The 123,373-nt window shown below is 41.9% G+C and overlaps 4 protein-coding genes across 6 annotated transcripts; 3 read left to right on the top strand and 1 right to left on the bottom strand.

The window, feature by feature from the left end:
- Positions 1 to 26,209: 26,209 nt before the first annotated feature.
- On the top strand, positions 26,210 to 49,430 carry BEND6 (BEN domain containing 6). 2 transcript variants are annotated; one of them, XM_084285170.1, is made up of 10 exons: positions 26,210 to 26,306; positions 28,267 to 28,439; positions 38,446 to 38,674; positions 38,779 to 38,924; positions 39,427 to 39,525; positions 39,862 to 40,039; positions 41,368 to 41,585; positions 42,792 to 42,984; positions 44,773 to 44,911; positions 47,568 to 49,430. In XM_084285170.1, exons 3-10 carry the CDS (start codon positions 38,479 to 38,481, stop codon positions 47,833 to 47,835), a joined length of 1,437 nt encoding a protein of 478 aa, XP_084141296.1. In that variant the 5' UTR covers positions 26,210 to 26,306; positions 28,267 to 28,439; positions 38,446 to 38,478; the 3' UTR covers positions 47,836 to 49,430. The 2 variants fall into 2 exon arrangements, with proteins under 2 accessions (XP_084141296.1, XP_084141297.1); XM_084285171.1 differs by lacking the exon at positions 28,267 to 28,439 and having other exon boundaries at positions 26,261 to 26,306.
- Positions 49,431 to 52,460: 3,030 nt separating this feature from the next.
- On the top strand, positions 52,461 to 92,507 carry ZNF451 (zinc finger protein 451). The gene is made up of 15 exons (XM_084284100.1): positions 52,461 to 52,503; positions 52,722 to 52,805; positions 57,756 to 57,839; positions 58,679 to 58,804; positions 65,231 to 65,342; positions 66,103 to 66,253; positions 67,648 to 67,774; positions 69,093 to 69,246; positions 71,217 to 71,364; positions 71,932 to 73,583; positions 74,706 to 74,840; positions 77,986 to 78,116; positions 79,257 to 79,443; positions 88,092 to 88,160; positions 90,465 to 92,507. The coding sequence occupies exons 2-15, from the start codon at positions 52,725 to 52,727 to the stop codon at positions 90,515 to 90,517; spliced, it is 3,210 nt and encodes a 1,069-aa protein (XP_084140226.1). The 5' UTR covers positions 52,461 to 52,503; positions 52,722 to 52,724; the 3' UTR covers positions 90,518 to 92,507.
- Positions 92,508 to 97,831: 5,324 nt separating this feature from the next.
- BAG2 (BAG cochaperone 2) lies at positions 97,832 to 104,897 on the top strand. The gene is made up of 3 exons (XM_084283277.1): positions 97,832 to 98,180; positions 103,259 to 103,368; positions 104,028 to 104,897. The coding sequence occupies exons 1-3, from the start codon at positions 98,017 to 98,019 to the stop codon at positions 104,426 to 104,428; spliced, it is 675 nt and encodes a 224-aa protein (XP_084139403.1). The 5' UTR covers positions 97,832 to 98,016; the 3' UTR covers positions 104,429 to 104,897.
- A 6,375-nt stretch (positions 104,898 to 111,272) lies between these two features.
- Positions 111,273 to 122,567, bottom strand: RAB23 (RAB23, member RAS oncogene family; the record flags this gene model as incomplete). Of its 2 annotated transcripts, none has more annotated exons than XM_084284040.1 (7): positions 122,429 to 122,567; positions 121,080 to 121,281; positions 120,181 to 120,266; positions 114,874 to 115,030; positions 113,657 to 113,739; positions 112,277 to 112,369; positions 111,273 to 111,412 (listed from the first exon to the last, which is right to left on the bottom strand). In XM_084284040.1, the coding sequence occupies exons 2-7, from the start codon at positions 121,232 to 121,234 to the stop codon at positions 111,273 to 111,275; spliced, it is 714 nt and encodes a 237-aa protein (XP_084140166.1). In that variant the 5' UTR covers positions 121,235 to 121,281; positions 122,429 to 122,567. The 2 variants fall into 2 exon arrangements, with proteins under 2 accessions (XP_084140166.1, XP_084140167.1); XM_084284041.1 differs by having other exon boundaries at positions 122,425 to 122,457.
- Between the last annotated feature and the right edge of the window lie 806 nt (positions 122,568 to 123,373).

Here is a 123,373-nt window from a genome sequence, read left to right as displayed (position 1 = left end):
CAGGCACAGAAGAGAATAAAGTGACAGATAAGCTTATGGTCTGAGGAGGGCACGCGTAATTTTATCTGCTTACTAAGCCCACAAGACCGATCATGCGACAGACAAAGAGTCTGGAATAAGAAATCGCCTAGCCTCAAATGCTTTTCTCAGCCTCCTATACTTCTCACTGTAGATTACATATAATGTTTTAGTAAAAAAAAAAAAAAAACAAATTACCCCAACTGTAAAAGGTAGATCAGAGTATGAAAGCACTATGGACAGAAAAAAAAAAAAAAAAAGGAAATTTAAGTTTTAAATTATTTTTTAATCTCTGATGGGCACAGGTTGTTTCAAGGAGAAAAAAAAAAGGAAGACAAGGAAGACTTAGAAAATATTTTTTTTTTAATGACATAATGGAAATCTAAAATATTAGTATTGATATTCTGCTTTGAGTCATGAATGTTAACATTCCTGACTGACAGGTTACCCTCCTTTTAGGCTTAAACATTCATTTGTTCTTTTTAAGCTGTTTTAAAAGTTGCATAACAGCATTCAATCAATATTTAACCATTTGAAAATGTAAGTTCTTGTATTACACAACAGCAGTAATACCGTTAATAATTATCAAATTGTTTTCTCTTGTAAAATCAATTTCAGTTGCCTCATCTTATGTTTGGTTGAAAACATACCCTGCCCAAAGCTGGATTTTCCCCAAATTTTTCAAAGGCTGACTCAGAAGCCTGAGAGCAGGACTGATGAAAATATCCAGTAGGTTTTCTGAGGACTCTGGGCTTCAGAACAGATTTCAGTTCTCAATATTCTTCATGCTAGACACAGACCTTTTGTCCTCTTTCTTAAAGGCTTGTCTAAATTTGCCAGTGCTAAGTCTTTAAAATATAAATATCATCTGCTAGCCTTGGCATCAGGGAGTATAAAGTAAAGCTCTTGAAAGCTTGGGTTAGATCTCACTTCTCTGACTAGAAAGCTGCTCCAGAACTTACTGTTCTCTTGATTAGAAGTAATTTTCCTTTAGTTGCCACCTGAAATTCATACCTGCTCTTTAGTTTTTGTGACAACATTCATTTCCTTAAATATGTTTTTTGCTTCGCTGATGCGTTCATAGCCTGCACTGTACCTCCTCTCAGCGTTTTTTGGTTTTGCTGAGCAAGCCAACTTCTTTTAATCTCTTATCTGCTTGTCCCTGTCATCTCGTAAACCTCTGCAACGTTAAGTTTCACTATTCCTAGGGCTCAGGTGACTACCAGTGCGATTTTACCAGAACTTAAAAAATAAAAAGAGAAAAAAAAAAGTAAACCAAGGCCAAATATAACATCTAAATTTATCTACATGTTTATAGCTAAGATCTCTTCAGGTTGGCACTCACTAAACAAAGCCTCTGAGGACTCCTACAGCTGCCAGGCCACCATCACGGCCTGACCACCAAGCCAAATCTGCCCTCGCAGCCCTTCCCTCCGATGTCAGGACACCTACCATCCTCGCTGAGGAGCCGAGCGGGATCCTTCCAGCCTGCAGATACGAAGGCAGCATTGATCTCTCCATCTAACAGCTGCCTGCTGAGGTTGCAGGCTGATGGCAGTGTGAGCAAGAAGCATGGAGAGCCAGGGAGGGCAGGCAGCAGACCTGCCAGGCGGGAGGCTGTTTCTTTTATGCTCCTGGTGATTTGGCCGGCCGTGCTCAGCCAGCAAGAGGAAGAAGCCGTACGATCTGAGCACAGGGAGGACAAACACCGGAACCAGCACGCGGGAGGAAAGGGCTGGAGAAATATGCCAGGAGTGACAGCCTGAGGGACAAACACGGAGACTGGCTGACTCCAGAAATAAAGCTTGGGAGCTGGAGCTGAGGAGAAAACGTGTTCAAGGGCAAACAGGCTGGATAAAGACTAGAGGAGAAATGGAGACGCGAGGCAACAGCTGGGACCAGTAACCAACAGTGCTGGAGAGAGGGACCAGGGAGAGCTAAGGATCTGATGTGCTGGCGTGAAGCTGGTATTGCCTCAGCAAAAGGCTCTGAACAAGGTTCTCTGAGGAACGAGGAAGGTAGGACCTGAGGAGAGGCAAACAAGAGCCAAGGAAGCTAACGAGAAGCACGCAGCCAGAGGCCACAGAGAGAGACAGAAATCAAAGAGCTGGCTGAACAAGTGCCTCTGAGCATCACACTGACTGAGCAGGTGAGCCTGGGGATGTCACACGCAGAGGGTGTGACACAGAGGAGCGATTCGAGGGCTGACAAGGCGAGAGACAAGGGCTGAGGTCGGCAGAGGAGTAAGGACGAAGGAGCAAGACTGAGCAGGTGGGAGAAAGGAGCCAGTGGTGGGACAGAGGCAGGTCAGGAGCAGGCTGGAGGGGACAGGGTAGAAAAATGGAAGCTTGGGAAGAATGAGCAGAAAAAAAGCACGTTCCCCTAAGGGGCCTGTAGGAAAACTGGGATTTCACCTAACTCAGAGCTCCTCTAGGAACATTACCTCCGTCCCTTTGGTACGGATTCACGAGGAGGAATACAAACATTGTCAGACTCTGCCTGAGCTCCAACAGCAGAAATTTCTGTGGTCTGGTTCAAATGTGAAAACCTGCTGGTGAGCCACACAACAGAGCCTTCTTTTTAAGTTTACTTTTTTTTTTTTTCTTCAACAGTAAGGAATTAGACACAAAGTTTATGTTAAAGTACTGTTTTTAAGGTCAAGCACTAAAATGTTACCACATTCCAGACTCAAGGTTCACCACACAAGCTTCATTCAGCCTTTTTTTTTTCCTATCATGGCACAGTTGTAATGATGTGGTCATATGCTATTGTGTCCACAGTCTTTTGCTCCTATTTAGTACAAACAATGAGTAATATTCACTCCATAAACAGGTGTTCAATATTTTATCATCCTGATTTCAAAGGGCAGCCCCTAAACTTATTTCATACTATTCAAATAATACAAAAAAAAATATTTCTGTTAAACCGTTTTGTTGTGCTCATTACTACAGTAGTATCTCACTGCTTCATAAGTATGAATGATCTTCCACATCACACAGGGCACAAACTGAAAGCAAGAAGACAATTCTGGTACCTAGGTCAAATTGAGATACCACGGACCTCATTTTTAGGAGTTATTACAATTATGTATCAGCAACATACAGACCACAGCACACGCGGAGTTCAGTGGTGAATGGCAGTTTGAGAACTTGAGGAAACCCAACTACATGCTTTAAATCATGCCCTTAGAAAATGGAGGATAAAAAAAATGTTTTAAGCCAGTTGTTTGGCAAGTTCACAGTGACCTTGCGCCCATCCTTCTCTCTTCAAGGCAGCGCTCGCTGCTTTTTATAGAAATAAAAGATCCTTTCTCTTCTCGCAATCTCCTGTTTTATTCATTTACACACTCTACAACTTCTGCAGTAGAACTCCTACACATAAGAGTCATCCTAAGAGCACTTCCATCCTGCAATGGATACAGAGTACATCCTGTGAGAAAACAGTATGCCATCATACATTTAAAGTCTGTATGACAATGCAGATGCACAGTCGACCGAAGCGAAGCTGCATGGGTAGCCTTAATTCCAGTGTTTCCTAACATTTGAATACTTGCCTTTGCCAAACTATTCTTTCAGCATAATACCCATGTGCAACGTTATATATAAATATTAATGGAAAAGGGAGTCCCTTGCTATATAAAGATGCAGTGTTTATGTGCCACAGTAGGATGTTATACAATAGAACTCTGAAGACTGGCTCCTGAGGCAGCGAAGGAAGAGGAAACATCTGCATTTAGCCTTCATAATTACTAGGCATCTGAGAGACAATTACTGGTCATTTTTAGTCGTGCAAACAACACCATCATAACAAAATCATAGCTGATTAATGATTTATTTTTTTTTTAACCTGCCTCCTGCTACCGTACAGAATTTAGTATTTGTGATCATTTACATAAAACTCATTTTGGTACCACTAAGACCACTAGCATAGTTTAGCAGCTTGGGTTTACATTACCATCTTGCAAGGGAAGACACTGGGATTTAAAGAAAAAATCTGAACAGTTAAAAATTTAATTTCTCAGTGAGGCTACACTGCATACACATAGTGTAATCTCACCATTGAACACAAAATCCCAGTTGCTATAAATCATGGCCAAAAAAAAGTATTAGATGTTTTTCAAGCAAAAAAAATTCAGCTCTATTTCTTTGATACAACAGTTGAAGAATATTTTATCTCATTCACTTCTAATTTAGTAGAAAGTTAACTTCAGCTCCAAGGACCAATTCTGAAAGCAATATAGTGCAAAGCCAGGTTTATCATGAAGCTATTGCAATTTCAACAAAAATATAATCTGCATTATAGAAAGGGCAAACCACCATACTGGTGAGTGATGTCTGATAGGTGTTAATCTGACTGTAAGCACTATATTCTATTTTTACATCAAAAGAACGTAATTGGCTATGCTGCTTTTTTCTTTTTTCCCCATCTCCTCCAAGACTGGCTATGCTGCTTTCATTTTAATACAATTGTAAAAAGGAGAACAGAACACAAAGTCACGTCCTACAACAAAGATTGCTTCATGCTGATGGTGCACTTTGACCCCCTTTCAACACCTCAGATCAAGCAGAGACTTGGTTTAAATTCTCATCCCATTTTCACTAAGTAAGAATTTGCCTTGGAAATGAAAATTGATACAGACAAAATGAAAACTGTATGGAACCAATTCAGCTATCAAGAAAAAAAAACTGTCATAATACAGGACTTTGCCCACTAATGCAGGATGATTTGAAGCTGTGTGTAGAAAATTAATATAGATTTGATGCTATTTTCAACTGCAGAAGAATAAATTCAAGTAAATATACTCCAGACAAGCATGATCATGCCACCATAGTGAACAATTAATTCAAATGACCTTAACTTTCTGGGTAAGAGCTAGCACTAGAGAGTCAATTCAGGTACTCTAAATGTGGAACTGCACAGTTACTGCTACCACTGCACTTATTTCCACGCATTTTTACATACATGTATCATCAACAATTATTGCACTACTGCAGGTAAATACTGCTTTTGCACTATGTTTAATAGATGTAGTAACTCATGCGTTGAAGAAAATCACTAGAAAAGGAATAATCATTTCAAAACTCACGTCTAATTCTTAACACTTTACCATTGTGTTTTAACAAAAAATATTTTTCAATTTGTTAAGACAAAACCTTCCTGGCACACAGAAATCCATGGTAACATGCCTTTAAGAAATCCCTTCAAAACCCTAAAGTACCTAGGAACTGGGCAAAAGGAATGGAAGAAACAGGCAATTGCTATCATGCAACAGATGAGCTGCAGGGTGGAGATGGAAAAGCAGCCAAGAGGAAATCAGGAGCAAGCAACAAGAGAGGAGATCACAGAAATGAGCAGAACAGTGGGGAAATAAAGGCCTTGCACAGAAGTGTTTCAAGAGAAGAATTTATCAGTGTGGATATTTATTTGCTGTAAGAAAAGCAATAAAACACAACAGTCCAAGAAACAGATGCGAACACTCTCTTGGTAGGCATGTATATGTTTGGAACAAGGAGAGGGACCTTTAAAGTCAACCTAATGCGCACTGAAGGCTTTTGATTGATTTCAGAGATGACTGGACTTAACATTTACAGTCATATGTGCAAAGATCCTATGCACTTAAAATAGAGGCCCAGAGGTATGTTTAAAGATGCTTAAGACAACCAGATGCTTAAGTCTCGTCCAAATCTTTCCCAATGAATCCCCCAATAAACCCTCTCAGGTGCTTCTCAAAATTAACATCAGTGTTCTTTAGGTCAATACCTAAAAGCAAAAAATAAATTTAAAAAAAAGCAAAAAATAGTCATGGCTTCATCTTCACACATTCCGTGCATTTCTTCATTGTGGCTCAATTTGTCACTCAAATTATCCTGAGAGAGGACATGTGTGTGTGCACTGTGTAACTCAGATTTGTCATACGTTCTGAGAACATTAATATAATGTTAATACAAATGCCGAAGGTGAAAGATGATATGATTATGCTCTGCCATATTTGCTTCTAAATGTGATTCACAAGAGACACAATCCAACACAAGCAGATGTCTGCAAAAGAAAGCCATGAATGTAATCTACAGATTAAATAGCTAATACTTGGAATTAGCAAATCTTGTGCAGGGTAATGAGTAATTTTTGTTTGATGTCTGTGTTAGGTCATTCAAAATAACAAGTGAAGTACATCGTGATATTGGAAAAACAGTAAATAACATCAGATTAAGAACAAGTGGAAACTAGCAAAGTCAGATGGAAATTATTCCATGATACTTAAAAAAAACACCATGTGAAAAGCCCTTCAGAACAATTTTACCCACATGAAACATTTCATCTCAAGTAACCCAAGTGTCAACTAATATCGAGACTTCTATGAATGATTTTGTATGAGACGTTTAAAAAAAATATATGTTTTTCTTAGAAGATTTTAAAACCATTTTTTTTTTCTCCTCATAAATTTGAAGGCTTACACACATAAAAGCAAAGACCAGGATGGCTGAATAAGACTGGATACGACAGCTCACAGTTTCAGATACATTATGAACTGATTAACTTTGCTTTCAAGTTTGTATAATCAGACTTTTTACAGTGTAAGCTTCACTTCAGTCACGGGAGTCTCAGTGGAGCCACATGAGGCTGCTTACATCAGTAGACTTTTTATATGTGCATCTGAAAGTGGAGGCACCGGCTTATTTATGCCCCAGGCTCCATAGCCTCGTCTGCCACTTGTAGCAATACTGTTATGACATATGCAAGTGCAAATTTTGGTACTACATCTCATCATCTTAAATAATCTGGGTGGCTGCATGAGTCAGGCAATTTAGAAGCCCTTCAAACTGTTTAACAATGAAGATGTCAAAAGACACTGCTTTGACAGCATCTCATTTCAGCTATGTGCTTAGAAACACAGGTGAGATTAGAACTGGCAGAAGTGTATGTCTGACTGACCCCACAGCACAGAAGCCAGGTATCTTTACACAAACTCAGGGTCATCTTTTGGTTCCAGGCCATTACAGGCAAAAAAAAAAAAAAATATTAACAATTTATAGAGTTTTACACTCTTGCTTCAGATTGGGCCACTATGTAAAATACAGATAATATTTGCAAAACATAATAAAACCTCACAATTTTAACAGTTTAAAATTTGCCCTGGAGAAGTATTGCTACACAGCAGTGAACTCATAACAGGATCTTTCTTGCACATCCTTCTGCACCTTCAGAAAATTTAGCTGCCATACAGAATCAGCTACCTGTATGTATGGCTCCTTTGACTTTCCTGAAGTCACGCTAATTTAAAGATCACAGTCCTGCTTCTCGAGAGTCCTCTACTGTGTTCAAAAATTCAAAGCACACATCAGTAATAGATATCTGTACTCTTCTTCGTGTGAAGTTGACAAAAAAGTGTCACCTATACAGATTGTAAGCACAAATAACACAGGTACCAATGAGGAGAAGACCTACAGGGCATGAGATTTAACACCGTGTCATAAAAGAGGTAAGCTACACAACATTATGCTGATGATGCACTGCAGTAAGATGAATGAAATGAACTTGAAAGGGCATGAACTCTGTCTGGTAAGGATCATTTTCAGGCCAAAATGTATTTAACAGCTTCATTAATGACCTGGAAAGTACAAAAAAATAATACAAATTTCCAAAGAAACTGATGTTCTCTTTCTGCAAGCATCCGCTCATGGAGATTTTCATAGAGAAAATTGTATTCAGTGGGGATTACTCCCATACACAATTACACCTAGTTTAGTTCTGACACGATACTGGAAAGATCTCAGATTACTATGGAGGAAGTGAGAAAAAATCCAGGCAAATTGAGATAATTATAGTCCTGGCTAGGAAACTGCAAAAACACGATTTAGATACAATAATATCAAGTAAATACAAAACAGTCTGAAATAGCAGGAATACCTAGAATCTAAATATCCAACAAAAATTTTAAAGAAATATCTGAAAAATGTTTAAGTGTATATCATAACACAGCAGTAAAACAGGCCAACATACTTTAAGGCTGATTAAGCAAAAATTTCCTGGACTAAAGAAACATCTTCCCATAAGGCTGTTTCATAATTGCTTTGGAAATACCCTTCTCTCTCTGCAAAATGTAGGGATGAAAAAGCAGAATTAGACAAAAAGCAATACACATAATCAGAAAGATAAATACTTTTCTGAGGAGAAATTATATCTTCTGATTAGCAGACATCATACATCATTTTTTCAAGCAATGACTAAGCAGGATATAGCCATATCTGCCTACAAATAGTTCCATAGTGTAAACATCAAGGCAACAGATGATTTATTTAAAGTGGCTCAAGTGGGTAGAGCTAGGAATAACAGGAAAAAATAATGGGGAAAAAATATGCAGACTAACAAGAGCATTTCTGGCACTGAGTCACGTAAAATTGTGCAAAGGCAAGGGCCAAAAGTCTCATATTCGAGACGTCAAGACAAAGCTGAACGAAGCCGTGCCGAACTGAGCGATGGGTGACACTGTGATTCTGAGAAACTTTGCAACGCTGCAGTGATTTGTCATGGCATGAACCTCACTCACACTATCACCGTGACGTTAATAATACATTGAGAATAACTTAAAACGTCCATAAGGAATGAAATCGGTAACTTATGTTTTCTGGATCATAATCTAATAAAGGTAATGATACATTGTTTTTTAGTATGATGTGAGTTCATCAAGGCTTTAGAACAAAAGGCTATCAGAAGAACTGCATAACACTGCGTAAGAGATGTACTGCAAAAGCAATTTCAAGATAGTGACATAATGCTGACAGCTCTGAAAGAAGTTTTCTCTAAACCTAGGATTTATTATTGTTTCGGTGCTAGATCTTGTCAAACACAGCACAGACCCATGAATCAATACGAAAATGAAGTTACACAGTAACTTTGCAGGCTTTCTGTTCTTTATCTTTGCTGGTCCTGAAGTCTCTGATGTGTTTCTGATTTAGGGGAAAAGCAGGGCTTTGTTAGCCTCACTAAGCCACTCTTCAGAGCCTGTTCTGAAGCCTAAACAATTTCCACAGTTTTAGCTCTTTAATTCAGCACCACTTGTTGCTCTTTTTCCCCATGCTGGTAATCAGCAGCAGTTGGAAATAACCTCAGCAGGTACAGGTGAGCCTACCTTCAACACAGGCCTACCATGGAAGAAAATTAAGAACAATCACACAAAAAAGGGAATGCAAAAAAACAGGGGTGGAGTGGAAAATAGTAGAGGAGATGGAAGAGAGGAAAGAAGAACAACAAAGGAAAGGATGATAAGCAAGTAATGAACAGACAAGAGCATGGCTAGAGGCTGGAGACCTAACAAGAACAACGGAGTCAGACAAAGCAGTCTGGAGAGCAAGGTCGGATGGGAGTGCAAGAACACAATAGAGAGGCAAAGAAAAATGTTTTAAGAAGAGAAGACAAATGAGGCAGATCAAATGGCACAACAGGAACGGCAGCAGAATAAAACAAGTAACGGAGAAGCAGAAGCATGAGAGAACAGAAGAAACTGGGGAGCAGCGAAATGAAAGCAGAGAAACTGAGTGCATTGGCCAATGGGTAACAATTCTGGCTGGTGTCTGCAGTTCTGGCTTTCTTTTCTATGCAGAAGTTTCTTGCTCTCGCAGACAACATGCTTACACCAGGGAATGCTCTTTTTCAAACCAACTTCAGACCTTACTCCTAACTCCTGGTGCTGAGTTAACAGAAATCCAGGAAGGTTCAGCTAGGCTGGCGCAACCTTGAGACAATCTTTATTATGGTACGCTCAATGGTTACCTTTTTAATAATACTTGCTTAATGTAGTAATAGTAGTAGTTCTTGAAGCAGTACTTGAAGTAGTTCAAGCCCCTTAACTTTGGTACAGATAGGTTAGTCAGCAAATGCATCAAAGCAGTGAACTCTCATTAAAAAGAGAAATGCATTAGGTCTGCAGGAAGTAACTCTACATGCATTCACATTAGGAACTGTACAAGTGTTTCAATGAATAGTCATGTTTCGTCACCAAAAGTAGGACGTCAATATTAAAAGAACTGTGTATATATAGATCTAGCTGAAGAGCAAAGAGCAATTATGATTCAATTCATTTTTTGCTGAGCAGAAAGATTGTAGAGACTGTATAAAGCAGAAGAGACCTCAAGAATTGTACGCAGCAGTGTGATTTAATATAAATTGGGTTCAGTACATAGAATCTCTGATAAATCTGGATGAGGAATTTCAATAACGTGTGCTATAAAAATCTGTTAAATAGTATCAGTGTAAAACTATCAAATGAAATATATGAATATTGACTATTGACTGAACATTAAATCAAAATCAAAGTTTAAAAAAAAAACTCTTCAAAATTGGATTTTTTAGAGTTATAAATCAATGTTAAATATAGCCTAACCCACTTACATCTAGATTCACTGAATATTAGAACTGAAAAGCTTTTTAAAACTGAGGAACAGCATATGGATGGCCCAAAAATCAGAATTGTATTACATGCCCCTATAATATACATTCAGTGCTATTTATCCCTAAAGGTAGAATACTTACAGGTTTTCGAGTTGGGGTAACTTGAACAGAATGATAGAATTCCGGTTGTACTCGGCTGCTTTTCTTGATTTTCCTTTTTCTCACAGAGGTTTCCTGCTCGCTTAGGTGGTGAGCTTCCACTAGAGGTTGTGTTTCCTCAAGGCGAGGTGCTACGCGCCTTCTGGCATGACGAGGACTTGATCTAAAGCCCTGTAACCAAAAAATCAATCATCATGTTTGACATGGCCCAGAATGGAGCAGTATCACAACAGAGAAATCACACAGGATCTTAACGATTACAAGAACTTGAGGAACAAGCATGCTCATCTTAAATTAGTATAATGCCCATATATACTGCATGTAACAATAAAGAGATGGTGTCAAGTGCTGCAAATGACACAAATTTTTTTAGATTTCTCAGTTATGTATATTATTGATACAGCTAGTAGCAGTAACTCCTGTGGCTTTTCTTTATAAGCCCACACTTCTAGTTAGTTGTAACTGAATAGTTATAATCTAAAATTTATAATTAAAATTTTCCAGGTTCATTCATTGCCTCAGGAAAAATTGTTTTACGGAGTGTGAGCAGAAAATACCCATTTTCTTTTCTGAGAATTAAAGTGAAGAAAAATTGGTAGCTAGCAACACAACGATGACTAACTGTTCCTGTTAAGAGTCCTGATGCTGCTAGATCTGGGGGGAGACCTTGCCATTTGGAATAAAATAATTAAGAGAGACATCTGTCTTTTGCTATTGTCTGGGAAATGCATGCGTAGTTGGCCAAAATAACAATCTCAGGAAAAGCTGCCCTTCACAAATGCTTTATAGAGGCTGTGAAAACCTCTGAACATCATCCAGAACCTCTCAGAGAATTTCATTTACTTAATGGCAACAAGTACAATGCACGCCCTGTACTGCTACCTGCAGAGCATTTACACAGAGCATTTTTGCATTTCACTAGGTTCCCTCGGCCCCAGTCACCACGAGCAGGCAGAAGCCTGCCGTGCGTCATCTGTACTGAACGCAATGTTGGTTGATATTAAATCTGACCAGGTTGTAAATAAGATTTTCGTTTTCTTGGTCCTATCAGCTTTCAGAATAAATGGGCCAAATCTATGTCCTTGGTGACAGTCTGCAGTTCAAGGGCTCCACTCCCTTTCAAAATCAGGAATAGATGCAACAGTTCCTATTTTTCTACTTTCTTTTTCCTTCCACTAAAATATTTCCACTGAAGTCAACTTCTACAAATAGAGATTTTAGCTAAAACTGAAGCCATCTGTGCTCTGAACCTCAATGTCCTGAGCTCCAGCCAGTTGAAAACCAGGGGAAGCAATACATTTCCTTGTAAACCTGATGTTCTTTTTTTTCTCCTTCCTTTTTTATTTTTTAATTAGGAAATCGGCATAGGAAAACTATGCTCAAATGTTGCTATGGTCATAGATTGAAATAATCAGAAGTCAGCTGGGTAGCTCCCCGTGCAAATTGGATTTATTCATCCAGTGTTCATGCCACTGCAAGGGGAGAGAGATGCAGTCTATGCTGGGCACTACAAGAGACGGGCAGCTTTAGTTCATTAAAGGTATGCTCCACGAAGTAACAGCCAAAACACAAACACATTTCACATTTACACACACATGCCAGTAGCTACTACAGACGTATATAGCATGCAACACGATGTGAAAAGGCTGAAGTGCCAAGACGAAGCATCGGAGCTTGGATGCGGATCTAACTTCTTGTAGCAACCTGCTGTTCCTGGACAGGAATCGAGGCCAGCTCTACTTAGTCCATGCAGGTTAGGTTCATACGTGTGCCAAATCAAGGCTATCAAACACACATGATGAAAAGACAACCAAACTTGAATCCTGATATACAACCCCTCCTGACTTTGATTCCCAGTATCCTTAATGGAAGCAGGACCCTGCCCATATCAACCAAGATAAGCTGCAGGGAAGCTCCTGCAGCCAACAGACCTAAGCAAGATCTCTAAACACTCAAAGATGTAAACCTGTGAGATGCTCCATCATACTATTGCAATGGGAAAAGCTTTTGCACCTTGTTTTTTTCTGCACACTGGGAACAGCTACTCACAGTGCATCATCTGTATGATGCATGAAGGCATTCAGGATAACAAGGAAAAACACAACTACTCTTACAGAGCTCACGTGTTGCCAAAAAAAAAAAAAAAAAATCTGAAAAAATGTTAGCGTGCATCAGGGATTATTCCATAGTAAAAGAAAATCCTCTTTAAGGGACCAAAATACCCAGCAAATCTATTTTGATTTTCTAAATGTTAAACAGATTGTGATTCATTCACAGATGATGGCTACTGGGTGAAGCCTGGTTACGTACCCGGCACTTCAGACATTCCCCTACCACGCTCCCATCCCCATTAGCTAGATAAAACTCTTTGGGAAAGTACGTTTACGTAACAGAAGAATTTGGTAGGAGCTAAGCAGCTCTAAAAGTGCTTAGAGACACATGCCAAATAGGGATTTAAGTATGTGGGTCTCTCACTGAATGACATCACTTCAAAATACTGGGGGGTTACTAACTGAGGCTTGTGCTTCGGTTCTAAAAAGTTACTTGTGACTTCCAGAGAAGTCTGTTTACGGTCAGCACTCCTCCGTTGTATTTTCCATGTTTTTTTTTTTTTCTGTTTTGCTGTTTATTACTAGCAAGAAAATGGGATCTTTTATCTCTTTAAGAGCTCATCTGCTTCTACTGCTGCAGCTTACTCTTTACTTGAAGTCATAATCTGTCTGCAGTATCGCAAATGGTCGCTCTGGAGAGGATTATAATGTGATAAAGGCCGAGGATCATGATTTCAGGTGGAAAATTAATTCCTTATCAACAAAGATAATGTTATGAGGGCAGAGCCCTTAGGCCAAAACCTGAAATGCTTACTCATTTCTGCAACGAGACTTTGCCAGAGCAAAAACCCAAATCCTGGAGATTTCAAAATCTTGCAATCAAAAATGCAGAAATGACTCAGAAGTGATGCAATGCATGGGAGCCGCTGCTCCCAGGCTCGGTGCAAAACCAGAGCAGCGAGTGATGCCTTCAACAGCTAAATGAACAGATGCTCAGTGTGTCACCTGCGTTTCTTACCCTTTAGTTGAACCCGAAGTTGGAAAAAGTTGAAGACTTGTCATAGTAACAGAGCAATCAAAATTAAAAAAATAAAAATAAATTGAAAATAACAAAAGTGTCTGTGCAGTGAGATAGAGCTCACACTGGAGAGCAGAAAAGCAATACGAAATATTCAGGGGGGCACACAGTACACCATCTGACACCAAATCACTGAGGAAATGCTAGAGATCTTAAGATCAACCAGGCAATCCGAGGCTGCTGTAACACCGATAAGCAACTGGTGGCTTCTGGTGTCGTGTGAATGCTGTGTCACTGGACAGTGCCAAAATCTCCTCTTGTTCTTTGCGTTGAGAGTGAGCTGTTCCTAGACCCTGCTGCCTGCCTCATTTTTTATCCCTATAAAATTACACCATGACAAACCAAACAAGTACGACTTCAAATGCATATTTTTTTTAAAACTCTCTTTTCTTCTAAATACTAAAATAACCACACAAAAGGCATGGATTTACACCACAGGATATTCTTCCTTAAAGAACTCGGATGACCACCAGAACCAGTTTTAGGTATCACAGAGGAAGACAACAAACAAAACAATTTGGGATTATCTTCTCTCCAAAAGCATTCATGCTCATCCTTCTGGTTAACTCCCTCAAGGCAGCATTTCTGCCTCTGGAAGGAGGCTAGGAGGATCTGCCTCTTAGCTGAACATTGTGAATTAATCCTTTTATATCTTCTCTGCAAGTTGTTTTATGTTTTTTTTTTTTTTTTTTTTTTTTTTCTGGAATGAAGTGTGGTAATATTGAATAGACCTTTTGTGCCCGTCTTTTCATCCGACCCCATGATGAATGCTCCAAATCTGGGCACCGTGTTCCAGCGTGCACGACCAACTGGTTGTGTAAAATGAATTCCACAGCAAGATGCTCAGTTGAAAAATAAATAAATAAATAAATCTTCTTATCCTGCCAAATTTTAGCTTCACACCTCTGATTCAGTGCCTGATTTGTGTACAGAAACACAGTGTGGGATCCCTCTCAGCAGAGCTCCCCGGGCTCCCTTTGGAGCCAGCAGGGTCAGAAGAATTGGGACTGCTCCCCTCGGCTGGCCATAAAGGCAGCCCGGGCTGACTGCTTCACCCTCAGACAATCGATGCTGCAAGTGTCCAAAATTAGACAGGATGGATCTGACCCATGATGACCACACGGAGGCTGAAGTCTGCCTTCTGCACAGTATTCGTCTTTCTTTATATTTTTCCTCTCTCTACATGAAATAATTCCTGTCCCTTGCAGTGCTTTTTTTGTCTGGGAATTTTAGATGTCCTTATTGACAGGCATAACCCGTGCCAGATCCCCATTCAGCACTGTATTCCTATAAATTTGTATTGCTGATAAACACATTTAATAGCATTGTGTTCTATTCTGCTTAAATATTTCCCATCCCACCTGCTTTTTTTGATGGAGCTATACATCCAACAAAGCTCATCACTGAATTATCAAGAGTAATTCAAAAGGCTCTTTCTGGAGACCATAAACTTAAAAATTAATCAAGTGTATACCTCACTTTTCCCTGGAATATGCCCAGCATTCCATTTATTAACATTGAACAGCACATGTATTCATCTGTCCTGTTCTTCAGAACTTCTTTGGTGTGGTCTGGTGTTTGATAACCACGTACGTGACACACTGCAGGCTTTGTCAGGTCATTGCCTATCCCCCCTACTTCCATTACAAGACCATTAGTACAGAAAAAAAATATGAAACTTTCTAAACAACTTGTTTAATTTTTGCTTTTATTTATATTTATTTACAGATGGGGACATTTTGGATAATGTGGTAAACCTTTTTCTTTTCCTTTCTCATTCTTTATTTTTCTGTATCTCTTTTTAGTTCTTCAGCTGGTACTTCAATAGAGCATATGAACAGAGCAGTGCTATCTCATGAGTGCATTATTGCTTTGGTGACTTGAATCTCTAGCTGCTCCATTCCTTTGATGTGCTATTCTGTAATTCACCAGATCCTTTTTTCCCTCTACTCTTTTTTTTTTTTTACTATACCTACTGCTTTCATCATGCTATCTACTATTTTTATGCTTGATAAAAAAAAATTACCGATCCTTCATTTTTTCCCGATCTGTACTTTATGAAAAATATATCAAGAGTCTGACTTCTTGTAGCCTCATCTTTCCAACAGGTACATATTTTCAGAGTCACCAGGCATTAAGGGAAATCCGAGTGCGTTAGAGGAAGTCCAGCTGCGTTAACTTCAGCAGGCACTGGACTGTGACCCAGTTTACCTTCTGGAAGAGCTTCGGTAAACTGCAGAAAAACTGCTAGTCAGCAGTAAGCAGCTTGGCATGGCAGGAACGACAACACCACTCAACTGCATTGGCAAATGCCTTTACAGATTTTTGAGTGAGTTCCTCAGGTAAATGCACTGTAGCAAGTACACTAATGAACACCAAAACCAAAGGAAGCTGGGATAGGACATCCAACCCTGAGCACTTGCTTTTTTTTTTTTCTGACAGCGGCTGTGTGTGCATGAGAGTTGTCATCTATTACCCTTGTCAATTAATGGCCTCGGGAAACAGTCTTTGAATTGTCAGTTACCGTCTGCTTAAAGCTTGGAAACTTTCATGTATATGCAACCTCCAACATCTCGCAGCCTGGAGACATCAGCATGCACAGCACCAGGGCCCCTCTCAAGACGCCAGAGTTTTGAGCTGTTTGCAGACAGGCTAAACCAGAACCCAACCCTACAGCTGACCTGGCTACTGGAACTCAAAAAGCAAGTTTAATTAAACATTAAATCAATGTATTGTATTAAATTCCCCTGCAGGCTAAAAGAGAGAGCTTCGGAGAGGATTCCTGCCTCATGTACGTATGCATGTTTATATGCATCTGTGTTGTAAGACCAGCTTTAACTTTGAAAGTGACCGAGACCCTGTTATTTCCCTTCTCCCATGGTGACTTCCATGCCAAATATCCTCAGTTTACAAACTAAGAAAGAAACAAAACAAAACAACAACAACAAAAAGGGTAACTATTTAATTGCCAGTCCTAAAAATTCAACTCAAAATCCAGGTTTCAAATTAAGTCCTCCAAACTAGTAACAATAAAGATTGCTAATTAAGGTTGGGTCTTAGTTTTCTGTAGCAGGAAGACTGCCTGCATTCACTCAGTGTACTATCTCACATACACACATAGAGGGAGCAACAGTATTTGCTCCTTCTTGATTCTAACAGCTCTCAAAAAATAGAATGTATATTTTTTTATTATTATTATTTTTGGTGCTTCTATTGACCTTTTTCTTTAATCTTAGCTCAGGGTTACCCCTATAGAGACCTGAATCAAGAGTTAAAACATTAAATGCGAGGTTTCACGTTCAGTTTCCACTCCCTGATTAACAAGCTTTCACTGATGCTTCTTTGCATGTATTCAATTTATTTTAGGAGATATTATTCTTATCCTCCAAAGCCTAAATTCCAAACACCGCAGGAACTATTTCTCCAATATTGAAGACTATGATTTGGCATGTGTCATATAATATTAAATTTTCCAAGATAAACCCAAACATTCAAAGGGGATTACGAGCTATTGTCTTTTACGTAACCTGAGCAAGATTACTTCTCAAACGGGGTTCATGAAATACAATACCAATAACCTGCTTTCCAGCTCCTAAATGGGCCCCCAAGTGTATACACAAAAACCCTTGTTTGATCCCAGGGTTTAAATGTGAATTGAGAATATAACTTTTAATAACCCATGCTGTATTACACTGCCGTTTCACATGTCTTGTTGTTGTTTGTTTAATCACGGGGTGAGGATTCCTATCAGAGCAAGTAAAATATGACAAAAAAACCTTGATGTTGTGTAAGCAAATAACCAGTGTCCCCAGTCATGCCTCAAGATACCCTTTAAATACTCTTTCCTGTCTAAATCTATAAACCACAGAAGCTGGCCTGTTCTCTCGGTGCTGCCGTGATTCCCTAACAAGAAGGCTTGCAGCCCTCCACTGCCGTCTTGCCTTTGTGATAGCTTGTCCCAGTTCCTTCCCTATTACCTCGGGGCACCACAAGCCTACAGGAGGAACAGAACAATTCTCTAAGAACAAAAATAAATCGGAGTACTGCTTGATCAGTGGTCTGCAAGGGCCAGTGGCATTTAGAATATACCAGCACATTCCCCAAGCATGTCCCTTTTCCGCTTCTGCTTTCTCTCTTTTCCACCTCATCCTTTCTCCTCAGCTTGGATGGTATATATCCTGAGCCTACCAGGAGCAATTAACTAGGAAAATGACCTTTTAAATATTAAAAATACAGTGAGAAGGAGAATAAGAAGTAACACAGATGGCTAAATCACACAATGGCTGCCCAGCATCTAATAGAAAGAAATCACTCGCATCTGTCCAGCGTACTTGTTCGGAGTGCAAACTGGAGAGAGAATTTATGCCACCTCAGCACATGAAGGCAGGTGTCAAGTGTAAAACAGATGCATGACGAACGAGAGATTTAATAGGCATACATATATATGTATGGAAATAAAGATAGCTGGGGAGGAATTCAGGTATCTATTAAGATACCTGGATGCAGATACCAACATTTTCTCCTGGAGCTAGTCTCAGATCCTACTACAGCCAATGAAAAATTCAGTCAACAGAGTTAGTGAGGCTTGAAGACCTATTCAGCTCCTCCTAAAGCAGGCACCTACACCGGGTCAGCTGAACAGCTCTGCAGACTGTAAGCTGTAAATGCTTACGGGGAGCTTATCCTGCTGTGTAAGAGGATGCTGTTCTTCCAAAGTCACTTGCCGACTCCAGCTGCACTTTACACGCATGAAGGTGGCAGAAGCAGATCAGAAGGGAACACTGCCTTGACCTAGTTGTATCATTTTGCTCTCTCTAGAACAAAGGAGGAGGATAAATATAACACCTCAATCTGACATGATCATGCATTTCAGCGTAGTTTAGATATCCATAAATTAAGCTTTGTAAGACCTGTGCATTGCTTCCCATTTGCTCTCCTGAAGCTGCACGCTGTCGTTCAAACCGCTGAGTGGACAGGGACGATGAGGACGTTGGCACGAGCTGTGAGACGTGTCTTTGCCCAAATGCCAGCTGCAGTTAGTTCCTACAGCTGACACGGTATTTTCACCCTTCAGCTGTAACTCGTGTTTCGTGGCTGCTGACGAGTCAGAAGAGTCAGCCACTGCCTCTCCTGGATGCAGGGCTGGAGGGCACAAGGGAGCACAGCTGGGGCTCGGGGCTTTGGGCAGAAGAAGCTGGGGCCCGACATGCCCTCCAGACCCCACAGCATGGGGGCAGGTTGGAAAGCCACGGCTCTGGATCTGTTCATTTTTCATAACATGTTCATAATTCGTAACATGGCTGAGCCAAACAAGCCAGGACCAACTGAACCTGCTTCTGCACGAGAAGAGCAAAGTGACCTTACCCTCATCATGGTCTTCCATTGCACATCCAAGGGGCCTCTTTCTAAAAGCCCACAAGTGGCATTTCCATGCCCTAGGAAAACACATACAATAGTGCAGGAGCCGAAACAGCCCTGAGGGTAGTGCCACCATGTCCATGCACTGCCTTCTTTCATCAGACAGCCTCAGCCTCAGCTCAGTACTGAGCTATTTCTGAAAATGCGTCCACAACCTGATCTGTCGCTCTTACAATCTAACCACAGTAACCGAAAATCAGTGTAGATGGTTAGGCTTTTCTGAGCTGCATGTGGTCTGTGGACCCCTGCACAATCCCTTCTGTCTGTACAAGAAGAGTCGTTTCTCCAGCTGATGTGGTAATACGCGTGGTCACCACAGGTATGGCCTCAGTTATTTTAATTCACGGTTTCAGCATGAATTTAGCTTCAGCCAGAATTTGACAGTTCCCATCCAGCACACGGGTACAGACACAGACAAGCCGTGCTCCACCTGCAGCCCCTTAAAACCAGGGCTCCGCTTGCTTGCAAGCAGCTGCTTGTGTGCACCAGGATTGTCAACTGCAAACTGGCATACAACATACCTGAGGCTGCAACCACCACTAAAACCTACATTTCCAGATGGAGCAGGGGACGCTGAGAAGCCTTAATGTATGTGAATACCTACGTGACAGCTAGGAGGCTGTTGATACAACTGTATTAATGGGAAATTAAATAAGAAGAACTTTGATTACGCAGCAGATCTTTATGCAGTGGTTATCCCTGTCCTGTCAGAGCTGTGAGGATGTGCTCATTTTAATGCAGGTCCCAATACGCAGCGCGCTGAGACCATGTCTTACCCACGGATGCAGACTGTGACACGGTGTCAGTACTCTATCAAGTGATTGATGGAGCTGAGAAGAGATCCCCTCAGCATTTCAATGCTCTGCCTACCGTCAGAAGCTTCAATAGAGCTGCAGGAGACCAGGTGGCTGTAGAAACATACAGGGCATTTCTATACTACGCTGTAATGCGGAGTAAAGGCACCTGAGTTACCTCATACGGAGTTAGTTTGGGAACCCAGGTGACCTTGCTGCAGCAGCGGGGGAGTTGCCATCTAATTTGTGATAGGACTGCCAAGCAGGCTGCTTCTCAGCACAGCCCAGCATCGGTCCAAGTACAGTTCTGCCGTGAATAAAACCAACAAACAGTAATGGACAGACAACATACAATAACAGCAGCTCAGTGGTACCTAACCTGCAATGTGACAGCACAGTGTGATATATTCTGTCTGGGGCATGTTATGAAAAACGGATAGGACTTGTCCTTATACACTATAACCTGCATTTACAGACCTCCATTCATTCCTACATCTGAGAAAACCATTTCTTTTTGTCTCCAATTTATTCTCCCTTGAACTTGTTCCTTAACTCTTAAGAGAACTAATGGAAAAACAGTTCAGATATCCTGGGGATAAAACATGTCAAACACAAAGGTAAAACATTTTCAGACTGATGCAGCTCTGCAAAGACAAAGAGACAGCCTTTGAATAGGTGAATTAATGTATTTTTCTGGACAGCCTTGTACATTTCTGTAGCTCTTTGAATGTACTTCCTCCAAACAAACAGAAGAGGAAAATTCAGCTTAGAGGGTCTGCTGATTTCTCTTTTCAGTGGAGCAGTGCATATCTGGAGCAGTTTATAAATAACTCTACAACTCTCACGATGGATTATAGTACAAGTCTTCAAAGACTACTCATTATTGTTTTGTAAGATATCAAGAACTGTATTTTTAGGCAATTGTCTCAAAATCAGCCTGAGAAGAGGGGACAATTATGACAAAGCTATGCTTAAAGATAAATACACGAACACCTTTTCTGGGCATCCATTGTTGGCAAAGTCAATACATGCATTTACTGGAAATTGCGCTGTACCTTATTCATTGTATGACAATAGATGAGTTAGCAAATTTGTTTGCTCTTAAAAACCATCATCGGACTTGGCTGACCTATGTAATCTTGTAGCGACTGTTCAGTAGTCTGCATGGAAAACAAGAGGTCTGCAAAACCCAAATGACAAAGTGTTATTCCTTTGCTACAGCTGGGGTTAATATACGCTGCCATCCCTCCCCAGAGCCTTTTCATAAAGGGTCAACTCCTGTTTGGCTTCCTCATATGACTAGTCCCACCTGGCACGCACCTGTTTTAAGCCAAGTCAGGATTTACAGCGGACTGTAAAACTTGTATGAATTTGCTTCCTAGCAGGATTATACCTGCAGGGCTCAGAGGAGCCATTCACATAAAGCTCACCCAAAATATACGAGTCAAAATAAAATAAATAGAAAAAGATACCACAGTATTCCTGACTGCCCACAGACACCGAGACCTTCTGGTCCTGACATCGTCGTATTTCTAATTTAAAAGGTGAGATAAGGGAAAACTGTAAAGCTGAGAGACAATTTCAGACTAAAGATTTCTACATCTACTGGATGTTTTCCCAATAATATGATAACCATCAGCAACTGGTTTAGTAATTAGCACAATTATCCCTTAACAATCCCATAAAAAGCCAACTACTTAAAAATCCTGAATGAGAACCTACCCATTCATGAGTTCTTGCCCTTGAATAATGAAGCTTTAAGAATTGTACCATTTGTATTAATTCTATTAGCCAGACATTTCCAGCAGGCTAGTCTTCTAAAAGCTTGTGAGAAGCCTCTGACCTGCATATGTTGAAGATCTCTCTGCACGCAAAAGAGCTAGAAGCTTACTTTTTTTTTTTTTTTAAATTGAAAGGTAGAAATCTCACATAATCCCATGACTTCAGAGGCTTAGAAAATAAGGAAAACTCATTCAGGAAGGAACTGAAATCACAAGAAGTGGCAACACAAGCACATTAAACAATGCCTTTAAATTGTAAAGCACAGAAAACATTCAAACCTCTGTGTAAAGTAGAAGCTGCTAAACACTTAAACCTATCGAGCCCCTGAAGTACTCAGAGAAAATTCCTATACTTCATGAAGAAACAAACTCCTACGGAGAGGAAGGGAAGCACAAAGGAACTGGATCACTAATATCAAATTTTTGAACATGCAAGGAATTAAAAAAAGGATTGTAGTCCTTATTTTGGCTACACCCTCACTGAGTTACGTTTTTATTTTGGTGTGGTTTTGGTACAGCACAGACATTACATTCTGCAACTGATTCTCAAAATAAAGAAGGGAGAGAATAGTTCAAATAGCTACATCAAAGTCTGATTTGTCATGTAAGCAATGAATATTTCTGCTGGAAATTTACTTGTTTTCTTCTTCACAGCTCTGGCATATCTAGGTCTACCTCAGATAAGAAACATTAACTATTCTGGGTGCGATTCTTGTCTTAGTTCAGGGAATATCTCTAATGCCTGAGGAATGGAGGGGAATCCTAAGAGCAGTTACAGTCATGAAGAACTTAAAGGACTTCAACAAAGAATACATAAAAAACAGGTCTGACAAACCTCAGATGGTAGGAAGTGAATGTTCGTGGGGAGGTGGAGACACAACTGTGCTATCTCGTAAACACTTGCATCCTCTTGCTAGTTAATTCCTCTGTTATGAACCACCTCTAACAAAACCAGACTTTAACCTACTTGATATTCATAACAACTCAATGCAAATTTACCTCCTTTTGAGGCAAGGGGTCAAGTGTTTCAAGTCCTTCTACAGTAAGAAATATCTGCATAGACTTTTGTGGTATAATGATGAGACAGGTTTCGCAGAGACACTCAAAGCCAAGAGTCACAAAAATGGGCAAAGTAATGGTGGATTAAATGCCCAGTGGCGTATAAAACTCAAAACAGGATCTGATAAGGATCACACATGCATTTTCAAATTTAGTATTTACTCTTCCATGGTCTTTTTACTATTTTTTATTTTTTTTTTATGTGGGGTTCAGGACTAACGCGATTAAATACTTCTCTGCTGTAGACAGACAAAGACAACGTATGCATGCACCGTGATGGCTATGGCTCTGGCAAGGAACTTGAACATAATTCTGCCACACATCTATTTTTCCAAATATAAGGCTTTCCTGGCTTGCAGCCAATCATGCAGGAATTGCCAACCGCTCTGGAGATAGCGCAATTATAATTCTCTGTGCAGTGCCACTAGACCACCTGCACGTTCATGTGCGATGCAAGTCGTATTTGAACACAGCTCTCAGGAGATGAATGCCAACCCATTGCTATTTACTATCAAACTCTTTTTCATCACCTTTTATCATCATCAAGGAACACCATTTGCAATTGCACCTGACAAACAGCTAAGCATAGTGGAAGCTAGCAGCTGGACCTTGTGCTATAAAATTTGGAGTTGGGATGCTATGTTTATTTTTGAAGGAAAAATAAAAAACCTAAGCAAAGCTCGCATTTTCATGTATCATGAGCTGCCTTCCTTAACATCCTGTTGGAGTTGGAAGCGCATAATGTTTTGTGCTGATATAGAACGAGAATGTCAAATTCTGTTTCAAATAATGTTGCCAATATTTTCATGAGAGCATGCCTGTAATTTGTTATTAATCAATTCAATTAGATTCATTAAAATAAGGTTTTACTTGAAAAAAAAAACAACTGGAAAATGAAAATTTAATGATGTCAAATGAGTCATCGTTTTCTCTTAAGAATAAAAAGCTTATGATCAGATAATGATTGGGAAAACAGCTCCACCACTTACTTAAACGGGCAGCTCAGACCATTAGCAGTGGCGCTACTCTGTTTAAAGACAATGTAGAAAATTATGAAGGAATCCAATAGCTCTTTTTGGTCTGCATGGTCTAGTATGGTTCAGTAAATGGAAATATCTAGGAAATATTTTGAATGCATCTGCTTTTTACTGGGCGACAGACAAGTAACCGCACACCGGATTACTAAAAATGAATTAGTCACTTTGCAAACTTCCTTTTTAAGAGTCAGCATTCACATATCTCAAAACAGAGCACATATCTCAAAACAGAGCAGCACGTCAACCTTAATCTCTGTCCAGGCTCAATGGCAAAATAATCTTACATGGAAACCAAGTATTTCCTATTGGAAGTACTAAACCATGAAAACATTATTGACTTCTGGAAGGACATGCTTGTTAGATTTGTCTTACTGCAGCACTAATTGTTCAGTCATAGAATCAACAAAAACAGACTTCTCAAGGTTTAAAGACATGAGGCCTCTCCACTGACTACGCTCCATGCATCGTCTTGCCACGGTAACACATCCAAATTTCAAAAGAGTTAAAGAGTCACGACTGATTTCCAATAGGAACCACATCACAAAAACAGACCACATGCACATTTTTGAAAACGTTACTCATAATCAGGTAATTTTCTCACCCACAACTGGGTAAGAAAAAATGCAAATAATTTAAAACAAAAGATCATTTTAGTGGCAAAACTCTCTAAAAGCTTCAAGGATTGCAGTCAGCAGCATGAAGACATGCCTTAAATGAATAGCAGGAAGCCAGGCAGGAGAAACATCTAGGCAGGAGCTCCACAGAGCAGCATGGAAGCAGAGCAGGGGCTAAGACAAATATTATTTTCCATGTTTTTATTGTTTTGTTTTCCATTATTTTCCATGTTTTTCCCAGCAATTATGCTCCTCATTCAAAATGCTTGGGAGGCGGCTGGGTTTTGTGTTGCTCTTCCACCTCTGGCATTCAAGACCTTTGACTCCCCTGACCTCTGAGGCCAGAGTCATGCAGTGAGGCGTCTGCCAAGCGATTTGGGGCTCTGCATCCCTCCGGGATCTCCCGCAGCAGCGCTCGTGTGAGGCGGGCAACTTTCCTTCCTGACACAGCCAGGCAGGTGAGGGCTGAGGGCACAGCAACCGCGAGCTCTGCAGCTGCACAAGGCACCAGCTCTGCACATCCTTGCAGTGCGGTGAGGAACGGGGCTGGGGGATGCTTTTTGGGTTCCTTGCGGTGAGGTGAGGTGAGGTGAGGTGAGGAATGGGGCTGAGGGGTGGTTTTTGGGCAGGTCTGGCACGCCGAGTGGGCGCAGCTCCTGTGGAAGTGGCCGATCGCTTTGGGAGCAGCACGGCTCAGCAGGCCGGCCGGGATGGTGCAGGTGAAGAGCTCGCGTTTGGCGTGGAGGGTTTTATTTTGAGACGCAGACGTGAAATAAAAAGCACAAGACGAGGGCTTTGTGTCGCCCGTGCACAACGCCGAGCGTGCTGCGCGCTTCAAAAATCACACGGAACACAACGACGGCAACGGTTAAGTACGCGGGGAAAAAGAACAACTTCTGACCTTGAAATTGCGTGCTAAATAAATTACCTCAGAGCGAAAGTGGTGGGTTCTCATGACAGCATCTGGAAGGGAAGCAGAAAGAGGAAGGGGGCTGCACCCGGCTGCACCTCGGGCTGGCCCCGGGGCTGCGCCGCCGCCGGGCTGGGGCTGCCCCCGGGGATTTTATTCATATTTAATTCCCCGGCACGAAGTTGAGCATAAAGTTGCGCTGTAGCGGAGACACCGGGGGGGTTTCCCGACCCCCTCGCTCCCCTCCCGGCAGCCAGAGCCCCTCCTGTCAGCCTCTCCCCCCCCCCTCCCCGGTCCCTCACCTCGGCTCCTGGAGCGCCCCGAGAAGACGGATTTGATGGGGTGCCTCCCCTTGTGCAGCCGGCGGTGCCAGCAGCAGAAGAACACAATGGTCGCGATGGTCCCCAGCAGGAGCAGGAGCAAGAAGAGGGCGCACTGGATGCTGTAGGGTCTCAGCAGCACCAGGAAAGCGGCGGCGATCATGGCTCAGGCGTGCGGCTGCCCCTCTGCCAGCCAGGCGCTGCGGCGAGCCGCGGGGGGCCGGGCAGCGTCTCCCCCCGGCAGCGGAGCGGGCATCGCCGCCGGCAGCCGGGCGGGAGGAGGAGGAGGGGGATGAAGGAGGAGGAGGAGATGGAGGAGGAGGAGGAGGTGGAGGATGGAGGAGGGGCCCGAAATTCGGGCCGTGACTCAGCAGCCGCCCGTTGCGGCGGGGTTCCCCCTGCGCGGCTCGGCGCAGCGGGATGGGCGCCCGCGGGCACCGGCGGGGCGGGGCGCGGCGCCGCATGGCAGCCGGCAGCAGCGGCAGCAGCAGGAGGAGGAGGAGGAGGAGGAGGAAGAGGAGGAGGAGGGTGCCTGCAGGGAGGGAGGAGGAGGAGGAGGAGGAGGAGGAAGGAAAGGGGCACCTCACAGCCCCGCCGGCGCGGCTGGGACTCGGGGCCGGCCGCTGACATCACGCGCTGGAGCCGCTGCAGAGGGAGGCGGAAAATGGCCGCGGCGAGGTACCGGGGGTGGAGGGGTGGGGGGGAGGCTTCACACCGGCTCGGTGTCACCTCGGCTTCGGCCCGGCCCTCGGTGGGGAGAGGGGAGCCCCCCGGCCCTCCTCCGTGAGGGGAAGGAGCCGCCGCGAACAGGTGATGGCGTGCTGAGGGCTAACTGCGCCGGGTCCCCCCGCGGGCTGGCTGCGAGGTGACCCCCGGTGAAGCGATGGGGTCTCTCGGTATCCCTCTGCTTGGGGCTGGGGTTTCGGCAGCGAGCCCCTCGGTGTCCCCCTAAACCCCCTCCAGCCCCGGGGGGACCCCCCGAGGTCGCCCCCCTCCCGCCCCCCGCCGGCTTTCAGGAGGAGATGGGGCCCCCGCGTCCCGCTGCTCCCTGCAAAAAAAGATGAAAAAATTAAAATTTTTTACCCTCTGAAAGCACCTCCGGGGTGCTCCGCACTACAGCAGTGTACAAAATAATAATAATAAAAAGTTAAGGTCGATTTGTGGCAAGATTCGTGCACCTTTCGTGCCTCTTGGATGGGAGCGCGGGAGGAGCGGAGCTGAAGCTGGACAGAAATAATGAAAATCTCTGTGCAAACATTGGGATAACATTGGGGTGTTTCTGCTTATAGGACGGCCATAAAGCATACATGGAAGCATACGGGATAACATTGGGATGTTTCTGCTTTATAGGACGGCCGTAAAAGATGTATGGAAGCATATATCCGAATTTAAATGGCAAAATACGCAAGCAGGAAGGGCAGGGAGAGAGGGATGCACGTCTGTGGTAGCTTAAATAAGAATGGGAAAAAGATGATCCGTGTATTGCTAAATTTCCCATATTGCTGATGGAATGTCACTGTGACTCGTTATCCTTAATGTCAGGGAAAGCCTCTTTGGGGGGAGATTCCCCGTGATGCCAGCTCCGGTGGCTACTTTAAGAAAGAAACAAAACAGCCTTGTTTTTAGGTCTGCAGTGCTTTATTCCCGGAATCTTGTCCCATTTTATAGCATCCACCGACATATTGAGACGGAACAGGCTGTCATCTGACTTGGTAGCATGGGAAGTTGCTGTATGGCAGCTTTTGATTTAAAGCTTTCTTTCCTTCACAAATGCTGTGAGGTTGTGTTGTGTCATGTGATGCGATACCGAGCTCTCCTAATACCGCAGTACACTGCAGTAAAATGGTTTTAATGCAGATTACCTGGAGATTATTAAACCGCTTCGTGTCACCTCGCTGGAACATGAAGCGAATCGGAGTGATCTTCCCAGCGGCGCGGAGCCTTGCTGCAGTGTCTCGCTGCAGTCTATTGCAGGGACAAGAAACTTTTCAGCACCTCTCGCTCTGCACCGGTTTATATTTCATAAGGAGGTATTCCAAAAAACATAACATAGAGGTGGCTGCACAGTAAACTGCAGAGAACTCAGGGAATTATCTGCAGAATTCACCTTTTCTATGCAGTTATCCAAGAACAACATTTAGAGTAGTGACAGATCTGTAATTAGTCACCCTGCTTGTTGAAGGTTTACAGCTTTTCCTTTCTAAGACTTAAGGTGCACTGGTGTCCAGAGGGTAACAATTTGCCAAAAGGCTATGATAAATTACTTGACAACAGCTTAATTTTTTTTCAGATTCTGAAGAGAATACTGTTTAGTACAAGAAATGCTGACGTGTGATTTTTTCAGCAAGCTACTGCTCTAGGCTTCTGAGTCAATGGTCTCATGCATATGAAACTGCTGCTATGGCTTTCTTTATGCTCATTACTATTCTTTTCTTTTTTTTTTTTATAAATGCTGTGGGTATGGGGAGTGTGGTTAAAATGTTACTTCTGTGGTGAATACAGTTTAAGTAGATGAAGTGATTTCATGTTAAAAATAAGCAAACAATATGCAGCTAGCTTATTCCAAATAGTAAAAAAGAGTAATTATAATAAGTTTTACATGTATGGTGTTTTTTTTTTAATATAAGCTCCTTTATAGAATGTTTTTCAGGAAATTTTTCATAAATCTTAAGAATGAGAAACAGAGAAGAGAAAAGGAATGAAGAGAGAAGGTTAAAAGAAAGCTGTTGGCTCTCAGCTGAGATTTGACCTCAGAAGGAGAATCCCGGAGGTGAATAGGAAGCTGTTTCAGAGAAGAGGAAGTGAAATAAGGTAACCAAGTTTTTAAGACTATTTGTGGCAAGAATATGTGGTGAGGGAAGGCAGGTCAGAAAAGAGATCTGAGTTGCTGAGAGGCTGAAGTGAGTCTGGAGGGATCTTACAGACTTTGACCCTGAAATCAATCAGTAAGGGGTACTACTCCTGCTATTTCAGGGTGTGCATGATGTGGCTGCGCTTTTGCAGAGATGTGAGAAGGTGGGAGGTAGCATCCTGTGGATGCTTGTTTTGGTAGGGCTGATAGAGCAGCGGAGCAGCCAGCCACAAAGTCACAGGCACAGCTGAAGTTTGCAGCAGGCAGCTTGGAAGAAACCTTTCCTTTGAGCAGCACTGAGGGAGGAAGCAGCGATACCTGCTTGTGCAGCAGAGGCTCCACAAAGAGGTGACCCACAAACATTTGCAGTGAAAGGGGACAGGGCAGGACAGGAGGACGTTCCTCAGGTTGCAGTCACTCCACAGTGCAGCTTCTTACCTTATTTTACAATGTTGTAGGAAGCAAGGGAGCAGCAACCTGTACATCAAAATTCTCCAGTATAATGGAAGAGCTGAGCAGGGAATGTGATACAGCAACGGCAGCCTTCCTGCAGGGAAACAAGTCAGTATTGACCTGAAGTATTCTCTCACCCAGTCTCATGATAGCCTGACCTGACTTAACAGTCTTGCTAATGCTGACAGCAGGGATATTTTCTTCCCTCACCGTTGCCCAGTATGCAGAATTGCAATGCAATCTGTGGACTAGTAGATATACCTCAATAATTTACATGAGGTGCAGCAGCTCTTAGAAACGAAAAGAAACTAAAAACCATAGCTGAATACAGTGGGTTGGGCTGAAAGGAGGAAAAAAATGAAAATATCACAGCATTTTGAATGGAGAACCCACATCAACAAAGATCTGACCTCCTGCGATGTGAGCTGTGGAGTTCAAGGGCACCTAATATCTCTGAGAAGGCACCTCTCTGATCCTGCAGCTTCAGGCTGTGTGCACCTCATTTTACAATTACAAGACTCCCTGTATCAGTGGGCCAAAGGAAAGTCACATGTGAGATCTGGTGGTATGGACATAAGAACAGGAGTTTATACAAGATACGATTTTGGAAGAGTAGCAAGAAAGTAAAATTTTTAGCTGAGTAAGTCAGTGAAAGAGTAAGGTCGTTCCTTTCACCAGTATGTAGATGTGCTTTAAAGACTGTGTTTCTACTACTTAATTATAATTAAGTAAAATGTTCTGCTTAAATGACTACTTAACTGGTTAGAAGGATTCTCTAATCATGTAATACTTCTTAACAAAATATTTAGGTTTTTTCCTAATCAAGCAGGAACCTAGAAGCAACCTAAGTAAATAAAGTACTGTAGTGTCTGGGTGTTAGCAACTTAATTCAAAGACATAATTGACATTTCCTCTCAGCATTGTAGTTCACGGGTCACATACTGTCCTCAGTGTGCTCTCTATCAGTTTTAGTATGATGTATGAGAATATGTTTTGGGAGCTCCTGGTAGATGATTAAATCTAATAAAATACATTTTTCAGCTGAAAGAGTAATAATCTCCAGCTTGATAAAAGCATCAGGTTTCAAAAATCCATTATATGAAATGGTATGCTCTAAGTTTATCAAGGTTATTGCAAATCTTTGTTCTGCCAAACGAGTTAAATTGTTTGCTCCATGCAATGCTTCATATATTTCAATGGCACATCAGTTAATTCTTGCAATATCCTCAAAAGTTAGGTAAATACATATTATTGCTTCAAATCCTTTGGAAAGAGAAACTAAACCGCAAGTGATATATGGTCCACACAAGACCAAGCTGTTTGATTCAAGTGCTGCAGACCAGACCCCAGACACAACTGGAAAATTTTGCAGTTTTAGGTGTTTCAGGTGACGATGGAAAACCAAATACCTGTCTCCTTTATGTAAGCTGAGGTAATTGTTCTTCTTTCGTAGGTTCATTAGCTCACACAACTTGGATGTTTTGATCCCCTCTGTTTATTGGACTGACTGTAAATCACGTGGTGTAGGAGCTATGCAGTCGTGAACTCACAGCATAGAGCATTGCTGGAAAAATGCTGGCAGAAATTCTCTGGGCATAAATTGACTTTGCAGACTGACAAGCTGATCTTGAGCTAGATGGAAATATACTGCTAAAGCTCCTATGGCTTTTCTTTTTTTTCCTTACAGCAGTGGTTTGCCCGTTTGTCCTTGGTTAAAATTTGTTCTCTGTTCATTTTTGGCAGTGTCTAATGTAGCAGTTGTCAATCTGAATATGGCCTTGCATCCCAGAGGGAATTGCACTTCATTAGTATTATGTATATAATTGGAAGTTGCTTAAGGATTCCTTCAGACCAATATACAGTATTGGTCTTTCTGCTATTGCCTTAATTTCTAAAGGTAGGTTGAACTGCGAGTGCCAAAACGACGTTTAATTTTACGGGAGGGGAAAAATAGGTATAATAAGGTCTAAGGTTTTTATCCTCGCAGGGAAAATACCTTCCCATAAATTCTCCTAAGTGCATTCAGAACTAATCTTGGTTGCACTAATATTCCCTGGAGTAAGAGGACAACATATGTGTCTCTTGTTCTAACTCATGACCTTCAATAGCAATAAGGATGTATTTTTTTAACAGGAGATTATCAAGTTCATTCCCTCCTACCAGTACGCAGCAAAACCAGAGAGACTGAGTAAGAGCTTTGGAGTAAAATAGCAAGTATTTTGAGTATTATCAGGCATGACTTCTAATCTATCACCACTCACCTATGATAGCCAATAAAGACGTTTGAGTAGGGACAGTTAAGATGCCACTGGGGTATTAAATACTGACCCAAGATCAGGCTTGGAATTTCTAGATGTTTTTTCACTTCTGTGCTCTTATAGTTGAAGTTTGATAGTTGAAGTTGATCATTGATAGTAATGCCTTGGGGCAGCACAGTTTATCAAGAGATATAAGATAGCTTATGCCACCAAAAAAGGTGAGATGCCTACTCTTACAGACTCTCACATTGGATCACCAGTGGGTTTCTTTGAACAAATCCCATTTGAAACTGCATTAGTTGCATATGAAAAGTACTTCTGATATTTTTTTCAGCCTTTTACACATCTCTTCAGAATACATTAAGAAAATAGTATTTGCCTGCTTGGCTGACACACAGAGCAAGTGCACAGTTTTTGCACCTCTGCACAGATCTGTGTGTGGTCAGATTTCCCCTGATGACATCAGCTTCCCATAAATGTATTTAGACAAAATAAGTAAACGCATTGCTCCTCTTTAACCTTCATCATTTGGGAGCTGTTAAGATGCATTACGTTGAATTACCCAAGCCAAATCACGAGAAAGGCCAGCTGTTGAACTCTATAGATCCGTGCTGATTTGTTTCTCCTCCCAGACTAATTACTACATCTAAGAGTTTGGATATATTAACTTGCATGGAGAGAGCTTTCACGTGACTATTCAAATTCCAGTAGCTTAGGTATCTCCTGCAGTTCAATAAATAGGCTATTTTTGTTGGTCTGTATATGAGTACATTTTGCTGTGCATGGTGTCTGTGAAGAAGCAAGTGAAAGTGGGTGCTAGTTTTCCAACTGTCAGCTGTGAAATAGCTATCTAATAAAGATACTAATCCATGATGGAGAATTAAGGCAACTCCCTGCATCTTATTTGGCACCTTGCTATCTTTATGTGGATCTTTCATGGATGGGGTGATTCAGTTCATGAAGCAGTTACGAGCGGGTGAGGTATCTAAGCTCCTATTTAAACTTGGCTCAATCACTGAAGCCCAGAGCATAATTATTTTCCCTAAATTTTTACATTTCATGCCATTTAAGATACCTGGAGTTAGTAACTGTCCTCATGAGCCTGGAACAGGGTCCTGGCCCTATGTGAGCTGTGTGCCCATAAGAAGGGGCACTCAGAGGATAGGCATAACAATTTGTTATACCTTAGCACCATACATTTGTTTTTAGGCAACTTGGGCCTTAGAGCATCTGAAAGGAGCTGGATTGCTCTCCACGTGTCTTTGATTGCATTCAATAGGGACTTGACTCTTCTGACTGGTGGAGGTTCTCTGCGCTGAGGCATCTACAAAGGGATGGCAGTTGTGAGGAGAGACCTATGGGAGATTAGCACAGCTGGAGTAGCTGCTGAAGGCCAAGCAGAACAGCTCAGGACACTGGCACTAGACACCTATGTTTAGGCAGCCAAATTGGTCTCTAAATTTCCTCTGATTTCAATGAAAACTTAGATAGCCAGTGCACCCATAACTGCACACATCAGCAACTGAATTCTGTCCTAAAAGCCCGGTAATGATCTCAGGTTGCTGTCCTGAAACTTAGTAAAATCGACACCATGTTTCAGTGTCGATTAGCTGAGGAAATTATCAGTTAGAACTAAGGTTAGGTATTCCTAGAGATATTAAATATATCTGTTCACTAAATTCACTATTCTTCCTTTACTGTCACTCAGTATTACACAAGAAGAGTACATGATTTGATGTGGAAATTAGAACATTTCCAATCAACTTCTTCAAACTTGTAATTTAAGCTACAGTCCTATGAAGATCTTTGGCATATTTAGGTGTTGATATTATTTTAAAGAACTTGCAGGTTGCTAAAGCTCACAGCATGAAGGACACTACTATGAAAAATAATAATTGCTTTATGAATTCTGTGGACCAAACCTATGGATTTTAGCTTTTAGGACAAGATACGGGCCAAATTCTGCATGTAATCATGTGGATTGCAAGTGCTGATGAGGCTTTGAAGTCAAGGAGGCAAGCTATGTAAATAAGGCCAGATGTTGCTGAACTACAAATCCCATCGCTTCTTAGAAAAGTATCTGAGGTTATTCCTTGGCTTGGTTTGTGAGGGTAATGATCTACAGGCAGGAAGTGAGCTGTTAGTACTAAGAATCATGTAGCTTTATCCTTCCTGGTAGTGGAAGACAAGTGGGGTCATTTCCGTGCACTTACAAACTTGACAGCTACAGCAGTGTTCCTACAGATGCTCCCCAAGATTTCTAGCTGAATTTGGAACAGAGTCGTATTGATGACAAGAAAATCTGTACTCTGCATTTGTGCTTTTAAGTCATACTTTCCCCTGAAATGACTAAGATACCACAGTTGAAATATTTTGAGCAATAAAAACACTTCTGCATTTTTCTGACGCTGTCTGTTTCCACTGAAATCTTCCGTCGGTTTTAGGGGAATAAGATCTGAACCTACAAAAGGGCGTATAACGTATTTAAATAAGGTAATATTTTCCCTCATAAATTTGTTGTGGAGAACCAGGAATTCTCACACATTAGTGTAGCCCAAGAGTTTTGTACCAGCATTGTGTTTAATGTCCTGGCAAGTTCAGCATGAAATGCAGTAATCCAAGTAACTCAGCCCAAATTTGATACTGCTACTAATCGTGCAGAAGTAAAATAAATAATTTTGTGTGACAGGGATGATTTTCTAGTCCAGTAAAGAGTTGTGATGTTCTTTTTTTTTATTCTCTAAGAAAAACTGGGATTGTCAAAGTGTGGACTTAGAGGGTAGGTGATATAAAATGTCAGTACTTTATTATGGAACCGTGTTTGCACAGTTGTGGTACAGTTCCTTGTTTTGCTAAAATTAGTGGCAAAGCTTTTATTTTAAGCCCCAGCAGAATCAGATCCATCGAGTAGGCCTACAATCTCATGGTGTAAATTTGTAATACTTTACACTGCGTTTGCTGAAAGGGAAGAGAAATAATGATCTCAGCATGCCATCTGCCAACTCTCAAGCTGAATGGAACAGACTATGTCAGTCAAAGGGTGAGATATGTCTTTAAATGACTCTTGTGGGTATTTTTGTTGTTGTTCTGGCTTTTTGGGTTGCTTAGCAACAATATCCTGTCTGCAAATTTGTGGCATCTGCGCCGAGTGTGAGCTATTAACATGTTTGTAAAAATTAAGTCCAATTAATGTTTCATCTGCAGAGCTCTAAAATTAAATGGCTTCCTCCTTTTCCTTTTTTTTCTTCTACACATTCCTTGGTTTTAGAAAAAGTGAGGTCAGATTTACGTCTTAGAACAGCGATAAATCATAAGTTGGTATTTCAGTACTTCTCAAATAAAGAGCTGGCGTTTTCAAATGGAGAACACAGCAGAACTGGGCAACTTAAACACAAGTGGCTTTCAAAGGTCATGTAATTCTATCTCTGTGGTTAGTGGCTTAATGCGCTGGGCGAACAATTGTCTGCGGACGATTAAGTATCTTCCAATTAAACCGCTGAACAAAGCGCCCAGTGTCAGAAATCTTACTTGATGACTGGTAGAACTGTGTAAGAAGGATTTAAAAGAGAGAACCAGATACACTTCCGCAGACTTCATTCTTCGTCCTCGTAGCTCCATATATCAGGAGTTCTACCGGAATCTATCCTGCAGCTTCAAAAGTAGGAAAAGTGAATATAGGAGGGGCTGGACCCAAGCAGCTTCTGTAAGGAGACATGGTATGGTCACTGAGTAGTCAGCGGAGAGGAATGGGCTCCCACAGACAGTAAGTCATCGGCTCTCTGAGATGTGTCTTAGGGCGAGATGAATCACCTCTCTTTCTGCAGTGACAGAAGAGAGCCAAGCGTGGCTAGACAGCCTCTCATTTTCAAGGTAGTAAAAGTTCAGTGAGATTAATCCCACTCCACAGATTTTTTTTATTTTTTCCCCGTGGTGATACAGTATATTTTGCCTTTAATCTGTTCTGGTAAAGGACGTGTTTTAGAGGGAGGCATCTGCGGCAGTCCTTACTCAAGCAAGGTTCACATTGACTCCAGTGAGAGGACAGGGTGAGAAAACACTGCCGGACTTCTCCAGTAAGTGATGTATTTTACTGTTCCTTTCCTTCGTTAGAGACATTTTGTTCTACCTTTCCATTCCCTTTAATCACAGGCTGGAGATGATGCCAGCAGACAGCTAGATATTATCCCTAGGGCCCATGAGTTGTCACAATAAATTCTGGGAAAAGACATAGTTTGATTAATGTATATTGAGGGAGCTGAAGCCATGCTTCATCATAGAAAAGTACTAACAACCAAATATTGCAACAACAGGTCTGAGCAGAAGCCTCATAAAGGTGCCGGGAAGTTTTCTGACTCCTTTCAGGAGCTGCAGGGATGGATTGGTCCCATCCCTCCTCCCATGACTCTGTGAAATCCTTTCCTAATTTCTCTCAGCATCGTATGTAGCTTATATTTTAACTTGGCAGCTGTTAAGACTCCCAGTGAAATCAGTTTAGCTGTTTACTAGTACACCCTCCCACCACAGGCAAGAATCTTGACAGCTCAGAAGAGCTTTATAGATCATGCAGACAAATCGCTGAGCTCTGCATCCTGCAAGGACCGTGGTAAAACTTCTCCCTAGCTTTGACTAGTGGGCTGGATTTGTCAGCTCTTCCTCTTTGTCTTGCCACCGTGCCCTGGAGCTCTTTTCATGGATCCAGATGCTTCAGGGACATGCACACCTCTCTTTTCCTCCACCTTGGATAGCTTATCTGGTGTAAAGACTGAGAGGGATTTCACTGGCCATATGCCTCGCAGCATCTACCAGCCACCCCATGCTGCTGTTGTGGGCTCTGAACATCCAGAAGTCGACATATCCATTGACCTTACTAAGCTGTATAACTTACGTGAGTCCAATACCTCCTGAAAACTGTTACGACTTCCTACCAACGTGCTCAGTGGTCACCATGTGCATGTGAATAGCTCCAGGGCTTTGGGGAATCATCACTGCTCTTCCATGCTTTGAATCCCTTGTGTGTTTGGTGCTTATCTGGCTGACTTGGTAACCTGCACATGCACAGACCACAAACATCAGAGTATTGGGCTGAGTACAAAATGAGGGACACCACAGAGACACAGCCTGACAGCAGGGAAATGTTAAAAAATACAGGTTAGCAGATTAATATCAGCTGTTAATCTTGGCACACTGGCAGCTCTAACTTTGCTGCAACTCTGTGAGCATTATGTGGGCTTCTAGGAGAGCAATAAAATAGCTCAGGATTGTCAAGGGCCAAATGGGAAAGCTTGAAGTATTTCATTTGAAAATTGAAAAGTTGGGTGATGGGGATTGTTGTGCTGGCTTGATCAGCGGTAAAAGACTATCAGCTGTGTCTGCCCTCTGATTCTAGAAGTCAACATCTTTGTGCTGCATGAGCAGTTTGAAAAAGAAGGAAAAATACTGACGTTCAATGTGATTGCGTATATGGGTTGTTTTAAATCTGGTATGTTGCTGTTTGAACAAACATGCCATTTCGTTTTGGATCTTACCTATTGAAATCAGTGCTGGAACTTCTCTTCCTTTGGCTCCTGCTGCGTCTGTGCATTTATTCATTTGAATGACTCCTTTCTGTGGGGCGAGGATCCACCCAGCATGGATAAGTGGCAGAATTAGGCCTCCAGTGATTCATGTTAGGCATAGATATTCAGGCTGTCTCCCCTCCAGGATTTACATGGGATGAATTTTTTCTTTAAAGAAAATTAATGTGAATTCCTGCAAACAGTCTCCTTTTTTTTTAGCAGTTCAGTACTTAACAATCCTACTGCAATCGTACTCGACACGTTCTGCAGAAAAGTGAGATTTAATATTCTCTTTTTAAGGGCGATTTCTTATGCTGCTTACCTCATTGTATCGGTAAACATGGTGACAAGAGCACAGTTGTCTTGTGCAAATTAACAAGTTCACCTGTGTGAAAAGCCAGCTTTTTGGAGGCTTAGCACAGACATGGCGAATAGTGGTAAGCTGGGCTTCTGCAGATGAATTGACATTGCTTCCTCCAGCACTGCAGCCAGATTTTCTCACTTTGACACGACAGCCCCATGTAATTCTCCTCTCCTAGCTCCGAGTTACCTTTTTGACAGCCTCTGCGTGAGGCGCTAGATTTGCTTCCGACTGATTGAGGCCAAGTAAATCACGAATCCCACTGTCACATCTGGGAATTCATGAGTTTGCAGCTCTACAAAATCATTTCACCCCTGTGAACTGACAGGCCAAATCATATGTTTGTCGGAAAGAAGGCCAAGGCTTGACAAAATCCATTTTTCTATTTATTGGTTTTATCCGTTTTAAGAATTTTCAAGTAGCAAATATCTTCTCCGAGTATAATGGAAGCACTTACATGAACTGATCACATTTTCAGTAGAGTTTAAGAACGTATATTACATTTCACACTTTCGTGTAAGGCGTATCAGCTTAATTAGAAAAATAAAACGCATAGTATTACTTGTTTCCTTCTCCCTGTGTACAACTTCGGTGCTTTACAAGGTATTAAAGTGGTCCTTTGCTTTACAATATTATCTCACATAAACGAAGGATTTATCTGTGTATTTGGGTGTGGGTTTTCTTTGTTGCTGTTCCTCTTCATGAAGCAGCCCAGCTCACTTCCAGTCCTCAGCCTGTCATTTCTTCTGTACATCAAGTTTTCCACTGCCAGAATGTGTCATCCCTCATCCAGTCAGTTGTCCTGGGTTGTTCTGGCCTGTTTTTTATGGGGCCACAATGGTAGATCTCAGTGCCCTCAGGATGATTAATGCAGTCCTGGAAGTCACACATCCCTTTTAATAGCACGTAGAGTGAGTGCTTTCCCTCATCCTAGGTGAAGTTTTTATCATACCTGTATCTTTTAGTCTGATGCTGAGGGTTCACTGACACTGAAAGCTTGTTGGGGCAAATGTGGTAATAGAGATCATGGGCAGGAGATGGATTAGACGTGGTAGTATTATAGAAACAATTGTTCTGTGAGAAAAAGATGTTTTCTGTGCATATTTTGGGAGATAATTATTTTACTTATGTTAATGTACTGAGCAGACCATCTCCCATCTTTCAGGGAAGATAAAACATGACGTTTGGCTAGTTTTCACTTCCTTACCCAAGATATTTTCATACAAGATAAATATCAAAATCCGGGAATAAATGGTTTTGGGTAGACTTTTTAAAGTATTCTTCTAACATTCCTGTGGGATGACACAGTAACAGCTGTTTTTCCTATGATGTCCTGCAGGTTGTGTCTGTGTGACAAGAAAACCATTTAACAATGAAAAAATTCACGCTGTTTGATTTTGTAAATGACAACTCGCTCCAAATTGGAGAGACTTCGTGGATTCAGGATCTTCCCAGTGATGACAGTGAACTAGAAAGACTTCTGAAACCAAATGAGCACGTGCTAGTAAACTGGCCTGTGGGAGAAAGAAAGACAGAAAAGCACCTAGTGAAGGTTGTGTACATGAGTGGTAAGTGCAGTTGCAGAGTATTTGACTGATAGGAGATTTTAATCTAGTTGTAAAGTATTGCTACATCGTTTGCTTTGCTTTGGCCTTTTTTATCTTTGCTTCAGATGACCCCCAAGAGTTGGTGGAAATGATGCAAAAGATATTACAAGCAGATGAAATTACAAAAATACAAGTTGTTGGAAAAGGCAAGAGGAAGAGAATAGAAATGATTTTCTCAGAAAGTGAAGACAGTGACCTGGATAAAGAACAGGTGAGTTTCTGCCTTTGCGTGCCTGAGATTGGTATGCTCGTCGTGTAATGAAATAGACCGTAAATATTGATTCTTCATAGTATAATGCACTAAATGCCAATAGTAATGGTAGGAATAAAGGCAGTCTTCATGTGATACCTCAGCATGATAACCTGTCAGATTAACCAGGCCAATGGATTTTCTTCTTTGCTGTTCAGCGAGAAAAGTATTATTCAAGTCTTCGGGTGCTGTATAGCCCCACTACGTTTTCTCCCAGGGGATGGATGTCTGACCACTGTGTAAGCAAAGTAGGGACCAGGTTTTGTGTTATCCTGAGATCTAAAGTGACAAAATGCGGGAAAAGAAAGCACGTATTATTAACTTTTCATTGGGATTTATTTTTCCATAAATACTAACTGTGAGTGTTACATGCAGAGTGAATAGAAGTTTATAGCATGCCTTGAGATATTACAATGAAAGTCTCCATGCGAATGCAAAGATGCTATTACACTCTTGTTTACAGGAGAAGATGATGAAGCATATAAAAAGAAAGAAATCATTTCAGGCATCTGCCCCTGCCAACATCCTCAGTCAACTTGAAACATCTTTAATTAACAAACAGGTAAACATCTCATCTTCAGCAATTTTAATCTATTAAGGAAAAGCAAACGGAAATGTTTTAGTAAAGTTAATGGTTCTAAAACCACATCAGAAAATGGGTGAATAGAGAACATGGAAGTACATAACTGTTATGTATTGCTTTGACATTTCATTTTGAATTTTAATAGGAATGGTAATGTTTATGTTCAGTAACAATTATTATTACAGTGCACCAAGTCTGTTTGTATATTCTGTGTACAAATGGAATACTCTGTTTTAGGTAGATATTTTAATGGTAGGTTTAATGCTTTATTTTTATGTTGTTGTTGCTGTAGATAGCATGTTCTGTTTCTTTCAGAGAGAACCATATTCAGGAAGCAACTTTCTGTACAGTGAAAGCAGCAGTGATGATGAAGAGCCTTTATTTCAACTATCCAAGGTAGAACTGTGTGCCAAAATAAAAAGTCTCAAGAGAAAGCTGACAGACACCATGAGAGAAAACTGCCGCCTAAGGCAGTCCCTGGTAATGCTTCAAGGTAAAGTCAGGGGAATTTTTTTGATGAAGAGGAAAGCCTGAAGGTTATGAAAAGCTTGATTTATAGGAGGCTATTTGGGTGGGAATTATGGATGCTCAAGCTCCTGACATGATCAAGGCCTACGATTATCACCACAGTCTTTGATACATAGCAGCCTTCAGTTCCAGCAGCACTTAGAAAAAACTAGCCTGTGTGGAGGCCATGCAATCATAGAGTTAGAAATGGAAAAATGTAACTCCTGACAGTTGCCAAGAGAACCTTTCTGTGTGCCATGTATAGCCATCATCTAAACTCAAATACTCCATTGACCACTCCAACTAACATCATTTATTAAGGAATTTTTATTGCTCTCCTGAGATTTTCTTTGTTCTGGAATAATACATTTCCAACTACATTGGTAATTCCTCATTATTGATAAACTGAGTTCATTCTAGATACAAAAATTGTGTCCTATCCCAGAGTCGAGACATTTTGTCTTTCTATAAATGAAACTTTAATCACTTGGTGATCATATTTGAAGCACCTCTTACTTGTTCTTGTCCCTTACTCTGGGACAGCAAAGACAGACTCTGAAGTTTCAAACCGTTAGTGGATGAATAAGATTTAAAGAGGGCTTTCTGCTTCCTATGTCAATGCATTATAGCATCCTTAGACTGCCTAATATCTCTTTTTTTTATTTGTCATACAATTTTGTGAGTGCTTATCAGTTTCATTGCCCACCTGAATGTGTTGCATGTGTTATTCACCTTGACTTGGATCATTCTTCTCCACTTTTCTGAATATTAAATATTTTATTAACATCTGACAACTTTCCTTCCATATTTATACCATTTCCTTTGCATCTTAAGCAGTTTTGTTAGTCTTTTACAGTCTTAAAATAATTTAGTGATTCTGTATCTTGCTGATTCTTTATCCCGTGCATCCTTTTTTGCTCTGCTGAATTGATTCTTCTTAATGAACTAAATAAAAGTTTCTATTTAAAAACAAATATTTTTTCAGAGAAAGGGCTTTAGAAAATATGTTTTCTGTAGAATAAAAGAGGGGGAAAAAATCCGTGCAGTCTACATGACTCCTTTGAAACAAGCATGCAAATATTAGACATACCATTTTGTGGCCTATATTCAGTAGCTTTACAGACTTGTAGAGATTGTAAACAAAAAGGGAAAAAAAATAGCAAGCTTAGTGCCCTGATGGAAATAAATTAATGGTTCCTCTCAGCCTTGCAGAGAACCGGTCGATCATATTCCAAAAGCAGAGGCCAGATCTTCATGGGTGGGGACTGAAAGCTTTAATTACTATTTTACCCATCACTTTCCATTTGATTTCAGTGTTGCCACAGGCAGTCACTCATTTTGAGGAACTGGTAGGAATGGCTGAAGCACTGCTCAAAGGGGGAGTGACAACATCTACATCTAGTCTTCATTCACATGCTGTTTGGAAAGCGTCTAACAGTTCTTTAGCAGATACATACGCAGCTATGCATAGTAACTCCAGCTCACCAATAACTTTGAATGGAGAAGATGAGGAGCAACAGACTGAAAAACAGGTCAGTTTAAAGATAATTTCAGGCATAAAAAGTAAATCTCAATATAGTACAAATTTTACTGTTACAGTATAATGAAAATAAGCATCAATAAAAGTCATTTTTGTCATGATCCAGTTGTTAACGTGATTAATGAGCTCCTGTTGTACAGAAGGCTCTTAGCAAGAGAACCACTAGGCTTAATTCAGCATGCTGGTACACTCTCAAACTGATCTCAGTGGCTTTGCACATCTGTGGATTCACTGAGATCTAGGGGTCTTCCAGACTAATGTTTTGGATTCCAAAAGGGAGCAGTAGTGTTTTAGAGGTAATCTAAGAAAAATGGCAGCAATCTGCTTAAACTGTTAATAGGCAAGTGGAGAATTGTATGTTTCTGTTCTTGTTCCTGAAGCTGGCCAACAATTAAGCAGAAATACACATATACATAGTTTCTGAATGAAGATGACCCCTTGTTCTCCATAATTATAGCAGAGCATAAATGAGAAATCCGAGGTCAGAGGCTGTACAGGAAAAATATGAAGACCTAATCAAAAGTATAGTCACTGGGGTCTCAGAAAACCAAAGTATTCTATTAAGAATTATCAAGGTACGATGCTTTGACTAGATATTGCAATACACAAAATCTGACCTAGCCAAAGAAATATAAAGACCAAAATTTCTAAGCAACCTAGCCTTACTTTGATAGAGGTGACTCAAAATTGCACATTAGGAGAGTTCAAATATTTTGGATGTAGAACCGTGGTGTGCTGAAATCACTCTCAAAGCCTAGGACCAGATGTCACAGTTCTTAGGGCATGTCTGTTCAGAGGCAGAAATATTAGTTTAGGCATATTGCTGTGCTCCTGAGGCTATACAGATTCCAGGACAGAACTGGACCACATCCAGCCTGCATGGAATGCAAGCAGAAGGATTTAGGTATATCTGAAAATGGCCTGTCTCTACTAGGGAGTAGTAAGGACTGCTTAGGGGTGAACAGGGGTCCTTAGGCTGCTCCATTCTGAAAAAAAAAACTAAAAATCAATATATGTGTACAGCTCCAAACAATGAATGGTATGCAAGTTTAAAAATTGATCTCAAGTGCACAGCTGCAGGGATTGCTTCTCAAATTGTGGTGAAAGAAAATATGCTTTAAAATATTTCAGAGATAATACTACATAATATTTCTAGTGAACTGCAATAGTTATGTCTATGACCAATTTTGTTTTCCAGTTCAAGATCGAAAAGTGGCAGATTGCACTTTGTAACAAGAGCAAACCTCAAAAGTTTATAAATGACTTGATGCAAGCACTTTACACACATGAGTACATGGCTACGCACAGCCTGACAGGTGCAAAATCCTCCTCTTCAAAGGATAAAGCAGCGAAACCAGCTATGAATCAGAATGAAGTTCAGGAAATCATAGGTGATAACTTATTAACGTTACTCAATATGGCACTGATTTGACAGAGGGCTTTCTCTGAGGGAGGGGCACTGATACTTAACAGCTGGTCTACTCAGGTTATGTGCTGTTTTATATTTTCTTCTTTGTCTCCTTGTTTGTTATTTAACCCATCGGTTACAAATCCTGACAGTGAAATACTAAGTTCCGGTGTTTCTGTTGTGTGAGTTTTGTATTTTAAGTGACCATTCAGGAACAGTAATAAACTTTTTAGATATTGAAGAGCTAATCTGCAATGGTCAAACGTGTAGCATGGTGATAACAGATAAAGAAGAGGGAAGGCACAGAGAGGACACACGCAGATCAGATTTAAAACAGTGTTTGCTATATTCTGAAGTTATCGAACATTATAAATTTTGACATTTTAAATAGTGCTTGAGGCAAAATGAGACACTAAGTATAGGAGACAGGAACAGCGATCAGAGAAGCAAACAAAATTTGTTTTATGCTGAGGTTTAAGGCAGATGATGTTTGGTGAATAGGAAAGAATCATCTCAGATGCAAGTAGCAGCTTTAAAGAAAACTCTTTTGTGAACACAAAGCCTGATCTCTATTGGATTCACGCCCATAGCTTAATACCTTAACAACATAGCCCAAGCTCTTGCACCAGAATCTCTTCCCCATGGTAATTCCCTTGGACTACTACCCCTGTTCTCTGTTTTCTCCCCAACTTGGTTTCAGTTCATCAACCTGTGTGTAGTTGTGTTAAAGCTGGCCAGCTATCAGTAGGGTTATCAATAGGGTATTGATGTTATAGTTGTGTAAACCTCTTTTCCTTAAGAACTTACCTAGAGAAAAAGTCCCAAAGGCAAAATAGAAAAGGAAGGAATGTGTAAGGTGATGAAAATATTGAGGAGTTAAGATGAGACAATTTCAGAATAAAATATGAGAAAAATGAAAAAGATTTATTGGGATGAGAAGATCTACTAGTGACTTCTCTGAAGGTGGATTCTGGGGAGGGGTCTAGGCAAAACTGAGGAGAGAAACAGGGAATATAATCAGACCATGGAATATGGCATACTGCAAGAGAGTTCAGTGAAGAAGGGGAGCTTAACAGAGAAGTCAAAGAAATTTGCCCTAACAAATTCCCCTAATGAGAACCCTCCTGAGTTCAAACAGGGAAGTGCCAACATTATAGGGGAGAAGAAAAACAAGGAATGTCTGGGAATTCTAGAATTGTAGAAAAAGACTTAGCTGATGAGATCGGTTAAAGAAGATAGAAACTGTAAAACTTCAAAATTAAATGAAAGGGAAAAAAATCAAGGGAAGTGAGGGTAATGGAGAAGAGCAGAAATTTCATTCCTGATGTTAAACCCTGTTAGCATTGCATTCAAAAAAAGTTAACCGTGCAGCTAGAGGAAAAACAGAAGGGAAATTTTAGGGGAAGGAGGCATTATCTGCAAATACAAAATTAATGAACAAAGCCTGTAAGATTCAGAAGCAGGGGAACACACAAGAATAGGCTTCTCTGATCAAAAACAGAACAACAGAGAGAAGATAAACACACTTATTGCAGGAATCTCTCCTGGGGTTCTCCTTGAGCATGCCAAGAACAGGCTTAACAAACAGAAGGCAGAGAAAAAAAGCAAGGGCTGACAAAATTGATGAAGTAGTGAGTAAAGACAGAAAAGTAACAAGCTAAGGCAGAAATAGCTGGAAATTTCAAAGATGCGATAACTGCATTTTAGATCATGCCTCTGTGGTCTCCCTGGTTTGGAGGCCGCAAATATATGTCATCTCTTTGTTTTGCAGGCATCACGAAACAGTTGTTTCCAAACACAGATGATGCTTTAATTAGGCGAATGATGGGACAAAAACTGAACAATTGCACCAAGAAGCCAATTTTAGGCAAAGATCTTAACTCAGGTGCTTTTCAGAAGCATGGCTTTTGGTAAGTCTTAAAATATATCTACTACAGTTGTAGCCTGCAATGTGGAATTCTATATGCTACCTGGTAATAACAAAAACTAAAAGCACTCTTAAAATTATCATGAAGATGCATGTTCACATATACATTGCCAAATAAGTATTTTCATAGCCTTGTACAAAGAGTATGTGATAAAGAAGCAGTGCAGCTTGGCATTACAGCACAAAAAGGTTGTTCGTTCTGTGCAACGAAGCACAGGGCTAGTAAATTAGAGGAGGAGAAGACAGAAGTAAATGTATGGATTTACTTTGATCAATATGTCCATTTCAGATTTGACATTATCTACTTTTTTACTATTTGCTGTAGTCTCTCCAGAGACCAGGCAATTCCATTTTCTTGTCAGCTGTTGTGCCTCAATTAGCCCACAAGTAAAGATAAAGAAAATCATACCTCTTTAGTTCGTACTGATAAAATTACTGTAGGAGAGCTGGATTAGCATTCTTTTACCAACAGAAGAGTCTAAATTATTGGGGTAAGGAATTATTTAATAACCTCTCTTTTATTCTGGGCATACATGTACTTCACCATGCAAACAAGACTAGTCTAAAACTGCTCAATTCATTCATCCCTACTGCCAGTGAAGTCAGCTATTAGCATAGTTCTGTTTCCATGTATGTGAAACATGCATACAATAATTGGAGTTTGAAGGGACTTCTGGAGATTTTTCTAGTCAAACCCCTGCTCCTCAATGCAGGGTTGCCTAGGACAGGTTGTTAGGAGCTGTCTGCAGTTGGGCTGTGAATATATACCCAAGGATGGATGCTCCACCACCACTCTGGGCAACCTCTGCCAGTGCTCAGTCGCCTCTCACAGTGAAAAACTGTTCAGCCAGAACCTCCTCTGATTCAGTTTGTGCCCATTGCCTCTTGTTCTGTCACTGGGCACCACTGAGAAGAGGCTCCATCTTCTCTACACCCTCCCATGAGGTACAGAGAGAGCTCAGGGTGATCCTGTCCGTCTAGGCTGAGCAATCCCAGCTATCTCAACCTCTCCTTGCATGAGAGATGCTCCAGACCCTTAAGGAAATATTCACTAGTTTAAAAACTTCATACTGAAATATGATGGTGCACGTCTTAAGCCACTACAGAGAAGAATATCCTGTATATGTTATATTGTATATATATATGTCTCCATGTGTGTATGTGTATGTATAATGTGTATATATACAACAGAGTGGAGAGAGTTCTAGGAATGCTGTGAAGAACAGAACAAGAGAATAAAATCAGTGAGACATCAGGGAGAACAGATTTGTTCTTAGACTTCCCATGCCAAACTAATACATTACTTCTTCCTAGTTTAGTTATAGCAAGTGTTTCAAATATATACTATACTGTAATACACTGCATAACAAAACGCAAGATATTTGACTGTTACAAGCACCATTGCTTGATAAGTAGCAGGGCTTCACTATTAGAATTCCTCTCTAAGCCACCTGGAAGTACTCCATGGACTTGAATTACTACTGTGGTCTGTTTTTTTTTAATTACTACTATGGTCTATGAATTACTACTAGAGAAATACTCGGATCATATCTATAGGAAGAATCTACACACACGGGTTTTCTTAGCTGGTAACAATAAACAAACGCACCAGCCTGGCTAGAATAAGTTGAGTGTGTTAATGTTTTTCTTCTAGACCTTACAAAACAAAGGCCCTCTGCATTTGTAGCATACAGTGTGCATTGATTCACTGTAGTGCTCTTCCCTGTCCTTGACACGGGTGGTAAAAATAACAGCATAGAAAGACAGGCTTGATCTTCTCTGATAACATTAAATGTTAAATATATATATGATCTTTCTCCTCATCAGCTGTATCCATGACTTTTGCAAATTTCTGAGTCTCATGCTGTACAGGCACAGTATTCCTTAGTCCTGGCAGGAGGATCTTGAGCTAGCACAAATACGGTTCTGGCTTGCTGTTTCATACTGCCTGAAGACCTTTTCAGCTTAAACATAATATCTTAAAATAGAAATGTCTTTGTCATTGATACGTGCTTATGTAAAATTCAGCCCAATATCCACTGAAACCAATGTGAATATTGTTTGCATAGTCTCCCTTGGATGGACTTTTATTAGAATGCATTTATAATAGAGCAGTTTTATACGTGTTCAGAATTTTCTCACTGTAAAAGCATTTAAACACTATCATCCCCAAGGTAATGGTGGTGTTTCCTTTCACTCAGATGACACAGGTTTCCTCTGCAAGAAAATTAGGAAAATTTAAAAGTGCTCACAGTGTCACAGTTCCACCTTTGCTTCACCTCAAGAAAAAAATCCTGTTGTGCAGGACCTTAGTAACAACTTAGAAGTTAATAACAAATTGATTTTAAACTATCAAAGCCTGGTGATGCTGCAGTTATGATCTCTGTTGTGGCTTCACCTCTTCTACCTTTCCCCAGAACACAGATATGATTTGAGAGAAGGAATTAGGATTAAAATCTGAGACAGACAAATCATCATCTCAGTTTCATGAGGCTGAGGTAAAACAAAGAAAAGGGAATGTGTAAATGAAGCAAACTGGTTAACTAGCTAATAAACTGTGCTGCTGGGAAACTAAGAACAGTAAGTCACTGCACGTTGAATGTTAACATTGCAAGCTTCGTTGTGAACTGTCTCAACAGTGGTTCAACAGCTGCTCCTCAGGGCATCATCCCTTCGGCTGTTCCTCCCAGCACTCAAGACCAGCAGGATGATGATTCACCAGCTGCTGCTGCAGAAATTCAGCAGAGCCACAGCCGTCTGACTCCTCCACCTCCCAGCACAGAAGGTCAGCAGGAGCGTTTCAAACCCACTTCTTCTAAGGTGGAGCCTCATCTCTCCAGCAGTTCACCAGCGCCCTCTGCCAACCAGGGTTGCAGACAGGACCTCAGGAATTCGGATAAGGAGTAACAGGATGTGCTTCGTACCAGTTCTTCGATGGAGACGAAGGAGTAGTACGAAATTAAAATGAAATAATATTTATGGGGCCTAGCAACAGAGAACAGAGGTACTGCAAGCAGAATAGAAGCCTGGGAACCTTTTTCTCAAATGAGTGAAAATCCCACAGCATAGAAAAAAAATGAAGGCATATTAATATCTTTAAGATATTATTAAATATATGCATGTTATACTGTATTTCAGAAAATATAAACTTGATCCAAAGAATACAAGAAGAGTTCCCCTTAGTTAGAAAAACACTATATTATTTAAAGTAACACCAAAAGAATTTATAAGAGGAACCTTAATTCCCTTGCTTTCACCTTGACAGCTGATGGAAAACTGCTTTACCAATTAGAGAAAGCTATTGCATACTAATACAAAAGAGATACAGAGGTATAAAAACAGAGCAGAAAAAAATCCTAGTGAATGAAAACTATGACCAGCACAGGGTTGGAAAACAAAGGGCCACATGAACAGAGAAATAGTAGTGCAATAGGTATTTAAGGATGCTGTTAATTTAGAAAGAATAAAATGTTATCAGGGCAATGAAACTGCACTTCCCAAGATGTCTGCAAGAAAGAAGCAGCTCCTTTTTAACCTCCAGAAGGTGGAAAGACAAAGAAGGCATGTTTCTTCTTAGCTCAGGGAAGAGTCCTCCAGGATAGCCTGTGGAGGCCATGGCTTCTCTCCCAGCCCTTTTGCTGCTGCTACTCTGGTTTGGCAGCTGTGGCTTTCTTCCCTGAACATCAGGTCCTGAGGGTAAGGGTGACAGATCCCTCCAGTCAAGGGATGGAGGATTATCTCTTGGAAGCAACTAGTAAAGGACAGAGATGCCAGCTTCTGCTCCCTCTGTCTAGATTTTGGTATGCTGCTCTTTGGTTAGGGGGTGGGTGGAGAGGCAGAGCATTCCTTGTGGGGTTGGTACCAGAAATCCCCCAGCAGCTGGGCAATTCCTCTTGAGCTCTCTAATACCACTTGTCCCAGGGGCACAACTGGCGGTCATGCACCCTGTAATTGCCTGTGGAGGAGGAGTGGTACTTTTTTTCCTCCTTGTTGACTGATTCCAGTTTTACAGCGTCCTGCTAGAGAGAACACTTGGGTTATAGGGGTTATAGCTTTCACGCTTGAGGATATTTCTCCCAGAACAGAGAGTACTAACAGGTAAATCTATATGGCAAATATACTTGGCAAACAAGCAACTAATGAATCAAGATGGAGGGGGAAAAAAAGGGAAAAAAATTTAAAAAAAGAAAAAAAAACTAGCTTTATTTGAGGAAGATTTCTAGAATTAGAAATGGGGTTAATGCCAGGAAAAAAAGAATCTGAAGGCAAGTTTTGCAGCTGAATACCTCTGAAGGGAAGTGCTGCAAACTACCTTCATTAGAACAAGGCACTAATCAAATGCACTGTAACTTCTGGATGGGATGGGGTATGACTGAAGCGATCTGCTAGCCTTTTTTATCTCTCATGTCCATCAATTCCTTGTAGATAGGGTTAAGATGAAAGCAGGTATGACAATGTGATGTAAGTTCTATCTCACATTATTAACTACCATCCATAAAATGTAACGGGAGGATGTGTGCTATTATGTATATTTTGTATATGTACCTGTATGTACAGCATATAAGGATGTATATACTTAATCATATTTTTGAAGCAACTTTCTATCAAATAAAATGAAATATTACTATCTCTTTGTTTTGTTTTTAACGAAAGGGTAAAGAGGGAGCAAGCAAGCTTTTAATTACAGATTAGAAAATACAGAAGTAAGAGAATGAGAGAGAAAGCAGAACAGTCTAATGCTCCTTCTCCCAAATTTTGCAGTAAAATCAAAATTAATTGGTGATGTGTAAGTGTGTCACGCTGCAAATTTTTTTCTGATATGTGTGATAGAGGACATCTGCATCAGAGAAGGCTGACAGCTAGTGCAGAAAAGCGTATTGGCAGTATGACTGCACAGCATATAGAGACTATGGGAGATTCAGTACTGAAAACAAAGCAATACTAAAGCCAGTCATTTGAACAATTTGCTTTTATTGCTGCATTTTAGATTGAAATTGAAGATTATAACAGCAAAGAATTTGGACGTTGTTATGAACTGCTCATTAAAAACACCTGCTGTCTAAGGAGGGAAGATATTAAGATATGTGAAGAATGAGATAAACTGAAAAAATACACTATTGAATTCAGTGTTTTTCATGCATGTCAAGTTCAATTACAGTATATAGATAAGAGTCAAAAAATACATCTACATTTTCTAGATCAAGAGTAGGTGGCAGTATGCAATGCTAATACAAGAAGGAAATCAGCGGTAAAAAAGGCAATGTTTCACTTTAAGGAGCGAGGATCTTTTTTAATTCTATAAAAGAAAATAATTGTTTTAAAGGCATATAATGAGTATGTGGAGTTGGGTGACAATAATACTGCTGAGCCTCTGTGAGAAGATGAGATCTGCTCAGAAAAAAAGCTTCCACATCCTGTTTAATCCTCAGACTTCACTCGGAGGTTTGGACTTGGAGATTTTAACTCATCAGCAGAACATGGGTACCCCCTGCTCTCCTAGGTTTGTCTGCTGCTACCTTTGGGAAAAAAAAAAAAAAAAAATCATGAAAAGTGAGATGGTAAATCTGCATTGCAGTTGGTCCACCAGCCAAGAAGGCTGCAGGCTGCATTTTTTCTCTTCTGCATGAAACTAAGTCTGCATAAGAACTGTCTAAAACTTGCCCCACAACCTAAGAAGTCTGTACTTTCCCAGGCATTACCTAAAATACTGTTATTTTGGAGTTCAGTGTTGCATTAGCATACTGTCAATGCTGACACGATTACATGTATCAATTCTCTTGCTCTTCTTTTTTTCTCCTTAATTGTTTGCATAGCTGGAGGATGTTTGGATGGATCACTGCAATAGCAAACACCCTTCACTTACTTGAGTTACTGCTGAAAATTTCCTGTTCAATTGAGTGTCATTTTCACAGAGGAACAGTTTCAAAAAGCAATGCCACCTTGTTCTATTAACCCAATATTATTGCACATCATATTATCTACATTCAAGAATAAAAAGTAACTAAGTGCAAATACAAGCTACAAACAGAACAGCCGCTATCAACGTTCTGTTAGCACATATAAGTTAAAATGCAAAATATGAAATTTTAGGCATCGACAAGGACTTGGTTTTTCTAAGCAGTAGTTTAGTTTTGTTTATACACCTCAACAATAGTGATGAAGTTGTACAAATGTGTTACCTAGTCTATTTTAATTAGTAGTCAAACAGTAAAAAAAGAAACAAGAATTACATCTCACTGAAGGGGCTAATTCTGAGTTCACACAACAGAAAATCTATATAAAAATATTTCAGTCATTGTGGTGTTTGGTTGGTTGGTTGTTTTTGGCCATTCAGCATCTCAGTATGTCTACCAGAGAGCTGTTTTCATTCACACATGAAATGGGGCTTAAAACTTACAGTACAGTAACTTGCTTACAAGAAACGTGCATTAAATTAATGCTGACATTAAGTGCCCTGTGATGCGTTATTTCTTTCACAAAGCTTCCAGATCACCAAAACTTAACATAGTGTCCTCAAATATTTCTCGGGCATACAAAATTTAGTAAGGAGGAACAGTGACATGCTTTGTGTGCATTTAGGTCTTTCATGTAGGCACACAACTGTGTCATTACATGTTCCTATTTACCCAGCGTTAATGCGTTGAGCAAAGGCAATTCATGTGTACTTGGGGTGGCTCAAGGTAATTGCGGGATGAAGGGAGGAGAGCAGTAGTAGATAAAAGGCAAGAAAACAAGTCAACAAAATAAATAAAATTCATCTTAGCTGTGTCATTTTATTTCAGGATCTCATCATTTTAAGTTACAGGTCTCCAAGATATCAACATTTCATCCATTAACATTCACATTTATTTTCCCTCAGCATTTTGTGGCAGCAGAGCCCACCATAGCCATCCATCCCCGTCGCCCACCCCGCTCCCCCACAGAGCCTGGCTGCCGCAGCGCATTCCCCAGCCAGGAAACTCAAATTATAAGGAAAAGGGGGTCGCAGATCCCTAGAGTAATGTTTCTTTTAAATCTTCAGAGCTTGCCCACGCTGCATGAAGCCACCAGAGCCGAGGCCTGGGGGTTACCACACAGCTTCCACCCCCTGAGACATGGTGCGGGCGGGGCAGGGGGCATGAGGAGGGAGCCCCGAGGCGGGGGGGACGGACACGTTTTTCCCCCACCCCTCCCTCAGAACCGAAGCCTCTTTCAAGCAGGGCGGCCACAACGTTCCCCGCCCGGCTACCGGCGCCGGGACAACGGTGCCCGGGGGGCGAGCAGGGAGCAGGGCACGGGCGCCATCGCCCCACAGCCTCCTCCTGCTGCTCCCGCTCCCGCCTCCGCGCCCTGGCCGCCGCCCGCCGCCATGGCCGGCCCCGGCCCCGGTCCTGGTCCCGGCACCACCGCGTGGGTCCCCGGGCTCCGTGCACCGCCAGCGGGGAGGGGATGGAGAAGGAGAAGGGGAAAGAGAAGGGGGTGAAGCCGGGCGGCGACTACAAGTCCCGGCAAGCCGCGCTGCCGCCACGCCTCTCCCCCTTCCCCGCCGCCCCCGGGGGAAGAGGAAGCGGCGCTGCGGCGGGCAGCGGCCCCAGGGTGGGTTTTGGGGGCAGCGGGGTGGTGCCGAGCCCCCCGGGGCCATGCCGAGCCCCCCGGGGCGGTGCCGAGCCCCCACGGGTGCTTCTCCCCCTGGGGACGCCGGCACCGGGGCGCTGCCTGGGTTAGGCCGCGGTTTGGGGATCGGGGGGGGGGGGGGGGGGCTGGAAAATTGAAATCCGCGGTGGTGAGGGGATTTGGGGTTTGTGTCTCCCTAGGTGATGGAGCCCTACGGCTCGGCCGCCGGTTCCGAGAGGAGGTCGTCGGCTTCCGAAAGCGAGGACGAGATTGAGTTTGTTGGAGTAAGTAGGACCCCGCGCCTGCACACGGGGGCTTGGGGCAGAAAACTTAACGCGTGCCTTTCAAACGGGACCAAAATCAGCAAAATCTGTGCCATCTGGAAGTCGTCGGCGTCATCTTTAAGATAACAAGTTTGTATTAAATAGATACCAAGCTTATATCAAAAGCATTTTTGACCCCTTCGTTGGGAAGGTGCTGGGTGATGCCAGTGGGTCCTACAGGGTGAGCCTAGAGCCGAGCAGCCCAGCGGGTGAGTGTGGGGTGCGAGGGGGCCGGGGGGTACACGGCAAGGTCAGGCGCTGCTGGTCCTGTGGCAGGGTGCTTAATGAGCAGCCTCATCAAAGGTAACGAGGTAAGAGGCCTTAAGCAGTCTTCTCAAATTATGAAGCAGTGTCCTGTACCTACACTACAGCACCAGTTACCCATTCACCTTACACACACCTAACCTTAAGATACTTATATCTGTCAGATACCCAAGGAAACAGGGTGTTTTTCATGCTGCCAGTGCTCTAGCCTCAATCCAGCATCAGTCAATTGGTGCTGGATGGCAGGCGCATGTGCAAGAACAGAAAGATGGTTTCTCCTAAAGCAGAAGTCACACAAATAAGAAAGAAGCCGTTAATTGATGCTAGCACTGAAAATGGGTGGCTTCCCATTGATTTCTCTTATTTTTAGTGCTAAAAAGTAACTGGCAGTAGATTTCTTCCTGTTTTTCATGGTGTTTGATGAAGTCTAAATTAATTGTACACCTTTCTGCACAGGTATTTAGGTGCTGAGGTATAAGGGGCATACACATATTTTTGCTAAACCTATAAATACTTGATCATCTCTGAGACTTCTTGATTTTTTGGTTGAATTTTACCAGAATTGACTAATGAGTTCAGAGTTCTTTAAATAAACGGGCAAGCGCTCACGTGTAGAATGATTGTATAAGCCTCACTTTCTTAAAACGCTGGGCGAAGAATGAGGAAGTTAACATAGCTTTGGGCGTGCAATGATTGAAGGGCTGCGGTAGAGCTGAGAACACCAACTGAAAGAAAAGAAACGTATAAAATCAGCGGTTCTGCTACCTTTTTTTTCTTGTTTTTGCATGTGCAAAGCACAGATGCTTTGTGGTCCTGTGATGACTGGTTTGAGACAGGCTGGCCTGTCTGGGAGGAAGGCTGCTTAGCCTTGTTTGTGCAGGGTTGGTGTCCCGGGAGGTTGCTGTGGTCACTGATGAACACAAGGGGACAGGTGTCTGACACTGGCTGCATCCCCATGTTGGATCACTACCACACGTCCCTGTAGTAAACATGCACCTTTCAGAAGGATTTCTAATTTATTTTTTATAGCTTTTAGATCAGTGTTTCCATATAATAATGTGTATGGCTAGATGTGCAGGGGCTTCGTAAACACTGTGTATGAATGCTACCTGATCTTTCAAGTACTGCATGCCTCAAGGACCCAGTGCACCAAGTGGTACTGCATAAATTGGGTTGGAGAAGCCCGCTGAATATCTCAACGTGTTCATTTTTTCTTGAAAGATTGTTGTGTGTGTGTTCGTGTACATGATGTATTTTATTATTTTCATTTCATAGATCTATAGGAAGCTGCCCAGACACAGCCCCTGCCAACCTCAACCTGTCTGATTCTGTGATTTAGGAAAACTAATACTTTTTTTTTGAGATCTAGAGAAGGGGTGTGGTATAACTGCATGACACTATCTTGCCTAAAACACTTGGGGGCGACCTACACATTTCCAGTTACTGCTTGAACTTAATTCACAGTCGTTATTAGTCATAATTAAGTGGTATAGACACAGAAAAGTGTTTTAGGGAGCAAAAGAGTTGGGAATGCATGAAATGAAACGTACCGAGGGAAGTGAGCAGGAACTGCTAGGAACCAGCAATACTAGAAAAATCGATACATCAAAAACACCTGGAATTCTTTGAATCCCTACAGAGGTTTTAAGGAGCCCATAAATCTTTTGCAGTGCTGGAATCCTCAGGGTTGGCACTGTCTTTGCACTGTGCTGCTATTTAGTTTAACCAGTTGGGGAACCAAAGAAACACAGCTGTAGGGATGAGCCTGGGCTGCTCATCCCTACTGGTACCCTCAGAGAAGTGTTGGAGTCTCTTCTGAGAGAGAGGCTCTGACATTTGATGACAGCTGATAATGATGATAAGCCAGGCTCTGACGTTTAATGACAGCTTTCAGTCAAGGGTCCTCGTGTCGACCTCAGCAGTTGCCAGGTAGATATGCTCGGGATAGAATTTCACTGTTTTCCCTGATTTTTCCACTTTCTCAAGGTATCTGTTGTAGCTCAGATGAGTTGTCAATCTGATCCAGGATTATAGTTCTTTTCAGTATTTGTTTTTAATCTTGTTTGGTGGCTTAACCTTTAGACTACTGCAGCACAAACTAGCCTAAGTGCTGCATTTGAGATTTGCATTATTATTCAAGAGTGTATACAGGCAGATAGATTTATTTTTTCTTATTTTTCCCTTTTCCACAAAAAAGGGGAGGGAGGGAAATAAGGATGTACATGTGTATCTTTGAGAAGTAATTTTAAAAATTTGCCATATTGCATTTGTATTCAAGTTGGAATGCAAACTAACAAGTGCATAAAAAATGTTTAGTGAAAAGTATAAAATGCAGAAGGAAAAATAATGTTTTGTGCATGCAAACAACACTAAGCAAGTGAAATACTGCTTATAATTAATTGAATTTACTGTTGTGATCATTAGGCTTGAAAGCAGGTCATTATTCTGCTTTTCAGTTGTCAGTTTCCAAACTTTGGAGTAGTTGCTTGCTGAGCTGAACCAAGGGAATCGAATCAAGAGAAATAAGGAAAATCTTTTCATTTGAGGGAGCCACAGCTGTCAGAACCAGACTTGAACATCTCAAACCCCCCTGCTGAACTGATGAGACGGTCAGATGCTCTGATGGCATCTTTGAGCTGTGACGTGCAAGCACCTGTTGTTTCTTCTGAGGATTTAATTTCTTACAGATTTATAGAGGCTGTCGTTTTCTACAAAAGCTAATCCATTGTGGATTCTTCAGATTTAGTTTAGAAAATCATATTCTCCTTAATTCTTAGAATTTAAGCACTCTTTAGGGATAATGTGAGTCCTGCAGCTGAATTCGTATAAATTTTGTCCTTTGTCCAAGGTCTCATCCCTGCTCCTTCCCAGTGAGAGACAGTGAGGGCTGTTTATGCCTGCCCAGCTCAGCAGCTTTACGGCCTTGAAAGGTGGAAGAATGGAAAGAATGAGATGCAGTAAACACAGTGGAGAGAATTGCACGCTGCTGCAGTTCTCTGCTACTTCTCATGAGGCAGTATATCCTCGTAACCGGCCCTCCTCGGTTGATTTTTAAGATGTTCAGGACACTGCCAAAGATATGGCAGAGGTAGTGGGTACAGCACTGTGCCTCCTCAAGAAATCAGTGAATTGTTGACTGCCTGGAGTCCTTCATCTGCCTGGAAAGTTTAGCTTCCAACAATAAGGAACACCTCTGGAGTTATTAATGGTTGGGTGGCATCTGCCAGCAGCATTGACAGACAAAAGGGTAATACTACATGGTGTGGATGGAATTGCCTGTACAAAACTAAAAGAAAAAACAAAAACTATCTTTGATTTTGTTTATTGACTTTGAGGTCAGGTAATAGCTTTCAGAATCTAGCAGGATTGGGATTGAGATGTAATAAATTTGGATGGGAAGCTGTTTACAGCATGTGGAGATTTTTAGTTAACTTTGCCTCTCTTCTGTGCATAATTGCCACAAAAATGAGGCCAACGTAATTACCGGGGAAGTTGTCTATGTTCCTAGGCAGCGACCAGGGGTGTGAGTTAGAGTAGCTAGGCATATTTTCGTTTGGTGTATGCAGGCTTACTTTTCCTATTCCAAATTTATTTTCCTGATTATCTAGGTGAGATGTGATAATGATATAGCATGATACGTTGCTTATTGCTGTTGTTTTTTTTACGTGTGTGACATCAGACTGTGGACATAGTGCTTCTTTTTGCCTTTAAAACTGGAAGACTCATCACAATGGGTGTGCATGGAGCTCGAGATGTATTGTGTGTCTTCTCCAAAAATATAGGACCTGATTGCTTATTAGAGTCTCCTTAGTTAAAGCATAAAAGTATGATTTCTTTTTCGTTTGCTTTTTTATGTTTGTCACGATGTTCTGCTATCTACCCAATAGCACCGGACAGAATGTAAAAATGGAGGGATTTGAGGGCATGTAAATCATCAGGTGTTGATAATATCTAGACTAGCAGGTTACTGAGGTCACAGGCAGTCAGTGTGAAGTTTCTCAAGATGCCTATATCAGGAAACATTCAAGGACAACATCCTTAGAAAGGCATAGACTTCAGGTTACAAATGTGTGTGAGGCTATTTCTCACTTTCATAATATCTGAAGTCCTTCAGGAGTTTAATTTACTTGGCAGTTGGAGTTTAATTTAATTTGTGTCTTCTTAAAAACAAAACAAAAGTAATTCTGTGAAAAAACTACCACCTCTTAGTTGTGTTTAGTAAAATCTAAAACTATTCCTTTCTTGGTGATAGTCTGATACCCTAGTACCATTGAAGTAATGGCACAAGTTGAACGTTTCTAATTAAAAATGTAGATTTTAAGTTGATTGATTGAGAAGGTGAAGAGTGTAAGGCTCTTAAGCAGGCCATGATCATTCACTTTATTTTTGGTAGTCGATGTTTATATGTTAAGTTGATACTTGAATTATTTGCAAATATCTCCTATGTGTGCATATTTTATCAATTTTGTGCCTAAGTCTGTTAAGTTGTCCTTCAGGAATTTCGTTAATACACTCTCTTGGAACCTTGGTGAAATTCCCCTTAAAATATTCGTAGTGCTACCAATGTTCTCTAATGAGAGCAATACTTTACCTTCAGGGAACACAATGTAATGCTTTTGTACGTGTGTGTTTTTAACGCTTTTTCAGGAAGGACCCTTAAGACCTGTACTTGAATGCATCGATCTGGTCAGTAGTGAAGATGAAGAACCGAACAGCAGTTGCTACGATCATGTGAGTATGTTGGAACGTATCTTGGGACTTCTCAGTTAGAAGAAAAAAGAAATAAATAAATTAGTCTCTTGTATTTTTCCCGTCTGCTACTCTCCATGGAAAACTTGTTAGAGGTAGTTTAACAAGTAATTAATAAATAAGCTAGTATTTAAGTCTTCTTTTTTTTTTTTTTTTTTTTTTACCTAATGTTGAGTAATTAGGAAAAGTAGGCTAACAATTCATTTTTTTTCCAGACGGATTTTCTGCCTTCTTATGATGAATTTAGAGCTTTTACTTGTCTTTCACTGTTTTTGACAACTGTAATGAAGAAAAGGGAAGGAAAATGTCACTTTAAAAGCGACTTTAGAAGTCAATTTTCATTCTGAAGCCTGTGAATGTATCTGCCTAATCTGAGGCATTTTCCTTCTACAAGGACTTTTTAGGAGGAGTGCTTAGGCTGTAGGATCTTACTCTGCTCTCAGTCTGGTCCTAACTTCATTCTTTGTAAGCTGTCCTAATGATTTGAGTCAGAAGCAAGCTGGTCAATTCATGTATCCCCCAAGCTTCTTGTGTCCACTCTGTGGTACTTTCGAGAGGGACAGTGACTGAGAACAAGCTACTGCAGTTGATTTTGTCAGCAGTGGCTGTCTCTTCACCTGTGTGCAATAAACCTGGGTTGTAAGGGAAGGCAGATCTTCTGTACGTGCATTGTCTCACTCCCTTGTGATGATTGTGGAACTTAAGATCAGACTATTTGTACTGAATTACATCCTGATTGCTTGGGCTTTGCTTTTTACAGTATTAAGGTCTGTTACTAATGTAATAATTACCAAATAAAAGTTTTAACTTTTTAATTGTAGAGAAATGCTAGGCGTAAAGATCACATTGACTATCAGAAAGAACGAGTTGCATCAACACTGGATCGTCTGGCACGCCACGTTGAAGTAGAGAAACAGCAAAAGGAAGAGAAAAACAAAGCCTTTAAGGTACTGGATGTGTTCTTGCTTCAGTAGAAGTTCATAGTACAGTAGTCACAACTGTGTTTTCACTATGAAGTGAATAAAAAGATTGGTGAGCCCAGCCTGGAACTAACACCTAGATTTTTGTTTCTGGGGCATTGTTTGAAATATGATACGGACTTCTGATCTTCAGTGGCCTTTAACTGGTAGTCTTATTGCAGTTCTTAAGAGGAAAAGGTAGTAACTTCATGCAAAAGGCAAAAACCAGTTCACTTGTTAGTGTGTGTGGCACAGGGAGCTTTGTATCAGTTATTCTGGTTAAATAATCAAAGAATATCAGTTATCACAAAACCATGTGGCAAATCTAGTGAAATAATTACTTTTGTCTGAGATTTTTAGAATGCTGTTTGCTACATTAAATGTCCATATCAGGTATTATTTTGTAATGAGACAATATTTTGTAAGTTAAAGGTATAACTGCAGAGCCAAATCCTATGAATTGTATGGTGCAGTCATTTGGAAGGCATGGATTTTTGGTTGTAGTACCAACTAGGAGGTGCAGTCAGCAAGCTGACTGCAGAGGCAACTCTGCAGTCAGCAAGCTGACTCAGGCAGAGGCAACTGGAAGAAATGGACTGACAAGAACCTCGTGAAATTCAACAAGGACATGTATGGAAGTGCTGCACCTGGGACAGAACAACTCCCTCCACTGATACAGGCTGAGACTGACTGGCTGAGGAGCAGCTGTGGACAAACACCCAAGTGTCCTTGTGGGTGGGAGGCTCAAAGTGCAGGCAGCATGCCCTGGTAGCAGAGGGTTACAACAGGATCGTGAGCTATATGATGGGGATTGGATGGAGGGGAAGGGATTGATTATTGCCCTTGGCACTCATTTGACCACATGTGGGTGGAATGCTATAACTGGATTTGGGCCCTGTGGAACAAGAAAAAGATTAAATAAGGCAAGTCTATCAGATGGTCAGAGGCTGGAGCACTTCCCTGTCAGGAGAGGCTGAGGGAGCTGGACTTGGTCAGCAAGGAGAAGAGGCAGCTTCAGTGGGGCCTAACAGCAACACCCAGTGCCCCCAGGCAGATTGTCAAGGACACAAAGCCAGGCTTTTTATTTACGTGTGTGGCAGAGGAACATAAGACAGTGGTCGTAAATTGAAAAAGGAAAAGTTCTGTCTGGGTACGTGGTAGAGAGGAAGAGAATTGAATGTGAGGAAAAGGAGGCATTGGAATAGGTTGCCCAGGGGAGTTGTGTAGACGGTGCTTAGAGGTGTTCAAGACCCAAGTGGATAAAGCCCTGAGCAACCTGTCTTGAACCCATAGCTGACCTGCAATTTCAGCACAAGGTTGGACTAATTTCTCTTGATATCCCTTCCAACCTGAAGGAGTTGATAACTTAATGAAATATTATGGAATAATTTCACGAACCAAAAGTTTTTTTAATTGCTTTCCCTAAAGGTGCTGGCTTTCTAGCCCAGTTTTCTGAACCACTGTTACTGACCTTTAAAGCCACCCAATTACACTACAGTTACAAGGGCTGTTACAGTCCACTACAGACTCTGCAACTGTAATGCAACCCAGTAAAAGTCTGTTGGATGTAGCCTAAGGTAGCTTTGAGCAGAGGCCTACATCCCTCTCCTGCCTCCTCCACATGGAATTTGGCAATTTGTTAACGTCTCCACATACAGTTTTTGAGCTATAGTGTCAGCAATAGCTATGTAGCGTTAGAAATAGTCTGAGAGTGAAGGATAGGAAATCCTTTGATGATGATGAATGTTTTCCTGCTGTGTAGCAACAGGTAATGCAGTCTGCAAAGTTATAATTACTTTTCACAGTGAAACTTCCCCCCCCCCCTTTTTTTTTTGGCTTGGTAGTGGAGCAAGCTGACTGTTTGGTTTCAGTGACGATTTTCTGTTCCATTTTTATTTATTTTTTAATTCTTTTTTTTTTTTAAATCAAACTTTCTGGCTGCTTTGGTGACGCAAGGAATTACCAGGATCCTGAGTCTCTGTTAATTTGCTGTTTCTAGCACAGAACATCTTGTATGCCCCTCCTCTGCGTCATGGTCAAAGCTGCAGAAAGTGCTGTGCATAAATCTTGGGGCACCTTTGAGCTGAGCCTTGAGTCTAAGCTCAGGGTATTCCCACTGCCCCGGAGCTTTGTTAACAGCACTGTGCCTCTTAAATCTGGCAGGGAGATTGAGCTGAGATTGTGGGGGTTTTCCACAGAAAGAAGGATCCTTTATTGCTATCTGCCGATGATTTTGCCAGACCTGTGCTGAGTTTGGTTCTCCAACAGACGTTTGTATCTTCAGGCGTCGAAAAACACAGTCACTTGTGTTACAGAGCTCTAGTAGAGGATTCTTTTCCTTCTCTGTCCCTTCTCTTGAAAGCAAATCTGTCGCTAAATCTGGCCATGGAAGCAGAACATCTCACTGTCAAGATGCATATAAGGAAGAAATCTTCAGAATCATCAGAAATGTCAGCACGTTTTTTTTCATTTTGCATGTATTTTTATATATGAAGAAAGAAAATATAGGAAACAAGAATAAATCTAAAATTTACATATATTAAAAAAAAAAAAAAGCAACCTTTTATTTACTGGAAGCACTGTTTCCTTAAAACATTGTTTTCAAGATATTTAAAAAAAAATCGCTTCTTATTAGTCATGAAATATACTACGAAATGGGAAACACTGTTGCAGTCCCAGACTGGCATTCATTTAATGCTGTGTCAGGCTGCACTATAATGGGAATTACCTGTTTGCAAGCTTGTGAGCCAGGTTTAGCTGGGGAGCTAAGGTTATCTAGCTTTAGGAGATGAGGGGAATTGTGTGTCCAACCACGGATCTGTCTCCTTCAAAGAGAGAACTGTATGGCCCTCACAGATACACCGGTGTGTGGTTTGTGGGAGATAAGGCATCCTTTTGATGCTCACAGCTGATATGGTATTTGATCAGTGACCAAATTTGATCATTTGATTTGATCGCTGTGCAGATAGCTGCAGGGAAAAGAAGGGAGTCCATTTGGGAGCTCCTTTTGAGTCCGCTTGAGTCCACTCCTGGAGCCATGGAGCAGGTTCTTCCCTCCATATACCAGAACATTTTCTGTGAAAAGGTTTCCATCCCAGTTGTGGTAACTTTGATTTCTGTCTGTAAGAGAGGTTTTCTATGCTTAACCGCAGAAAAACCACAGTCCAAACCAGAAATAACAAAAGCTATCTCTTGAGGTAGGTTGCCTTTAGCCACCTTGCGTGTGCATATTTTTTGGTTCTTGTTTGCTTTGGTTGTTGAACCTCAAAGCAAGCTAGCAGTTTTTCTAAAGATGATGAATAAATTTGCTTTGAGAGGAACACATGCATTAGCTGCTAATGGTATGCTGTACAGCAATGTAGTTTGTTCAGCTATTAATGTAATATCTGTAATGGCTTTTTGATTTGACTTAAAGAGATTTATATATTTGTTTTTGTGAAAGTGAACTTGACCGAAATTAGTAGTAAGAGAAGTTCACCCTAACACTGACAATCAATTGCTAGAGGGGTGTAGTTGTTGAAGGGATTGAAAAACCATTTTTGAGAGATGTGCTGGCTGGGCAGAATTTATTCTTGATCTGACCAGCTGAAGCTGCCTTGAAGGTGGTGGTCACACTGTGGGACAGATTCACCGTACTCAATAGGGAGAGATGCTGTTAACAGAAAATTGTGTTGAATAAGAATTTTAATCATTAGGATAGATTTTCCAGTGTAAGATTATTTATTCCAAACTGTTACTTCCAAATGTTCTGTCTGGTCTAGATGAGGTTTCCATGGCTCTAGGCTTCACTAAATAACTTGAGAAGATGTACTGACAGAATTAAGCTGACACTACTGTGAAACATTCTTTCTGTGTAGAGATATCTAAACAGTAAATATTTGAAGGCTGCAGAGCATTGGATATTTTCAGAGTTCCTTATAATATGCTTGGTGGATCTTTACTGTCCTTTTGAAGAATTCTTGTCATCTGTGATTGGAAGTGATGATAGAAAAATCTTATGTGATCTGCAAATCCTTGCCATGCCTTTTTGAAAGCTGAAGGGTAGCAGAACTCGGGGAGTTGAGAGCAGCCAATCTTGTGAAAATGAGCAAGCCTAAAAGACAGCACACTGATGTAGTCATTGCCTTGAGATGCTTTTGTATGAGAATGCTCAGGCTGCATGCCTCGAATTTTTTCAAACATAGGATGGCTCTTTGTAAAGAAACTGTCGTGTCTTGTAATATTTGGCACAAACATTCTTCCTTCTTGAAAAAAAGAATCAAAACTGGTATCACATCAGAGGAGGCCTGTTCTTAAAATGTATGTGAGGAAACAGGGCTGTCTACTCTGTCATGTGGCTGTTGCCTAAAATCAGTGAGGAGAAAAGGAAGTTGTGCTCTTGCTTGCTAAGAGGTAGTAGGGTTTCTCTCTTCTTTTTCAGAGTGAAAGATTGCACGTAACACCCTCATCATTAACTGTGGCGTTTAATTCTTGTCTTTAAAAATCTATACTTTTTGTGATTTATTGGGAAAGTGGTTCTTCAATAATCTCTGTCAAGGAGTACTGGGTGGACTACTCCTCATCCTCTTGTACCCTCCAAACAGCATTCATCAACCTCTCCTTTTCTGAATGACCACATTCTTTACAAGAATTTCCCCAATCTCCTTTTACTTGCAGAGCAGCCAGGTGTTCAGCACCTTACCTGGAACCAGCAAATGAAGCCCTAAGAATACTGAAGTTGATGTGTTTGTGGTGTGGGCATATCACAGAGGCAACTTCTTTTTTTTTTTTTTTTTCAGCATGTAAAGCCCTCTTTTCCTACATTTTGAAATGTGTCTCTGATTCTCTGTGTAAAATAAGAAGTAGATTTTTCAGCCAATTGCTGTACTATGAGGTAACGTTGTCTTCATTTATACTGTTGTTGAAGAAGGTGTGAAGGTTAGAATTTGAGATGTAAACACCATCTTTGCAAAGGAACAGGTGATCACTTTTACTAGTCATCAAATTCTGGAAGAAGATGCACTGATACAAATTGCCCAAGAAGCAGAAAGCGCTCTCCTCAGTCCGATGATTTGCTGTTATCCGGTATGGTACCAGCCAGGAGATCACTAGAACAGAGGGTGAATAATGTGATGTGCACATTGCTATGGGAAGGGACTTAATATGCTGCAGCCTGCATGCCAGGCTGAGCACGGGAAGCATGAGCTGCCATCTGCAAAATGCACCATTAAGTTTTCATCTCAGAGACAGGAAGCTGCTGTGCAACACCCAAATGTTTGCAAGTGCAGTGCTCGAAATTTGAGATGTTTACAGATGTTGCTGTTGTGTACTTTCAGGTGTTCTTTCTGATGTCTTCTCAGGAACAACAGGGTAATAAGCCCTATAATTCTGTGATTGTTAAGGTCGTGGCTCTGTACCTTGCCATAGCCTGATGGTCCTATAATGGTATGCCACCAGATAGCTGGTATCTGGAAAACACACACACACCTCTGTAGAAACAAGACGAGTGGATAAAATGGGATGTAGCTGAGGCAGGTTGGCATTTTTTGTTCAGTATCTGGAATTATTTCAGGATAATGAGCTGTCATAGTTAGCTTTGACCCATCTAAGAAGCTAAGTTTTAGTAACTAGTAGAACTCAAGAAATTTTTCTGTTTGTGGCTTTCAACGCAGTTTCTTTTTTCAAATAGATACATAAAATCTTGTGTCACCAAGGGTGTTAGGAAAATGCTAGGGAAAGCTTTTTCTTATTTATTTTTCATTCTATTGTTATTTGTTCGTACAGTCTTGGTTATGGATATGCTTCACAAACTTAAGTAAGTGTGGGAGAAGTAAGTTAATTGACTTTTTTCTCCTACAAAAGAATTATATATTGTGAATAGTTGCTCTTTAAAAGTATCTAGTTAGGAGGTGGTGTTCCTGTGGGCCATATGAAAACCTGAGCTGTGTTTGTTAGTATTCTTGAATTTATTTGAGAAGAAAGCTATTTCTATAACTTCCCATGTGGCCAGTCTGGTCAAGTTTTATTAGCTGTATTTTTCGGAAGATACTCAGTATACAGATATGTTTTAGTTGATTGTGATATTAGTGGAGATTTTCTGTATTGTCAGGATTCATATTCTCAGAGGGAATGAAGAGGGAAAAGATCGATATTTGAACTTTTTCACTTACTATTTTCAGCAAGCATATTTCAAGAGCTGAAGCCTTTATTTAGGGCACAAAACTTAACACTCTTCTCTTGTTATTTTATTGCTCTGATATTCCTCCTTTGTGTTGTATAGAAGTCAGTCCAATCATTCTAAATTTTTTCTTTATTTTTTTAAATTATAGAGAGCCACATGTAAATTTTGAAAGTCCAACTTGATATACATGTTTAATTTTGAATTAAAAAAAAAAAAAAAGTTTAACACCTTGCTTTACATATTTTCACCTTCAGGAGAAAGTTGATTCCCAGTATGCTCACGGGTTGCAGGAACTAGAATTTATTCGGGAACACAGTGACACAGAAGCCGCAAGACTATGCGTGGACCAGTGGTTAAAAATGCCAGGTAAGTATAGGAATGATGGGGTTTCAAATACTTAATAAGGAACCAAAGATTAATAGTGAATGCATTATAGGAGCAATCAGCTTTTATTTGTGTACGCTGAAACTAGGTTTTGGTGATGTGTTTTCTGAGTCACTGCTAATTCACTTAGTAGTGATGATTTCTAAGTGCTGCATTGCAGAATAGAACAGCTGATAATTGCGTTAAGCAATACTGCCAGGGAGCTTGCAGGTGCCTCTTACTCATAACCAAATCTTAGAGTCTGAACTTTGTACTAGTTTCCACAAAAACTATTCTTCAAATGTTTTGTTGCTTAGAAAAATAAATATAAGAAGTATAAAAGCCATTAAGGCAGCGCTAACAACTTTTACTGCAAAGTTGTCAGAAGGAACATATTTATTGAACTGTTGCTCAGGAAAGTATGCCTACATAAGTAAGTATAACTTGAGTTTGAAATATATATGTTTTTTTTAATTTCAATTTTAAAATGTTTCCTGGAAGACCTGGAGGAAGTGTGTCAAAGTATTAGAGAAGTAATCTAACTGGGGATTGAAGAGAGAGATTCTTCAGCTGAAACGGGAGACTTTTTGTAATAGGATTACATTACAGTGCACTGCTAGCATACTTCTAGAATCAATGTAACCTGATTTCTAAATGCTTTAGGTTTTGTGGGTTTGGTTATGTTGGTTTTGTGTTGCTTTTTCTTTTTTTTTTAAGCCTCTATATGTGAGATTCTGGTTAAGTGTTTTGTTTTCTAACACAGGTCTCAAACCAGGCACCGTTAACAGTGGAAGAAGGGGTGCTTATCAGAGGGGAGGTCAGACACAAGTCAACAGCAGTCCCATTTCTTGTCCTGTGATGCGTTGCAACAGAAATTTTGATAATGGGCATCTTCTCCTAGGTCACCTGAAAAGGTAAGGACATACTGCAAGAAATAGTAGTAAACTATGTTCAAGGTTACGACATATACATCAAATCTACTTTAAACTGCCTATAGTGACAAAAAACTCATTTGGAGGGTAGGTTAATGTGTTGCAGATTTTATACAGGTGTTATGATTAAACTTCCTGGTTAGTTGTTCTTTTGTAGTTGTTTTTGTTTTGTTTTTCATTTCAAATTTATTTCTTCCACTTGCTAAGCATTTCTAATACCTGGTTTTCTGAGAAACAACATTTCTGTGCTCCAGTTATGTTATTTCTTCATCCAAACTTGTGAAAGAGCAAAAGGTTAAGATGCTCCTAATGAAAAGAAAGATGAGTAAAGATTATCTATAGGACAGATGTGTGTTCATAGCTGATTGTTGCTAGTCACCACCCACTATATTTCTGTTTGATTCCAGCCTATGCTGTTTCAGCTAGTGGTAGTGTCCTTGGGAAGCTGGCAAGGGGAAAAACTAAGGGGGGGTGTTGTGGGTTAACCCCAGTAGGCAACTAAGCGCCTCACAGCCACTTGCTTACCCTCTTCTCCACACTGGGAAGGGGAATAAAATCAGAAAGGTAAAAGATCTCATAGATTCAGATAAAGGCAGCTTAGTGGGTAAAGCAAAAGCTGTACCCACACACAAAGCAAAACAAGGAATTCATTCACTACTTCCCATCAGCAGGGAGATGTTCAGCCTTTCTGGGAGAGCAGTGCTCCATCACGCAGAATGGTTACTTAGGGTCACAAATACCATAACTCTGAGCATCCCCCTGCCTGCTTCCTTTTTTCCCCCAGCTGTTATTGCTGAGCTTGACACCACATGGTGTGGGACATCCCTTTGGCCAGCCTGGGCCAGCTGTCCTGGCTGTGCCCCCTCCCAGCTCCTGGTGTACCCGCAGCCTCCTCGCTGTCAGGGCAGCAGCAGGAGCTGAAAGTCCTTGGCTCTGTGTGAGCAGTGCTCTGAAGCAACCAAAACATCAGTGTGTTATCACCACTGTTTTGGTCACGGGTCCAAACCATGACACTATGCAAGTTCCTGTATGGAAAATTAACTCTATTCCAGCCAAAAACAATACAGAGAGGTTAAAAAAAATCTTTAGGAAATGTAGATTTGATTAGTTCTCTCACTTTTAAAAACAGTGTAAGTCCTCCACAAATAGTTCATTATAACTGATACGCTGCAGAGAGAATTGGCTCTGCATGGGATACTTCAGCTGATACAGCTAATGACAGGTGAGGAATTTTGCAGATTAGGTTGATTTGATAGGTTGTTGTCCAGTAGCTTCAAAAGACCCAAATTTTCCTATTATTAAAAAAAAAAAAAAAAAGAAAAACAATTTTTGCTGTTGAGAGGGGCCTAGTTTGTTAATTATTTCTTCCTCTCTAGGTTTGATCACTCTCCTTGTGACCCAACAGTCACATTGCATGGACCCCCAAATAATGCTGTTGCCTGTGTGATATGCTGCAAAAGATTTTCCACCTTACAGCAGTACACTGATCATCTTTTATCTAAGGCAAGATCAAAAGGATAAGTAACTCACCTGACTGAACATAATAGAGGGTTGTCAAGATATATAACTATACGTTGTTGGGTTTTGTCCTCTAAACCCTCTTCCACCCCACCTCCATTGATGTAGGCTTCCAAATAGTTTTTCTTATTGTGCTGTGTTTCAAACACTTGGTGTATCCGGACAGCATTGCCATTAAATCTGACCATTACGTTGTACTCTGCGGTGTGCTTCCAAGGGGACTGCAGGCCTGCCTTGAACCTTTTGTCCTTGTTGGTGCTGTCAAAAGGTGTTCCATTTTTTTGTGTCTCCAGAACTACAAAAGATGAAGGCATTGAGGTTAGGGTGAAGCAAGGGGACGTAAAGAGGAACAGCAGAAAAGAAATCAGAAAAAGAGGCAACAGGATGAAAAAAGAAACTTGAGTGACTCTTCCCTGTGTTTGGTCTCTCCATTGATACGTGTGTCTACCATTACTTAGTTAATTTATGGAAGGGAACAGGATAATCTAGCATTTGAGTTTTGATTTGAATATAAGCTAAGAGTACTTGCTTTTTTTGTTGTTGTTCCTTGCCTCCTTTCTTTTCCCTTCTTTCTTTTCTGATGTCCTCTGATTTTCCCTTCAGTTCAGTGACAGATGCTCAGCTGTTACCTTCAGGGTGCCTGGTTTTATTTAAGCAGCTTGGTGTTGAATCGGATACCAGATAGCATCTTCAAAGTTTAGTGATTTAATAACCAATATGGTTATGTCCAGGGGCATTAGCAGGAGTTAGAGACAAGTTTGGTGAAAGGAAGTGACTCTTGCAGCGTGTAACGATAGGATTACTTTGGTATGAAAGGAAGGGGAGATAACAAAGTGAGTTATCACTTCCTAAACAAAGTTTTGGAAGAAAGCATGAACATGGCATGCAGATTCTTCAGGGAGACAGAAGAAAAGACTAAGCAAAAACATCATAAAAGAATGAGAGGACCTTTGCCCTAAAAGCAGAGACTTGAAGTTGTGTAGAATACAAAGAGTGGAAAGAGTTGATTTTAAGAGTCACAGGTTGGTCGGGAGCTTTTTTTGTGAGAGCCTGATAAAGGGACTTGTGAAGAATTGACAGAAAGCAGTTGCCAGCAGTGGTGCAAGAAGGGAATGGGAAAGTTACCAGTGCAGTCAGGATGAGTTTAATACGATGGAAGTTGGGCCTTGTGCCTCACAAGCTGAAGCACATAGCCTGTAGATAAACAGGGGGAGGGAGGGATGGGGAATGGATGGACATGGGGAGAAATGGGACCACGTTGTTGGCTTAGTGTTTTTCCTTATCGGATGATTTTATTTTCCAGCTAAACGAAAATGACGGACATAAAAAAGATCTCCCTCCACAGCATATTCAGTGTTTTGCATGCCCGCAGTGCTTCCTCCTCTTCACCAAAAGAGATGAGTGCTTGCAGCATATGTCAGGAAAGAAGCACTTCCTCCAGGTTTATAAATTGCTTGGTACGTTGCTTCTAAGTGTACTGTGTGTGCTTTTCATTCCTCCTGATAATTTCTCTTTACAATGTGAAATTATTTAAGCTTTTTACCCAGCAGAAAAATTTAAGGCCTTTAATTTTGTTTTGAATAAGTTCTTATTTTTACTTTAAGGCCTTACACATTCTGTAAGGTGTTACAAACTCTGTAAGAGGAGATGCTTTGAAGTTTACATTTTTTGCGTAGAAGTGATTCCTCAGTCCTCTCATACAAGCTTCTCATCTTCCAGTAACCCTGTATTAAATTGACACTGTCTTAAGTAGTTTTACTTTTAACGTGTTGATAGAAACCTGGACCAAAACACATATGTGTCTTTTTCAGTCCAGTCAGGCTGTGATGTTCCTGCCCCCTACTGTGTTGTCTGAAATCTGCTGGAGATGATTTTTCTTGTCTGTGTCCTTGGCACACCTGTTGAGAAAAAAAATAAATAAGTGAAAGTTCCTTCTCCATATAACTGCAGATTTCATCAGCTTAGCTAGAACAATGCAGCAGGGCTGGTGCCTTGCACTGGTAGTGTTGCTGCTGAAGGTTAAGCTCCTGGTTACGTTGTCAGCTGGTAACATCCTGAGCCCTGCTTTCTAGATTCCACAGATGTCTGAATAATCGTGCTCTTGAAAACAGGGTCGGTGACCTGTCAGACTGTGCTGACAAAGCTGACTTCTCAGCTTTGCCATATGCAATAGGCATTAAAGCATTTACTCTAACATTAGGTAAGTGGCTGAGGTAGATGACAGATAGATGGAGCTGGCTTCTTACTCAAGAAGCTGCCACGTTTTAGATAGAGTAGCTTTCAGGATAAGCCTGCATGGTCAAAAGGACCAATACAATTTCTCATCCTGGTAAACATATTTACCTTTGTGGCCTCCCCCAGTGCGGCTGCAGGATTTATGTAGTGAAGAGAAGCTTTGAAGGAACCTTCCTGTGGGCTGCATCAGTTCTTCCATCTGCATGGAAGTGTCTGTCAGCTGCACTATTCAGAGTTCTCTTACATTTTCTAAATCTGATGTATTTTATTCTCAGATAAATTATTAATTATGAACGTGCTGACTTGTGTTGAAAATCAGGTTGTAGGTTTAAAATAAAATTTACTGGTAACCTGTTGCTTTGGAAAGATGAATAGCACAGAATAGAGAGATGGGTAGCACTTAGCTCAAACCAGCAACAAAAATGCTCATTTTTTTTTTCCTTTGCATTGGTAGGTCTTTGATTATTATTGTCAACATGGTCTGTGAGATCTGTTGAGTTCAAAGGCCCAAACTCAAATTACTTCCTACTGTTCATTACGTCTTACTAAGCAGAAAATTAAAATAGAGTTTGCCTCATAAGATGCAGAACATTGACAGCAGTGTACAGTTTGTAAGCCATTTACCATTCTCTTTTCAACAGAATATTTTTTTTTATTTGGCTAGTACCTGGAGTTATCCATGGAGTATGATCAGAACAGCAAAAAATTCTAAAAATACAAGGAAAAGTCCCACTAAGAATGGGAAAGAGAGAGGTGATCAAACTTGTTATTGAGTTGCATTATTTTTTTTTCTTTTTTAAAAATACCATGACTTTAAGGAAAAGTATATGTAGTAAGAGAAGACAGGTGGTGATAGATTAAGGTGAAGCAAATCAGTAAGAACCTTCCTGAGAGAGATAGCTGACCTGAACTTGCAGAAGGATTAAAATGGAAACAGTCAGTCACGGAATATGAAAAAAAACAAGATGCTAAAGATGCAGATATGAGATTGTTACAGAAGTTTAACATATTAATGCAGTTTAAACTTTTAAAACTTTTATTTCACAAATACTGGGGATCAGCTGACACATGGTAACTCAATTTCTGAACCCTGTGACAAATGAACACAACTGTAGAAACCTTGTCTGAAAGATGAATATTATGAAAGAATTCCTTAATGTATGGTTGCACTTTCTGCCATTCTGCATTACAGAGGAAAAGAAGGATGGCTTTCCTCTGCCTTTCCCATCATATGCAAAGAAACTGCTGATATCTCTCTGCAAAGAGGTCCCCTTCCAAGTGAAGTGCATATCCTGCTCCCAGATACTGCGCTCACACATGGAATTAACAGCTCATTTCAGGTTGGTGTGGGGTGGCTGTCTTTATAACGCTAATACCCATGTACTGATAAGTGATGTGCTTGTATAACCTGAACGGATGTATCTTGTACTGGTGCTAATGGATTTCAGGGCATCTAGGACCATCTGAATGTTGACTTAATGGGTAAACTATCACAAAAAAATACCTCCTTTCCATGTCTTTTACCCTCCCTTACTCCATGCAATCCACTGCAGAATGCTAATCTTATCCTTTTTGTTTATATTCTTCTTGTAACAGAGAACAGGGCTTTATTGGTCGCTGTTCCCCTATTTCTAAGTTGTCAACATTTGATTTCTAAAATGTACTTTGTCAAAAACATAAGTGCTAGTGTTGGAAATTAGCACCTAATTCTCTTTAAGGTGCAACTAAGCATTGCATAGTTCTGTTGACAAGCCAGTAAGTCAGTTGAAGTGGACAGAGGACACTGCTTTCACACGCTAATTGCTTAGCTACTAGGAACAATTTTAAAGTAGATTTGAAAGTTTAAAAAAAAAAAAGTTTCAGGTTGTGATACAACACCTTTATTGTGCTTTTTTAATCCATTCTAGAACACGTTGTCGTAATTCTGGCCCTGTGGCGCTGTCCAAGAAGAGCATCTCCCAGATCGCAGGGGTGTTTAAGACAAAAGGTCACTGTGAGGGCTGTGATAAGCTGCTTGCTGACGAGAAGGAGATCACCCAGCATAAGCAGAGCACTCAGCACAACGTTAAAGTTCATGCTACAATGGAAGAGTCCATCTTGATGTTCTGTCACATCAATGAAAAAAATAAAGACTCATCTCATTTGAGCCACACTATGGATCGATCAAGAACATTGCTCAAGAGACATTTGACGTCGAATGAATCAATCAATGAAGGTGGTTCTCCTTCAAAACGGAAGAGTGAACTACCAGACAAAAACGAAGATCACATAGGAAACCAAAGTCAAAGCAATGCTAGCAAGGTAAAAGCCTGGTTTTGTGAATGCCTTCAGAAGTTTTTTACCGAAGAGGCAGTAGAAAACCACATTTTGTCAGCAAATAGGATCTGTCACAAGTGTGCCGTGTGCGGAAAGCTTGCTGAAAATTCCAGCATTATCCACCTGCACATGAGCCGATTCCATGGGGGAGCACACTTGACCAACTTTCTCTTCTGGTGCAGAGCATGCTCTGTAGATCTCCTCAAAGAAAAGGATATTATGAAGCATGTGACTGAACGTCATGGTGGACATAGTTACTATTACGAGCAAGAAGCTCTAGCAGATGAGCCTATGCCATCAGTTTCTGACACCGCATGCATTTACACCAGTGAGAGGAAAGACCGCACTCCCAGTCCTATGGAGCTGTCCCCTGAAAAAAGCCCTGTTCTGGGAAGATGGCAATGCCGCATTTGCGAGGAGATGTTTGAATCTGAAGACAGTGTTAAACAGCACTGCATGTCCCTAGAAAGCCACGCGTTTCACAGGTATTGCTGTGGGTTATGCAAAAGCCACTTTCGGAAAGTAGGAACACTGCAGCGACACTTCCAAGAGCATCATAACGAAGAGATACAAATTAAATTCTTCTGTGGCCTTTGTGGTAATCTCTTCTTTGACAAAGAGGAAGAATTCCTAATCCATTATAAAGAGCTTCATAGCATGGACTATGCGTTTGTGCCCGAACAGATGGAAGTATCGATAAAAGAAGACGAGGACTTTCTCCCAGTAGAAAAGGGAGAGCGTTTAACCTGTGGCTGCCGGACCAGTTACATCTCCAAAATAAACAGGAGGAACGACTACGTGAATTGTCAGAAAGCCATGCTGCAAAAAGGAAACTTATGGTTTCGCTGTTGCTTCTGCTCCAAAACTGCACAGAACGTCGCCGACCTGAACAGTCATCTCAACTGCCACGCGTCAGTGAAAAGTAAGCAAGAGATGTATGTTGTCAGGTGTGCTGCGTGCAACAAAAACTTTGACGATCTTCAGAGCGCGCATCAACACTATCACACGAAACACTGCTTCTTGCAGAAACCTGATATATCAGATCTAACGCCGGAATTGGAAAATACAGTGTTCAAGTTCACAGCAAGCGGGGCTTGCGTGGACAAAAAGCCCCACGAATCAAAATTGCATGCATATCCATCCAAGACTCAGGAAAAACCACAGTCTCCTCCTCTGCAGGGACCATTCCCTGTAAAGAAAGAAAAAAAAGAAAACTCTGCACACTGTGAAGAGCCCGGTGAAGGTATGTAGAAACTGGGAGGTTTTTACATTAGAAGAATATTGCTAATTTTAACACACTCTGTTTGAATGTCAGTGTGAGTATGTAACAAATCATTTTCCTATATCCAGTCTATAAATCAGTTCAGAATTGAATCTGTTATTTCTCAAAGTAGCACATTGAATTCTTGAGATTCAAGTTGCCAGAACTTGAACTCTACATTTTATTGATGTATACCTTATGCATGAAGTCCTGAAAAACAAAAAGGCAGAGAAATGTTTCAGTCCAAAGGTGCTCTCATTAATTTTTCAAATTGCTTGGGAGCCTAATTTGGTGATAAAAGGAGGACAATTAATGACTCCAGGTGGAGATCTTATGCCTAGAAATGCAAAATAGACTGGAAATATACACACACACTCGAAGGAAACTTTACTCCTTTTTATGTATACGTATTTGTGAGGATGATAGTGCTTTCTGTGTGGGCAGTTCTATTGTAACACCATTTTCTCAGTTGTGCTTAACTTGCCAAAAAAACTGTGGCTGAGAATTTGTTCACAGTATGTGTTGGGTTGGCTTTGCCTAAAAAATCCAATTGTGTTTGTGTTTTTTTTTGATTCTTGTTACTTCTAAGAATGACATCAAGAATGCCAAAGGTGTGTTTTACAAGTTCAAAAATCAGGAGTATTTTTTAATTACTCATGATGTCATTTTTTGATGTAAAGGTTGACATTTATGACAGATATACAGCAAAAAGTATGTCTCTAAGCATTTTATGTGCTTTTATGTGTGTAATTAAATGTAACGGACATGCCACCGTAGGGGTGTGTGTAGTTGAATGTGCTGTTAAAAGCATCAGTATCTCAGTGAATGACAAGGGCTCTCTGTGCCTACCACATCTATCCAGCTCTTCACCATCATGCTGCAAGATGCTGCTCTTTTATCTAATTTTTGCATTACTGAATGCTACTTCAGTTGATGTAAAAATACTGCTAAAACAGTGCAGCCCCCAAATAGCATCGTGTTGTGTTACTGTCAGCTTCTGGAATGATTGAATACTTGAATTTTAAAAGCTTGTCTGAGTTGATGTATGTTGGTTGACCAGACAGTCAGGTGACCTTAAAATGCCTCCTTTTTATCCCCTTGAAGACAGCGAACTTCCTGACCTTGACTACCTGAGTACCATGACTCACATTGTGTTGGTGGATCTGGACAACTGGGGAAACTTATTCACGCAGCTGCCAGCTAACCTGAACCAAGGGACATTTATCTGGGGCTTTCAAGGTAAGAAGTGGTCGAGGGAAACAGGAAGAGAAGATGAATGAGTCCACGTACATACTCAAGCAGCAATCCTTTGAGACAACAAGCAGCCACTAGGGCCTCAAGCCACAATATCGCAGGCACCATGAGTAGAAATGTTCTTGAACTTTTCTAACTTGGTCTTCAGGTCTGCTGCTCCTACTGTTCCTTGTAGACTATCCTGTAGGCAGAGTTCCTAAATGGTTTAGGGGTCTTTTTAGCTTCCCTGCTCAAGCTGCTTACGCAGTATCATACTAGTTTTTTTGTAGTTATCAGGGCAGCCATAATACTCAGATTCTTTTCTTTCTAGCTAGCTTCTAGCTCCCAAGTCCTTGTCATAATGTTTTTTGGTTTTAGTTCCAGAAGACATGATTTTACATTCTTGATCTTGAGTTTTGTTTGGTCTCTGGCTTGCCTCTTGGGGAGGTTCCTGGTCATCCTGCACATCACTAGGGGTCTTGCATCTGGAAGACATTAGCAGTGGTACCAGGTGATTGGCAGAACTCACATTGCTATGGGTTTGTAAGAAAACTTCTTGAGAAGTCTACCAATAGCATCCCATTAACTTGATACAGTTTGTGGCTTTTCTACTGATTTTCTTTGTTTCTGCCTTCAATTATTACCCTTGCAGTACATTGAATACTTCAGTAAAGTCCAAATAAGTTGTGGTTTCAAAATGGGAAAGGCCTGAAACACCACTGAAAGGCCTTGATGCAGTTGCTGAAGGTTGTTTGCTGATTTCTACAGTTATTCAATAGGCTTGGAACAACATTTTATTTTTCTGCAGATTAAAATAAGAAATTATTGGGCATCTGACTTGAAGAAACACGATGCTTGGCTCACATCTAAAATCAGGGTTACTCTGTCTGTGTTTTATAAAGAATTCCTTAGTAAATAATATTTTTTCACAGTTAAGTGAATTTTTACCCCCTTGATTTCTGACCCTTGCTTTCAGTCATACTTTGCTCGCTACTCTGCTCAAACTGGTTTGTCACTGATTGACCCAAGCTTCTTTCTTATGGCAAGGTCTTCTGTGCTGTTATCTCTTTCCAAGGTCAAACACCCTGTTTTGATTCAGTAAGGAAAGGATTGATTGAGCCTGTCTGAACTGTATTCTTGTCAGAAATGTTCTTCTCTGACCTGAGAAATAATCCACAGGACAGTCTTAGTGCTACTAATCTGTTGTTAGGAACCTCTATTGATAGGGTAAGCCAGTTAAGACAACGTGCCCAGGGATGTTTTGAATCCTCAGGCCTGGTGGCACTGAACAGTCCGTGCCAGTGCTGCTAAATTTCTTGTTTTCCAAATGGATTGCTGCATCCAGGCTGCGTGGTGGGAATGGTTGCTGGAGGATTTGAACTGAAAAACCTTGCTAAAGAGTTAGTGGTCATTAAAACGGGCCAGATTTGTATCGGAGAACATTTTAACAATTTCTTAGTGTCAGAAGGATTGTTACAGTAAGGTTCCCAGGCACATGTGGAGATGTTGTAGATGCTCTCAAAGAAATAGTTTACAGAGTTATTTAATGCATGCTATTGTATTTGTTTAGCCCTCAACAATAGCAACATCCCTGTCTCTTTTTCTTTTCCTTTTTACACTTCCAAACAGCACCTCTGACTTTTTTTTAATGATACCTACTGCATTATGTCTACTATTCCTGTTGTTAATACAGCCCTAGCTTTTCTTTGAGTTCCTCCATTATATATTATTTCTGTTTTTATATATTCAGTATTTTTCCACCTGTTTTGTAGTCCAGCTCCACTAGAGTAAATACAGCTCTGCCAGCTGTTACGGTCAAAAATCTGTGTTGCTACCCAAAACCAGGGCTGATTACAAGTCTTTCCCAAATGGCAGTGGCCAAGGCTGTCACAGCAGATGAGAATAACTCAAAGATCATTTTGCTCATGGGCAGGTACCTCTAAATCTTTTCTGTATAGTTTGTTTCTAGATCCTTGAGCTTTCTGATTGTTTTTGGTAGCCTTTTATAGACATTAGGGTGAAAAGAAAACAAAATCAGGAGAAATCTGCTGAAGACTGCTGCTGTTTTTTCATCAGATTCAAGGAGAATGTGAGGTCCTCCATGGCCTGTTGATGTGAGTCTTAGTTTCACAAGTCCTCATGTGCAGTACAGTCAATGACTGGTTTCACTTTCCAGTCAAAATCCTTCCTTACACCCAGCCATTATATCACCCAGCAGATCAAGCAGCATTTGTTTTCCTCCCTGTTGCCGACCCATTATTTCTTAGCAATTGGGAATGTCGTGAAATTCTTACTAACTCCCTTCACATTGTCCTTCCATTTGTTTTTCTTTTTATGTTGTCATAGTAACTGCAACCTCCTCTGGTTTTCCCTTTCTTCTTGAGACAGTTGCTACTCCTTTCTTTTCCCTTGCAACCTGTTTCAGCTTTTCTTTTTTATCTGTAGCAATCTATTTACTCAGCTTTTTCCTATTATCCAATTGTTTTCTAAGCTAGTAACTACATGTTTTAGGTTGTGAAGGTTCCTGCATGTTGTGTGCTGGTGTTTTTTGTTCTTGTTGTTTAGTTTTTGTTTTTAAATGTAGCCTCATTTTACTTATCCTTGACTGCATCCAAGTTTTTGTCAGGCCTCCAGCTGCTGCTCCAGTTCTTGAAACTTCTCTTTAAAGAGTTCTGACATGCAACGTGTCAGGAAGCTACGGATTCTGCTGGAAACAATCTCTGGAACTGTATCAGTGTAGGGTTCCCTATGAAAAGCATTTCTGGTATTGTACTACTTTCCCAGAGCACCTCTGATTCTGTATATTGGCCACGAACTATGTATAAAGCTGGAAAGACACGTTGCTGTATGCAAACACACATCATTTCTGGAAAATATTTTTTTCAGAATTAATAAAAAAAATGCATACAAAATTGAATGAGAGGCTTTGTGCAGGATCAGGCTAGCTCCTTTCAATTTTTTTTTTTGCTTTCTAACCCACAAACAAGGGCTGTGGGGGTTTTAGTAATGTATTATTATTTTTGTTTTTAGCTTTTACATTGGTCAAAGTAAATTTTGTCTTTAAAGCCAGTTGTACCTTTACTTTTGCCTTGCATCCCTAACTCATGGTGACAATGCTAATGCTATGCATTTCTTTTCTTTGACTGCTTAGGAGGACACAGCAACTGGAAACCTCCAGTGCAGTGCAGAATTTATAATTATCTTAAGAGGATTGGATGCTTCTTCCTTCATCCACGTTGTGGTACCAGAAGAGAGGCAGCAGACTTTGCTCTCTGTGTTCATGTAAGTTAGTGCACGCTGTCCTTGCTGTTGTTTCAGGACCTAGAGAAGGGTAGCCAGGTGATGTCTGACACTGATAACTTTTAATTACATGCAAGATTCTTAGATTCTCTTCACACAACATCTATGTCCACTAAAAAGAACAACAAACCTGTCATTGAATTGGGTGGAGACAGCCTGTTGAGAAGTGATTTTGAAGCACTCCCCCTACATGTTTGGACAAACTTAGATATCATACATTTTCTTTTTGTCCCTGTGAATTAAATTATGGATTGCATGAAGATTATACAGCATAAATGGGTAAATATAGTACATCATTATCACTTTGCCCTATGCTTTGCTTCTTTTTCTTTTTTCTTTCTTTCTTTTGGAATGAAAATGTTATCCCATGGAGGATATCAGTCTGTTGTGAAGGGGTGGGAGGCTGGTTAGGGAATGAAGACTTTAAAAAAAAAAAAAAAAAAAAAAAAAGTTCTTAGAGTTTCTGCTTCAGAATGAAGTGTAACTTTTGCCTCTCCCTTCAAGTAGCCCAAATCTGGAGCTAACTGTAAGATGGAGTTGAATGGGTTTCAGTTTCAGACACCCTGCTGAGCTGACAAAGAGAGCAGGACCCATGGTCAGTACCATGTTGAGTAGACCTGGGGCTTTGGGTTGGGAGAAGTGCAGGTGAAGGACAGGAATCTAGGGTGTTGTGGGGACTCATATTATTAATATAGTATTTTATCAGTTAGATAAAACCTACCTGAGGTTGTGCTTTTAAGTTATAAATGTGTTTTGCCACAGTGTTTATATGTTGCCTTACTTTTTTTTTTTTTTTTTAATGGTTCTTAAAATGCTCTGCACATTCAGCTTGTTTGTAGTGGAGATGGTTCTGAAATGATGGTTTTAAAGAATTTTTGCATACTGTATCTGTGCTGTTCTGGTAGCCATTCCCTGTATCTATTATCATATGTACAGAATGAATGCAGTATCAAAATAACACCTTTTGCAGTTGTATAACTTGCTGATAAATTTGATGATACAGCTGGAGGTAAGCTGCTGTAGAAGGCTTTCCTATGAAGAGCTGCCTTACAGAAAGGTAGCCAAACCCCACAAGATAAAACTACGATCTCGGTTCAACATCTGTCCTTTGTTTCCATGCAGGCTGGTCGTCTGGATGAGCACTTGCCCAAGCAAATTCCTTTCACTATACTTTCCGGAGACAAAAGCTTCCTGGAACTGGAAACTCAGTTTAAGATGACTCAGCGGTCAGCTCGCATCCTAAATCCCCACCACATTGAAGGAGACATGATGTGTGCCTTGCTAAACAGCATTTCAGATACCACAAAAGGTAGAAAGCATTAAGCCCAATATTTCCAGTAGACTAGTAGTCTTCTCAATAAAATAACTGAACGCTTTTGCTGATAAAACAAGTTGGTACTTGGTGCTTCTTGTATTGTACTTGCATTTCAATGAGATACGGCTCAGAAGATCAGTTTGCTTGGGACAAGTTTTGAAACCAGACTTAACTGCATGTTTTTGTTCTACCTAACAAATCCTGTTTTATGTTACAGCGTGCGAAAAACAGTTATTTCAGTCCTTTCTGGTAAAAGAAAAGCTGTTTAGAGCACTCTAGCGTGCATATTTATTGACTTGTGTTCAAATCTGCTTTGTCTGATTTGTGCTGGGTCTGAAACAGGTATGACCCTGCTAAATTCGTTGTTATTTCCCAAAATATCTCTGTCTATTTTATCTCCAGCTGTCCTGGCCGCTTCCAGTCACTTGGTATTTGTCTTTACTGACACATGACTCACACCTCTGTTAGGAGGAAAAATGTCAATGAAATTTTTAATGCGATCTTCTTATTAATGGCATGCTGAAATTATTACACCTTTTTATAGAGAATAATCAGAGATTTGAGCAGTCTTATTTAATGCAAAGGATTTTGGAGCTGAGATGAGTTTAAATACTTCTTGGTATTTTAAAACATCTTGAGGTAAAGTTTTCGTAGAAGATAATGCATTTCCAGTTGTTTTGTTGTGGCTTTGGGGCGTGTAAGTTGAGTGGATGTTACAGAAAGCTGTTTCTGAAGTAGCTCTAAACAATTTTGAGAAAAATACCCTACTAGTATGCAGGTGTAGGAGAACTGTCCTGTGTTTCTCTTGTACTATCAGGAAGATCGAAGTGGAGGGCTAGCACTGAATAGCAATTTGGCATTGATCGATTAAAGTAGGGAAAAATAAATGGGGTAATGAAATGGTTGGGTCTGTGGTGAGCTGGAATTGATCCGTGTGTTTCTGACACGGAAAAGGTGCTTATAGATTGTTCTGGCCATGCTGGTCTACGTTTGTCAGCTCGATTATGGAGATGTCATTCCCATCCAGAAGTAGCCACACCAGTAAAGTTTCTTAACGTAGCTGATTACAGAACCATGATTTTCACTAGCATAGTCCCCTGTGCTTAGGGAGGAAGATGACTTTTCTCCTCAGTTATCTGTAGAGCTGCACGTTGTGTCATTATGTTCCCACTATTGATGCTTTCTTTTTAGAGCACACTGAAACCCCTAGTTTGATAGAGCTGTTCTAATGTAATTATAACTGCATATATTAATTGGGAAGATAGTTTTGCTTTCATTTCAGAGAAAGAAATATTGGAAGGGAACTGTAGCTTCCATGCATTCAGTTTCAGTTGTTTTATATGTAGAGACTTCCTTTCACGTATAGTTTGTTGTGTGACTTACCAGCACCAGATGGGGAGAAGAGGGGAATGACCGTGTTGCTCCATAAGGGTATTCTAACTCCTTTTTGGGTGATTTTGCTGGTATATCTTAATTTACCTGGGTATTCTGGCTAAGAATGATGAGTTTGAGCTAACCAAAACCTTAATTTGCTGGCTGTTTGGTCATTGTGCATCACACTAAAGCTATGCATGTGGTCATTACCAAAAATAAGTGTGTGGATATATGTGTTTTAAGCAGGAAGTTGCTGGAATCATGCTCATGTCCTGTTCTCAGGCAAATTCATAATGAACAGAATCATCTTGAAAACTCGCTTTTGATGACAGGACTCTGTGCTCTGGGTAGTGGGTTGATGTCGCTGCCAAGGATCTCTCAAGGTCTTTTTAAAAGATGTAGCCGTCTCAGAAGACGTGCTTCACTGGTCAGCAGCATCAGCAAGCATTCACAAATCTTCCTGGAGCAAGGCCAGTATTGGAGGGCTGAGGTGGAAAGTTGTGCTGTGTATTGTAGGCCTGTAGAACCTGTTGTCTTGTTACAGAAACACAGTTGAATATAAGGAAATAGAAATGAGATTTTCTTCATTTCCAGCAGTCTCAAACCTGGGGCAGTATTCTGGAGGGAAAAAGAGGTGAAAAACAACAACAACAACAAAAGTTGTGTTGAAAAATATAAGACAGTTTTTGGGACTGGATGGGCTTCAGAATGAAGAAGCAGTGTCTCTGACGAACAGACAGAGCTATCATTAGCTTGTGAGCATGTGGTGGCAATCTCTGACTGTTGCATCTTGTGAACTGTTTTACTGTTTCAGCAGAACTGCTGTGGCAGGTAGTCATTAAACAAAAAAAAAAAAAAAAAAAAGGAAAGAAGTACCTGCATATATTGGAGCAGGCTATTGACTATATCTTACATTAGGAGTCCACGAATTTTCTCTGAGGTATGAAAAGAGTAGGCAAGACATTATTATTTCTTCTGCTGCTTTTAAACCTGAGTTCATTAATACAAGAGTTTTAATTTCATGCTGAAGGCAGAACACGTGATGGAAGATTTGTGCATGTTGATAGAGTGGTTTCAGAAGGGTAAAATGAGTTTTTCCTTTACAAAGAAAGGTTTGTAGCATGCAGAAAAACAGCACAATCTCTTGTCTGCATCTCGACACCTGATAACTCAGAATGCCAGCACTGCTACAAATTATACTTCTAATGGACACCGGACAATGTTGGGGGCATGCTGGCACCGATATGAATGCCAGCACTTCTCAGGTGACTGAGGTGATTCTTGTATAAAAGGAGGGCTTTAGCTTAACTGTATTTGTCAGAAACTCATGTTGTAATGAGATCCTTAATTGACTGAGATCTTAAGTAGAAGAGTTTTTTTGATAAGAAGACAACCAAAACGTTCAGACTTTCTTCTCTTTTCTTTAAAGAGCCAGGCTGCCTCATGAGAGTGTCAAAATCAATGGCATAGTGATGCACGATGCTTCTTCTAATCTTTCAGTTAACACAAACGTCAGACAGCAAGCGACTAAAGACAGGTCACAGCCTCCAGCCCCTCACGTCCAGAGACTGAACACGAAGGGCATAAGCATCAGTGGCATGATGCACACTGGCTGCACCATGAATGAACTACGGGAAGCATTTATCCCTTTACGTGCACAGGTCTTACAAAGGCCACGGTCAGCTGCAGGAGGGAGTAGTAAGAAAGTCAGCCTTGAGTTTAGCTACAACAGGAAGTTATTAGCTTTGGTATGTCGGTGACATGTCTTGTGTGTACATTTGGGTAGATGTTTATATGCCCTAGGCAGAAAGCCCTTAGGTATATTAAGACCTCAGATAATGAGCCTGAACAAAAATTGTAGCCAAGTGGATGAACTGGGAAGACCTCACTACCCAGATCATGAAAAAAAAAAAATCTTCAAGGTTTAATTTAACCTGGTTGTGATTTTTTTTTTTTTAATTTTTTTTAGAGAGATATCTAAGATGGAGGTTAAATGAAAGTCTGAGTGAGCATCATGGTATTATCCATGTTACCCAGTTTCCAAAAAAATGCAGTTGGAGCAGAGTCAGGGATTAAGAGCTTTATTTGCGTTCATGCTACACTTGAATGAACAGATCAGGGAACATCTGCAGGGAGAGATAATATATAATGAAGCTTTGGTTTGCATGGAGGAAGAGATGGTCTTCTGTATTTGTGAAACCTTGACAGGGAGTAGCTGCACATGCATTTACAGGTGATATTGCCTAATGAAGAAGTAGACATCAGAGCAGTAAGTACTGGGGAGGAGTGTATGGGGAGGAACCTCCAGGGACTTAGTGAAGAAGGAATAAAGGAAAGGATTGTGGAAGCCAAGGAAGAGTATTTTAAAGGCAGCACGGCCACACGCACTGAACAGGATTGATAAGGGTGGGGTGCTGATCTTAAATTTTTGGCTAAGTGGTCATTAGGATCCTGAATGAGGTAATTTCAACAGTATCCTCAAGGTGAGGTAGCACTAAAACTTCAGACGTCAACTGTAAGAAGGGAAAGTGGCTGGAGAGAGAGAGTTAAGTGTGACACTTCCGCAATTGTGCTTCAGGATGGTAAAGAGGCAGATGAACCTGGGAGTCACTGAGACTATGAGTGTTGTAGGAGAGGGAAGTGAAGGTAGGGTGCAAGACTGCTCAACGTGTGAAGCAGTCCAGGGGTGCAGTAAGAAGTTTTACAACAAGGCAAAGGAGGAGAACTAAGGCCAAGAGAGGGCAATCATCAAGTCTGCAGTGTGACAGAGCAGCCAGACACCTGACGGGAGCTGTTAAGGGGATGGTAGTAACTGGGGAGGTTGCAGAAGGAGAAGAGTGTCAGGTAGGAGAAGGGAATTGATTACTCTGAGACGTGTGGGTCACTAATCCAAATCCCATCTGACACTGGGATGTCAGGACAGTGGGTGGCGCTTGCATCCTGTGGAAGCTTAACAGTTTCCAGAGCTCGTTTCTGAGACTGAGGAAATACTGCTCTACTACATCTCTGAAGGAAAGTTACTGCATTCACTCCCATCTCTAGGGTTAACCTTCCTAATCACTGAGCCCTGTTCTCATACAGAATTTGCATTCCTGTTTCATTCCTTCCAGCAGGAGCTTGGCAATATGTGAGGACAACAGAGGGCAGCAGGATTTCTTTGAGAGAATAGGTACAAACAGAGTTTCTTAGCTGTTGTTTATCTAACAAACTGTACTAGAGAAGAGGCTGTATCTTAAGATGCTCTGGCTGAGAAGTTGGGCAATTGCTTCTTCTCTGTGACCCCAGAGGAGCTGGGAGCTACAAAGTGTGCTAAGCATTTTTAACAAGAGAGACAGGATGTGCCTCATTTCTCCAAGTCATGTGTTTTCATTTACCCTACATCTTCAGATGATGCCAGCAGCACCAAAAGTGCTGATGAAGTAAGTACAGGCTGAGGAAGCGTGGGCTGGGTGAGTGGACAGCAGACTGGATTGAAAATCCTCTGAATGGCCGAACCCAGGTGATGGGTAGCGTGATGGCCAGTAACTACTGGTGTACCCTGTGGGTCAGTGCTGGGCCTAATCCTGTTTAACACTTTAATTAATGATTGTGATGAGGAGGCAGAGTGTGCCCTCAGTGGGTTTGCTGATAGCACAAAACTAGGAGTGGCTGATACGCCAGAGGGTCACGCCGCCATCCAGAGGAACATCTACCTCCTGGGCAGGCTGGAGAAATGGGCTGACAGGAACTTCATGAAATTCAGCAAGGAAGTGCGACGTCCTGCAGCTGGGGAGGAGTGACACCAGGCACCAGTAAAAGCTGGGGGTCAACCAGCTGGAAAGCAGCTTTCCAGAAGAGGACCTAGAGGTCCTTGTGGACAACCAATGGACCGTGAGCCAGCAATGGCCTCCTGAAGCAAAGAAGGCCAACAGTCTCCTGGGCTGTGACCTGTGGGCTGGGGACTGACAGACTGAGGGAGGAGATCCATCCTCTTTACTCAGCATTAGTGAGGCTACACCTGTCCAGTTCTGGGCTCCCCAGTACAATATCTGGAGATACTCCAGAGCCATCTGGGCAGCTGTGGCTCTGGGTGACCCTGCTTGGGCAGGGGGATGGACGAGATGACCTCCAGAGGCCTCTCCCAACCTCAGCCATTTTGTAGTTCTCTGGTACTGGCGTGGGGCACGTTAACTAGAATCCAAAATCTGCTTCAAAGTGGAGTTCAGCCACAGGACACAGCACACCACAAGCAATGTTAGGTCAAGCACAGTGGCCTGTCCAGTGTGGGAAGTCAGCCTGGTCTCTTCTGACTTAAAAATGCTTCTGTTCAATCCATTGGCCCTTCTGTTGGCCCTTCCTTCTCCTTGGTTGAAAAGTGATGGTTTCCATGCTTAATTGCTGCACCCAGAAGGCAAGCTGAGTTCCTGCTCCTCACCCCTTTATTTGTTGAAACATTTCTATTAATTTTTTTGCCTACAGACAGTCTTTATTCTGATTGTTAGTCTTACTCCTGATTCCCACAGAGCCATATCAGAATATCTTACAATTTTCTGATCCAGAAACTCTACTCCTCCTGTGCCTGCCTCACCAGACGCTCAACGTGACACCTTTAATCTGCTCTGTGTAGGCTTAGGGGCAGAGGGCGGTATTGTGGACAAGTGTGATCATGCTTTTGGTTTTGCATGGGGAAAGTCAGTACAGTTTGAGATACTGACAAGCCTTGTCACAAAAATAAATAATAAAAAAAAAAAATCTAGATTAGATTTCCTGCCTTCTTAATAGGTTAGCTTTTACCAACTCAAAGATTTACAAGAATCCAGCAACTGCTCGTGTGGGAAGTTGAACATTATTGATGTAGGTTGGTAGAGGGGGGAGAAGCATTGCAAACAATGAGCAAAGTTGAGACCACTGGAGGCAGACTGTAGCTTGTGAGACTTCTCATGTGATTTGGAACAATGTTTGACTCTGAGGTGATGTTTTCCTCTCCAACCAGGCAGAATATGATCTGTACCAATTGTTTTCAAGTTTCGTAGTTTCTCTCAGCAATTCTGGCTCAATTTATCATAGTCATTGCTGACTTGGTATCAGTGTATTGTATTAGTTGAGATACTATACGTGGAATTCCCAGTCTGTAGGACACGATTGGATACCTACCACTTACTGTGTATGAACCGTGCTTTCATTTCCAGAGGCTTGCAAACTACATGCCCTAATAAAATAGGCTTGCTTACAGGTGTAGGTAGTGGAATGGTGTTTCTTCAACTGTGCTTGAGGCAAACCTGCTCTCTGCGATGTAACTACTGAGCAGCGTTCTGCTATTGCATAGAAGTAGTATGATAAATCATGAGACAGGCAACTTGTTTTTAAAACATTTAAATGTTTTGCATGCCAGTTTGCACATACCTCTGGTCCAATATGGACGTGTATCCCGTGTTATTACAGTGGGGTAATTAAAGAGGTGTGACTGGTAAAACATTTTGGTAAGATGAGGCCTGAATTAATACCTAAGATGAATCCTAAATTTTCTTAATGAACTAAAATAGTAACTCGTGTACAAATTCTGTTCAAATATTCATAACTATCCCAGTTGACAGTAAAATCCACTTTAGCTAAGGATCTGTATTCTGAAAAACTGAATCTCAGGAAAGCCGATTGCCTGGGCTAGAGAATCCAGGAGGAAGCAGAAAAGTGCTGTGCACGTCATACAAGGGGGTTGCCATCGTGGTTCCTTGTGTGGTAAATACTGCCTGATTATCTAACCAGTTCCAGGAGAGCTGACTCCTTTAGCTAATATCTGAAAGAAGCTGCTGAACTTCTGACTGCTTCTGTCCTCTGCTGTTTAGCTGTCTGTGCAGGTTGCAATCTGAAGAATTTTGCCTTTCCCATTTGCCAACGTCTTCTGTCAAGTTGCCTGGAAAAAAAAAAACACCTCCAGGAAAGTGCTCTTGATGCATTTTTATTTGAAATGGCAGCAAACCAGAGAATCTCTTGTACTTTGCCTTGCTACTTATTGGTCTCGAGATGTCAATTCTTCCATTATACTTCTGCCAAGAAATGAGTTAGGGAGTGATTGCTTCAGCTCTTACATCTCCAACAGGTACAACACCTCAGAGCGGTCAGATACATCTTCCAGGCTGGAAGGTTAAAACGGTCATTAGCATGGGGGAGGCCACTTGTGCAAAGCCTTTTCTTTGCACTTTTTCTCTCATAAGTGATTTAAATGATATTTGTTTGGGGTTTGTCTGGGTTTTTGTTTCTTATATTTTGTTTGCTTTGGATGGTGGTGTACAGGGAGGTGTATCTTCTACCCAGAGGTAGTAGGCAGCTCCAAAAAGGATGCACAGGCAATCAGCTAAGTGGCTGGAGAAAGGCCTTTCTAACTGTTTTATATATTCAGAAGTTTCTGGCATCTTTGTGGGCTCCTGATTTCTACTTGATGCCAGCTGTTGGTGTTTGTATTCCTGGAGTCAGGAGAGTCAGTAATGCTGCTGTTCAAAGTGTGGGTGTCAGAGGCTTGAAGACAAATTTTATAAAGCGTATTTTTCACTTTGAATGCTTAGCTTAGATCATCTAAAATGCCTAAAGTCACACAGTTAGTAATTCAGATGTCCGTATCAGAATCTTCTTTGCCTCTAAACATAATCAGAATTGCATTTATGTACTGGTAAATGGACTGGTTTTAGAGGGAAGTTGTTGCTATGACCGTAGGAGACCTAGTTCATGGTGAATATTATACAACCTCATTGCAGAGATCATCTCCCAAAACAGCAACAGCCTCTAGCAGGAGAGCGAATACATGATGTGACTAATCGACTTCTTTGGGTTTTAACCTGTAATTTTCTGAGTCTCCATTTAAAAAAAGTGGGGGGAAAAAAAAAAGTTCAGATATACCAATCCCTACTAGACATTTCAAAACACAGCTGTTGTTCTGGAGCTGGAAACCAGCCTTGTGAAGAGCATTACTTAGAAAGGAAGCTGTGGTGGGATTTTGGCTGGGCTTGGCTATGACAAATTAACAGATTAAGCTAAGCATTTCTGCTGTTTTCTGTGAGTTTTGAACAGCATCTTCTGAATTGAATTGTTCAATTGATGCATTGCACTGCTGAGATTAGCTGTAGCAGTCAGTTGTTCAGATGGAGTATTTAGGCAAGAAAACATAGCTACGACCACGTGTAGCTCTTAAAATCCAACCTACAATGTTGTTATAGTAAGTTAGGTGTAGGAGATGACTGACTTATTTTTTAGGATCAATGTGTAATTTACATTTAATCTGTGTAATTATTTTTCAGATAGCGAAGAGGATGAAGATATGGAACTGACAGTGAAAAGGAGCTTAGAAGAAAAAAAGAAACAGGAAGGTCTGTTTTAATTTTTACTTCTCTATTTTCAGGATTGCTATTAGTTACAGAAGATAACAGAAACTCAACTTAAAATCATTTTTCTGGCGAGTGACCTCTTAAGAATACTTTAAAATATTCTGGGGAATAATGAGTAGTCAAGAATACTGTGAGTTAAAAAGAAAAAAGAACGTCCTAGCCTGAAAAGTATGCCAGCAGACTTGAAATCTATTTTTATTGGTGCACCACTGGGCATTGTGCTATTTAAGATGTGACTGAGTTCACTTCATACCAGTTTAGTATGACTCTGACTGCAAGTAGAACTACTGAATAAATAGTTGAACTTCTAAATAAACGGTTCAGAATTAGGTATTATATCTCAACAAAGCCCTCTTGTCTCCTAAAAGTGAACTGTAGATTTATGCACAAGTTTGAAGCAGCAGCACAACTAATCTGCTCACATCATATCTTACCTTATTTGAAATTGTTTTCAACCTTTTGCTGCTGTGCTTAGGGGTGACGTCCGTACAATGTAGTTACTTAATTTTAGGGACAGATTGTGATGCGTTTGAAATCATGTTCTGTTTAAAGACGTGACTCTCCCCTTCCACCTGATGGAAATAAAAAGAACAAAAATATTAATAAATACTTTGTACAAATGTGGTGATAAAACTAAGGTAACGATCTTCCCGGAATGTATTCAGTGATACATTTATCAACTGTTGCTAAATAGCTATGAAAAATGCAAGATATTCATCTACAGTCCTGAAAGTTTTCCATGCTCAGGTGCTGCTAAGCACTGGATATTGCCATTAATGATAGCAGTGGCATTTGGTGCATGCAAGATGTCCTGGGTCAGGTGTCTTCTGTATTAAGGCATCAGAACCAGCCCTAGGAAGCAACCTGAGCTAGCTGTGTGTGTGGCTAACAATAGCCCTTGAAGGGGGTAAGAGGGAATGAGGAAGCAAAACCAACTCTAGAAATGGATAAATGAAATAGCACCAGCAACTGCTGAAAGAGGACAAAGCGAAAGCAAGTGTTGGAGGCAGAAAAGGCTGGTTCAGCAGCTCCAGAGAACATGAGCCAATCTGAGCATCGCTTTGGACAGAGCTGTGTGCCATGAGCAGCAGAGCCGTGGTTTGGAGCTTATTCTTGGTAGCTACGCAGACTTAGTGGTTTACTGACAGCTTACCTTAATGTAAGCAATTGTCTATAAATGTGCCTTTCTGCTTTGTTTTAGCTTCAAAAATCCATCTCTGCTTCTGTGACCATGTAATGTTTCCCTTTCACAAACTAACTTACCTCTTTGTCAGTAGTATCGGCTGTTGCAACAAAGTCCAGCTGAATGGAAATGGCTTAGCAGACACCAGAGAACATTCAGTGGTGCCATTTCTTTACAAAGCTAGGCCTTGCAGAAATCTCCAGTGTGAACTTCAAATACAGCAATAGCCCAACAGTAATCAGTTTCAAAATCTGTTATGTTAATGTGTTAATGTAGCTATTCACTTTCCTTTTTCGTAAGAGTAGACCTAAACCAGTTGGCTTTTGTTGTAGACCGTGCTCATGTCCTCCTCAAGCAGAAGATGAACTGCTTAGGAATGATAGTGTGCCTGAAGGCTTTTATAATTTTTCTAATCATGCCAATAGTACTAATACTGACCTTGTTTATCTTCAGGATGTTTAATTCACTAATCCCAAACAATTAGTGCCTAAGACAACCCAAAGGTAAGGCCGAAGCAGAGCTGCTGTTCTGAATTACGAGGGGTGTTTATGAGACATCGTTAACAAATCAGATGAGCACAGTGCAGCCTTGCTCCCACCATCAAAAATGTTGCAGCCCTTACAGTTAATATGACTTTATCTATACTTAACGTCTTCCTGAGTGACAACAGTGGTGCCAAGTCACAATTTGGATAGGGAGTATCTATTGACGAGGAACTGGAGTGAAAACACTGCTTGTTTTGTGTGTCTGTCTTTTTTAAAACTTTACTTATTTATTCTTGATGCATAGCTGTGGGTGCTAATCGTGGTTATTCGTTTGACTAATAAACTTGCAGTTGCATTATAATCTTACACGAATCACCGGGCTGCCCCTAGTTAACACAGGGAAGGGTTGCAGAGGTTGTTTCTGTTTTGGAGTGTTTAAAAGGTGGCATAAGATGTAAGAAGGGAAATAACTTTCATTTTGGTTTTGTAACTTATTTTCAGTCTACTGGCATTGCCCACAGAAGTAATTTGTCGCTTTACACGGTAATAATAATGCAATTGTCTGTGACTAGTTATCAACCACAGTTTGAGATTATCATTTTTTTTGAATTCATACAGAGGAAGATGCAGAATTGGAAGAAGCTATCAAGAGAAGCCTTGAGGAGATGTAAATGAAGATACTTCCATACACTAACACCGTGTCGTCAAAGCTGCTCACAAAAATGGAAGCTTGTTCATCTATTTACAGAGATTAAGAAATACTGCTTCAAAAACATGTCTGTATCTTGAATTGTTAGATTTATAACCTTATGTTCTCTGTCGTGCTGATGAATAGCTGGAGTTTATGGATATCTGCTGCAATATATTGTGTATGATAAGAGTAAATTTTTAAGTCCTTTCATTTTCTGTTTCTGGTGGGTGATGACTAAGTCTCACCAGTCTAGCTGTATAAGTTGTTGCCTAATTAGTAGGCTGGTCTTACTATGTGTTTTGGTTTCTGTTTTGTTTGTTTTTCTAATTATTAATGGGTTCTGCTATTTAATTCTTCTGTCACAAAACGTCATCATCTTCATTTACTTTTCCGTGTGGTCTTTGCAACAGATACAAGTAGTAAACTCCAATTATCTCAGGCTAACTTGCCTAGCTGATCTTGTTATAAAGAGAAGCTTAGTCCCCAGATTTATGAACTGAACATACGGTCTGACTCTTGTCTGTGGACAGTCTTGCCTTGATCACAATTTTGTCTATGGACTGTTTGCTGTAAATGGCAAAATCAGGACCACGGACTGTACAGTTAGTTTCCGTTAACTTTATTTTTTATAAACGTGTGTATTTTTCAATGACAGCATGGTGGAGTGCTGGATTTGATGGCTTAAAGTTTGACAGGTTTGATACCTCTCCCTGATTTAAGGAAGGAACAGATCTAAGTGGACAGAAGCTAAATAAAACTTCCAGTTCCTGTTTGAAATAGATGTGAAAGAATTTAAGATGAGTCAATCCTATACACTGGTTCTCTTTTCTCCTTTCTGCTCATGAAGAGGTGGCCTTGGATAAAGTAATTGTGTTCATTATTTTTGTACTGTCCTTATTTTTAGGTGAATAATTCTTTCTGTGTCTAAAATTAAGCTGTCTGTGCCACCTTTCTCATTTCCTTCTTTAAAAATACCTATGCAAGATGTCCAGCTTTATGAGCTTATTCTACTCTAAGGAATGATTGTTGTCAATCAGTAAGAAACCTTGATGTAATAAAATGCCGGCTTTTTTTTAATCACGAGCTTGTGAGTTTGCTTGCAACTGCTATGAATCTGAATGCTTATTATGCAAAAGAATACTTATTTTTGGAGAGTGAAAAAAGGGGAAAGCTGGATTTTACTTGCTGCCAGCTCCAAAGAGTCAAACTAGCTAAAGCTGTGTGCCATCATGGCTAGAAAAGTTGGAAAGTGGATGTTCTTTTATTTCTGCTGCTTGCTGGCTCTCAGGCAAATAACTCACCAGATTCATTAATTTTATCTCAGAACTTGTTAGCAATCACACAGCTTGAAGAAACCATTCAGACCCCAGAAAATTGCTTGAATGCTTCCAGTCCGTTGGCTCTGACACCGAAGTGCTACAGATTGAACAGAACCTTGTGAAGTTTTTCCACTGTGCCTGCTGCTTGCTTTTCTACTATAAAGCTTGAATTATTAACGCTCCTGTTCAAATTTGGGGGTGTAGTATCATACTGCTGCCGAGGAAGCTCTATTCTGGAAGGCTTTGAGTTGCCTTTAGCTAATGACTCAAGCTAAATCAATTTCTCAAATTTTCACACCAAGTTCTTATATAAGGTGGAATGAGGCAGAAAACTTTCATCCTCGAAATCTTCATAGCCCAAATTAGAGGCTTGTGGAAGTTTTGTTTGTTTGTTTGTTTTTCAGCACAGACAGTGAAGTTGCAAATTCTTTTCACAGAAAGAGATGCTTCAGCTTGAGAAAGTTCTCTGCTTGACTCAACAAATGTTTACAACCTTGGTGGACAGTCTTCTCCTGAGTCTACTACAGTTGGTTTTGAGCATAAACTTTATTCTTCATAATATTTTATTCTGCCATAAAATTTAAGGTTGGTTGTGCCTGATAGGCCTTGACTTAATCATATGCATTAAAAAAAAAAAAAAAAAAAAGCCATGTGTGCACATCGATTCTCTGTCCTTGGAGCTTTAGTTATTAAAGCTAGGCATGTTGTGTTGGCTTACCAAAATAAGTAGCAAATCCCAACTGCTGCATCTGTGGCTGTTACAAACCAGCTAGAGTTCTAGTCTCTGTATTCTTGCAGTAAAAGTGCTCTACAGAATTACCAGTGTCTTGAAATTTGTCCTTTTTTTTTTTTTTTTTAGTCTCTTTGATGTTCTTACACTCTCTGAAAGTTTTCTTTGTGAAGTTTTCTGCCGTCACAGGCTTCTAATCCCTCTGTTTCTAGAAGAGCAGAGAAAATGTGGATTCTTAAAACTCTGCGTGTACAGACAAGTGACTTGTTACTCACCAGCTTCTCATGGTACTGCACTTTGTTCTTCAGCTGAAAAAGATGTCTTGTAAACGGCTGCGTTTCTGAATCTAATGTTTCTGGCTGGGGAATCTTGTTTAACTGGCTGAAATCTTTGAGGTTTGCCCTGGATATTCAGAGATCTGTCTGCATTTACAAGCACAACTCAGCTGTTAAAGGAAGTTTGCCCAGCATCCCTTTGCCTCAGAAGTCATTTGTCTTGGCTGTTTTAAAGATAGCTGGCTGCTGTGGTGATCTTTGAGTTCACCCTTTGTTATAATAAACTAACCAAATGGTGTTTTCTTGCATTTATCTATAATGAGGAAGAAGTCTTATCTCTCCCTGGCTTTCCACCAGCAGTTTATTCTAATGCTCTTAATTTCAATGTGTGTGGTGCATGCCCAAGTTTAACAGAACTTAAATTGTGGCAAGCCAAGATTAGCACAAGGTTCTTGAGCCTTTGGTGCTGTGTGCGCTGGTTTCTTTCAGATCAAAGAAACCTTCTGTGTTGGTCATGTTCAGAGATGAGATGAGATACCAGATAAGTTGGTGCAGCTGTTATGAAAGACACTGTAGCCTTGAACTTCGTGCCTGCCTGGTTGCTTCTGTAGAGTTTAACAACAAAAACAAGAATAAGAAGGAATGAGATTAGCTTACTATAAACGTCTTGCTTTGTATAGATAGCAGGGGCATGGATTGGGGTGATGGCTTGATTTTCTTAGCTCTTGGAGATGTACAGGCATGACCACTGCTGTTCCTGTAGCAGCCGTGGATTGCAAACCTTTACAGAATCCTGACCAAATAAGGTGAAGTTTGCAGAGGTATGAAGTTACGCCGTCCTCTTTCTTAAAAGGAAAGTGCTCTGCCCGCGTGTGCTGTCCAAGCCGTGTTTACAGCGAGTGCTGGAAATTGGGAGGAGGTGAAGAGGACGGATGATGAACTGCTTCAAAATTAATTTAGAAGAAATGGTTGACGTTAACAGCAAGATACATTCTGACAATTCTTTCCAGCTAAGTAGCCTTAATAAAGGCTGCAGATGCGTGTTTCTTTGTCACTTCTAAACTTCTTCAGATTTCCTCTAGAAATTTCAATTCAACAGGTTAGAGTTCAGTTGCAATGTTCTGGGTCAAATGATGTGGTCCAAGTTGTGACAAAAGTGGGTGTAAACAAGCCAGGAAACTTATGCTAAGCAGTGAGTATGCACCAAGTGTGCACTCAGATGGCACGCATGGAAATGTCAATGTTAAATTCCCTGTGTAAATCTGCAGAGGTTTATTTTCGCTGACTGCAGTATCCTGTTTTCTGGGAGTCCGTCGGTTTGCTTTGTGCTCAGGGCTCCATTGAAAACTTTCTTGGTATCTGTGGCTGTGCAGAATTTGCTGGCTCATTGGCTAAGCATTTTGCTAAGTATTGCTCCTCTCCATGAGAACGAAGCGCTGCATGCCCTGAAATGGTCATACCAGCTCGGAGATCGATTCCCAGATAGAGGGCCTCGATCAGACTGCTGACAGCCTGGGGACCTCAGGGCTTGCCTACACCGTGAAATGACTGCGACGTGTGTAGGCAAACATGGGGCTAGCTTTAATTAGCATCGGCAGCAATAGCAGTAGACACGGTAGCACAGGTTCAGCCAGTGCTAAGTGAGGGGCCAGCCTCCTGTAATAGCCAGCATGCATTTTGGCTGAAAACATACCCTAAAAAAAAATAAAAGTTGGCCCATTTTTACTGCTGCTGTTACTGTGCTCAACGCTGCCAAAGCCGTGGTTGCACCCACATGGGAAGCAGTGAGTTTCCATCACACCTGTGGATAAAGAAGCTTCTTCAGATGAAGGGCCTGTAGGAGAAGGGAGGAAAAGAATCTGGCATTTCCATGGGTGTGGACTTTTTCTTTGATCCTCTTCCATGACAGCTCATAGGTAAACGTTAGGGTATGTGACAAGGTATATATCAGGGTTTGGAATAAGGCAACGTTGGAATGGGACACTTTGTGCTGCTTTTGGGGTGGATCGTCTCCCTGGCTCTGGACTTCTACAGATACATCAGGTGTCTGAGTCCTGGGAAAGCTGCTTTCTGCTGCCTGAACAGATCCTGTGCGTGTGAATGAGAATCCTCTGCACGCTGCTCTGTTTGCAAGTGGCATGCATTTTTTATGGTGCTGCAGTTTACACAAACGACGGCTGGCTGTTTCACATTCAGATACTCACCTGCTCACAGGCTTCTCCCCGGTGACTGCAGCATGTACAGAGCCGTGTGGTCCGGTCACACAAACACAGCTGTGGATGAGATGAGGAGAGAGAGACAGTGGCATGGCAGCAGTCCTGACCCGGCCATCACCTTTCTTCACCACAGGCCATAAGGAGTGTGAAATTTGTGCTTTGTTTCAGACATGAGGAACCTTCCTCAGCCATTGTCTGTGGCCCTGAGGGACCTAATTGCTTCCTTCCTTCCTTGTGCCCTGACTTCTTGTCCCAGTTCAGCCATGAGCCACTTCCCTTCCTCCAGAGATGCTCCTACTTCTTCAGCCCACCTATTATTTTGGAAAAGTAGCGACAACATTCCCTTTATATATTTCATAGAAGTGTAGAACAGCTTGGGTAGGAAGGGACCTTAAACATCACCCAGTTCCAACCCCCAGCCATGGCAGGGACACCTTCCACTAGACCAGGTTCCCTAGGGCCCCATCCAACCTGGTCCTGAACACTTCCAGGGATGGGGCAGCTTCTCACAAGCTTCCACAGAACCTTCCACAGCTTCTCTGGGCAACCTGTGCCAGTTCCTCACCACTCTCTGAGTGAAGAATTTCCTCCTGACATCTAGTCTAAATCTCCCCTCTTTTAGTTTAAAGCCATTCTCCCTTATCACTATCTGCCTGAGTAAAAAGTTGCTCTCCATCTTTTTTTAGGTCCCCTGAAAAGTTGCAATGAGGTCTCCCTGGAGCCTTCTCCAGGCTGAACAGCCCCAGCTCTCTCAGCTTTTCTTCACAGGAGAAGTGCTCCAGCCTTCTGATCCTCTTTGTGGCCCTCCTCTGGACCTGTTCTGACAGCCCCAAATCCTTCTTGTGCTGGGGCCCCAGACCTGGATGCAGCACTCCAGGTGGGGCCTCAGAAGGGCAGAGCGAAGGGGGACAATCACCTCCTTCAACCTGCTGGTCACGCTTCATTTGATGCAGCCCAGGATGCTGTTGGCCTTCTGTGCTAATCTCACCAAGAAATAGAGCACCTGAGGTGAAAAGGGGCCATCTACCCCTCTAGAGAGCAGGAGGAGCAATTTCCATGGTCCTCCCAGGTTTCTAAATGGGAAAACACTCTAGGCTGCCCAGATGGTAATGATGCAGTCTGTCTGGAAGACCATTTTTGCTTTTAACATGCATTTTGGTTCCACTGTTTGTGTCACTCTCACTTCTAGGGCAGAACATTTTGCCATCAGAGGATAAGGTCATATGGGTTACATTTGTACACGACTAACAGCTGTTCCGTACCTGCATAGCCTTAAACCCCTGTGCAAGGAAAAAAAAAAAAAAAAAAAAAGTCCATTATAATTCAGCCACTGCCTATTTGATTTCTGCTTTTTAAACACAACCTGACTGATATGTAATGAATTGGCATGGAAACAATGGCAGGATCCTAGGAAAAAATGGTTACAGAGTGTGCCATGGCTACAAAGGCTTTCTGTTTGTATATGTTTGGGGTGGGAAGCGGTATTTAATCACCTACAAAGGCTGTAGCGAGATGGATGGAACAGTTGTTCAAATGAAGTTATTTCCATGAGCTCACAGGCAATGAGCCTTACTTACCCATCTACGTAAAACAAAGGAAACTCAGGCAATTAATTTAACGAGAGGGCTTGGGACATGATATCATTCCGAATGGACAAGCCTGAGAAAAACAGCTATTTTGAACCATGGCCGGGGAAGCGTACAAAACAGTATCCCATGCAACAAAATCCCTCTCAACTGGGTGCCAGAAATCGGTCTGCTGGAGCCACGCAGTATTTGCCCAAACCTGGAATTAGGGATAAGCAAATTCCTTTTCAAACAGTCACAGAAATGGCAAGTAAAGCCAAAGTACGACTCGAGTCGCTGGAAGCCACGCAGGTTTCTGCAGGAGCCGCTGCCTCGGCCCGATGGGCTCCCACGGGATGGGCACCACTGGCCCGGGCAGGAAAGCTCTGAACACAGCGCTGCCAGCCGTGGTTCCCCTGGCTTCTTGCCCTTGAGGCATTTTAACTAGCACGGGCTGGCCTGCTAGGGTGTTCCCCTGGCTTAACATCTGCTTTTGGTACCATAGGTGTGGCAGAAGCGCAAAAAGCTTTCATCTTCGGAGATCATCTCCACTCCGTCTATCGTGTAATTGATGGATGGCATTAGGCAGTCAGAGATGCCACCAAGAGCCATTGGTTTTAGCAAATTGCTTGACCAACCCTTTGTGCACTCAGCAGTACAAGGAGTTAGCGTCCTTTCCTCACGAGGGGAGCGGAGGGGCAGGCGCTGAGCTCTGCTCTCTGGGGACAGCGACAGGACCCGAGGGGACGGCATGGAGCTGGGACAGGGGAGGGTCAGGCTGGGGGTTAGGGAAAGGTTCTGCACCCAGAGGGTGGTTGGGCACTGGGACAGGCTCCCCAGGGCAGTGGGCATGGCACTGAGCCTGTTGAAGAAGTGTTTGGACAATGCTCTCAGACACAGGGTCTGATTTCTTGGGTGGTCTTGTGAGGAGCCAGGAGCTGGACTTGATGATCCTTGTGGGATTCCAGCTGCGGGTATCGTATGGTTCTGTGATCGAACGATTTCCTCTCCATTAAATAAAACTTTGGGGCCTATCAGCTTGGACCCAGCCCCCAGCAGGGGCTGCCCCTGAGGGGCTGTCCCTGAGGCACCGCCATGGCGGCGGCGGCGGGGGGCTGCGGGGCGCCCCGGGACCACCCTTCGGGCTCCCGGTCGGGGTCGAGCCCTGCCCGGCGTGGCTCCGAGCCCAGCGCCCCGACCCCCCCCGGCGGCCCCGCTCCGTGAGGCGGGGCACGGAGGAGGCGGAGTGGCCTTGGGGGCAGGCGGCGGGCGGGCTCCATCTTTGGCCATGAGCGGGGCGCCGGCAGTCGGGTGCCGCCGCCGCCTGCGGGACGCGGGGAGGGAGCCGCCGCCCGCCCGCCGCCGGCGACTGCCATGGCCCAGGCCAAGATCAGCGCCAAGGCGAGCGAGGGGCAGCAGCAGCAGCAGCAGCAGCAGCAGCAGTCGGCAGGGCAGCTCCGGGGCCGCTTCTACCGCTCCACCTCCATGGCCGACCGCTCCAGCCGCCTGCTGGAGAACCTGGACCAGCTGGAGCTGAGGTGCGCGGCGGGGGGCTGAGGGGAGGCTGGGCAGCCTGAAAACGGGCTGTTTGCGGGGAAAGGGCCGCCGCCTGGATGGGGTTTTCCAGGCGGGAAGGGTCAGGAGGGGGACCTGAGGGTGCCCAGGCGCTTTGGGGTGGCGCTGGGTGCGGGGGGTGAGGGGACCAGCCTCCCAAACCTGCCCCTACTCCTGTGGGCGCAGGTGTGAGGGGCGCCGTGAGGGCTCCCACCTCAGAAATCAAACAATCTGTGGGCTGCGATGCTGACAGCGCTGCCCTCTGCGGCTCAGTTATGGTTTTTCCTATGGTTTTTAGTTCTGGTTTCCCCTATGCGGCCAAACAGGGGCCGCATTTCATCGCCGCAGCGCGCCGTGCCTCGTCTCTTCTCACAGGACATTCCCCAAGCGACCCATTTCAGTTTATTTTTCTTCCCCCCCCCTCAAGTTTGGCCGCATGAGGGATGACTCCGGGCCTTTAATCATCCTCCTCGTCCTCCCAGCTCTCCCTAATTACACCGTGTCCCTTTTGAGGTGGATTGCTGCCTCGGTAATGTGGGTGCACCCCTGATTCACCTCGTGGCGTTGCTGTTTCAACACACCCTGTCTTCATTACAGCTGCATATTGATCAGCGGCTTGCACACAGCCACCCAGGACATTTCTAGGCCTTTCCTGTAATTAAAGGAGCTCTGGGAGATCTAGGAGCCGTGTTTTCCCCTTTCCACCGGCATCGCTTTGCATTATTCAGGAGCGGACTCCGTGCAGCAGGACGTTCCCCTTTCACTTAGCTTCATTAAATCTCCTTGAAGTCCTTCACAGACTTCTCCGAATTTGCCTAAGCAAAGCGGCTGTCTGCAAACAAGCCTCGCATCCAGACCTGCTGCGTGATCGTGTGATTGCAAAACGCCGAGCCAAATAAGCAGGAGGCTATGCAAAAACCTGGTTTAAATTTGCCGAGCGGCCCCGAAACAAAGCAGGCAGATGGGTTAACCAGAAACGAAGCCCGAAATTAAACTCTCCAGTTTGCTGCGGGTCTTCCAAACAGGCGTATTTCTAAACGCGGAACGATGGCAAAAAAAAAGAGTCGAGCCGCTTTGATTAAAGTCACTCAGGTTTTATTTCTTTCCGTGTGTGTCTGATCAAGATGCCTAATCTGAAAGCTAATTTGAATGCTAGGAGGAAGCTTCCACGCTTCTTCCTTCTCCAGCTGGTTTAGTTTGGCTATAATCCCTTGAGATGTGACTTATAAGTATAATAAGTGATTTTTTTTTTGTAGTGTATCATTGAGGGGTTTAATTCAAAAGACCCAGCCATCGAGTTGCTTGAGGTCGGCTGAACCCCTTGGCAGCCCTCACCCCTTCGGGAAGCGCCCTGCTTTGAGCAGCCTTCCCTTTCCTCCCCTCCCTCCCACCACGAGAGCCAGAAACCACGGCTGGAGAGGGACTGCAGCCCCTCGAACACCCCTTCTCCATAGATCAGCACTTGCTTCGTTTGCTCTGGGACAGAAGTGCAGTTTCACCGTTTTCTTCTTAATCCCCAGGCAGGTTTCTCCACCACAGGGACGGGCTGCCAGCGGTGGGAGCAGGAGCAGGAGCAGGAGAGGTGCTGCTGGGTGAAGCCCTGGCACCGTCAGGCAGCAGGAGCCCAGCAGCAGGGCCGGTCTGTTGTTTGTGAGGGCTGGGACCTTTCTGCTGTCCCCACTGCCCGTATTTGCCCTGCATGGCCGAGAAACCTCAGCAGCAGTTGGAAGCAGGACCAGAGTTTCTGTTCATGAGTCACTGTGCCCTGGTGGCCGTGTTGTGAACATGGAGTTCTAGGTATAATGACACATAAGGTAGAAACGCAGGCTCCTGCTCTTCTTTTCCTTTTATCCCCTTCTTAATTTTATTTTTCCCCTTCTGTTCCCCATCGGGACAACCCCGGTGTTTGTTCCTGTGTTTATGGGACAGCTCAGCTCAAGCAGCAGAGGATGCCAGGGTGAAAAACCCTGCTGTGTCTTAGCACGATGTGCTTAGCTCTGTTTTGGGGGGAAAAAAGCTGCACCGTCTTAAGGCGTTTCTCATTTCCTTTGGAAATTTACCTTCACCTCCAGCACAGCAGCCTTAATAAGCCATTTAAGTGGGCCCGTGGCTTACCAGCCCGCGTTGTTGCAGCTGTCTCAAGAAAGCGGGTATCGGATTTCTCGCCTGGAAACAAAAGCACAGGCTGGTCCACCTGTTCCTCAGGGGAATGCTCTCCTCATCCAAATGGTATGTGGGGAGAAAAGGCCCTGCTCGTCTAATTGCTCGCAGGCCGAGGCAAATCAGTACAGAGTGGGGTTGTTTTTTTTAGTCCCGGGCGATCGATGGCATACTGAGTTGATGTTCAGAGCGAGAAAAGCGCTCTGAGTGAAAATGCCACCGGGTGTTTCCCTCTGGTAGGAAAAAGACGGCGTGGGCCTGATGGCCGTGCGGTGTGTGAGGGGAGGAAGGCTGCTGCGCCGGGGTCTTCCTCGGATGTGGCGCGGGAGCCGGAGCGAGCCGCGATCCCTCAACCTGATACCTTCCCGTGACCTTTGCTGGTCTCCACTCGGCATGGCTAAAGGTTACGCATTGCCAGCTTGGGTTATATGGACGTGTGGTGGCTTCTTCCTTTTTTTTTTTAAAAGAAACCGAGACGACTAGCAGCAGGAATTCAAAATCTCACCTTGTTTCAAGCCTGCCCAGCATCATCTCTGCGTGTGGCACTGCCTAGGCTTTGGTTTCCTCGTTTGTCCTAGAGCACAGGTTTCTGCAACCGTCCTGCCCTGCCCCAGACCAAGGTCCCCAGCAACTACAGCAGCTCAGCTCCTCTGCTCTTGCCTTTCTCAGCCCATTTCCCATCATTTTCTGTCAGAGCGCAGCACTGGGACGCTGCCACGCTCAAGGAGTCATCCCTCCCTGTTTCTGAATGAATTTTCACAGGTTTTGACGCCCCTACTGGCTGGTAAATCCATCAGAAATAGTGCTGGAAACCCAACGGAGTCGCACAGGGCCTTGAGGGTGAGCCCCCTGAGAGCTGCTGTGGGAACCCAAATCCTCCTCTGACCCCAAAAACCCACGAGCCTGGGTGTGCTGTGCTGCCACACGGTGCCTCCGTCTTGCCCTCCAGAGGCCTGCCAAAGCTGAGTTTATTTTTTAAGTTTTTTTTATAGCCTGGCATGCTGCTACCAACTGGCCAAACTGGACATGTTTGGAAGGGAATATGTGGGACTGGGGGAACCGTGAGGAGCTGCTCTCCTGTCCGTTTCCTCTGGCAGGAGCTGCTGCATCCCTTGCCAGGGTAAGCACTCATTTTGGCCGCTGTTTATGGAAGCAAATGCACCAGAAAAAAAAAAAATAATAAAATAAATCCCAGGGGCATCCTGTACTGCAGTTAAAGTGGTTAAAATAATTCCCAAGAAGTAATTGCTGCAAATAAAGCAGTTCTCAGGATTTGCTTGGGTGAGTTTTGTAAAGTAATGTCAATCAAAGCCCAAACTGCTTTTTATTTATTTTTTTTTTTCCCATAGTGTGTTTGACTGTGCAGCTTCTCACCTTCTTCACAGGGCCCATTACAGCCCGTGGAAATCAGGGCTCAAGCCGTTCCCCGCAGGCAGACCTCTAGTTTTCAGTCAGGGCAGTGACACACCTGAGCTGATGTAAAAGCCCTGTTAAAACTGAAATTCTGCCCTTTCAGATTTTGAGCTTTCTGGAGGCCAAAGTGGATTTCCAAGTTGTGAAAACACTGTGCTTTTTTTTAAGGGCACGGCAAGGCCTTAATGAAAATATCACCAGGCTTCTTAAATTATAAAGCGCAGACGTCTGAGGCACGGGGTGACTCCTCCTGCCTTATTCCTCATACTTAGCCATCCAAAATAATAATTACCAGTGTTTCTTCTTGGCAAGGACTCGCTCGGCATTAACTTTTCCCACTGCTCCGTGGAGTTAACATGAAAGGAGAGGCGCCGAGCGTGCGCTTTCACTGCGTGGGTGGTAAAACAGAGCCCCGAACGCGGTGCCCGTGAGGCGCGACTCCGTGTGTCCGTGCTGTCAGTTCTGCCTGCCTCCGCCCTCTCTTCTGGCTGCTGGTGCTCCCCACCGTGAGCCCTGCTTTGAGGAGGTCACGCTGGCCCCATCCTGATCCTAATGGATCTGCTGGTGGCCGTAGAGGGGCCGTCTCCATCCCGCAGTGCCTGGGAAATGTGGGGCTGGAAGGAGCAAGGCGCCGCGTGCCGGTGCTCGGTCGTCGTGTTCCCAAGCGCCAGGATGAACGAGGAGCTTTGGTCGGTGCCGTGGCTCGGTGAAAGCACGCGGGACGGAGGAACCGAAGAGGATTTGTGATGTTTGGGGTCCCGGCCAGGCTTCACAAAGGTTTGGGGACTGGCAGGTTCCCCAGCTGGTTACAGCACCTGGGGCTGCGAGCCGTGGGGTCGCGCACGTGGCTTCCAGCACAGCGCTGGGGGCCGAGGAAGGAGCCCGATGTCCCGAGGGACACCCACGGCCCTGCCCGCCCAGAAATAGGAGCTGATCACCGAGAGCTTCGTCCCGTCTGAATCACCGCGCCGCCTCCTGCCAGCTCGCCGCATCACTTCATGGAAAGAAAACCCCGCGCGGGCAGGCGGTCCCGCGTGCTCCCTAACAAAAAAGGCGAGCTGCTGAGCAGGGAGAGCCTTATAAAGTTAACCGGGGGTGGCAGCCACTGGGCCTCTCCCGTGCCCCTCGCCATACAAAGGAGGTGCAGGGTCACAAGTCCCGCGGCTCTCCGTGCTTCGCAGGCGGGTGGCAGCCATCCCCGAGGCTCTGCCTGTCCAGGCACCCCGTGAAAATAAAAAGATTTAAGTCAGAGCAAATTAGTGTGCTGCTTTTTTAGTTTTATTTTTTGCTTGCTTCATTTTTTTTTTAATTATATCGTGTCTTGAAAACCAAAGATATGGGAGAAGGTAATGAAGTCAGACTGTACTTCTTGAACTTGGTTTGGGGTTTATTTTGTGTGTTTATTTTTTTTCTATTTGATTTTTAAAAAGGACTTTGAATAATAAAACAGATGCTCACCTAAGATTTTGTTTGCTTTAACCACATTCAGGGTAGAGGCTTTCCGCGACGCGGCGTCTGCTATGGAACAAGAGAAGGAAACCCTGCTGGAAATGATCCACAACATACAGAACAGCCAGGACATGAGGCACATCAGCGAAGGTGAGCAGCTGCTTTGCCATTCTTTTGCCATGAGGTATTTGTCACGGGGGTGTGATAGGCGGCTTTAGACGTAGCCCCTAAATCTTTATCTCTTATCTTAGGTGCCTTAAGCTGTAAATTTGTTGGTTCTGCAAGGGCTTACATGTAAAATCTGTTGTTGTAATTTGTATTTTAGGAATCACAAAATAGAAATGCATTTTTCACTAACCCCTAATTGCACCTGGTAGTCAGGAACCAGTTTCCTCTTTGTGGCCTTTCAGGGTGCCGTGTAAATCTCTCGTGGCTTAGGTCCTTAATTTGCCGGGTTTGTTACTGGATAAAGTTTCCTGATGATATCGCGGGCTTGCCTCAGTGGGACAGGGCAGGCGTTCTAGCAGCAGTGCAAGAGGATTGCTTATATTTGTAGTGAAGCGTTCTGCCTCACCCCAAATCATAAGACATTGTGTTGTTTTGTTGGTTTTTTTTTTAGTTTATTGGCCTAAATCCTGTTTACTTCACAGAATTTAACCTCTGGCTCCTGGTCATCTCACATGTTGTCACTTGTTATTAAAAACACACACTTTTTTGTTGCAAAATTGTAGTGGTTTTATTGTCTCGGTGTAATTTGCCCTGGTAAGCACCAGCCTGTAATGCAGACGGCTTTCTTTTTTTCATGTTAGGTGAGAGAGAAGAGCTGAACTTGACCGCCAATCGCCTGATGGGCCGCACCCTGACGGTGGAGGTGTCCGTGGAAACCATCCGCAACGCCCAGCAGCAGGAATCCCTGCTGCACGCCACCAAGATGATCGACGAAATTGTCAATAAACTTCTGGACGACTTGGAAGACGCCAAAATCCGCCTCATGTCGCTTTACGGCGCGTGCACGTCCGACGTGCCGGCGGGACCCATCGACCAGAAATTTCAGTCCGTCGTGATCGGGTGCGCCATCGAGGACCAGAAGAAGATCAAGCGAAGGCTAGAGACTCTGCTCCGGAACCTGGAGAATTCGGAGAAGTCCATCACGTTGTTAGAGCACCAGAAGTCCTCCGTGCGGCAGTCGTGCAACAACAAGCAGGATTGAGCTGCCCTCGGGGCCGCTTCTGGCAGACCGCAGCGTGGTGGAGGCCCCGCGAAGAGCCCACGGCAGCTGAGACCGACCCGTGGGACGAGTACACGCGCAGCCACACGCCGCCACGCGCACCGACGTATCCTTGGTTGTGAGGTGCAGGCATTTAGGGGGTTTTGGTAGCATTGGCATTTTTAGTTCGGCAATAAAGAACGCGGTCAGGGTTTCCTCTGTAGAGTTGCCGTTGCTCTGTTGCAAGCTGTAACGTGCTTCTGCTGAACTGTCAGAAACCATCGAAGTCTCGCCTTTCCTTCATTCTCCTCTTTTTTTTTAAAAAAAAAAAACTAAATTTGTTTTGTCATATGCTGAGATTTCAACTTTTCTCTGCTGTATACATGGCGCGTGAAATGGACTTTGGGGGAAAAAAGACGAATTATGGGCAATAAACCAAAAAAAAATGAATAAACTGTATATTGTATTTGCATAGACAGTGCAATGTCCTGCTCCTTACTCTGAGGAAGTTGAGAGCAACAAACCTATCTGGAGGTTGCAGGCAGGACTAGGACAAGGCTCCAGCTCTGTCTCTGTGCCACTCGGTGCCTGCCTAGCGAACCATGCTGCCTCCCACCGTGTGTGGCAGTTCGTGCTTTTGTTTTAAAGCTTACAGAAAGGGGACCTGTATTTTATCAGCTGCTGCTCATCATCGTCTGTGGATCAAGAGCCCAGCCTTTCATTTCTCAGCTGCCAGATGTTACTTGTTAAGTGCAGGAAGCTGTAACGCTTGACATAGCCTACTCCTTGAGGAAGTGGGGTTTGTATGTTTGTTTTAGCCTCCCGCTCTCCCACTATTTCACCAAGGGGCACTGTTCCCTTGGGGGATGCGGGGACTCTGCTGCTTGCCCGTGACCCAGGGCTCCTGGGCTGCTGCTCGGAGACCTGGCCTCCGGGAGGATGCTGAGGGGCAGAGCTGTGCCCACGAGTGCAGCTCCCTCGGCGCGTGGAGCTTCTGCTGCTGCACGGGCGGTGTTTCTGCAGCTCATCCGCAGCACTGGCACTCTTCCAGGTGGGTGCTTCCAAAACAACCGCGCTAGTTTCTGAGACTAATTAGTTTTATAATCGTATTTCAGAAATTACTTTTGTTTTCGATGCTTGCTGACTTTACCGAGAGAAGTAAAGCTGTTGTCTTATAACAGCATTAAAGCCCTTAATAATAATACACGTGAAAGGCTCTCAGCAATCACACTGGAATAGTTAAGTTGGAAGTAGAGTTTCAACGCTTAAAATAGTTCTTCAATTATTTTTTTTTTTTAGAGTCCATTACAAGGTTAGGCCAGGAGGGATTTTTTTTTTCTGTTTTACCTGTTTCTGTTTCTCTTCACCATATCAAGAGCTGGAAGTATTTTTATAGCACTCACTAGGACAATTTTTTTATGGTCTCAAGGACAGAGTGAAGTAAGCCATCACCATCTGCAGATCAACGGATGAGGTATTAGTGTAGGCTCATTTTGTCCTGTTAATGTTTAAGTTTTTAAATCATTTGTTTGCCACTTTTCTAAATCCTGCATCATCTGACCCACAGGAGGGCTGCAGTGCATCCGTTGTTACCATCTTCAGTGCTGGGTAAGAAGATGCTGCATCCCTTAGGGATCCCCTAGGTCACAACACTCTAGTAAAAAGACTACAAGACTACTGAGCGTTTTGCTGCAGTTTCATACTGGCTCTTTAAAAACCCCATTGTTAAAATAAAATGGCTAACCATAGTTTAGCATCCCACAGATTATCAAATCAAGAGCAGATTATAAAAAAAAGTGAAAGACTTCCAAGCGCTGTCTGTTGTAAAATAAATAAATAAATAAATCTGAACACAGCAGATGAGGTTTAGCAGGCATAAGGCAGCTGGGACAAGGCACTGAGCTGTAGGTAACCACTTACCTGACCTAAATGTTCTGACCATAAAAATGTGAGTTTGCTCACATTTCAAATTCTCATTTCCCTAAAACATCGCTAATTAATTCTTTGGGTGTTAAGCAACCAAAGTGTTCATCTGTGTGCTAAACTGCATGGACGAGGAAGGAGCAGCGCGTTACTTTCCAGATTCCTGAGACACCTGGGTAAGAGGAAAACCCAGATGCTGTGAGTTCTATTTTACCTTAGAGAAAAATTAGAAAAATAGAAGAGAAATCAGCAGACTGGTTGCCTGTTTCTTTTCAGAAAACGCATCAGGCCCATGCATTTTAGCCACGTTAATTGTGATTATTTTTGATTAAATGACCACAAAGGGTCATTTACCAAACAGTAATCAAAGAAATGCGCTTAAGTCGTGTGATACCAGCTTGTGGGTATTCTACAATACAAGGTAACTTGCAGGAGTTTTACAGGAACACCATACACACAACATTCGTTTTTAAACATTTATTTGTCCACTTGAGGATTTACTGTACGTTATATCGACTTTTTCTAAAAATATAATACATTTACTTGAGTTCATGAAGGTGATAGAAACAGTTATGTGTATATATATATAATCTGTTTTAACCATTCAGAGTCATGGGAACTTGCCAATAAGATTAAGTCACTTCTTAGTAACAACACATCTTTAGCTTTGCAATGACAACGTTTTATATTTTCTCCCGGTCCTTTTTATTATTTTTATTTTTATTTTTATTTTTTTGAGCAACTTTAGTTGGTTCTGCTGAACCACATCTGTGTCAGGAAGAGGAAACAAGATCACTCCCTCCACAAGTTATCAGCATTTTTATCAGCATCCCCCTTCTGCTGCAAACCTGAGAATGAGGCGAGCGCAGCACCAGGACTCACCTGGCTTTCAGGTGACTCGTCCAGAACCTCTCTTTGACATGAGACTGCTTCAAAGTTTCCCTTAGTTTACCATAGCACCTTTCATCTTAAATTTAGTAATTCCTGCATTTTTTCTTTTATGACTTTGATTACCTTTTAGGATGCCATATTTAAGTGAGAAATATTCTGTCAGATACCACTTGAGCATAAAGAAACAAAAAAAAAGATTTGCACAACTGTTGCTTTCTACAGAAGCACAGTGCGGTGCTTTTGATGCAATCACACCTCTCGGGCCATGGTTGCTCTGTCTGATGGACACCTCGTGCTCAGGAACGACAGCTTTAGCCAGAGGTTTATGATTAGATTTAGAAAAACAGGAGCAGCTTCAGTACCGCCGCTGGAATCCAAAGCATGGTTGTCAGTTTGGTGTGCGACTGAGCTCCCCCAAGAGGGTCCAGCAGTGCAAACAACTAATTAGTCCGTTAACTAGTAGCTATACACTTGACTAATGAATTAACAGCATCAACGTGCACGTTCACCAGGTGTGTCCACATACCCAGGCATAACCTCAAAGCAGTACATACATGTCCAGCTGCTCAAGTCCCTCCAGTACAACGTACAGCTACAGAAGTGATGCAAGGAAAAACTACATCAGATGTGCTATAGCCCAACAATGAAAAAGAAAAAAGACAATTTTTACTGAAGTATAAAAAAAATTAACCAGGAAATCAGACTGACAGTATGGGAGTTTGTGCATTTTGACCAACAAAGGTAAGGGTTGCCTTAAGAAACACTGAAAATAAAAAAGCTCCAGAATTGTCTTAAGTGGAATGCCTGTTTTTAATTAACCACAGACACAAGCACACAAATCTCAGTGTGACCAGCCTTACAGCCTTGAGGTCTGTTATTTCCAGTCAGAAACACATCCCTAGCATTACTGCTCTGCACCAAACGATGCCCCACTTGCTGTGAGAGCACCCGTTCACTGAACGGACACGATGCGGGACTGACAGATGCTTGAAAACTTTAGTGTATGCTTACTTCACTAAGGCATTAAGTTACTGAAGTTTTCTACTAACTTTATCAGCTTTATCAGCTGAAAGCAAAGAATTCTGGCAAAATTTAGGTCGTGTATTCAATGAGCTACTCAAGAGACATTAGCAGATGTCAGAGGAGTGCAGCTTGCTCAGTCTCACCGAAGAAATCTTTGCGGTAGGCGCAGAACTGCACCCTCTGCCAGCACACAGTCAGCAGGAGCACGAGAAGGGTGACTGCAACGTGGTATTTTGGTGAGAACACCGAGTGGAGAATGAGGGCGATGTTTATAATAAAAAAAAAAAAAATAGAGAGGACAGTGTGAGTGCTGGAAGTGCAGGCACCTCTCTTCATCCTACAGTCAAAGAGTTACTCCTGCGGAGCAGTGATAGGAATACCTAAGGATTCCTGCAGCACGCAACTCAGCTGGTTCATGTCTAAAACCAGGGGGATAAAATTTACATTTTCAAGCAGAGCCCATGCAGAGCGCTCTCCAGAAAAATCCTCATTTGGACAGTCTCCATCTCAGTCATACTGGAGATTAAGCACTGCAAAGTCACCACAAAGAAATTTACCACCACTTCAGATTTAAGATGGGGATGAAATTAAAACTCACTGTTGCCTGGTCCTGCAAATGTATGTTCACAGATCACAGCACATACACACGACATTTCAGTGTATCCTAAATTTTGCAGGTCTGTCAAGTCTCCACCTACAAAAATTTCTATTGACTTTTCAGTCCTTAACATAGTGGTTTATAGTGACAGACCTCAAAAGCCAACAGCTTCTGTAACAATACAACGTCTGCTGTAAAATATCTAACAGTACAAATGGTCGTTACACATCAGAAAGATTTTTCAGCACTCTGTACAAAGTCAAACAAGGCAAGAAAGATGTTTCAGACACTCTGTGGGCTTTCTGAGAAAAATTAATTAAAAAAACGTTAAACTGGCAGACAAACAATGAAATGTAAAAGTTTCCACGTTAAAAACAGTTGTCAAAACTCTTCACGCATACCCTCTGCCCTACATCCTGATGCTGTCAGATGGCCCCATGGTGTACAATCATAGGTCTCTGTTACCAAATCCTAAGTACCTTACTTCTTAAATCGTTAAGACAGGTGGGACTCGACTCCATTTATACATCCATCCATACATACGTGATTAAATGCACTTGTTAAAAAATAAAGGCATCTATCCAAGGGAGAATACAGGAAACATGGCAGCGGAGAACAGTTTTGCTGCAACAGCAACGGGGACCGAGCGCCTTCTTGCCACCACCAGGCGATGCTGTGACAGCTTGTCAAAGAAACAACGGGACTCAGTAGGAAGTCTAACACAGTAAACATCAAACACAGAGTTCAGAGAGCTACACTGCTTGTGCATAACTTGCCACCCACTTCTCTCCCTGCAGACAGTGGGACAAGAGGACATTTCAGTTTCCATACGCATCGACTTAGAAACAAAGTAAGTCAGGCTTTCTATAGGAATTCACACAGTGAAAAGTCCTTCCTCCAAAAATATACAGGATCAGTCGAGTCGCTTTCACTCTCATACACTGTTTAAAAAACTATTAAAATTCTACATTTTTTTTTCAAGCAGCATATTTTGCATTTGTCACTGGCAGGTTTGTTGTAGAAATCCTAAAAAGTTAAAATTATATCATACCATACAAAAACATGTAAACAAAATGGATATTTTTTAAAAGGCATGCATGCTCTTGAAGAGGATTAAAAAGTGTTTATTTTTGGTAAATTAGATATCTTGCTTAGCAGTTTTTAAAGCACCTTAGTGATTTAGGAGCCTAAACCCAAATAACTGTAGATTTGGGCTCCTAAATGTCTAAATCAGTTCTGTAAAATTATTCATGTTCTTGATTTTTTTTTTGCCATGTCTCTGATCTTGCAGAATTAGATTTTCTGTAACTCTCAGCTAATTTTGAGTACGTGACAACATGAAGGAACACCTCATCAATGTAATGCAGTTCTCAGCTGCGGTTTTTGGATCCTCCATAACCTAGTTTACAGTACCTACGAAAAATTTCTCCAAAGAAGGTAAATATTTTGTGACGCCACTTTGCAAGTTCCTTTTTGATAGATAACACAGGACACAGCAATCAGACTTGGACAGGAACGTGATTACGTTATGTGTTCCATCTGGATATCTATTAGTGTTAAAGACTCACTTGTTCAACCTGTTAAGACTGAGGAAAAACAAACTTACAAGAACACCTGTAGCACAGCATTAGGTAAAAGAGGAACGTTTTTGGCACCATCCGTTTTTTAAATCTAAGCTTTTAGGCCCAAGTATAGCAAGTTAAACATACACAGCAGCAGCTGGGAAAGCCTCATCAGAAATGGAACGTTTTTAAAGGAAAACCTTTTCTGAAGATGCTATTTCATAATCATCAGCTGATCTCCAAGTGACGCATACACTGGAATTTAGCCTAAATGTTCATACCAAATGTTGACATATATACCGTAACAACCATGTATAGAACACAAGTATATTGCACCGACAGAACTGCCAGAATCCACGTGAATACAGTCAGGTATAAAACGCGACATCTTCATTCTGCTCTTCGTTTAATTTCTTAGTGTCCTGGCTAATCAAGTCTAACATTTCCTTTGAAATTTAGTTGCGAGGTTGCTACTGTACCTTGGGCCATAAGGTTCTGGTCTGTACCTTTACCTGTAAGGCATTATCCTTACGTTAAATGTGCTTCACAATGCAGCAAAACCTAGTTCAGAGCTCTGTAAATAATTCCTTCAAAAAGATGCTTATTTTTTTTTTTAAGGAGTGCACAGGGACAGACATGGTTCTGTGTTTTGCCACCAGGTGTCTCACTCTACACACCAAAAACCACTGCATCAGCAATTTTAGACAAACCCATCATCTATCAAGGATCCCATAGGCACAAGATTTGCTAAAGCACTGGTAAAATACCTCTAAAGCTGGCTTTTTATTCTGTATTCAATTGCACAACTTCATCCAATTCACTGTTACTTTTTTTGTCCTCCAGAAGTGGTCTAAGGTATGCTGCAGTTGCTGAAAAGACTTCTGCTCTTCTTGGTCCTCTGTTTGTTTGGTTTAAGGTTGATGACATCTCCCCCGTTGAGAGTGCTAGAATTTTGGTTGGGGTGACTTCCAGCAGCTGTGTTAAAAACACCTACAGAATTTAAAGACAAGAAAAACATTTCTAATTCTTCAATTCCTGCAGTATAATCATTAACACTTAAGATGCAACAGTTACTAATTCACAGTACTGAAAAAACAAACAAAAAACCTTTTATCTACTTTGGGGACAATACTGCAGCTAAATTTGAAGCAGAACCTGCTGGAATTACTAGGCAGGCGGTATTTAAAGCCAGTATACAACATCTATCTAATTGAAGGGTATAAGATTCACTCCTCTGAGTATGTGTGTGCTACTAATTGCACAGTAAGAAAATTATGGTTTGTTGAGTAATGCACTAAAAGAAAAACATGAAAATTTTAAAGTTAGAAGCTTTGCAGAGAGAAAGGTATGGAAGAAGAGTGAACAAAACCTGAGTGTTTTAAGGAAAATACAAAAACCAGACTCAGAATTGCTTTAAAGGACTCCAAAAGTTCAGTGTTCCCTCACAAAAGGCAAAGTTTACGAAGACATTATTGCGTGCCAGATTCTTTCACAGTGAGTCTCTTGTACATCTGTACTAAGATGAGTAACACTAATACTAATTACATTAAAACCACCACCAAGCATCCTTTCTCAAGCCCTTGCACAATGTTTTAAAGAATTTAATAAAAGGGTACTTGGCAAACATTAGCCAGAAACTTCAGTACGTCAATTTGACAATCTTGTAACTTCAGATAGTCACCAAGTTATTTTACAGAAGGAAAGGACACCACATGCCACCACAGCAAGGTAACAATTACACCCCACTCACTATCTATTAACTCCATAAGGAGACAGATGGGACCAGAAGCTTTGATGGCACAAAATACTCTTTTCTGTTTTTATTATTATTATTATTTATTACAGCATACATACCAATCTTGTTACTGCTCGTATGTACTAGCTCTGGTTCTTCAGCTGTTTGTTGCTTGAGCCTTTGAAGGTATTTATCAGCCAAATACTTGAAAACTGGAATGTTAAAAAGAAAAGGAACATCAGGGTATGCTTAAAGATAATATTCAGATCAATAATAAAACCTTCGTATCAAGCTTTGCTTGATGACAAAAGCACGTTTGACGTGATAGATTTAACATGGTCTAGCAAGTGATTCTCCCTTGGCAGGCCTGGCTGTGTACCCGACGAGAATCCAAATTAGTCCCGTGCCAACCAGATCTTACAGGCTGCAGTGCTACTACGGTCTTGCAGGGCATACAAAAACATCTCTATACTCCTGTAAGAAAGCTGGCATATCAATATTGCCAAATGTTCCAGTTCATGCAACTTGAAATTTTTAAAGTTATGTAGAAATTATTATAATATAAATATATTATTTTTTTGCAAGAAGTTTTAGAATAATAACCGTCATGTAGATCAAGGCTATTAATATAACTTGGAAAGAACACTTTTCTAATTAACTAATGCCACCCTCATTTTTATAAGGGTATAAAACGTCTATCTAAGACACTGAAAACCCTACAACTATCGGCAAACGTTCATTTGCAATTAATAACTCATTTCAAGATGATACAGAAAAAAATTACAGTTCTTATGGTACAAATTTTATGTTCCAAGGTGAACGTTTGGAAAGTTGCTAATGGAGGAGAAACAATTAGTATAACTTTAAGTTTGCCTGATTAAACAAACAGAAGTTAGCAGAGTTTGAATAACTCATGTTTATTCAAACTTAGCCCAGAAGAGACTGTGACTGAATTGTATAATGATATTCATATTAAATATATGCATTAAAGGTGCACTTGGGAACTAGTAAGGTATCATCAGCAGACAAAAGGCTACAACAGATGTAATTTTTAATGTACTTTATTTAACTAAACTATGAAATAATTTATACCGATTATTTCTTAACTATTAACAATTATGAATTAATCTGTTCAACGGTTCTTATATTGTAATAATTGAACTTCTACATATACACTTTAAAAGCCCAGTGCTTACGGATGGTCAGTAGGACGAAGAAGTCACCTGTAAATCCTGAAGCTACACACTATTTGTGGAAAAGAAAGGAAAGATGCATGCAAGTAAAAAACAGGCAGAACACACTGATACCGAGCAGTAATAGCTATGTTTAAAGGGTGCTGCTATGAAATATAAGGATTGCCAAGAGAATGCAAAAGCAATGGTATATATATACATATATGATATAAACCAGTGGTATCTATATGTGATATACAGCCACAGTGTGTGTCTATGACATACAGCAGAGGGCAGGGCGCACACCTACTGTGTTGTATCTCGTACCTTCACTTACGTTTAGGTCTTCCTTCACTGATGCTCGGTAGAACCGTAGTTTTAGCTTTTTTGCCAGTGCTTCTGCCTCTTCACTGCACAGTAGAAAAAGACTTTTAAACATTAATTTCTATAATTTGTCCGCACTTATCGATTCTTATAGATAAAACGCTTTGCGGTTAAGTTAAACCTAGCAAGGCGGGCAGACAGTCAAAAACCACCTGATCCTTCATTTCTTTACAGTATCCCTACCATGGCAACAAAGTATTTCACGTGCAGTTTCTTTATGAACAGAAGTAGTTGCTTTTCAATATTTATTGACTTCATTAACTAAAATTTCCCAAGGTTTATAAGACAGGTGTCAGTGAAACCAAAAGGAAGGAGGCTGTAATTAATGGAGCTGTAGAATCAGAACAATTACCACTGTAAAGTCAAAACAACCAAAAAATGTATTTCTTAACTATATTTTAATACAGCAGTAGATGATGAAGTCAGATGAGTTCAAGAATTATTTTCTATTTGGTGAAAGAGAATTTGTCCTAAATGCTAAGGAAAAGCTAAGAAAACACAAGATTTTCACCGAGAGAAATCATGTCCTTAGAAAGATGAAATTACTGAGGCAGATGGAGTATTCAGAGAACAAACCTAAGTGACATACCATAAATAAAGGAGGAGTTCAAATGCAATTTTGCTTTTCCTTTGAAGAATACTCAGTTTTCTTGGCAGAGGGAATACAAACTGATTTATGCCATCAGTGACAGCAAACACAGAACAAAGAAAGCCAGTGTAGGAAACAACAAAAAGAAGAAAACTCAAATCTCCCAGGAAGGTGGTAGAAATGAAGTAGTGGAGAATGATCAAACTAATCGTGCTGTACCTTCCACACTATGGTAAACAGGAGTTAAAATTTGTGAAGCTGATTTAATGGCAGGAATGAAAACGGGCATATACTCAAAGGCAGAATAAACTGACAGTAAAATCTGCAACGTAAAATATAACGAAGAAGGATCAGCAATGTGCAGATACATGTTTCTATAGGGTTACAATGTTTTGATGAGAAGGAGAAATAAAAACTTGAAGAAAAGGGAAGCAAAGAATACGAAGATACTTTTGCAAACAACCTGTTTACTATGTCCTGACCACTCCAGCAAGCCTTTGGTAACTAAACTGGGCAATGCCCAGCAGTTTAACAGTAAGTTAGGTCAGAAACATGAAGATAAAACTCTCACTTCTTTATACAAGAGTCGTCAAGAAGATCGATCTTATTCTGCACCAGAACTGTGGGAATGTCTCCAACTTCAGTCACCACTTTTTCCTTCCAGGTAGGGATTGCTTTGAAGGACTCTCTGTCAGTTGTAGAAAACACAAGAACACAAGCCTGGGCTCCTAAAAATACACAAAACAATTACAAATGCATACAAATCAACCAACAAACCAACATAGTAATAATAATAAAAAGAATAATATTGAATATATTTCAAGTGTGAGGGGGTTTTCCTGGTTTCTTCCATAAAAGCGTGCTTTTACCACCAGCTTGTGACAAACAAATGGGTAGAAAATTCCCCAAATGAAAAGGAATAGACTGCCATATTATTTTGACCATTATACCAATTCCTCCTGATGGCTGAGTCTGGTACTTTTCAAATCATCTCCAGCAAGGTGCATGTTTGCAAAGGAAGGAGTGAGGAAGAGACTGGAAAAAGGCAAGTGGAAGTTTGCTTATTGCTCACTGCTTTTCAGACAGCTTCACTGGAAGCCAAAATGCAACTATTTTTCATGATTCAGTATCTGTAAAGCATAATTCACATTATTCTTTAAACTACAGTAATCAGGATTTTGAAAAGCAGAGAAACAGCCACGACTTTCTCTAAAAAAATAAAGTAAATTGTTTAGTAGCTCTTTAGAGAAAATTAATGCTCATTCGGTCTCAGCACTATGATATCCACACACACACACAGAGTTTTGTAATATTTTTATGGTTTTATGACAGCTTTAGCAAGTAACAGTAAATCCATAGTGAATAGTAAAAACCCAAGGATTCAGAAAGGACTTCAATAGTTAAAATATTAGTGAGTAGTCTTTTGACTGTCCAGTAGCCCTTTGTTATCCTCCAAAACCTACTTATCATTGCACATAAACACATGAAGAAACACTGCTATTTAGATGCCTTTAATATATTTGATGTTTAATAGTAGAATTATGCCTGCTTGTAAAAGACTAGATAGCTGTTTTTGAGAGTCTAGTGGTATCTTGTGGCACATATCCCACACATATAATATGAAAAAACTATTTCATTAGTATGATTTTTCTTTTATCTAGGAGTTTCATCAAGTATCGCCCGTTCCTGTATTGTTTGCCTTTATACTCCTCTGACACAAAGCACACAAGTACTTTTATTAAATTTCCTTTTATTTATCTTTTCAAAGCCAAGTTCAGTCTACCTTTACCAAAGTTTTCCTACGCTCTTTAAACATTCTTTCACCTGCCTTTAAGACTCCTCTGACACAGTTTTATACAGAGTAATAAGAACTGCCTTCAGAACTTCAAATTAAGCTCTACCAATAAAGCAGGAGCAATGCAGCCTTTCAATATCCTCCCTATCTTATTACTTGTGTACTAAAATTGTTTTCCCTAATGTCCACATCATGTTTTAACCTGATGTACTAACAGCCTATGAGGTATGTGTAAATTTAATCTGTCAATGCTGAATTGAACCCATCATCTTGCCACCTAGCTTAATACAGCCTCTCTTAAGTTCTTTGATCTGCTGGAGTTGGAGCGTGTACAAGGCTCCCACCATCTGCAAACATCATCTCGCTCGGTTTTAAGACTAAGGAATTCATTGCAAAATTTCCACTCTAAGGAACTTTCACTTCATCTCTCTTTCCACCCCTTCCTTCTGAATGCGAAAACAGAGATAAGTTGGCAACAGTAAGCGCAGAGGGAAAAGTTCTAGCACGTTAGTAAGTAACAAGAGGGTGGCTTACAGCAGCAGATTTATTTATTCAATTTAGGTGTAGTACTATAACACGGTGGACAGGGACAACAAAAATAATGGCCAGCCTGCCAATACTGCTTTTAAAGGAATTATATAACAGCCTAATCAAAGTGAGATATTTTTGAGGGCCTTCCAGATCCTTATATTTGAAGGTCCTACCAGGAAGTTATTAAAACAAACAACAGTAAATTCCACAGTAAATGGAAGTGTCTTTCATCATCAACAATGTCTATCAATGACAAATTACACACGCTTATGTGACTGCGTACTTCCAAGCTTCTGCTGAAGGTTTTGATCACTAGCTTGTAAGAAATACCTGAGAATACAAAAGGAATATTCTTCTCCAGCTGGATTCAAAACATCAAATGCAGTCTTTCTGAAAGGATGCTTCATCACAGCGCAAAAGTTAATGTGGCATCAGAGTGTGCTACAAGATGCTGCAGGACAGGTATCTTACAAGGCAGGCTATTTTCATCTTCTAAGAACACTGCTAAATACTCAGTATTTTTAGTGATAATATAGACAAGTTTAAGAAACCATAATATCCCTGGAGAAGTTCCAAAAAAGAAAAAAAAAATCAGGATTTAGGCACATAAACACCTCTCTATACGTAGTATTTAGAAGAGTCAGTAGCATCAGTAGCTCACTCACCCACTCCCGATGGAGTCCTACACTGCCTGTCACATAACCGACTGTGTACAACCAGCAGCAAAGGCACAGGGCAGCACCAGACAGGAACACAACAACCAAAACCAACAGGCTCTCTATGAGTGTTTAAAATGAGACGTCCTTTCATAAGGACGCAATGCCTGTATATCAGAAATCAGGTAAAGAAATTCCTTGCCACTGGTTGACTCTCACGGGGCTTTGTACCTGACACCTATTCATTTCCCTCTTCTGTTCTTGTCCTCAGCTTTTTCAGGCTATGACAAAACCACATTCACTATAAAATTGATGGTGGCCTGTTCGACTTTAAACTGAGATCAAAATCTGAGGTCAAAGATAGCATCATCCAGAAGTTCTTGTTTAGTGTTGATGGTCTGCTTGCTGTGGATCCTGGCTACCCTGAGTGCATTTATAACTTGAGAAAAAGGACATCGAGCTCCTGGGTTAGATGAGGAGCCTGAGAATTTGATGCATCAGCAACTGAACAACAGACTAATGAGCAAGAGGCGTCTTTTCCTTCAAAAAACTAACAAGGGTCTACTCAAGACAACAGTGGTAGTGTTTGGAGGGAGATGCAAGCACTAAGACGTGATCAAATCCTGCGTTGCATGACCTATAACATGAACAGAAGGCACGGGGCTGCTAATGAAAGCCACTCGTGTATTTGCTTGGCTTACAAATGCAGTACCTAGCTGCGTAGAGAATGCATGACTTACAGGACAGCAAAGGAGATGCACAATACAACATAAAAAAAAGACACCAATATATAAAAAGCTTCCTTCAATTCCTTGAATTTAGGCTGCTGGACAGTTTGACTCATTGTGTTGTATGATGATGGCTACGCAGCTACACTGGCTGCAAGTATTCACCTGGGCAGAGAAAAACACATGACAAGCCCACTGACAGCTCCAGTTGTGTTTCTCTGCAAGGCTGAATGAATTTGGTCCCCAGACAACGGCTCAGAAACAGTCTCTGAAGCATTCCCTGTGCCACCACGGATGAGACCTGATCCCTGAAGAACTGACAACGCACAGTGTGCCAGGAGAGCACGCAATCCCCGGGGTTATGACAGTGGTCAGCACGACAGTGATCTGCAGGAGGTGCGGGCTTGGAAGACACAGCCCCTCCCTTGGAGGCATCTTTCCCTTAGCAGCAACAATTCACGTTGAAATCCTTACATTTACAAAGTAACCTTGACCTTTTGCTCTATAGAAATGTGCTTGCAGACCTGATGCTAAACCAAAATTGCATTCCAGCCTCCTAAAACTTCCCTCGTCCTTCGAAGTCTAGTGCAGAACAACCACTCGTGCTGTTAGGAGAACCATCGCGCTGTCCACACCGGGCACCCACAGGATGATGCCGTTCTGCTCCACATCCACCCCTTCAGTACAAAGATCTCGAGGGCAGAGCCCTAACTGTGCTACGTGGGGCATGAGTCACGAGCAAGATATCAAGATTCTCATGCTGATCATTTTTTAAACCACCAGGTTTGATGGTAAGTGAGGACATAAAGTGTGCTGCAAAGTTCTGGATGCTCTGTACTTCGGCATAACAGTCCCAGTAATGAGGAGAAAAAGGCTTTGGCTTGAAACACCTAGGGACTGCAAGGCACACAAGAGAACTAAGGGCCAGAAGAGTAAAAAGGAAGCTCAGAGATAATCAAGAGCTACCTTCTGAAATTCATGTGCTCAACTTGTTAGCTGTAAAATAACAGAATGATCTATTTCCACATGAGGATAAGAAGAAATAGGAAAAGAAGTATCTTTTGCCAAAGAAATGGCAACCATCAATTACAAAGGACAACCAGAAATATTATTTAAAAAAATACTAGTTACCAGAACTATCATGAAATATAAAAAGCTCGGAGAACTTAAACAGGTTGAAACATCAAGGCATAACTTATTTTGTCTCTAAATGAGATAATATTTCTAAGATTTTACATCATAGCAATATATTTTTTTCCCAGCCATCAGGTAATTTTGACTAGAAGTGAACAACATAATTTCTTAAGTCATTTGTATCTCTTGTTAAAAATAAAAAAAAGGGAGGGGGAATATTCATAACCACTGTTAGATTATATGGAAAGAAAGCCTAAGCATGCAATTAATAACTGGCTAAATAAATAAGCTGCCTTTACGTGGCTGAATAATACAGTTTCTATTCTAGGAAGTAAATACAGTTTCCTTCTTACTCTATTATGTTAACGTTTTCAAGGCAGTCTGTACTGGCATAAGAATTACTGTGCTTAATAAACTATCTTTCCAGGATAACTGGTGGATTTTTTCTCCCTTGGATTAACTTGTAAGTACCTCAGACATAGTTTTTGGAACATTTACAAAGGCACTTCTTACAGAAGTGCCTCCCTTGCCTTTTAGGGGTAAAACATAACTACAGAAAAGCTACAAATCAAAATTGAGAAACAAATTTCTGAACTCTAATTCCAGTTTTCCCAGACCTTTTCCTTATTTCTATGATTGCAGTATCACGATTAGAGTTCCCACCTGAAACTTTAGAACTGCCTTAAAATATATTAACAGTGTATATTGGATTATAAATACATCACTGACATAGAAAACAAAGTAAGTTTGATTTAGAGTTAGACTGTTTGTACAGCTCCATAAGAGTTTCTGTGCAGATACGTGCCTTATGTTCCATTTTTTCAAAGGGCACTACTGAACATAACGCATAAAGTGGCACTTAATTAAGACAAAGACCTTACACAAAGGGAAAAACTTTCAAGAATTGAAAAAGGCGAGCTATACATGCTTTGCACACACAGGAAATAACTAAGATTCTTAATCGCACGATAGGAAAATATCTTAAAGACGTCCGAAGGCACCCAACCACCAAGTAACAAACATGGTATTTTCACCTCTATAGTAGGCCTTAGTTATGGCATCAAATTCTTCTTGACCTGCAGTGTCCCATAACATTAGCCTGACGTCTTCATCGTTAACCCTGAAATAAACAACACAGTTCTGCGATTAATACAGAACAACCAACACAGAAACATTTCAATCTCTATAACGTAGTAATCCAATTCAAATTTAACTTGATTTAAATATAATGGAACTTAGTATTGATAATGGTTCACCCTCGTACCATACTGCGGCAGTAGAGCCTCAATTATATTAGTGCTCCTTCTTGACAACCTGTATTTTATTTTCCTTTTCTTTTCCTCTTCTTCCTCTATATTTCTCTCCATGAAGAGAAATAACGAGAAATCAAAACAAAACTTAGGTGCCTGAATAATGGGCCTTTTGCCTTTTTAATCAGCTTACAGAATTTACAGATTTTTCTTATTATTAGCATACTATTTCCCATTTTATCAAACATTATTGAGTATTACCAGCTTATACTACATAAAGACTAAACTTATAGTGTTATTTAATTATTTTTCCCAGTTATTGCACCTATGTTAGCTCCTAAACTTGTGCAATTGTTTAACTGTAAGTACTTCTACTTTAAAGAAGAAATCACAAAAAAGTATCAGCAGGTGGTAGAATACATAGGAAGCTTGTCAAAAAAAGCTTAGAATGACAGAGGTCTCAACTTTTAGAATTATAAATCAAAAGGAAAATAAATCTTGATTAGAGAATGGAGTGATATAATTTCTAGCCCTCAGTCCAAAGGAGAAAACAACTCCCTTTACTTAGCTTCAGAGACTGCAGGCCTTGTGTTTCAAGTCTTTGCAAATCTTTAGATTACAACAGAACAAAGAAACAGAAGGAAAGGTAAAAATGGATAGCATGACATCTGTTCAGTACATACTGGATCTGTCTTTCCAGGAAATCGACACCAATGGTTTTCTTGTAGTCTTTTGTAAAAATCCCCTTGCAATATCGCTGAATCATACTGGACTTCCCAACAGCTCCATTTCCCACTACTACCACCTTGATGGCCACCTCCATATCTTCTTCCAACATCTCTGCAGCTCCGGTGACTCTCTAGCTTATTCACAGGTCTACCAAGTCTGTAAATAAAGTAAATAGCTGTGTTCATAAAAACGCTGTGAACAGAAAGCAAGTGAAAGATGATTTCACGTTAGGACTCACAAAAACTGTACCACCTATTCCCAGCTCTTCTACAGACTGCCTAGGTGACCTCGGGCAAGTTATTTCACCAGTCAGCGCTTCAATTTGCCACTTACTAATTGGACATGGACAGAACTGTTCACAACATTGTCCTTTCACTGTATGAACGTATCGTATGTCAGCTAAATGCCTGATGCTCTACTTTTGATGTGCAAAATGCCCAGGTGGTCAGTCCAACACGTACCACGGGTCTGAGGCACCCAAGGTTGCTCCTGGACCTGCCTCAGGTGCCGTCAGTGCCGCCAGCAGTGATGCTGCCTAGCCCGGTGACCACATCCTTGCTCCACTTCTTGAGAATTTGTCTGAATTTGTCCGAAGAAGTGGACAAAAATTCATCATCAAATAAATTTGTGTGTTATTATGACTAATTTAGGTTTTGGCATGTGAAGCAGATCATGCAAGGTACAAAGTACCACCGGGTAATTCAGGAGATGCTGCATTTTTCAAGGGTCTTTTTTAAAAAAAAATAAGAAACCGGATAACCCAACTGCCTTAAAACGTCATTCTTAACGTTTAAACCGTTAAATAGCTTCCTTATAAATGCTTAACGTGCAGGGTAGGCTAGGAAAGCCTGCACCACAGGAGCGAGGTGTGTGAGCGGAGCCTGCCAGGGCTCGGCGGGGGCAGCACCCGCCCTGCTCTCCGTGGCCGTGCCCAGGCGAGACTTTTACGCCCCAAAAATCCGGGGTGGAAAAGAAAAAAAAAAACAAAAACCAAAAACCAAAACCACCCCGCAACCCAGTGTCAGCCGCAGGTTTTTCCCTCCGGCTCTCCGGGCTGCCCGGCCCCGCGGGGCTGCCCGCCAGGAGCTCGCCTCACGGCGCCGCCGCCTCAGGGCGCGGAGACAGCCCCGGGGCAGGCGGGCAGGGCTCGGGGCCGCGCCGAGGAGGGACGAGGGAGGCGGGGGAGCCTTCCCCGGCCGCCCCCCGGTCCCTTTTTCCCCGCTGTCCCCCCCCTTCTCGGTCCCTTCTTCCCCGCCGCCTCCCTCCTCGGGTCGCCCCCGGCTCCCGCTCCCCTCTCACCGACCCCCCGCGGGCGGCGCTCCCTCGGAGGGCACGGCGGCGGCTCCGCCTCAGAGGCAGCGAGGGAGGGAGGGATGGAGGAGGGATGGAGGAGGGCAGGATGGAAGGAGGGAAGGAAAGAGGGAGGGAGGGAGGAAGCCGCTCGTTGGGGCCGACCCAACCCGGACGCACATCCCCGGCTCCCCCGCCCGGAAACGCCGTCAGGGCCGCGGGGGCCGCTCAGGGAGGCGCCCGCCCGCGGCTGCCGCCGCCCCCACAGCCCGGCAGGGGCTGGGGACCCTTGGGCAGGCTGTGGGGTCGGGGTTGGGGACCCCTCACCCGGCTTTGAGAGGGCTGAGGGGGACCTGCGGGGCTCTCCAGCCTCCGGCCCCTCGCTGCTTCGCCTCACTGCCCAGGATGTCCCTGGACAGCATCCCTCAGGCTCTCACAGTTTTGGGTAGCCCTCATGGGAGGCAGCTGGTGGAGGCTCTTGTGGGTGGTGTGCTGAGTATCAGCCATAATTTTGGATAAATCATTAGGAATAGTTTCCTAATTCCAACCACTGCCATGAGCAGGGACACCTCCCACCAGACCAGATTGCCCAAAGCCCCATCCAGCCTGGCCTTGGGCACCTCCAGGGATGGGGCACCCACAGCTTCTCTGGGCAGCCTGTGCCAGGGCCTCACCACCCTCTGAGGGAACATTGTATAAATACATATGATATGCTTTAGCAGAATTATTTACCTGATAATCTTAAGATCTGAAAATGTGCCATTTTAACAGCTAGACTACTGAAGTTCCCTGACCTAAAATCCTTTTTTTTTTTTTTTGTACTGCAAAGCTCATCGTGTTGACTGCAGAGGCTGCTCCCAGTGCCCAGCCAGCACCTCCACTTTTCAAGTATTTCCAAATGACACTCAGGTACTACCAGTTTAAAAGTTCCTTGCACAACTGAGGTCTCTTTATCCCT

The sequence above is a fragment of the Netta rufina genome (assembly GCF_964035555.1).
Source record: "Netta rufina genome assembly, chromosome: 3".
Classification (NCBI taxonomy): Eukaryota; Metazoa; Chordata; class Aves; order Anseriformes; family Anatidae; genus Netta; species Netta rufina.
This window is presented reverse-complemented; position numbering and strand designations above follow the sequence as displayed.

Bases quoted from the DNA above. Each gene is read 5' to 3' on its own strand.
- BEND6 (XM_084285170.1), top strand. From the start codon at position 38,479: ATGAAAAAATTCACGCTGTTTGATTTTGTAAATGACAACTCGCTCCAA. The intron at 38,925-39,426 runs GTGAGTTTCTGC...TCTTGTTTACAG, and splicing joins GTGACCTGGATAAAGAACAG to GAGAAGATGATGAAGCATAT. The intron at 39,526-39,861 runs GTAAACATCTCA...TGTTTCTTTCAG, and splicing joins CATCTTTAATTAACAAACAG to AGAGAACCATATTCAGGAAG.
- ZNF451 (XM_084284100.1), top strand. From the start codon at position 52,725: ATGGAGCCCTACGGCTCGGCCGCCGGTTCCGAGAGGAGGTCGTCGGCT. The intron at 74,841-77,985 runs GTAAGAAGTGGT...TTGACTGCTTAG, and splicing joins ATTTATCTGGGGCTTTCAAG to GAGGACACAGCAACTGGAAA. The intron at 79,444-88,091 runs GTAGAAAGCATT...ATTATTTTTCAG, and splicing joins CATTTCAGATACCACAAAAG to ATAGCGAAGAGGATGAAGAT.
- BAG2 (XM_084283277.1), top strand. From the start codon at position 98,017: ATGGCCCAGGCCAAGATCAGCGCCAAGGCGAGCGAGGGGCAGCAGCAG. The intron at 98,181-103,258 runs GTGCGCGGCGGG...AACCACATTCAG, and splicing joins CTGGACCAGCTGGAGCTGAG to GGTAGAGGCTTTCCGCGACG. The intron at 103,369-104,027 runs GTGAGCAGCTGC...TTTTCATGTTAG, and splicing joins CATGAGGCACATCAGCGAAG to GTGAGAGAGAAGAGCTGAAC.